This window comes from Alligator mississippiensis, chromosome 11, assembly GCF_030867095.1.
Source record: "Alligator mississippiensis isolate rAllMis1 chromosome 11, rAllMis1, whole genome shotgun sequence".
Lineage (NCBI taxonomy): Eukaryota > Metazoa > Chordata > Crocodylia > Alligatoridae > Alligator > Alligator mississippiensis.
Window position 1 is genome coordinate 10,568,406 of NC_081834.1, and position 144,179 is coordinate 10,712,584.

General features: G+C 42.1%; 1 long non-coding RNA gene and 1 other non-coding gene across 3 annotated transcripts; both read right to left on the reverse strand.

Moving 5' to 3' along the window:
- Window positions 1-12,239: 12,239 nt before the first annotated feature.
- On the reverse strand, window positions 12,240-12,311 carry TRNAH-GUG (transfer RNA histidin (anticodon GUG)). The gene has a single exon. It is a non-coding gene; the product is annotated as a tRNA-His (tRNA).
- A 2,132-nt stretch (window positions 12,312-14,443) lies between these two features.
- On the reverse strand, window positions 14,444-116,553 carry LOC109280707 (uncharacterized). 2 transcript variants are annotated; one of them, XR_009455551.1, is made up of 6 exons: window positions 116,059-116,553; window positions 99,980-100,142; window positions 39,746-39,908; window positions 26,207-26,326; window positions 21,477-21,616; window positions 14,444-17,842 (listed from the first exon to the last, which is right to left on the reverse strand). It is a non-coding gene; the product is annotated as an uncharacterized LOC109280707 (long non-coding RNA). The 2 variants fall into 2 exon arrangements; XR_009455552.1 differs by lacking the exons at window positions 14,444-17,842; window positions 21,477-21,616; window positions 26,207-26,326 and adding an exon at window positions 31,383-31,616.
- Window positions 116,554-144,179: the final 27,626 nt, after the last annotated feature.

Sequence of the window (144,179 nt, forward strand, 5' to 3'; positions counted from 1 at the left end):
TTAATGTGAAATCAGACAGCACAATGTCACTGGCTGGTAGAAGGGTTTTGAAATGAGATTGCTTACTTTGGTGTTATAGGCTTAAATTTTAGTGTGGGGTGGGCACTAGATTTATTGGGGAGAATGCACTGTAGTGTAACCATTCAGTTTGTGCTGTTAAATACATGGCTCATAATTTCTCATAGGTGGATAAGACAATATTTGAGGCAGAAATATGCTCACTCAACTCACTCATGGCACAAATGCCACAGGAAGGGTTATGAAGAACGTAGGAGCTGTGCACCAAAAGTTACTACTACAGCTGTCCCCATACACCAGTTTTTATTTTATTCTACCTTTGGGAATTTTCAAGGCACCATCATCACTAGCTAATTGTTGCTCTCTTCAATATATCCAAGGATGCACTGTTCTCACCCTGTGCCCCCCGGATTTAAGATATTGTTAAAATATCCTCAAATGGGAATAACATGGGCAGGCATTTTCCAAGAGAATGTTTGTACTTCTCATTTCTAAAGTTTCGGTGATGCTTAGCTGAATTATGCTTCTTGATGAATCAGTTATTCTTCTGATTAGCATCCATAGTCCTAACAGCAATGGGTTTAAGATTTTCCCCCATAGCGATTAACTCAGAAGTAACCTCAGGAAAGTCATGGAGACACACTGATGGACAATAGCAGGAAATGACATCAGACTCCCAAGTCCTTTAATGGCAAACTCAGCATCCATTTGCTTCTTCTTTTTTGCTTTCAATACAAAAGAAAGCTCTCTACTCCCTCCACTACATTGCTTTCTTGCCACTCATTACTCTGCTTTGAATGCTTTTGGCTTTGACATTTCAGGGGGGAATGACCATGAGTACAACAGCCCCTTGTCACTAGAAAGGACCTGAATCTTGTAAGGTCCCCAGAGCCTCCCATGGTCTTCTGAACTCATTCAGTTGTTACTCATGGGAAGTCTCTTCCTTAAATCCCAACCCTCCAATGAGGTGCATAGATACAAGCCCCTATATCTGCATGGATCTCCATTACAGGGGTCTGCCTGCATACACCATTCAATGAGGTGTATGGATACAAGCCCCTATATCTGCATGGATCTCCATTACAGGGGTCTGCCTGCATACATCCCATCCCAGGATCCAGGCGTGCAATGAATGAAGAGTGATTTGTTAAATCTCTACATATGACACCTTTTCCCCACCCCTTCCCCCCTCTCTACTCCTCTTCTCAGCATAGTTGAACTTTAAAGGGCCCAGGAGAAAAAAGAAATAAGACTTTAAATAATTTATTTGGAGAAACAGTCAGTGAAGAGGAACAAATAATGTTTCACTAAAAGAAGCAGGACCTTTGACACTCCCCTTTTCGCTCTGGTACCTGAAGCCTTAGCTGGATTGCATTAGTGAAATTTTCATTTGATGGCATTTTAATATTCTGCCTTGATGACTTTTTAGCAACATTTACTTTCAGAGGTCTTGAGTGCTCCCTCGGAGGAAATGAAACATGTCAAAGCCCATTACAAAAATCAAAATTTAAATACCTCGGCCACGTTGGGGCTCACACACAATCCCATCAGCGCTTAAGCTGCGGCTCACAACTACTCATTCACTTGCTCACTCAGTAATGAGTACATTTGATGAAGCATTCTGGGGTCATGGAACATACGTTAGTGATCTAACTTAACCCATTGATTGCTTATACACAGAGGACGAGGGGGGATTTTATTGAAATGTAATGTTAGAATAATTTTCACCAGCACTGAAGGAACTTATTTCTTTTTTTTTTTTAACAATTGTTGTAATGAATTGAAATGTTAATAAGAGTGATAGGAGGACTTTATTTTAGTTGGGAAAGCAGTAGCTAGACTGGAAATATAGGTCTACTGGCTGCACTGGTCAGCCACTAAAAAGGAGGAGCAAGACCTCCACTGCCTCTTCCAAATAAACTCCAGGTTTCATTAGGAATCAGCACAGGCTCACATAAAGTGCTCTCCATTTTTCAGTCACGTTTCTTTTAGAATTAGTTTGACTAAAACGTTAAATGCATCAGAAACAAGCAGAGATATTCAGCACTAGAAGATAAGGGAAGAGGTATCAGGCAGGATGTGTAGAAAAATTCCAAATATCAGTAGGGTTAACCTCAATGTTGGTGAAGTATACACAGAATACGTGGTCAACATATCGAGTGCAAATCTGCGGTATATATAGGTATATTATATGTGACCCCACCTCCACTGGATGGTCCATCTTTGCTCTTTATATGTTAGGATTTCTGCTACAAAAAGTAGTATTTATCCTCCTTCCTCTTCTCATTCTGTTTTTCATTGCTGCATCTAGCCTTTGCTCACTGAATAATGGAGAAGCCCCTATCCTATCTCCATGTTGTGATGTTATCATCTGTAGCAAACTATATTCTATTAAGCAAGAGGATTCCCAAGAACCTTCCTGGTCACTGATCATCTATGAGAGTCCCTTTCCTCCACATAAAAATCATAACTCAGATCTCAGCACTGGCTTTAATTCTCTTCTGTTCTCCCTCTTCAATTTGTCTCAATGCCAGTATCTGTATGCTGTGATCACGTGCAATTTGTTTCACCAGAAATACTGTCTGTGATTCTACCATTTTACTATATTCCTCAAAGGGATAAAACATGTCTTATTGAAAATAATTTGTTAAATTATTGGGGAAACAGAATTGTTTCGAATTTTGGACCAGGTAAAACCAAAGAATCCGGAGAATCATAGAAACTCTCTGGGTAGGGATTGAGCCCAAACAGGATCCCCAAGTGTGATCACTCAGACTTGGGAAAATATCAAACCTTGGTCCTGGTTCTGAACATCACAGCAATGCAGAGGAAATCTTGGCACTCTTTAGGTAAGAGTCAGATTCACTTGAATTTCAAGGGTCTTTTGAGATATATTGAAGAGAGCAACAATTAGCTAGTGATGATGGTGGGTGCCCTGAAAATTCCCAAAGGTAGAATAAAATAAAAACTGGTGTATGGGGACAGCTGTAGTAGTAACTTTTGTTACCTATATCAATAAAGGGTAGTATGAAAATGGCAGAACAGCTATCCAGGATCATAACATTAAAAGTTTTTAAAGCCAGACAGTGATGTGACAACTATTAATTTCAATCAGGCCCCTTGTCATTCTGTATTTGTTGTTTAGTGCTGTTAATGGCACAGACTTCAGGAAACATCTTGAATATAGAGCCACTTTCTGGGCTAGTGAAGTGCAAGCCGTTCAGTAGGGCTGCGCGAGGCTTTGGGTGCTGATTTGATTCTGAGAAGATTCGGCCCAATTCGGCGGACAAATCTCCAAATCCTAATCTAATCGGAAGACTAATAAAAAAGGTTCAAATTGATCGAAGCTCTCTGAATTGATTCAGAAAAGATCCTGAGAGCTTCAGAGAGATTCGGGCAGTCCCTGCTCACTGCCGCAACAAGCTGGACCCAGACTCTGCACCGGTAAGTGTGGGGGGAGGCATGGCAGGGGGAATGGGAGAGAGAGGAAAGTACCATGGGGGGACCCCTGCCAGGCCCCATCCCTTGACTGCTCCCTCAGCTCCCCGAGTGCTCCCCCGACCCCCGCCCGCTCTCCCAGCCCCGTCAATGGCTGCCCCGCTCGGCCCCTGCATCCCAACTCGTTAAAAAAAAATAAAAGCCTATACTCACCGGCTGCTGCAGAAGCCGTCGGGGCTTCTGGGAGCTCTTAACACAGCCCCCTACACAGCACAGGGCAGTGGGGGGGCAGTGGGGATCGCCCCCCGCCAGGCAGAAGCTGGTGAGTGGGGGCTTTTTTTTCTTTTTTTTTAAAGACACAGGGTGCTGTGGCCAGGTGGGGCAGCCATTGACAGGGCTGGGAGAGCGGGCAGGGGATGGGGGTCTGTTTGATCTAGACATTCGGCTGATTCAGTGGCGGCCAAATCTCTGAATCAGATTTGGCCAAATCGATTTGGGACAGTGATTCGAATCACTGAATCTAATCACTGTTCCCCAAACTGGCCAAATCCGAATCCAAAGCGAATACCAGCCTCTTCACACAGGCCTCCTGTTCAGTACACATGGTTGGCTCAAGGCTATGAATGGTGTTAAAGTCAAATTGCAGCCTCTTGCCAATCACTCTGGCAGTCACAGTGATTTGAGTGCAGCTTTTTGATGACACTGAATCTGAACTGAATTTGAACCTTTTCTTTCCTGGCAATTTTCATGCAATCACATTTTACCAGCCAAAATGATCACAACATACACATTTTCACCACATCTACTCAGACAACCATACATTTATGCTTGTATGATCAAGAAGGAGAAGTGATACCATGTGATTTTTGTGACCAGTCACAACAAAACAATATGGCCTGCAATCCAGAATTCAAATGCCAAATAGCATGGCACAGAGTTAACTAAATGGGGGCAAGGGGAAGGGGGTTCATTCATTTATGTGATCAATGCTAAAACTGGACTTTCCACAAAGAGAGAAACAGGGAAAATTCATCCATTGCTATCATTATGTTACAGATTTTTTGCTCAGATCTCTCAAGAACCCAGCAAAATGGATATGTAAGGAAAGAGCGATCTCGGTGACAGGCGAGCAAAAGAAAAAGGACTCTCTTATAGAATTTTTATTCATACTGAGCCTCACCTGACTTCTGCCATTGCAGAGCAGAGTAGTGTCCAAACTGCAGATTTAAGGATAAGACAGTATCTGAGAGTACTGAAACCTGCCCTATGGAAAGAAGGCAAGGGAAGACTCCTCAACTGTGTTTCAGACTTTGACTCCTTCCTGTGCGAGCCCATAGAAAACAGCAGCAAGGCAATGTGACTGCCATATGATATATAGGCACTCTGAGACAGCTTCACCATTCAAAAACAGCCTGGCCATATTTGCCCTGGTTCTGCCAATCTGACTCAAGACCTGTCTATGAATTCGTTGACCCACTTCTCCCTCATTCTGATGCCCACCCTGCCCACCACGTATGCCATAAATCCATCGTGCGGTATGCTGCACTGCTCTTCTGTAACATGAATTTATGCTAATGGCTGTCTGCATATGCTTATATCACATATCTATATTAAACTTAATAGTCTGTTACATTGCTTCTTAACCCTGTGTCCACACATGATTAACTCTTCTGATTTCTTTCAAAACCGTTATTAACACAGTGTAGCATTTCACTCAACATGTCACTAACTTTCCCTGCCTGGCGCGGGAGTTGGGGTAATTATGCTGCCATCCAGCTTTTACAAGTCAAACAGTACACAAGGAGTTATGAGTTTATTCAGGGATTTGGTGGGGCTTTTTTGTTGTTTCTTGTTTAAAGCTAAACCTGCACTGACACAAGCTAAGAGATGATCTGCCAAAGAGGCAGGTGATTTCTACATTCATCCTAACTGAGGCGTGAGCCCACTGGGCCTAAATCTCAAAATGAGAGGAGGGTAGGGATAAATGTGTCTGTATATATGAAGCTCAGTTTCAAGTTTCTGTTGACACCAAACAATAGCTCACGTTTACATGGGAACTCATGTGTACGTGAGGTATATGTAGGTGTCTTTCCTACCCTTGGAAAGATTCAGGGCATTAATCCAGTATTAATCCAGTTGACACTTTACAGAGGAAAAAGCATACAATATCACTGTGTGTGTGTGTGTGTGTGTGTCTGTGTATGCACATGCATGCATGTGTGTGCATGGATGCATCTACACATGCAATTAACAGTAGAAATCAACTCTGGCACAGTTTGCATCAGTCAGTGGCTCCCAGGCTCAGTGTATACACATGTGCCTCGGACCACAGCAGTTAGAGCAGGGGTGGACCAGCCCCGGACTGGCAGTAGGCTTGGGGGAGTCAGCCCTGGGCTTCAGCTCACAGCGTCAGGCAGCAGAGGGGCCGGCTGGGGCACAGGAGTACTACAGTACGGGGCTAGCCAGCAGGCATCCCTTGCACTATAGCACTCTTGTGCCCCAGCCATCCTTGGTCATTGTCTACACGTGCATTGAGGTGGTGTAAGTTACTCCGCCATAGGATAGTACAGGCAACCCTCTCTTAACACTCTTTTGCTTAGCGCTATTTCACTATAATGCTCATTTTATATTGAGGTGGTGTAAATTACTCTGCCATGGGATAGTACAGGCAACCCTCACTTAACGCTGTTCTGCTTAGCACTATTTTGCTATAACGCTCATTTTACATTGATATCCGATTCCACTTCACACTCAGCGAGTTTTGTTATAACACTCATGGGCACTGTACAGCTGGCAGCAGGTTTTGCTTAATGCTATTCTGCTTAGCGCTCAGTTATTCGGGAGCCGATTCAGAGCACTAAGCGGGGGCAGCCTGTACTTGTCCTGGAAAGTACTATCCTAAAGCAGATTTAGTTATTTTACTGTGGTCTAAGACAGGTGCATGTGTAGATGGTGATGCTTTCGTGCAGAGCTAATTAGCCAACTCTGCAGTAAAGTGCACTGTCAGTTTAACGCTGGTGAAAGGCTCATTTCTCTCCGTGAATTACATTACTGTCCTCTATTCAGCCGTACAACACTTCCAGCCTTGATGGCAACGATGGACTGTTCCAAACAAGCAAAATCTTCATTTCAAAGCAATATCTTTGGTTCTTCATGTAAAACATAAGTTAAAAAAGCAACTGTTTTCTAAATCCATGAGCCTCTAAGGTTGTGCTGGTGGTGAGGGTTATGTCATAAAGCTCTATCTGTATCCACTACAATGCAGAATTGAGTGGAAGTTTGTATGCTTTCTGTTTTTATCTTGCTGTAACTCGTGGGAAGACAAACATGATCAGTCTCCACATGTAATTTAATTGTAATTTAATGAAAGTCAATTGGACACAAATTGGGAACTTGCTGACTTCAGGCGATTAATGCTAGCTATGTTAAAACTCAAGCAACTGGCTCAAACTAACATACCGATCAATTAGAAATCCTAGCTTGCAGTTCAGTGCCCTAGCCCACACTGTCTCTATATGTAATAACTATGTGGAAAGTAGGTTTTATAGAGGTTAAAGCAACAACAAAACTGCTTAACACCAATACTGGTAATAAAACAATAACTCAAGGACTTTGTAATATATCTCTCTATGGATCTGTAGATAGATGTGCGTTTAGCACTGGAAAAATCTCCACATCCTATTTTCTTAACCCCAGTGAGATGGCCTCAATGTGGTTTTGATTCACTCTTTGCACCTTTATCACTCTGAACCTCCTGTGTGCTCTGCATGATTTCATGCAAGACAAATGCTCTTGAGAGATTTTTCACACAACATTGCATTAATGGGGCCATAACTTTTTACAGAGTTTTCAAATGGCTGCATGCTAATTTCAAAGTGTCTTTCAAATTTCCTGTTTATCTTGTTTGAAAGCCTTTTGACATCAGGGCAGGATAGCACAAAATAATAATAATTGTAACGGTACTGGCGATAATTATAATGGCACAGAATTAGACTCAATAAATCCCTGTGGATGCTCAGCCACTGCCTGCCATGCTTAATACATTTAAATCTGGTGCTTATGGATATGAAAGTTGCTCATAATTCACACAAGCAAGATACTGGTGACTGGGCTAATAGGACAAGGCTGTTCCAATACCTGCTCCCCTATAAAGTATCACAGAAAAAAGTCACTTTCTTTTAAGACTAAATAAGATCATCTTTAAACTGCCCTGCCCCATTGGAAAGACTTTGCATGGAGCCCTCCAAAGCCTGAGAATTGCCTTTTTTCTTCTACAGTTGCCAAAACAAATAAACACATAAAAGTATACATGCTCTCCTGCACTCTGGCTTGGATATTATCAGAACAACACGTATTGACTCTCTCTGTCGATGTTTTGCAGCACGTGTCACTAGGGTCTGATTCTACCCCTCCGACTAGGTGTCTAAATGAACGTCGGCACCTAAGTGTCATTCTGTTCTACCCTATTCAAGTCCCTCAAATCCCTGAATACATTTATTATTTCTAACAGATCATCGTGTCTGTCTTAAAATGGATACGAAAAAGCAGCAAGGACCCACCCACCTGTTGTTTTTCAGGGACAGAAGCCGGGTGGAATAGAATTGAACTTACGTGGACACAGGTGCTGAAAAGGTGGTCCTTAGTGTCTAGGAATGAGACAGGAAGCTTGCCACTAAAAGCATTAAGGTGAAATTTTCAGCATTTTGCCACTTTAATTGCTAGGATGGATAATTGCTAATATGGCTACATGGACAGGCCTTCTTGTGCCCTGAAAAATCAAACCTGGTTTACCTACCGTTATGTAGTGCTGACCAATGATGACCTCCTCAAGTAACGTGTTACGGGGGCATGACTGTACCGACTGAGAGCGGTAGGCATGCTAACAATGGCAATGCCGGCAATGCCGGCCTGTGATAAATATGCTTAATTAAGGGGAGAGCTAGGTTCTTTATGAAGGAATTCCCTAAAGACAGCAAAGAAGTAAAGGAAGCAGAAATGGGAAGTAATGAGCACCCAGAACAAATTAAAGCCAAGCATATGCCCTTGCTTAGTTACATTTGGCCTTTCTCTTTCCTCATTAGTTTAGATTTGTATTATTTATGGATTTTGAAGTTTTTCAACTTCATTCTAGTGTTTGCTCAATGTGATTTTGACTCTGGAAACCTGACATATCCAAAGTGGCATGCTCAAAAATGACAAGGGTATTTTTAGAAGAGAAACTCTATCTTCCAGCCTTCTCCACCTGCTGCTAGAGCATGGTTTTATCTGATGACCATGCTAGTATGAGTTAATTATAAACATAAATGTAAAATGCACACATACATATGTACATATATATATACATATGTGTGTGTCTGTGATAGAATATATAATAGAATATATATATATAGGTATACTAATCATAGATGAAGAAGTTTGCCAATGAAATTCAAGATGGGTTTGATCAAAGATGCTCCATGCTCCCCCAATACTGAAAAGGGTTCTGAGCTATTTCAGCATCATATTTAAATATGAAGCACATTGCACTCAAACCTATGCAAGCTCAATAAAATACTGTTCAGTCTTTGTGCAGGACATACAGCAATCATGAAATAGCTTGGTAGCAGAAGGGCCATAATTGAGTGAAATACCTGAATATTCTCAGGATTGATCACATCATGTCGGTGAACAAGGAAAGGGAAAGAACTTTTACTAGTGGAAAAAAAAATAACTTGGCAACTCTGGGATGAGCTACAAGAAGCACCTGAATAAAATAAATGGGGAGCATTTTTCAGGCTATGGGGGTTGAATGAAAGCAATCAATCTTCCCTCAGCTGGAGCTGCATTGCTCTTATCCACAGCTCCCTCTAGTGAATTAGAATCTCATGGTAACTCAAGCCATAAACAATACAGTCAGGCTAGAGCAATGAGCCTTTATTGAGTATATAATATATATAAAGTATATCATAATAAATCCCTGAGCTAATCTTGCACCATGGTTTTCCATCTCTCCTTACTTGTCATGCCTTCTATTTCTTCACCCTCACTCTAATTTTTCCTTGCACTCAACTTATTCGTTGAATTGTCTTCTACAAAGGCTTTCTCTTCTCTGCACTAAAGAAACCATGCAAAACATTGCACTAAGAGGCAGGGCTGAAACAATCCAGATCCGGGTCCACTGATTTCAGTGCATCTCTGGATCTGGCCTATACTTTCCACCTTACCAAGTTTACTCCAGAGCCTGAAACCATCTACCAAAGAAGACTGTCATCTCCTTTTGAACTGGAATTGGTAGGTGGTGGTTAGCACAAGGTCTATGCTTATTTGAGCACAAGGTCTATATTTAGGACTTCAGAGCTCACTTCCCAACTTGCGAGCCCCACAGCTACCAGGGAAGGTTACTCCTCATTGGTGTACTTATATTCATATCTATAATAGGAGGGACATGTGATGGCACCAAATTCATGAGTTTGAGTACACAGTAACAACAACAACACATGACTATTGCTATTATTACTGTTGTTATTAGCATTACTATTATTAACATTATTATCATTATTTCATATTTGCATTAGGGTAGCAACCTGGACCAGGAAGCTCTCGACAAAAGCCTCTTTATTATGGGTTATCCTATTGGTACCCAAAACTACAAGGTGTCATCCTGGAGTCAGCCCTTCTTCAGCAGGATGGGAATTAATTGAGTTGCTAGATGTGTCTATTCCAAAGAAACCACCAGATATGAGTGGAGGCCATGGCAGGAGAGTCTGTCTTTTCTGCACACTAAAGGGCGATGTTTGAATCATTCAAAGCTAACTCTCAGGGTCTGGTAGAGCTCTGTTTTCTATGCCCTTGTAGCTGATGAAAGTGAAGAGGGTTGGGAGAAAGAGGAGAGGTGAAGCAGGTGGGAAGTGGGTGGTCAGGAGTTCAGCTACAGACTCTGCAGGCAAAGTGCTGGCAAATATCAGACTTCCCCCGCTTCCCTCCCCCTTTGGCCATGATCATCTGACATTTCCATCAAAAGATACCCCGGCTCTCCCCCTCCTTTCTCTTAGCTCCCTTCTCCCTCCCCTTCTTTTCTCATCCTCTGCTCTTTTTTTTTTTCGTTCCCCCCTATATGTGAATAGTGAGAAAATAACTGGAAACAATGTGCCAGTTTACAGCACTTTACACTGAGGCCCTTTTCTCTTCGCCTGTGACTCGTGAATGACTGAGAGTTGTTTTATTGTCAAAAAAAGGTTCTCAGAGAAAAGAACTTTTATTTTACCCAAAAACACAAGAATGGGTAGTGGGCAAACAGTCAGAGCCTTGTTCCCAACTGCCAGTCAATCCTCCGACCCTGGAATCGTTAATGGGGTCTCTATGTTGCTGGTCTCTCTCTCTGGTTTGGATCCGTCCATGGTGAGGGGGAAATGTTTCCAAGATAAGCCCTTCCATTGATTTTAATAATTCCACCTTTAATTTGTCAGGCAACATCTTGGGGGTTTTAGCATCAAACAGAGAGGCTCAAAAGCTAAATGCCTAATGGCGCAAGACCAAGGAGGTACGAGGAGGGGGACCCTCCAATCCGTCCCCTTGCATAATGAACACTAGGATGCAAGAGGAGGGAAGAGCTAACAGGGGGTGCTCATGTTAAAAAAAAAAAAAGCACTTGCTGAAACTCATTTACACTAATACTTTAGCAGCTGATTCATACTTGATATCTAAATGTCAGCCATTTATAGCTTAACAAGGCCTTTATTTAACCCCTTCCCAGAGGAAGAGATGCTGAAGGGGAGAAAGAAAGGACAAGAGGAGGATTGGAAGATGGTAAACCTGAAGAGTGAATGGGGTCATGTAAAAAAAAAAAAAGGAAAAGAAGAAAGAATTGAAGTCAAGACAAGACAAACTGGGAAAGAGGAGAGGGGGAAAAATATAATTATGCCATTGGCTATCTAAGAGTTTGATATTCTCAGCAGCAAAGTATAAAATGCGGCCTCTGGAGAATTGGAGAATTAGAAAGAAAGAGAAACGAAACTCCTACTTAGTTTCATCCATAATAGGCAACGCTCATCTACCATTAAAAAAGAATCCTACTTACTCATTATATTTTTGTGCCTCTTATTATAGCTAGGATTCTCAGGTTGTAATGAAAGGCACTAAACCTTAATGGGATATGCTCACCTAAATTCTCTGAAAATCCAAACCTAATTTTGGTTGGATGAATAAATTGCCAGTATATTTTTCCCTATCATCAACATCATCGGAGTAAAAGGTGGAGAAACAGAGGCCACCCTACGTTCTCACACTTCCTGTTCCCCTCTTTTTTTCAGCCTTTTTTGAGAATAAGGCCAGGAGGAAAATTACATTGTTTTGCCTTTGGTGCAGTTGTGCAAGCTTTGTGTCACCGTTAAGTTTTCATCTTCCCCCTCTCCCACCAACTCAGTGCCCAGGGCAGTGCTCCAGTTACTCTGCCCCAGGTATGCCACTGGCATCCTTGTGAAAATTAGTCCAGATTTGGCTAAATTCTGAGCTTCTTGCAATTTGCATGTGCTCAGTGGTAGAGTTTTCATATATTCATAGATGTTAGGGGCTGGACTGGACCTCACAAGATCATCAGGTCCAGCCCCCCTGCATTTGGGCAGGAAAGACTGCGGGGGTCAGATGACCCCAGCAAAATGGGTGTTAAGACAACTTCTGAACATCACCAGGGTGGGTGAATGTACCCTCTCGGCAGGAGTCTGTTCCAGACCCTCGGCACTTGACTCACAAAGTTTTTCCCAGATGTAAAAGCTGCACCTTGTGCCATACCACCGTTTGCAAGATGATGCTGTGACTCGGATTCGAACCGAGGTTGCTGCGGCCACAACGCAGAGTACTAACCACTATACGATCACAGCAAGCTATCAGAGCTACAGAAGGTGCTAGTGTTTGGCAGTGATATCCTCTCAAGCTTTCATGTCCCCTGAATAGGCTCTGTTCCAAGGTGTTTCCACATGTAACTTTATTGCCCCTTCACCTTTTTATTGTTGAGAATTAGATACAGCAGAAATGCAAATTCATGAATGGCTGTCTCTCAGCTGATACATGTAGGATCGTACCTGGGACATTCGCAGCTAAAAACCTGTACTGCCACTGCTTTTGTGCTAAAACAGCTAGTGGCTGTAATCACTCATTTCCCGTGTGCAATGACAGAGAGAGGGGGGTCTCATAACACATTCACTGATGTATTAAATAGGCACCAGAAAAGGGGCTGAACAAATCGTACAAGTTTTGTCAAGAGTAAAATTTACCAATATTCCACTAAATAATTACCAGCTCACTTCAGAAGGGATCTCTTAGTCATCAAGTTAAATAATAAATAATGCTACATAAAGTTCAGATTTGCTGAAGCGACTAAAATACACACACACACACCCCCCCTCAGAAAAAGTAATACCCCGGTTAAGCCTCTGTCTGAGTTTCTTTTCTAAATCCTGAAAGAGCTGGAATGTTATTACCGCAAAAATCAAAGCTTACTGGAATAAAACTTGCTTTAGGCCAGGTAAGTCTCTTTTCTTCCTTTTTTTTTTTTTTCCTTTAGAGACATAAAGGTTGTTTAAATATCTTAATCCATTTTTGAAATGCAGAGCAGGTCTTCTCTACCTCACTAAACCCTCAAATCCTTAGTGGTCCAGATGCTTTATTTTCAGTGAATTTTTAAGTGCAAAATATGAAATGTTGCCATTTATCTGAACTAATGTGACCCTCCTTCCTTATTGTGAATGTAAAACACTTTTCAAATTAGAAAGACATATGCCATATGTTTGAATAGAAAAGTGGGGAATCTACTGACTAGACACAGCCCGTGTCCTCTAACTGGGTACATTGATTCTGTTTGAATTTTTATGCCGTTCTAAAGACTGGAGAACATACCGTTCATTTAATTGCTGTCTGATGTCAGATTTCTTTTCTGGATGCATATCTCCAACAGAATGTGCTGTCATGAGTGTAAGGACTGGCCAGATTATATTGCCTTTTGCTCAGTTAGACACATTTTAGCACGGGGAGCGAGTAGATTTGGGTAGACTTCAGGCTGGAATGCAAACAGCTAAATCTCCCCCTTTTCAGGGGGAAATTAATGCAGTTGTATCAATGCCCAATCTTTCAGCATAATTCTCGGGGGAAGGGGAAAAAAAAATGGAGTCTCCAAAAAATGCAGGTGCATTTTTGCCAACAGTACCTTGGCATTGCAATCAGACCTGTACAGCTAGGACTTCAGTAGGCTCTGTAGGCACAGAAGGCTTTACCTATGTGGATCTAATGGCAGGTTCAGGTCCAAAATGAGTATTAATATTTGCAGGGCTGTGCAAATCTGAGGCTTTTTGCCCCTATATGAACAAGGGCATAGTCAGCTAGTACAGGGCTAGAATGTGTTCCCATCATTCGTATTGTTTTGCTGTAACTTAAATGAAAATGTAGGCCAAAATATCTACAGAGGTACTAGAGACAGCAGGTATCATGAATCCAAATTAAACCCTGATTCTGTATTTGGCACATTTCCCCAGGTAAATGCAATGAGACTGGCCTAGTCACTTTTCCTTTCCTGGTCACACGTGTGATGATTTCCACAGTGAGCTCTTAGTTAACTGTTGCCGAGGTTGTAACTCGCTGAAGGAGTTTGGACTGTAAAAGCAACATTTCAATTATATGAATAATCACATTCAAAATGTTACTTGAATAATTTGAGTTCTTAAATTAAGCAGGCACTTTTTTTTTTTTTCCTCAAGTGAACTATAAATTACATTTTCCGCTACATTGGCAGTAAACGGGTAATTAATATCTCAACTTTTCCTTCTTAATGTTGATTTAAGAAAAATAAAATAAGCCCAGAACATAAATGAGCTTTGCTCTCACAGCTCAGATCTTATTGCCCTTCCCTCTGAAGCTGCATCATTCTGGGCCAACTTCTTTAATATGTGCATAGCAAGGCAGTTACATGGCCTCGCATTTTAACATAAATGAAAGCAAGAGAGGACTAAGCAGACAGAGCCAAGATTTTTACAGCTTTTTTTTTTTATTGCCAAAGAAAAGAGTTCTTCATCTCCCAAACAATGACATTTCGCATAGTATTTTTTGATGCAGAGCAAAGAAGGGATTTTGGCGAATTTGCCGTAAAGTAAATATTTGCTATCTTAGCAGCTTTCTTTCTTGCAACAAAATAACAAAAAAAAAAGACATTTATTCTTGCAATTTCATAGCTGAAGAGAATACCCTTAGAAAAGCTTGATCCAGATCCTTAGCTAGTATCAATCTGAGTATTTCCATTGAAGCTGGTTATGGATTCTGTATTCTGGCCATGTATTCTGATGGAGGGGGGCATTGTATGTGATGGGTGATACCGAAAAAATGCCAATATTTCTCAAAACAAAACAAACCAAAAAAAGCACGAACCCACTGGCTGCAAGGCAGGATCTTCACTGTCTAAATCATCTCAGCCAAGTGTCTGCCCGACCTGCTCTTGAAAATTTTCAAGGATGGAGACTCCACAACTTCTCTAGGTAGCTTGTTCCAATGCTTCACCACCCTGAGAGTGAGACAATTCCTCATATAATCTTCAACCTAAATTTCCCCAATAGTGAGGCCATTGCTCCTAGGCCTGTTCCCTGTGGCCACAGAGAAAAGCCCATCTCCCTCCTCTCTGGAATTGCCCTTCCACTAGCAAATCTCCCCTCAATCTTCTCTTTCCCAGACTAAACGCCCCTAGCTTTTTTAAGTCTTTCCTCGTAAGTCATGCTCCCCAGGCCTCTAAACGTTGTTGTTGCTCTGCGGTGCACTCTTTCCAATCTGTCCAAATCCTTCTTGAAATGCAAGGGTCAAAACTGAACGCAGTACTTCACACTGAGGCCTCACCAGTGCTGAATAGAGCAGAAGAATCACTTCCATTGATTTGCAAGTGATGCTTCTGTTAAGACAGCCCAGGATGCTGTTGGCTTTTTATTTTTTGCAACAAGAGCACATGGTTGGCTCATATCCAGCTTCTGGTTGACTGTAGCACCCAGGTTCTTCTCTTCATTGCCGCAGCCCACCCAGTCTTTCCCCCGTCTGTGTTTGTGTATGCAGTTATTCTATCCCAAGTTCAGGACTTTGCACTTGTCCTTGTTGAATCTCATCGGATTGACTGCAGGCTAGTTTTCCAGTCTATTCAGACCATTCTGGACTGTAGCCCTCACCTCCAGAGTGTCTTCAACTCCACCTAACTTGGTGTCATCAGCAAAGTCACTACGTGTGCTCAGTCCCACCATCTGAATGCCATCATCATAATCCAGTACAATACCTTAAAAAACTAAGCAAATTTTATTACCAGGAAATCAGAACACGCATGCATTCCTCACTCCCACCTAACATCAGTGAGAAATGTGATGTTTAAATATTTTTTCTTGGGTGTTCTTTCCCTCTCTTTCTATCTCTAAAACCTGACATTAGAAATCAGTGAGAAGACTCATGTTATCAGTCCCTAGATAGGTTTTAACAGCTGGGGGTCACATGTTCTAAGTATAGGATTTTGACTCTAGAATTTACTTCTTTCCTAGATTTTTGTGTATATTGACATGCATGCTGTATCAGGCCTTCTCTTTTAATTCTTTATCTAGAGCAGGCTTTATCTAGAGCTATGGCTTGGTTTTCTGGATTGGTGCACCCATTCTTTTCTTGATAACCTGGGATTAGTGGAATATCTTGGTGACTGTGAGATTAGCTTCATTGTTAATTATTTCCCATATGTATTACAGGATGCAGCTCTGGGGAGCTCAGATGGTGGGGACAGACTGGGACGTACCTGGATTGGGCTGGGAGCATGGTCACAGCTATGACTCCCTTCCGCAGGGCACAGCAAGGAAAAAGTGGTTACATCTTTTGAAAGTGCAGCAGTTGTTCTTGCCTGACATATATATGTATATACCTATCATCCAGGAGGCATTGGGATGCCTTTGACAGCTGTAATAATATCTGGCATTGCTTGAATACTAGAGGTATTGCTCCAACTGAAGCACTCTGCAGTTTCATACAGCCACTATTTGGCCCAGTGGTCTGAAGCTTGATTTTGGCTATAACGCCTTCAATGTAGAACAAATGTTTTGACTGCTATGGGGAAATCCTATTCCAAATGAAATCAAGGGGAGGTTCACCACCAACCTCAGTGGAGTCAGGATATTATCCCCGAGAGTACTGAATTCAGAATCTAGGCTGCAGTTCAATGAGCTACTTAAACAATATCCCTCACTTTAAGCATGTGTACAGCCTTATTCCTTTTAATGTGACAATTCACATGCTTAAGGTTAGGCAAAGAGCAAGTGCTCAGTTGTCAGCCTCGTTCTTGGGAAACATTGTGATTTTTCTACCTCCTTCAACAATTAACAAATGCATTATTCATGAACACATTTGATTCATTATTTGACTGGATGCATAGATGGTTAAATAATCGTCATCAAATAAATTAGTCTCAATTTTTTACTATTAATCAGTAAATGGATTCTTTACAGATAATGTGTTTTAATTATTCAGCTGCTTCTGGTATTTAACTGCAGTACATGGAAACCTTCATTCCTAGGTCAAAAGCTTTTACTTTAAAGGATAACGGATTGACTTTTGAGAACAGTTTTCTGGTGAATGCTAGTTTAATGTTGTTTGGGGTGTGGGGTGGGTGTCATGTTTTGTTTTGTTTTGGTTTTTTATCCCTACTTTTTTCATTTCAACCTGTTCTTTTATTTTTTTTTTTTTCCATTTTCCTTCATTAGAAGGCTGCTGTGTCTACCACATAGATGATATACAGCTTGCCGAACTGTAATGGCAAATTGCAATTTGTTAGTACATACCAGGCCTTTCTTTTGTCCAAGTTGTTTCCTTGGCGTTCTCTCTCCACAAAGCTATATAATTAACCAGGGTCACTTTCCTCGTTCTGCATTTTGCTATTTTCCACGAGTATGGGAATGCACGGAAGCCTATGCCCTCCGTGACTTGGTAAGTGCTTTATACAATTGCATCTTTGACAGCTATCTGTTATAGTGTAGCACAACCAAAGACATAGTCACTTAACCAGTAGGCCTTTAACTACTGTGGGATTGGACAAAAGGTAAAAGTCTTGTAATAGTGGTATCTATCTCTGAGTTTGCATTATCATTTCATAAGGCAAAACAGAAGGTGATATAAGCCCACTGCCATTCCTTAGTTTTTGACGGAACATATTCATCAAAAAAGCATGCAGTCCCCTGAGCTTGCAGCCATATGCTACAGGAAAATGTCACCAGTTAAAGATGTATTCATTTGCTGTTTTGAAAACTCTGTTTGATATTCATACATTCCAAGTGTTTTGACCTAGATTTCTGTAGAGGCATTAGATCCTGTACTGAACAGGAAGCTAGACAGCTGTTGCTTGTGTAGTCAAAGGAAGAATCTAAAGTAAAAGAAAAAAAAAGAATAAAAAAAATGAAAACATTTATTAATGCATGCCAACATTTTGCACAGCCAATATGTTTAATACTAGATTAACTAATATAAGCATATGGGGATGCATTTGTTGCAAAGCTTTAAAGAAAAGAACAAAGAAAAAAGTTGGATGTATCTAAAGTTCACACGGAATAGAATTTGCACTTTCTCCTATAAATGAAAGCCTGGTGAAATGGCAACATACTTTAATTATAAGCTTCTTGCTAATGTCACAGCATTTAGGTTTTTCGGCTATATGATAGTGTAAGCTTCTCAGCACATATCCTGGCTAATGTGAAAACCTACAGGTAGCAAATATCCTTCTGGGCTTCTGCAAGCTTTCAGAGCCTATTTCACCTCTAAGACTTATGGAGGATTTATTCATTGCACATGTGGCTTCATTTCAGATTAAGCCAGTCACAAGTTAGACATAATAGAAATATATCTCCTTGGTCATTAAACTATGGTATTCAATCCCTAACAGTGGTACCTAGGCCACATTTTTATGTTATTGAGTTTACACTCCTTTGACTTGAACAGCAATGCTCCTGCTTCACAAGGGTTAGCATTAAATAGATGTGCAGGAACATTGCTTTGATAAACATAGGCAGTCCGTGCAGTTTTAAGAACTTGGTGCGCATTAGAAATAGCAGGCTAAACTCTTCATTCAGAGGGTGTTTGTCACAAATTTCAACCTCTAATGTCTTGATTGCATTGGTATTCCAGCAATAGGCAAATATAATGGCAACTATTTTCATCCAAAATGCTATACAAAATTGTAAAAATGTTTAAATGGAAATATTCCAAGAACTCTATTCATATGTGCTCATCCAATATTTTATGCAAACAGATTTCTGCCTCTGGTTTCTTTTCAAATCGTTCACTTTCGCTCTTTAACAAAGTATGTGATTGATCAACTAAGTCATCTTTTTTTTTTTTCTGGTCTCTGCTTGGATGATTGAAATTTTTAAAATATGAGATTAACAAATAAAGAAGAAAAAAGAACCATGCAATTCTTCAAGAATAAGGGATAGTTTCTCCCCACAATTGATACTCCAGTATCTTGATGAATGTTCTTGAGCAAATAATACGAGGCAAATTCAACATTCCAGTTACAAAGACTCTGAATTGTCTTTTATATCATTTGATCAGCGAGTCTGCCATATGCATGCTATGCATTTGTGTTCTCCATAGGAACACATGCTATAATTGGACATGGTCCCAAACCATGCCATTTGTATCTGAGCCTGCATTAGTTGTAAATCGAAAGTTTTTTCTGCTGGGGTTCAATTTTTTTATTCAATCCACTATTAATTTAGGCTTTCACCATAAAGTGTTGCCCGGCATCTGAGTATGGATTTGATCTTTCCTAGGGCTTGGTAGCTGGAAATTGGCTTAATATCCCATCTTTAAATACAGTCAAGCCCAGAGACTTTATACCACAGATAGAGCAAATGGAGAATGAGGAGAGTTAAGAAGGGACATGGAAAGGTCATGACAAAGTCGGGGAGGAATTCAGGAGTGGTGAGAAAATAAGCATGAGATGGTTGGGAATGTAGGAGTTTACAGAAGGAATGTTAAGAGCAAGGAAGGTCATAAACATTTTTTTTTAATTAAGGAAAAGTAAAATAAATATACTCTAAACACAGCTATCTAGCTACCAGCCATATCCTCTTCTCTGCTACTTATGAGTGCAGTACAGAAGTGTTGGACCTTTTATCCACAGGGCAAAATCTTTGTATTGGCTCTTGTGCATGTGTAACTGAAATCCTAAATTCTGTTCCATGCCGAATTCGGGAGCAATGAAGTTGAAGTTTGCCCGCTGCGTGTAAATCAAACGTGCGTTTCTGCTCCCTCGCCCAAATCAAAGAGCAGGTTGCACTGCCAATTGCCATTCCTTCAGTTTTTATAGTCTACTTTTGCAAAATTGTTCCATATGGTTAACGTTAAAATTTATGGAGGATAGAAATGGTTGGGCTGCTCTTTGTATTAATCCAAAATGTGTCACTGTGTCAGGAAACACTAACTGTTTACAGCAAAGCATTAGCTAAATAATGGTTTTAGTCCTTCACTAATAACAGTCCTGACACAACTGAAATATCTTATTACCCAGCGTGCACCAGTTAAGAACTCAAAGTAGTATGCTGTACTGCAGCCAGTTTGAACAGATGGATTTAGATGGATGCAGAGTCAAATATATTCCTTTTTGGAATTTGTCTGCCTAATTTACTCATGTTACTATTACAGAGATACCAAGATAGCTGATGAAGCTGCTCTGTACTGTATTTACTCTGCTGCATTGCCACACATAGATGTGATTCATAGACTCACAGGAATTACAGATGGAAGAGCCATATTAGATCATTCAATCCATCTCCCTGCTGATGCAGAATTGCTGTCTACAGCTACAGTACATTTTCTCCTGTTTTGTCTGGTCTAGTTGTAAAAGCTCCCTAACATGGGACTTCCACAGCTTCCCTTGGGAAACTACTCCACAGTTTAGTAATCTTCAATTCTCATCTTTCAAAATTGCCACTGTCAGAGACTGGCTAGAGAACTAGATGGGCCATTGATTTGTACTCTGATGGTAATTCCTCCCTTCCTAATCACTAGGTGTCCCTGTACGAAGATGCTGCACTATCAAAATAGCCTGGTGCTTGTGGGCACATCTCAACTTCGGAGCTGTGGTCCTATTCCCCACTCCCCCACCCCTTGTAAATTATACTGAGGCTTTGCAAACCTAACGTTTTCTATAGTTTTCCTTTCTGAATGCCCTGCCACACGTGTGATTCCCCAGTTTAGTTTGCACAAATCCTTGTCGTGAAGATTATCTCCTGGGGAATGTCATCCCCTTTGCATTGTTCCACTGGCACATCAAGTTCGAGTTCCTTGTCCTCACAGTCCAACCCCGGCGTAACTTCGTCATCCCCTCCATTCTCTCTTTTTCTGCTTCTTCATTACCCCCTCACTTCAGTCAGTGATACCAGGTTTTATGCTTCTTTAGCTTATTTCGCCTACAATTGCTTTTATGTTCTCTGCGATGTCAGGAGAGCCTGACAAATAACTGATTCTTTTTTCCCCCGCGCCACTCTCAAGTCTAAGAAATGGGGGCAAAAACCGTTTCAGCTGAAATGAAGCAAAACACTTACAAATTTTCACCAAAAAAAAAAAGCCAAAGCAGAAAAAGAAAAACATTTGCAGAATGATGCATTTCATTTAAGTTATTATAAGAGCCTTTTAACCTCTTTCAATAGTATTGAAAGAAAATGCTGAAGAAAAAGCTGATTCAAGTGTTTTGTTTTGTTTTTTTAATGTGTCAACGAAGTGTTTTGATTATCACTTTTTTGCACCCCAAAAAATCAACAACAAATCTGGGACAAATGTGGACAGTATTTCAGTGTAATTGAATCTGCACTTAAAAATGTTGGACAATGCTATACGTTACAGCTGTACATGAAACAACTTCCCTGAGCTGGTCCATAGGGTCACATTTCCCTATATATTTAATTCATTCCTAAAGCCCATATTGTGACATCTGTGCAAAACTAGCTAATTAATGCTGGCAAATTTGAGAGGTAACTGGTAGCAGTCCGTATGCTTACCTATCATAGAGCATTAGGGCTTAAATACTAGTGGCATTTGTACATTCTTCAGCTCCCACTTCAGTCATCGGGAGTTGGACTTGATTATCAAAAGCTGAATTTTTCCCCATCTCAGAAATAACCAGAAAAGGAAAAACGACCTTGGATAAAAGAAGAACCAACTTAAACGTTGATAGAAATCCTTCATGTAATGCAAGGAAATGTACATCATTTTGCGTGTCTGTGCATTAATGAAATGATAAATACACATTTTTGGTCACTTCTGGTCGTCTTTCTGAGGGCTGGGACCAGAAGTGAAAGTGCCAAGTATCAAAACAAACACAGTTAGGCTACTAATACCAGCTCATCTGGAAGCAATAACTACAGTCAATCACAGAGTATATCTTTATCTGATGAGATTTCCAGCCCCATTTTTTTAGACTCAAGAGGTTCAGATAGTTCAGATAAGGTTTGGCAGCTGAATTGGTACTTGTCCCAAGCAAATCTCCCGAGGTTCACAAGTCACTAGTAATAAATGAAAGTCATTACAAGGTGATGGTTGCTTTGTGAACTACATGAAATAAATTGGTGGTGCCAGTCCTGGTCCTAAGAGACATATGTCTATATTCCAAAGCTACCATGGGCCTATTTGAGATATCACAATGGAACCAGTCAATGACTATATTGGGAGCCTCACATGACCTCCCATCTCTGATTGTGTTGGGGGAGCATGAACTGGTACACGAGGGGTAAGTGGAGAGAAGGCTTGCAGTCTTCAAGGGCTCTTGATATAGCACCTTCATGCACTGGAGCAAAAGAGCCCTCACAGGGGATGTCAGCAGAAGGAACAAGCTGATTATTCGGGCGCAGTATGTGTAGCGAGAAGTGCATCCATCTCATCTTTTCCCCATTAGCTTGTTCACCTGCTATGCCAGGTGTTCTCATTAGCCATATGTATAAATATTTGTCTAACTCATTTTTTTTTATCATTCTGGTTTTGTATGTATAAGAAGAAATGAAGCCAATCTGTACGTGAAAATCAGCTTTTGGAGATTTCCTTTTGGCTGCTGGGAGCTGGGTTTCTTTTAACAGCCCCTTTTTGCAGTCGGCTGCTATCTCAGAGACACATTTGCAACAAGTAAGAGCCAGCTTAGTACAAAAAAACCCAAGATATTGATGAGTTATTGACCTTCCACATGTTGCATGTTTGACCAATACGTCTGAATGACACCAGCACTAAGGAGTATAATCTCCTCTCAATGAATCAATATGGATCCCATTAACACTCGATGGAAGGATAAGAATGCTTTCAAGGGCCTGACCCTACATTCATGGTATGCACAATACTTCCATTGAAAGCTGAGGAAATCTCAGTCATGCTAGGAGCATATACATCATATTTTTAATAAAACAAATAGAATCAGATCCATAAACCTTAAGGCAGACCCAACTGATAAATGAACTTCAGGAGGTTCCAAGATCCCATTCCAATTAGTATATGAAAGTTTGGGTGCTTATTCAAAGCTTATCCAGACTTCTCTTCTCTGGAAACAAGGGAAAATTCAAAAGTTCAGCCCTTCCTGTGAGGTTTCTACTATGCCAGAGGTTTCAAACAGATTAGGAATAATAACCAGATTAGGTACAGATGTACAGGAGGTTAAATGGAATGTTTCAAATTCCCAAGGAATGGTTGGATTTTAATATTTAGTTAACTCTTTTCTTCCCCTACCTTTCTTTTCCTACACCTAGTAATCTGGCTATCCCAGTTCTGCTTTAGAGAGATTTATATCCCTTGCCTGAAGCCCCTAATGCCAGCTCAGATGCTAAATGCAACAACAGACTTGGCACTGCCTTAGGTAGCCCAACAGTGAATGAAAGACTGGTAGTCCTCACTGGTCCATCAAAGGTAATTAAGCACCAATTCCTATCAAAATCCTTAAGCACCAATTCCTATTGTCAATGGGAATCTCATTTCTATCTGTGACTTGGAAAGTTTCCCCATAAACCTAGACTCACACCTAGATTTTCAAGCTAAAATGTTACTTTTTGTTTCCCTACTTAGAGGGTTCCCTCCTACTATTGCAGGATAACTGAGAATCTGGGGATGAAACACACTAAGATAAAAGGAAAGTGGGGCTACAAAGGATCTCAGGAGGTCTAGTCCAGCCCCCTGCTCAGGACAGGATCATCCCAGACTAGTCTATCCCAGTCAAGTGTCTGTCTAACCTGCTCTTAAAAATGTCTGAGGATGAAGACTCCACAATGTCTCTAGGTAGCTTATTCCAGTGCTTAACCACCACCCTTCATTTTCTCTTCATTCTCCATCTCTGCAATCAGATGGACAGTCTTGGCAGTATTATTGGACAACCATGGCATTCCCCATCAGCTTCTCGTTTGGCTTTGAAATTCTTCAACCTGCAAGAAAAATATTGTTGGGGGGGGGGGGGGGAGTTGTTTTGTTTTTTTGGAGGGTGGGGGGTTTCAGAGTTTTAAGAAACTAAATTATTTATTTCCTAATTTATGTAACATTAGATAAATGTAGAAAATGCCGAGCCTGAAAGGTCAAGCGGGCCTCCAAATAGTATTTCACAGTGACACTTCATTATATGTTTAACATGGAGTGCTCTCCAGAAAATGAAGGACCAATGGCAAATGTTCACATAAAAATTAATCTTAAAAGCACTAAGGGCTGATTTTTATTTATATACTTATAAATCATATGTACATCTATGTGGAGGCCTCTCACACTGCTAGAACACTATAAAGCAGCCTTTGGGTAACTTCTGGGCCCCTGACAGAAGAGTCTTTATTAAAAACTGAAAGCTACTGATAACCCTCCAATGCTTCCCATCACTTGTGCATGCAGATGATAGAAACGAATCCCATTTTTATAATGGGATTATACAGATTTTTGTCCAGATGGATTCAGTCTCCTGCATGCAAAAGGTTCAAAAAGAGGAAACCTAATTCTGTGCACCCCTATTTTTCCATTGCCTGTTTTGCAAACTTTGGGGGTTTAGCTGAAACTGTTTGGATCAAGCCACAAGTATTTGCAATTCAATATAGATTAAACAACAACTTTCACTGATGACCTATTCTTACAGAATTTAGGGGAGGAAAAGATATATTCCATTATCAGGTCACCTGTCAAGAGGGTTCAGTCCGTCCCTCACCGAACATTTTTCAAATGCCCAAGTGAAGTGTAACAGCACAGGCTATGCAAGGATGGGAGTATTTTCCATCTCTCAGAAGACCAGATACCTTTCTGGAATCTAAATTTTAGCTAAATGCAAGCTATTAGGCTCAAGACGAGAGGAATTAGGCAACAACCTATGGCCTGAATTTTACAGCTTAACTGAATGCCTTTCCTGCCCTTTAAAATCCAAGAGCTTAGACCAGAGAACTAAACGTAACGTATGTACAGACAAGATGCAAACAAATGTGTGTGTTTGTCTGTGTGCATATGTATATATGAACCAGAAATTGCTGCAGCTTGCTGGGTTAGGGTGCCCTTGGAGAGAGGATCTTCACTTCTTCATTTATATACAGCAGCCAAAAAAAATAAAAATAAAAAATCCTTTTCTTTAGGGATAGAGAGGAGCTAAATAAAGCAATCGCCTTGTTTTTCTTGAAATGTCATCTCCTTCAGAAGAAAACGAAGAGTAGGAAAAATGTAAGTGTCTGGCCAAGAAAGGGGAGGGGATGTAGAGAAGGGATGTATCAATCATACGCATCAGACAGACTGCACTGTGTGCAGATAAGAGGGGTAGGTGAGAACAGCCCCAGGACGCTGGGGCAGGGGAGATACCTGCTGCTCTCTACAGAAGCTACCAAACAAATACGGTCTTAGTGGCCCACAAGTAAGATCATCGTGTCAGTGATAAGACAGAGGGATAAGCCAATTCTCCTAGCCATGCTTCGGCTCGTCTGGCCTGACGGATTTCACGGGTCCGGCAATCACATCAAAAACACCCTTGGCCTTTAGATGAATGAGCTGTTTGTTTTTCTTGCTGATGGCTTGATAAGAGGTCACAGGATGTGTTCAATATTTTTTTCTCTCTCTCTCTGTCTCTCTCTTTTTCTTTTTTTTTTTTTTTTTAATTAAACAATAGGGTAAGAGAGAAAGCCCCAGCCCAGTCCCGATAGGTCTCTCAGGTCCCCCGTGCTGCCTCATTTCCTGCCTTTTTGAAGCAGACATCCCCCTTTTGTTTTCCCACTGCCTGGCCAGCGCGTGTCAGTGCTGCAGCCACCAAACAAATATTTTTTTGTCAGCCCCACCTCCCCTCCCGCCCCACCTACAGCCGCCCGCCACCGCTCCTGGACAGCCTGCTTCCTGAGGACAGGAGGTCGCTGCCGAGCCGCCGCCACCCTCGCAGGAAGAGATAGAAGGCCTGCGCCTGTACAAGCGGAAGCGACGGGAAACCCCTGCAGCTGCCAGATTGTGCTATTTGTGGTCAGCGGGCAAGCGTCGGAGGCACTCCATAGGGCTGCAATAGAGCTTTCCTGTTAGGAGGGCCTTGGCCCCGCTGCTGCTTGCAATTAATGACACATCAACTCCTACACACACTCGGGAAGTGCTGGGATCAAAAGATAAGCCCTCCTCTACTTGATCTGCCACAGGGCTTTGCCAGTTGAATTCATCTGAAACTTCAGTGAAAGTTGGAAACAAAGTCAATGCACCCATCAGCTTGGCCTAGCTTGGCTGATAAATGCTCCCCCCACCCATAGGCCCACCCAGTCTTTTTCCTTACCTGGAAGATGAAGCTTCACAGCAGCAGGCTTTGTCATTTGTTGCCCTCCTCCCCATTTTCCAGGAAGGATGGAAGCTGATCTTCCCACTGGGGCTTAAACAAGCAAATGCTCCAAAAAAGCTGTGTTGAAAAGATAGATTTCATAGATTTTTAGGGTCCTCAGTAAGTCATCGAGTCCATCCCCTGCCCTGGGCAGGAAAGAGCGCTGGGGTCAGACGACCCCAGCCAGGTGCTTGTCCAGTCTCCTCTTAAAGACCCCCAGGGTAGGGGAGAGCACCACCTCCCTTGGAAGCCCATTCCAGATTATGGCAACCATCACCACAAAGAAATTTTTCCTAATGTCTAATCTAAATCTGCTCTCTGTCAGTTTGTGACCATTGTTCCTAGTAACCCCAAGGGGTGCCCTGGTATACGGAGTACCCCCTATTCCTTGCTGTCCCCCTTCCCCCTATGAATTTGTAGATGGCCACAAGATCCCCTCTCAGCTCTTGTGGAGGCTGAAGAGCTTCAGGACCCTCACTCTCTCCTCGTAGGATCTTACCTGCGGGTCCTTAACCATGTGAGTGGCCCTCCTCTGGACCCTCTCAAGGTTATCCACATCCCTCTTAAAGTGTGTTACACAGAACTGGATGCATTACTCCAACTGCAGCCTGACCAGTGCTGCATAGAGGGGAAGTATAAAAGGGAAGATTTTTTAGGAGGAGAGACATCAGCTAATCCCAGCCTCTAGCTGTGAATTTTGGACTCAGATTCTATGCATTCTCCAAAAATGTGGCCATTACCAGCCAAGCTTGTTTGGTTCAAACTTCACATTTTAGAGGTGGAGGGAGGGGGTTGGCCCAGACCCTTCTTGGTGATCTATTCCCTGTGTGGAAAAGTGACTGCTTTTTAAGAATGCCTTCTTAATACCAACAAATGGTACGTTCACAGAGAACACCACCTTTTTATAAATATAAACCCTCCTTCCGTGCCAAAAGGGGTTACCCCAGCAATGGACGCATTGCAGCTCTGCTGTGCAGGGCAGGCAGGTGAAAGACAGCAGCTGCCCAGAGGCCAAAGAGCAGCTGACTTCCATGGAGCTCTGCCTTGTGAGCTGCTGCCAGGGCAGCCTGTATGGTGGCAGTAGCCAAAGAAGGCAACGCGGAGGAAAGGTTTGTCTAGCTGACCTGCTTCTACGGGGATCTTCCTAAGGGTTGGGAAGTCTTTTGGCAACACTACTTTTGCCAAATAGAAAGGTGTGCTCTGAACATCTGTCCAGTAACCACCTTGCACTGCAGTTTACAGTGGTCCTAAATTGTTAGGAACTATAAAAAAGCAATTTGCCCCCTGAATGGGATACCGATACCCAATCTCCTTCCTTTTGATCGCTTTCCAATGGCCCCTCTTCGTAACCTCTTTGCAAAGCTAATGGACTGTTTTGTGCAGAGGTTCCAATGTACATCCAGAGGACCAGAAAGAGTTAAAGAAATTATTCATATAGGCAAATTTTAGCACTAAAATAAACCCATCTTCCTGAGGTCAGTGACTCTGCCCAGCAAAGTGGAAGAAAAGGTGTAGGAGTCTGATGCTGATTAAGATGCCACATGCTGGGAAGGTATCAGTTTAAACACTTTAGACTGTTACCTGCTCAGCAGGAGAGATCTGAATCCGCAGTTGATGATTAGGCCATATTTATGCCTCATCTCAGCGAGTCTCTATCCACGGGCTTGATGAGCAGAGTGTATAAAACTTACACCAGCGTCTTCATATTAACCTGCGGGGTGATGAAAGGTTTCACTGGTAATTTGGATTTCTGAACACGTGGGTGTCCAATGCCCGTTTACCAAAGGATGTATTATGGGTAGTTGACAATCCGCCCACTCTGCCTCCTTACCCATTTGAGATGAGTCATGCAGCAGGCCTGGTCATGTCTAATTAATACTCATCTTGTGGCACAGGCAACCAAAGTGATAATCTGGTGTCTGAGAATAGGAATTTGTCTTTGCATATATGGAAAGAAATATACACCCACACAGAGAACTATACACTTGCATGCATGCATACATACATTAGAGCCGTGATGATATGTAAAGCTGCAAGCTATGTATTTTCTGCTGTAAGATTTAAGGTTCCTTTACATTCTGTTCAACACACACTTTTTTGTGGGTATTACACACACACACACACACACACACGCACACACACACACTATAAAGGATGCCATCCCAGGGGAGGGGGGAAATGAAATCAGATCATTTACATTATTTTTTTCCTTACACTTCAAAAGTTGCACTAAAAAAAAAATCTGAAATAAAAAAAAAGCTGATTATATAATGTATAGTTTGCAAATTCTCCTTTTGTTTATCCTTGAGTGAGTTCACGTGTGACTGAGAAAAGCATCTGGCCCATTTATTCTGGAAAATTAAGATTCCCAAGTAATTGAATTTGTACAACTTGTGCTTATGGTCCTGTGTGCTTTTTTAAAAGATTCTCCCATTTTTAGCCATTAAGTTAAATCCCATAAATCTTTATTGTTAACATTATTAATATAGCATTAATATAGATTGTAGGGGGTTGCTTGTTTATTTGGTTTGGGTTTTTTACTGCTGGCAGCACTGGGGATAATACAGGTGAAGAAAAGTCAGGCTATACCAAAGCTAAAACAGATAATCAGGTCAAGCAATATTTTGATGATTTTTTTCTAGTTCTCTCTCTCAGACTTTCCCCTGGAAACAGTCCTATTGCCCCACTCTTGATCTTGAACCAATTTTTCTGGCTAATGCCATGGAGATATAGCCATCTTCTTAGATGGCCCTTGTTGAGGAATGTAGTTTAATGAGAGTCAAGGAAATACAGGAACAAAGAGTAGGAAGAATATCCTCATGAGAACTGGATATGGGGTTTTCCTTTTTTTTGGGAAGGGTCAAAAACACTGCTTCATTGAAATCAAAATGTGTTCCTTTTTTGTGGGAAAAGGGTTAAATGAGAGAGACAAATATATGTTGTAAATCAAGGCTCTCCCCCCACCCTTGTCTTACATACATACATAAATACATACATATATATATATATATATATATATATATATATATATATATATATGTATGTGTTCAAACATATACATATTTGAAGTTGTTGATACTATCTAAACAAAAATTCTTTCATCTTTTTATTGCATATTTTTTATTTTGTTTTGTTTAGAAAGGTAATGAAAATAAGTAAAAAATTAAAATAGCCAAAAGATTGAGAGAACCATTTTTAAAGTACATTTTTATTTATGTATTTCCTTTTTTGTTTTGTTTTTTTGCAAAAGTAATTGAGATATTGACTTTATGTCTTGATTTAAAACTGAATTAAAAAAAAATATTCTCTCCAGAAAAGGAAAACTATATCCAACCCTCCTTTCCTCCCTACAGCAAGCAGGCCATGCACCATGTACATCCCATATCATTAGCACAATAGTGATGGACACTTCAGAATAGCACTTATTTGTCTAGAAATTCTCATTAGATGTGGTGGTAGCAAACCTCTGGCCCCCTCCATATAGCTAAATAAGAATGAGCCCTGGCAAGAACCAAGCTACATCAAGAGTCCTACTATGGAAAACATTTAAAAAAAACCCCTGCTTTAGAAATACAAATATAGAGGAGAGCAGACAGGCATTGAGATGGAACAACTATGAAATCTATATTTTGTATCTCTTTGTCTTCCAGTTCCATCTGTTCCCTCTAACCACCTTGGAAAGGGCCTCCTTTTTACTTCTTCCGGCACTTCTGTAAGTAGAAAGAATATTTATTTCCAAAGCTGCACAATGAATTTGTCAGGAAGTTCCTTCTGTGGAATTTCACAGCTACCCAAAATGTAATGCCATGTTGAACCCTCAAGCTATACAATGCGATTGCTTTCCTTGTCAGGGGCTACCATGATGAGAGAACAGGATCCCTATTAAAACATTTCTACTGAATCTCCTCCTACCAGCCTGGAATTATTCTCTGTTTACCTCAGGGGTTGCAGACTGGCAAGGGACCCTACCATCTGACTATGGGACATGCCAGGTCTTGCAGACTTGCTGTTGTAATAGAGCTTTTGCATGGTAAGTTTACGTTCCACACAGCACTGAATGGAGAATCATCCATGAGGCTTAGTGATGGGTGACCCAACCACAAATTTTCTTTTTTTTTTTTCTCTTTCTGGAGATGATACAGTCTCTTTTGTGTGCATAACTAGGCTGGAGATTTCTAGGGAATAGATGTCACCAAATCTTTCATACTTCCATCCTCTGGTCTGGCCAACCATACAGTATTTTAGCCTTTCTGGTTTTTTTGGTGTCATTTCAACCTGAACTCTGCAAACTTCAAAATAGAAAAATGTGTATATATGTATGTGTGTGTGTGTGTCTACATCCACTCCTACATCTACGTCTACGTCTACGTCTATGTTTACGTCTATGTCTATGGGTGTGTGTATATATATATATATATATATATATATATATATATATATATAAAAGGAACAGAGGTTTAAAACATCTTAGTTAGCCCTGGTCCCTACCTCTCTATACACCTCTGTTCATTTTCTATTCTGGCCAGCTTCATCTACAGACAACATTTCCTAACGTTGTCAGTTTATTGAGGCCAAATAAATTCATCTGCCTATGTCTAGTTCAACTGTCCTAGATTTCCTGTGACTTCTAGGAAACACTGACACTGGTCCCCTTCTCCCCTTCTACTATATTTCTAAGAGGCTGGATTCTTATCTCAGTTACCCTGGTAGAAATTAGTAAGGATGCAGTAATTGCAATGGAGTTCAGGTCCTGATTGAATGTTTTTAAAGGGATGTGCATCCATTTTATTCATTACAAGTAGGCAGAAGCAAACTGTTTTAGTAGGCAAGTTGTATCAATCACTTAATCCAGATGTATAGAAGACTGCTTCGTTCCCTTTCCACCTGCCCATCAGGCAATCTACCCTTGTGTAACCTGAGGGAGGCATTTAAGACATCTCTACATCTCGCAATAATTCTCATGAAGTAGCAAAAAACATGAATTAATGAAAAAGAAAAACCCTAAAGAACAAAATGTAAAGTCTTTACTTAGTTTCTATCTTGTCTCTGCTTCAGATACACTCTAAATGAAGTGCAGCGGGTAGAGCCTGAGCAAAGACTGTGTAATTGTTGAACAGAAACATCAACATTTGACTAATCAGGATTCTCTCATCTTTATTGATCTTTAGGAAAAAAACCCTTAGATAGTAACATTTTACTGCAAAATACCAATTTATCTTTAACAGTGATGCCATTTGTACAAAATATTAGGGAAGTTCACTTCTGAGATGCATCTCTTTGAGTGGTCTGAAGTATTCTTAGTGTAGCCAGTTGTATGGTACAGATCTCACTGTATTGCCTGAGGCTCTGAAGTGTGCCAAGTAATAACCTATAAAGAGAGAAGCAGGACTCAAGCAACACAAAGATGCAAAGCAATATTTTCCCTTGACACCCAAGGTCACGGCATAAAGAAAAGTGGAACAAGAGAGCGTCAATTTTCATTGAGGATGCAAGGTACAGTGCTGCTGTACCAAGCTAACAGAAATAATTTAACATCATGGCAAACTTAGAGTGTCCTCTCCAAGTGTGTGTGTGTTGGAGGGGGAGGTGGTAGGGAATGATGCTACATTAAATTGTATATTTTCAGGGCTGTGAGAAACAGGCATCACAAATTTAAAGAAACAAGTTTTTTTTTTTTTTCCTTTTCTTTTTTTTTCGCCTTTAAAAATGGTAACTTAACTATGTTCTATAGGCTACAAATACTGGCTCAAGAATTGGAGTATGCAACTGAGAAAAGTACATGTATTTTGGTGCTCTGCTATAAGATACATGGGGTTGGCATAATTACGAGCTTTTACCCAAAATGTAGGCTCTAATAGAAGTCTTGGACTCAAACTCTGCTCCCATTTTTGCCTCTATAAATCTGGAATACGTCTAATGGCATTAGTGAACTTGCACCTTTATATTTCCATACCTCATGATAGGTGCTAAGTACAGCTAAACCTGCTGTTGAATAGGCTTGGCTAGCTTTAATGGAGTCACCGTAGTATAAATATGGAGTAGATTAGAAAAGAGTCGGGGGGGTCTCTGGTCACTTTGTCCCTAGTCCAGAGCACACAGGAGTCAACCAGAATCTCTCAATAAATTTTGGACCAGGCCTTTAAATACCTTTCAGCTAGCGAGGAAGTATTCATAGTATTCTCCATATGGCTCTCACTCGAAATCTTTACCTAGCATTTCAGAAATGCAGCCTGTAAAGGGAACTTTCCTTTATAGTTTAGGAAAGCACAAGGTGCTTAATTTTAATGGAAAACTCTTTTTTAAACACAGACGGATCCTGCTGTGTTTGACAAATATGTTCCAGAAAGAAGCTCAATCTAGATGTTATGTGTAACTTTATCTTATTCCCCTTTGAGCACTACTGTTCTTGCAAAGTGATCTCTCAACTGCCCAAAGTCATTACACTTTTTCCCTTTCACATTGTACCTCTGTAAATGTCAGGCATAACTACATTTTTATTTGCAGAGATACCACTGCTATGAATGAGTAAAAATTTCCTGCTCCCCCGCCTCCTTCTCTTTACCCTGTGCGCTTTCTGCTAATATGATTTGTTGAACAAATTGTTCCATTAATCTGGGGCTGTTTGACAGAGTGAGAAAATAAGTGCCAAAGTGAGAAGATTCACAAGAATCGGAAATCTCAGTCCCTCTTTCTCAAGGTAAATAGTTATTATATCAGGGTGTCAGACTGGTGAAATGGATGTGCTTTCATTCTCAGTTTGTAAATGTCACTTTTCCTCAGCCCATCAGGGTGACAAATGAGGTGTGGGTTACAGTAAGAGTTCATTCCTTGACAAAGTTCTCGCTGCCTTGTTTCAATAGGATGGTATCCACCTCCTCTGCCCCACACCCAGAAGGGAGAAAAAACCCCCCAAAAAACTCAGGCAAAAGAAATGAGACAGTCACCATTTGAAGAAGCCTCCATTCGGTTTGGAGCCCTGATTGCAAATTGGGACTGAAACCTGAGAAAAGAATCCTCAAAAGCCCAGTCATAATGCTGGGAGCTTGGTTTTTCTCTTTTCCCCCCCATCTTAGTTGGGTTTTTTTTCATCTAATTCACAAATGACATACTTTTACTGATGTCTGTGTCAATATTTATTGAGCGAGTGGTCAACTGAACTCCGTTTTTAAGCTCTTATAATTGGCAGTTGCTAATTGCCACAGTGCAACACGTTAACGGGGTGGCACCCCCTCATCTTCTGATTGATAATTGATAAGAGATCAGCAGGCCTGACAAGAAACATGAAATGACTGCTTTGATTGCTCCACAGATCTCTGCACAGGAGCAGTAACAGGACTAAAGATTTGAATCGAAACAGCCGGCGAGATTTCGCACAGCCCTACTGAAGAGGCCCTGGCAGAGCTCACGGGGGGAAGTTGTTCCAATGTGTAGACCTCGGGAAAGAAGGACGGTGACCGACTTTTCTGAGCAAACCAAACAAGCACAGCTGCTGGTGCTATCCAAGCATCCTGCCTTCCTGGCCTTCGGAGTGATGTCCAGGGCATGCTTATTGCCCTTCTCTTAATTGGCCGAGTGGCAATAAGAGCACGCTGCCATTGCCTGAAACCGAAATCTTCTGATTAGTGTTGGTAAAGCTGGGAAGATACGGGAAAACAATTCACAAAGAAATCATCTATTTGCTGGATTCCATCCCTTTCCTTGTGTTTGTGAATGTTCTCATTATTCAAAATTATTTTCAGACTAATTACTGTGACTAATTCCTGGCCTGTGGGCTGTTTGCATGCAGACTCGTTGTATTTGTTACTCGCAAGGCAAACTGTTATGAGCGCTGCTTCTCAGAAGTTGGAATTTCTGTTGTGCAGGAAGTTGGGAAATTCTTAAAAAAAGTAAATGTTTTGGTTTTGGAACAAACAATAGCATTTTTCCACAGAATGAAAAAACCATGGACTAAAGCGGGAGGGCATCAAATATTCCATTTAGAACATCTCAAAATAAAACTGCATCTAGGAAGTCAAGATCCAACCAAGCCAAGATCCAGCCAAGCTCCACCGTGGCATCCCAGAGCAACTTTTGACCCATAGCTCTAAGAACCGTGGCTGGAGCTGCTTTTTTTCTTCCCTGCCCTGGTCTTCTAGGCTACTTGTGACAGAGCTGAGAGCTAAAGACATCAGTAGAGGTAGATCACTCTTGGCAAAGAGACCCAGCCTCAAAGGACAGATCTTGGAAGTCTGCGTTTCATCAGAAGTTTGTCAAAACTGATGTTTTTGCAAAAAAAAATCTGTTCCAGCAGACCGTTCTTGACCATTGTCTAGAGATGATTTGTCACGTCAGCCTCCTAAGTTTGTGAGTGGCAAATAGGACCTCTGGATCTACTGCTTCAGCTAACGGCACAGCTAGCGGAAGAGTTATAGTAGACTCATCAACCCCTGCAAGTTGTCCAGTCCTTCAAGGGAGACAAGAGCAACTCTAAGGGAGCAAACAAGCATTCACAGGACCCAGCTGAGGTTAAGCTGCCTAAACCGGAGCCAAGATCCAAGCATGTAAGCATCTGCCCCTTGCCAGGAGGAGGCATGGACAACTGGAGGCAAGTGAGTCTCTCAGATAACTGTACAGGAGAGGCTGTGGGTGTGGGTTGGGAGCTGATCCGTGAATGTGTGCAGGTATTTGCTAGGTCACGTTAACCCCTGCTAGGTCAGGTTAACACCATCTCAATCTAAAGTTAGTTCACCTCTGAACAGAAATAACTTTAGATAAGGAGGGTCATTTTTACAGCAAGTTAAGCCCTGCAAACATTTGTGTACCAAGCCATTTAGATTGCTCTAACCTTGCTTAGGGCAATCAAAATGTAACACTTGTACATTCCCTAAGTGAGTGAGTGTTGAGAGTTTCTTCTTCCCAATTGAATAAATGTTGTGCTATGATTTAGGTTGCCAAAATGGATGCTGAAATGGAAGTCTGCCTCTTTCAACATATTTTCCCATATGTGCTTAAAAGTAGCTATTTCAACAAAAAAAAAATTGTTATTATTGTGCTAGAATATTTGTGAAAAATAAAACTTAAAAAGGTGCATGGATACAATCAGAGCTAATTTGTCTAATTCTCTATGAGTGTGTGTAGTTCTAATGTATTTATCTTAGTAATATCCAGACACTATAATACTGAATTTTGTGACATCATGCCCATCTCAAGCAGATAACAATCTCATAGGCATGAAATTATACCTAAAGGATCAGGGAATAAGGGAGGCTGCTTTGACTAAAAGCCCTTATTAAAAGAAAATATCTGAAATAATAGGCCAGAGAACAAGAAAAAATATATATATCCACTAGGTAAAGGTCTTTTTGTGCAAAATGTTCTTTTTTCCTCCCAAGCTTGCTATTGCATGTAAATTGTTCTTTAAAGACCTATTTTCTATTATACCAGCTAAAATAAGCCGGGCAGTTAGTCAACAGAATATGCTGCCCACTTTGCGAGATCTTTCATAATTTATGTCTAACCTGGATAGGAAAAGCCCTTATAAATTTCAACAAATGTCTCATTAATTAACACCCCTTCTCCCTAAGCCTCAGAGCAGCTGGTGAGAAGAATTGTGTAGGTTGATTCTGTAGATACAAACTAGGTCAACAAAAAGGATCCATACTCATTCTTGCAGATTGATATCCCTCTGGAAGTTATTAATAGTTGTTTCTTGGGTGTTTCAGCCTAGCCTTAAGACTACTGAAAGTCAACTATGTAAAGCTTCTATACCTATGCACTTTGAATTTCACGTTGCAAGAAGGCTTTGATACAATAAGGTCTAATGGGCCAAATCCTGAAGTCCTAATTCAGTGCTTGATTCAGCCCATATTCTATCTAGTAAAATGGGAGCCTCTCTATAGATTTAAGTTGGCTTTGTGCTGGGGCCTTTTTCTAATCACGCCTGGATGAAGTAAATTGCTTGTTTAAGTGCTGGCACTTCATTAGTGATCCCGTATATTTACAGGCATTTTAAAGTCCTTGTTTACTATTTGCTCATTCCTTATTGAGACAAACTCTCATTGGCATCTTGATAAGCTGCCAATGAAGCAAGCTTCTCTGTTCACAGCCAAACATTCCTTATTGAATAAAACACCCTGACTTGAATGAAATGTATTATTTACATAACCATGAATGATGCTTCACAGAGTGAAAATTTATATATATAAGAATGGTTCCCTATGAGCTGATGATACTTTGGGCCAACTCAGAGGGGTGCACACAGAATGTGAAAATCAGGAGAGAAAGAAAAATGCTGGAGGAATATTTTGTTCACCTTGTATGCAGAAATGACAAGTATTATTACTCTGTTACTGTCAATTTGTTACATATGAGGGTCAGGTATTCGTGTAATGTAGGTCACGGGTGGAAAGCCAGCCAAAAGGGCTGAGATTTTAGGAATGATCTGATGGTAAGAGGAGACAGGACCCAGAAGGAGGAAGATGACTCCTTAGGCAGCAGTTTGAAAAATGATGTTGAGTTGTGAGTGAGAGGAAGAAACAAATGAGAGGATGAGGTGTTAGGAGGCGACAAAAGCAAAGAAGCCAGCAGGTGCAAAGTTATGAAGAACCTCCAAGAGAATAATCTTGGTTCTCCTGAAGTCAATGGGATTTTTGCCATTGACTTCAACAGGGTCAAGATATCGCCCACAGAGTGTTAATGCAATATGGAAAGAGATAGGGAGACAGTGGAGAGAATAGGACCTACATGGTCGTAGTGTACAGCATGAGCATATCGATGAATATGACTGTCTTATTTTACTGCCCTTTATGAAACAGAGAGGCTATAGGAACTTCAAGAATACTAATATGTCATCTCATTAACTAATGCACTGCCCTCAAAACGAGAGGTATTTTTCCCTGTGATTTTGAATGAGTATTGCTCTGGTCATAGAACAGAGCTATCAGAAAATTCAAGTCAGCATAGCAATGGAAAAAAAACCCTCAGAAGCCATATAATGCCGAATAAACATGTTGGACTATGTGACCTCAAGTGAATGGCAGTGTTCAGTTATAGATAAATTATTAATTTTAAGCAGGGAATGTAAGTTGTCTTTTCTGAATTAAGTTATAAAGACCTTTTTTGTTCCAGATAAGGCACATTTACTGTCAAGTAACATCTTCATGAGAATTTCTCTGAGAACCCGCTTACAAAATACTCACTGTTTCTTCAGGAAAATTCTGCACCAGGCTACCCGTGTCATAAAAGCCTGTTGAAAAAGTGCGAGCATTTGCTGCTGCTTATGCATCTTTGCTATACCATAGTTCTGGGGTGGGCAAGATGCGGCCCGGGGGCCGGATATGGCCCACTGGGCCATTCTATCTGGCCTGCGGGGCCCCTAAAAAATTTAGAAAATTAATATTTATCTGCCCCCGGCAGCCTATCATGCAACCCTCAATGGCTTGCCAAAACTCAGTAAGTGGCCCTCTGCCCAAGATAATTGCCCGCCCCTGCCATAGTTAGACTAGAAGTGCAAATCTACCCTGCCTTCTGCCTGACTTCTGCCTAACATTGGTAAACAACCTCATTCTGCTGCTTTACTTGCCAAGCACCTAGTGTCAAGACTAGTCTGATAAGAATTATCACAATTCTTTAACTTCATCTAACCCTACCATGTCTGTCACTATAGACAGAGAGCTATGTAATGTTGGGTGAGAAATCAATGGGTTTGCTTGCCACACTTCAGCATGTCACTGCATATGTACTTAGGACAAAACCAATGGAAAGCCTTTAATGAATCAGTGATCAGACCCTTAAATCATATCCAAACAGCTGAATCTGCCATTGCTTTAAAGATGCACGAGTCACCTGGCATTCCCCAAAGCCCAGCTGCCTCCCTACAACACCTGTCTGACAAGACTACAGAATATAATGCATCAGCTTCGCAATGTCTTAAAACGGCTGTGAGCATCAGGTTGTTACCTAGCTCTGCTGCGGCAGAGATAGTCAGTACACGGGACTACTAAAAAATCCATAATCAGGGATGGTGCTGCGATAAGAAATGCAAGTATCCCATCTGGCCAAACAGAGTAACTCTCAAGACATTAGCCAACTGCTCTGCTATTGCTTTTCTACAATCTGAGTCATCACACATTCCTCTGGGTTTTAAATGATTGACAGGGGGAAAAAAGCTAAGAGAAGCAGCTATTTCTTTACACTTAGCTGGTTTGTCAAGGCATTTGAAAACTTCTGGATGAAGGCGAAAACGCTTAAGGATTAAGTGGAGGGGTAGGAGGGCTGAATCAAAACAGCCTAGTGCTGTGAATTTAGAAGTCAGAGAGATGCACTCAAAAGTGTTAGCAAGACCTTTACAAATGCATTGTATTTAATCCACAGTATTATTTAGTGGTTTAGAGAGAAAAAAAGGACCATTTGGTGGTTTCCTCCAGCCACTGCCCTATCCCTTCAGGGGTTCAAAACACGTAGCCTGTGTCTGACAAGGAGACGTTCCAGAGTCTAGAGTCAGACGTGCTCCACATGCCCAGTCAATGCACATGACACTAGGCCAGACTTCACCAACAGGACCCTGCAGTGACTCAGTATAGTTCGCAGGGGCATGAGGGAGAAAAATGGCTAGGACCCAGATGATAGGAAAAACTTATTCACGGTAAGGGTGGCCAAAATTTGAAATGGGCTTCTAAGGGAGGCAGTGCTGTCCCCTACCTTGGGGGTCTTTAAGAGAAGGCTGGATAGGCACCTGGCTGGGGTCATCTGACCTCAGTGCTCTTTCCTGCCTATGCAGGGGGTTGGACTCAATGATCTGTTGAGGTCTCTTCTGACCCTAGCATCTATGAATCTATGACAGCAAGACAAGGCTGATGTAAACTGCTGAATGGTATTACAGCAATAGTTCTCAAGCTTTTCAGAGTCTCTCCACAACTTTGTTTGAATGTGGTGGCATCTCCAATTGAGATGAGAGCCACTGTTGTGCTCAACTTACCTTAGAGGCTCAGCCAGATGCTGCTGCCCCCATGTGCTTGCAGCACAGACAGACTGGGAAGGGCTGTGGTACACGTGCACAGTCTTCCAGCATTAGGGTGCTCTGATCAGCCCCAAACAGCAAGACAGCCTGCTTATGCCATTGCCCTTCCCCATCTGACCCTGCACGGTGTCTTGCAGAATCAAAGGCAGGTGAGCTGGGAGCAGCATGGGTGGGGGGAGTGGACTACAAAGAGCTACAGCCCCAGCCAGCTCTTCTGCTTCCTTTACTATCATCAGAGAGCCCAAATGCAGGAGCCGTTTTACCTGCCTACCACCACAGCCCCCACAGTGCCTGCATCACAACCCCTTGACAGGGTTTGCCAGCACCCGAGGATGCCATGTCACCCCAGTTGTGAACACCTGCACTGGGGTAAGGTTTGTATTGTGATGAAAACTTTGATTCTGTTCATAAATCTACTACAGGCATCCTTTGAAGCTTTGAGCACTTGTTCCTTTATGCCTCAGTTTCCCCATCTGTGATACCGACAGGCCAGTACTTACCTAGCAGGATTAAATGATGAATATACGTAAAGCAAATTGCTCTTCTGTCGTTGTTTTCCATCCAACAGCCTTAAAGCATTTCGATGAGACACTATAATTCTTCTCGTGTGCCACATGTCGGATTTTTTTTCTCCTTCATTTCCAATTCAGCCAATCTTCATACCTTTAAAGCAACAAATAAATACACATTTTAGCCATTTCTGAATTGTCATGGAAGGTTAAAAAATAAAAGAAGAACAATTATTTTTCTCTGGAGGGGTAATATGACTGCAAACATGTTGAAGTAAACTGCAAATGATGTCAGCCTTGTCAATAATTACCTTACAACAGCTTACAAAAAAAAGTGAATGCACATAAAATATCTGTGCTTGACAGCTTGCTAGCTAATTTCATCATTTCTATGGGGAAAAGAAAAGCATGGAGAAGATCTGAAATGCTCAACCTTTCAGGATGTACAGGAAAGTCTTGGCAGGTGGCAGAAGAAGTAGAGGGGGAAAAAAAAAACATATTTTCAATTAACCATGGAAACTCAAAAGACCATAGGAAAAAAAATGGAGGAAGTTCTTCAAATGCTTGAAAAAAAGTCCAGTAAAATAAAATGGTCACAAAAAATGGGGTGGTGGGAAGCCATCCACATTAATATGTGAAGGTTTGAACAGGTCAGTTTGCAGGGACTTTTTGAACTTGGAGCTTCACAGAACAACTTTATTCATGCATTTGTTCCTAAATGCAGCTCTCCCCTTGACATTTGCTATCATGAATAAGTACCATATGCTTTGGTGATGATTGAAAATGCAGTCACATTTATATTAGCATCAAAATCATAACTTTGGTGATCCTATTTTAAGATTTGCACATAGAAAGATGCCTCTCCCCCTCCCCCACACCCATACTTTACAAACTCATATCCAGCCATTACAGTATCTGTGGTTGCAATGTAGCCACTTCTGGGGTAAAAGACAGAAGATACTTAGCCCAAGCCCTGCAATTTCGGCCAAGAAAGCAAAGAACAATAAAATAGCATTTGTAATCATTGGAGGTATTTCCATTCCTAAATACCACACCTGCCCTCCATTTGTTTTGTTCCCTCGAAGGAACAAATGGAGCGCTGCAAAATGAAGCGCTCTTAATATACAGTGTAACATCTGTTCAGTGGGATGCCACCTTGAGAAGCAAAATAATACAGCAGTGTCCTAAAGCTAGAAAAAGTGATAAATGGCAATAGATCTGCTTTACTCTGGGATGGTTCTCCCACCTGCAGAAATGTCCAGATGTTTTTCGGTTATACCCAGTCAATCTCTATTCCGGTACAAGTAATACTTGACCATTAAATCAGTGTTTTCGTCTGTTCTAGCACCGATTACTGCATAAAATTCTTCTTGAAACACTTGAAGACTACTTTGTAGCTCAGATGTTAAAGAGTATGGCTGTTGACCTTTTACAGGCGGTATTAGTCACAGGGAACATATCACACTAGTTCTTCAGGAACTACACAGGTTTCCTCTTTGGTTCTGGGCACCATCCAACATGCTGACCTTTATCTTTAAAGCCTTGTATGGCTTGGGTCCCAGATTCTTGAGTGAGCTGCCTCTAACTCCATCTGCTGCCCTGGGAGTAGAGGAGAGCTAGGCTTTAAACATCTGTAGTCTGGAGACTGCAAGGTATAGTCTGACCTGATAATTTATACAGGTGGAAGGCAGCTCAAAATCTACCCCATGGGTTTCTTATCAGAGGTTTCTTGCCTCTGTAAATCTCTTCCATCATAATCCAATAGAGCCTGATAACCTGACTCTGGCCTTCCAGAGATCAGTTTGGCATGTATGCAATTGCAGTGGCCTTATTCCCAATTAACACCAGTGCATAAGTAAGACCTGGATCAGGTCTAGCAACTGCTGACCTTTTCCTTCAGCTCAAGTGTTCATTTGAGGAAAGGGAAGTGAATCGTACACGTGGAGAGGAAATTCTTCAGCTTTGGGGCTGTTCCTTTGCTTTTGGGAAAAAGGATTATAGGACTGGGTTTGGATTTCAATATACCAAAGAACAAGCATTTGTATGTGTGTTATGGGTAAGGATTGTAGTTTGCTGTTTTAATTTGGCACAATAAATGCGCCGCTGGATATAGGCTATATCACCAGGACATATTACCTGAATTAGAACTGAAGTGAATGTTTTACCTATTATATGGGTGTGATTTATCAGCTAGTGAGTCTTTACAGCAACCCTGGAAAGTTCATTTAGGTTAGCATTATAAAACACTATTTACAAGTAGCCCGATTTGACTGCATACTGCGTGCTTTTGAATGGGACCTGCGCTCAGCCTGCGGTTTTTTGTTTGTTTGTTTGTTTTGTTACTTTTTTTCCTGGGACCCACAAAATATTCCCGGGTTCACCTCATGTGATTTAGGAGTGTAATTAGCTACCTGTACCCATATGTAAAGTCCTCAGTCATTTCCACTTATCTCTCTCTTTTTTTTGTTTCCTCCCAGGACATTAATTGCACATGCACTTAATTTCAGGTACAAAATTGCCTCTGTAATTAAGTGTAACTTTGATGAAAGGCTAGAATTTTAAAATGTGATTCTCCTGTCCAAATCCACAAAAAAATACGCTAGTGGTACTTTTGTTGCTGAGGTTTCTTAACAAGCATGCCATACGATAGCCCTTTCCAACTCAGTGTTGCATTTCTTGGATTAAACAATGTGTTTCAGTCAGAAATGGCACAGTAGGAAATTAAAGCATGTTGATAGATTGGAAAGTTATTAAGCTTCCTTACAGTGTTAAACAAGGATTTACAAGAATTTGCTCTCCAGATTTATCAGGGATATATTTACAGTACTTGAGTGTGAATATTACTCATTGGAGATATTTAGTCACATACTGTATCTCTCTGAAGGGAAACCATATTGCAATAAATGTCTCCACCATGTTCTCTAATTTAAAAGATAAATCTTTGAGTGCTATTTAGTCACATATTGATACAGAGCATCTATTATTTGGGGGATTATAAGAAGATTTTCATCTCTGTAATATTAATTTCTTAGCTATCATCATGGGTTTCTGGAGCAACCATCTTTCATCATCATCACTTAGGCCACCCAGTAATGTTGAATTTCCTAACGTACAGTGCCAGGTTATACTACTGAAGTGGAGAAAGCAAATCCTACTTATATTAAGTGGTTTGATGTGGGGAAAAACTAGTAGCACACGCCAGAAACGTCTAAGTTTTTGTGTGGTTTTTTCCATTGCCTCACTTTAGGGCCTTGGGTAAAGCATTTTCTCTCCCTGTGTTTTAGTGTCTACATCTGACAAATGGAGGTAGTCATTTTTATCTTCTCAGGGACATTGCCAAGCACTGTGCTTCCCCCAAAATCATTATTATTTATTCATATTTCTATTGAAGTTGAGCCCAAAGGTTCAGATCCAGGCTCCTAACTTGCATTGATTTCAAATATCTAAATATCTTTGCAGATCTGAGCAAGCATTCCCTGAAAGTCACTGGTCCTGCGTTGCCATCCTGAAGAGCTTGCATGTGTCACACAAGGAGGTGAAGTGAGCGGGGTAGAATTATAACTTAACAAAGGAAGCGTTATCATCAGTGAGAAGGCTTAAAGGAGGTTTGATCATGGCTTATAACTATCTACACAAGGAAGAGATATGGCGACTTTAATCTGATACTTAAATCCGCAAGGCCTGAGAGCTGGAAGTGGAAGGTAGAAAAAAAAGAAATCAAACTGAAAATAAGGAACAGATTTTTTAACGACGAAGGAAATGAACAATTAAATCAGCTAGCTTACCAAACACTCCGGCAGACCCCCTAACACTTGACGTTGTTTAAATCATGATTGGGCGTGAGGTTTTCAAAATCATACATAGGACCTGGGAGTTAAAATCCCATTGTAAATTCCTTAGTTACTTGTTATTATCGATGAAATGGATGATTATAGATGAACTATGTACCAGTCATCTTCACCAATACTAACCACATCCATAACTGTAGGAATTACACTTTATTGCCCTGCAGTTTTCCTAAGGTGAATATTTCCCCCCTCTCACACAACCATAGAGCCACAGAAAAACTCTTCCTGTAATTCTGGAAACCTTGAGATTCTCAGACCTCATTATGCAAGGCTCACCCACACAGACAGCATCATTTATTTCTCTCCAAGATGAGGGACACATTTAGTGTTTCTGGAGGGTGAAGATGCAAGGTCTTGATTTATGTGCAAAAGAGGTGCAACAAAGGCACTGCTAGAGTAGCGTGTTCCTCTTAGCATGTCCTCCTAGCATCTGGAAGCTGGAAGGTTAAACAGTACTTCTGCTTTCCTTTTCCGTATCGGTCTTGTTAAGGTCAAAGCTAACAGAAGAAATAATTACAAAGAAAAAATGTCTGTGCACAATATGATCAGTTGTCTGGTAGTAATTGATAAAGGACGAGCCATTCATTTCTCTTATAGGTGACTAGGTTTAACCCCAAACCCAATGAAATAAATGGCAACACTCCCATTCTCTTAATGTGGTCTAGTTTATAGTCTGGGTTCCTATATAACCAAAGAAGGAGCCCATATTCCCTGACTGGCTGGTCTGCAGGACAAGTTCACTGTGTTTTTATCCACATCCTTGTCCTTTCGGTTCACAAACATAGACTCTGTGACCTGATTGTGCACCGGGGCCACCTCCTAAATGGGTTTCCACCACTTCTCTGCTAGCTGAGGCCGGTTCTGAACTTGCTACCGCTTACATACAAATACATGCAGCTGCTTCACTTAAGCGTCTGGCCCCATTTGAGCTACAAAAAGTTGATTACAACTGAGCTGGGCTGCATATACACTAATAACCCCAGAGTCGCAGACTGCTGAGAGACAAACAATTTGTGAAAAATCATAAACTGATGCAATGCTGTCAGTTGTCCTTGGAACAAAGGGATCCGGTCTGGATCTCCTTGGATATAGAGGGAATAGAAGACCTTAAACCTTTAGTTTCCTGTGGTCCCTCAACCCCCAGATAAATTAAAATATTTAATCAAAATCAAATGGCAGTGATCTTGTTTGTACAAATGCTTTATTATCTTGTGCATTTTAACCACAATCTGCCTGGTTCTTAATGTGACCTAAAGAACCAGTCGGCATTTATTACAAATGCAAGGCAGTAAGCTTCTGGCTCAGCAATTAATCACTGACATGGAGGAATTTCTTCTCTCCAGGTGGGGAACCCATCCAAAATCTAAGAAAAATAATCGGGCTAATTAATTCTTATCTGCAAAGAGCAATTAGATAAATGACCTAAAAACAGGCCTGTCACCCCTAGTGAGGTGCTCAGCTTCTATATAGAATAATGTCTCTTTGCCAGGCCATCTCTGCAGTGAAATGGAGATCACAGAGATGAATAAAGGCATGTGGGGAAGGGAGGCATGATAGGGGAGTAGGTTAATTAGAGCTGAGACCAGCCTATGATTAAAAAAAAAAAATAAAACAAAGCTGTGCTCTCAGATAGATTCGGTACCATCCCCTCACCTTCATCTCTGCACCTCTGTGCATGTAAAGGTGCTGAAGAGAGTGGAGTAATTTCTCCAAGCCCCTTGCCAGGAGCAGAACGGCTCACCTGGCTCGTCTGCCATGGCGCGGCATCTTGCACCAGCGAGTGGCATCTCTGACGCTGCACTCTATTAACTTTGAACCGCACGGCTCCAGCACAGAAGGATGATGCTGAAGTGAGATGCAGAGTACTGCGTTTCAATTAGCTTGGTCTGTCAGTCTTTTCTCCGTTAGTTAGGGGAAGGGCAATGCATAAATCTTTCCAGTGGATCAAGGTAATTGAAATAGCACGGCAAACAAAAGCAAACATACACGTACTCATGCACAAAAAGTTTTGTTGGCTTGTTTTTTTATGAGGCTTTTGCACTGGTGTGAATTTGCACAGCAAATCCAACAGCCCTGTTGAAGCTCTGGAGAGCAGTCCAAGGCCATATATGGCAATCAGCAGAAGGAAAAAGCCTATTGATACAGCACAGCATTCAGAAAACCATCCGGCAGTACCTATCACCGGTGCTGGGGTTCACTTTCCTGGAGGTGCTAAATAAGAAAATGAAACAGTGTAAGACTGACTCAGATATCAGCAGCCCTGGTCTTAGCTGGTGGCTTGCTCCGGGTCTCGCGCACAACTTCCTTGTTCCATTTGTGCAAAGTATCGTATCCCTGATCCCCCTGTTCTGCCTGCTTATATCATGACACTACACCATTTCTGATGATAGGAGACAACGGGAGACACTGGAGTAATTGATTCAAGCTTATCTAAGTATTTACAGAAATAAGCCTGAATGACTAGACATAAAATACTAGAGCAACCAGATTAAGACAATCCACTCCAGCTATAGTTAATCAGGGCTTTAGCCTCCAAGGAACTGATCTGAGACTAACAAAGTGTTTTCAACCTCCAACCCCCATGTCAAATCACATTCCTCCTGCCTCCGAGCCATTAACACAATAGTGAATGCTAATGTAAATAATAAGTCAGCAGGTAGTTCATAGATTTGCTGTGTTACTGTTTCCAGGATCCAAAGCTTCTTAAAGTGAAACAAAATCACTATCCTAAGAGCTACAGATGTTGGTAAGAGGACCTTTGTCTCTCATTGAAAACTTGTGTGACCAAGGTTAGTATAATTTATACAAAGCAGATGCCTACTCAAACGCTTTCCTCAAAGCTGTCACAAATGCTAGATCCAAGCAGCTAACAATAAATTATGAGGGCTAATGGATTAGATCAAGATGCATGAAAATACTGGATTTATTCTTAAGAACTTTACTTCCTTTACAAAAAAGGCGGGGGGTGGCAGGAGGAGACCGATACATATATCTGAGTTAAGTAGTTTGCTGCTTATACTGAATGAGATGCTAGGACACAACAAAAACACCATCTGTGATGAAAGGAGGAGGAGGAGACAAGCCATTTTATTTAAATTTAGATTTTTATTTTTCCTGAAGGATGACATTAACATTGGGTTTAAACCGTAACTAAGCACTCAAAGATGCTTGAGAATAGGTCCATACGTTGCACAAGACGGTACGTGCGTTCAACCCATGCTGCTAAGTTCAGACCCAGTTGTAAGCTTCCCCAGGGCTTTGTGGTATTGAGATGATAAGAAGGTTGTTGTTTTACACCTTATAGCATTAGGGTCCAGTGCCATGTTTAGGGCTGGAGTCAACTGTTCCTAAAGTTGATGGATAGTCAGGTCAATGCATTTGGTTTGTGTATCAGAGATGGACAAAGATCAAACACTTCGGTGTTCGGTTCTAGCTTGGATAATATGATGCAGCTCATATGCTTTTTCAAACTTTTGAATAGGGCAGGAAAGCCCTAGAGAACATCTGTTCTTCTTGTCCTACCTGAGTCTGTTCCTGCTGGGACTACTGTGTAATACAGCTGAAAGGTGAACTTTAAAATTTTCACTGAAAAATTGAAACATTGCATGTGTTGGGGTTGTTTTTTTTTCCATCCAGATGTAATAAATTCAACCTGTGACCCTTCTTCTTCAAGACTCAGATTTAAAACGGTGGAACAGCAGTAATAGAACTAAATAATGAAGCCAGTAATTTGAGCAACGTATTTTTTTAAATAGTTGAGTGTTAAAAGATAAACATTCAGGAAAGAAAGTTCTCACTTTTTTTCAAACTTGTTCACCCATCCTGCGTTGTGTCCACGTAGTGGAAGGAGAAGCAAATAAATGGAGAGCAGAGAACTTCCCAACTTAAGCCCTTTGGTCCTGCTTTTTAACTTACACTCTTAGTAGTAGTATTACACTAATTTACACCGTGTGTGCAGCAATCTGCTGGCATATCTTTTAGTCCAGACTGGAACTTGGAAGTTTAGAAGTGGCTTAAAACAAAAATGTTCAATAGTGGGAAATTAGCCAAATGTATGCAAACATCCAAAATGACTCAGTTTGATATAATGGTTTGGGGTTAGGAGAAATGCTTGTTATTTCATCCGCACCGGGTCACTCATGTTTAATTTATACAGAGGTAGGTACAGCCTCAGCAATATTAGGGTGTTTTTAATGAATAACTTATAAGAAGCAGTCACCTACTAACAGGTCAGCCTCCCTTTGTGTTTCATTCCAGTTCCATTATTAAAGGGGGAAAAAAAAGGCTTTTGATTGGATTAATGGAAATAAAACCACAGGGACTAAATTATAAAGTATCCAGTGGTTATTTGTAGCTCCTGCTTACAAATGGGACCATGATTTTTATCATTGCAGACTCCAAGCTTTCATATGTAAGTGCAGCTGTCGTGGACTTGAACGCGGAAAAGGCTTTTTGACTTAGCAGGAACCACATTTCATCTTTATCTCTCCATTTACGAGCTGATTAGCCTCTGTTTTTCAAGGGTATCACCCTCATTTGATCTCCGAGAGTCTCGGAGAGCGCTAAACAAAAACAGGTTGTTGACTTCCGAGCGGTGTCAGGGTTTTTGGGGGGTCCCATCCTCCCCCTTTTTTCCCCTCTTTCTCTGTTTCCAGGGGTTATTTGTGTGTGTGTGTGTGTGTGTGGTGGGACTATGCTTCAGTGATTGAAATGATTGGAGATGACTCAAGCACTACAGGCAGGCCTCAGAGCCACATGCTCGGCCTATCTCATGTAAACATTGTCCTGGATGACAGAGCTCCTTTACCCCATCTGCAGCTGCAAGGGAATCCATTATTTCCCCAGTCCCTGGGGAGGGAAAGTTCTTGGGCATTATTACTCCTAGGCAAATGTAACAGAGTCTACCCCGCACCCTAATTTGCTTGCCGTAATTATAGGTCGCTCACCCCTTTTTTATTTATTTTTTGTTCTTATCAATAATAAATGGAGCCAGTGAATCATGGAGCTGTAATATTTGAATATTATGAAAATGCTAATAACAAGGTATTATAGGCAGTGGCACCCAGGTCTTATCAGCTGGTCAGATGCTCTATTAAGCAGCCAGTGAGGAGTTCAAGCAAATTGGTTATGTTAATGTCCTGTACTACTTGGGGAAGATGAGGAGTTGGCAATTAATTTTTTTTTTTTCCCAGGCTGCAAGCCGACAGGGCAAATTTATATTCCTCCTTCTCCATGGGACTGGGTGCAGAAGGGGCGAGGTGGAAAAGCGAGCTTCTACTGGGAGCTTTCTGCAGTCTAATTGAACGGCGCTAAATAGACGGGAGAGGAAAATAAATAAATAAGTGGAACCCACAACAATGGGAGTGCAACGTTCTTCCCCATTCATTCAGCTGACAGTGCTTTTGCAACTTAAACCTGTTTTATTAATTATGTTTGACATTTCCTTAATTAGTTTCATTTACATCCCATCAGCCCCTACCAGACGATTGCCCCATACATCATTTCAGTGGAGGACTGAGATGCCTACAGAATTACAAAAAAAAAAAAAAAAAAAAAAAAAAAAAAAAAAAAAAGCTCGCTACCTTCTGTGTAAACTGCACAGAATTAGTGGCTGAGGACTTTTGCTTCTTCTTCCCCTCCAAATCTTTTCTTTACTGTGTCTTCTGCGTGTGGAAGCAGTTTTCAACCCTGTGAAAAAGAGCCCAGGTTGAGTTGATTTTTTTTTTTTTGCTTATTCTCAAATCCTTTTCTTGGCCTCAGGGCCCATAGCCTCTCCCATGGGTATTTTCAAACTCTGTAATAGGGACCATATAAGAAGTCTGCCTATGCTCTTTCCCCTGACATAAAGGCCTGACTCTAAGTTTTTGATCAGGCCCCAAAAAAGGCAGCTGTGCTGAGCCATCACTGAAGTTGCCAAGTGCCTTTTCCAGGATAACCCCACAGCAGAATGCACTGCAGACACACAGGAGCGTTGCCGTTTACAGCCAGTCTGTTGTGATTGATACCGTACATTTTATATGGTAACATATGTGCATTTGTATATACATTGAAAATGTTCCCCATCACCCTCCACCCTTTGTATGATGCTCATCTTAGGAACCACAACAAAATAAGTGAATGGCAGGCAATGTGCTAGCATCAACCCAACCAATCCGCTTGCATGTTGTAGCCTTTGTCCACTCCTTGAGCCTGATGCTTTCTGGGTCTGCAATTCGAGCAGTCTTCAACAGTGGTGTAAAATGGTGTAAATAATTCCCTTTTTCAGCTGGGACCATTTTACATCTAATTGGCATTAGTGAAAAATGAGAGCATGCAGAAGAGAAAATAAGACCCTTTGCATGTTTGAACTATATCCTGAATTAGAGACTGGCCCTTCTCTTTTGCCTGGCACCCAGTATGAAAAGGATTAAGGGCTACTAAGCTGCAATACTGATGATAAAGCCACTGGCTCTTCTGGCTGACTTCCAAACTGGCAGCTATGAGGTGTCTTTACAGTCTTCCCATTCAATGGCCAGGCAGCAGGAATGGGCCATTATTAAGGAACACAATTATTTTCAATTCCTTAATACAAACATTGGGTGGGAGGAAAAAATGTCTCGTAGTTTTGGGATAATTTCTTCTAAGCATCCTCTTCCTTCTAGTTACTAGTGCTGGAGCGCTGCATGCTACCGGAAATGGCTGTTGATTTAAAGGAGTTTTTGTACAGGGGCAGTGGACCCACTGCATGGTACTTACTGGCATGGAAGAGGCCGACTGGGAGATGGCAAAGGAGCTGGTACTCAGACATGTGGGAAAGTGACCCAATAAAGATGTGCACGCTGGGCTAGAACTAGTCGGGAATTTTCCCACGTGGACTGCTCAGGGCTAGAAATCTCATATAGGGGCTCCCCAGATGTAGACTAGGATGTTCAGAGCTTCAGTTCCCAGCTTCACAACTGGAGCCCTAGCCGCACTGGGAGACTTGGCTAGTTGGTTTTCTCTTGGCTGTTTTGGTACTTACTTCCTCTCTTTCTCTCTCTCAATTCCTTTCCCCTCCTTTCCTCTTCCTTTACTGGTCTAGCAGGCTAAGTCCAGACCTCAGTATCTGCTGCTGACCCCAGTACACTGAATAGCTATATATCATTAACTCTAAAATGCCTCCACCCCCTGATCCAACTGCTCCCAGATGGTGAAGGGTGAAACGACCTTGCAACTTGCCTAAAAGATTAAGAAATCTCTTGGACCAAAGGAGAGTTGTCAGTATGAGTTATGAAGTTGCACTAGGAATACTGAAAATACTTGCAATTTGTCCTAAAGTGAGAAATATTATCCTATTTGGGAAGCTTTCCAGACAAAACTGGGTCTGGGACCCCTTCCAGATTTTCTGCAAAGCAACGGCTATTTCGTTTCCAGATCATCTCAATCCTCAAGATCAAAGGAAGTGTGCTTTTCAAAGCAGGAATTAAGTGTTAGTAAAGAAGGCATGTTAACTTTATTGTAAGCAGGCACATGATTCACGGAGGAGGCGAACAGAAAAGTTTGGGGTATTTTCGTTTTGTTTGGTTGTTTGTCTCTTTCTTCCTTCCTCTCCTTGTTCTCTCTTATCTTTGATACGAGCATTTCCCCAAGACACTGTGAGAACCGGGGTGTGAAAGGAATACAAAAACAGATTGTAAGGGAAAAGGTTGATAAGATGCACTCGGTTGTTGGTGGGGTTTTTCTTCCCTTGTCTTTTTCAAGCATGCAGCTCAGGAACAGTTCAGAAGAAATTTAGAGAGATGAAGACTGGGGATGAAATGCATATCCCTGTGGGACTGCAAACAGCCCTGGGTGGTGTTCTGTGGGCTTTTGCTTCACACAGTGCTTCTTTTTGAGTGAGGTTGGCTGCTTTTTAATAATGTCCTCCTGGGTCATTGATGCTCTTTCATGGCATGTTAACCTCAAAGGGTTTAGATCACTCCCCAGCTTTCCTGTTTGGATTGCACTACAAACAAATGAACAACACTGCCCCCTCCTCCCTACCCCCTGCCAGCCCTCCTCCCAAAATGTTCAGTTCATTTATGCACGTTTAAAAAAGCTCTGCTGAAATAGTTTAGTAGATTGAACAGATGCCACTGGGGCTTAGAGATATCTGAAATATCATCAAATGGTCAAAAATCAAAATATTTTGCTGTCACATGCTGTCATATATTGTCAGGGAACCTCACGCTCTAGCCGCAGTGAAGTTGAATCTGATTAAAAGATCAGCAAACAAGGCAGGTTTAGGGGAATTTGATCTCATCATTGCTGTGCCTGGAAATACCTGTCAACTTCTAGGTTGTCCTGCACTGTGACACTCTTCCTTATTCAGTTTGCCAATGGACATCCAGGGTGACATCCCATGCAGGGGGTGGAAATAGCAGAAGTGATGCATTATGATTTTTACTTCCAAGTCCTGTATTATTATCCCTCTGAGATCAAACCTCAACATAAATACCAATTACTACCACTACAGTCAAATAAATAATTTGATGTAAAACAATCCTCTTTTTTCAAGCGATGGGAGAAGTGAAATTACTACTACCCAGGATATTATGTTGAAAAAGCAAAAACAGAAAGGAAGAAACCAAAATGTCTAATTTTAACATAGTGTTGTTATCTATGATTAATGATTTCCTTGGGTGTATAACTCTTATGTGAAAATGCCATGTAATCATGTACATATTTGATTAAATAGCTTAATTTGTGTTCATTTAAAAAAAAGGAAATAAAGCCAAATAAGCTAGATAATGAGTAGGCGTGTTGTAGGAAAAGCAGATGGGGTTTGAGGCACTAGCTGTGTTCAAAAGAAGCCACCAATTTCACTTCAAGAATATTTGCGTATGAAAGCTGATATTTTCTAGAAACATTCATGAGGAGGACACAATGAAATTTTGCCAAAATCTGCTATTTTTTTTATGGAGACGCATACCAAGTTAAATGCGATCCATTGGCAAATTGCACTTCCCAAGAGAACGATCTTTTTTCTGTTCTCTAAATGTTGGGGCTTGGGGCTTGGCTTTTTCATAATCAAAACTAAAAAAAAAAAATGCCTTTGAAAATGTGGCTTGCTAATTTTTTCTAGTTTTTAAACTTCTGACTGATCAATAGCAACCTTTCTCTTCTCCTTTTTCACCTGTGGAATTAAGGATTTATTTCTCCAAGGCGCTAGACAGTTAAAAAAAAAAAGAAAAGAAGATACTGATACAGCCTGGAAGAAACGGAGATTTCTTTGTAGGTGAATCTGTGTAAATCACCATGTCAAATAAATGGACGCAGCTTTAATGAGGCTAATGAACACATTGCTCTGTATCAGGCACGGGGAATATTTTTATGAAATTGATCAAATAAAGTAATAAAGAAGAAGGGACTTTCCCTCTGGGTTTATAAGCTTTCTCGTTACACATCATGTATGACACACTGACTGGCAGAATATATGATGGACTGTCATACATTGCAGAATGACTTCAATTAGGGTGATAAGATGACAAGTTCCCATAGTTCATATCTGGGTTGCTTTTTTTTTTTTTTTTTCCAATGGGGCTTTCATGTGACCTCTTTCATTCTATTGTTGATACTGAATTTAAAGGGCTGGTGAAATTCACAGGGGGCAAAAATGGACTTACCTGTGATTTAAAAAAAATATATATGAGTTTACCCTTATATTTGTTTGCAAAGTCCAGGTAATTCACTGCTCTCCTGCCCTTGATAAAATCGTCATTGCCAGCGGTTCAACTTAGGTGAGCAACCTTACAATAACAAGCCAGTGTGTGCAGCCTAGCACTCCCGACCAACTATTAAATTGCACAACAGCATAGGCAGCTAAGTATGCATGAATGACCTGACAGTTGTGCCACAGTACACACAGCCCAGCATGCTTGTCAGTAGTCCTATCGCCATCAAGCATCACTTATGCAAAGCTAAAACAGCAATCTACTATGGGCTTCGGTGATGGCAGAAATACTTTCAGTTTAGTAGGAAAGAAATGAATTTCACTTGCGAGTCCTCAGGGGGTTATAAGAAAGGATGTGATAATTAATGCAATACAGATTACGAAGGCCCACCTTGCTTTGGAAGGCCATGAGAGGAGACACAAAGTTTCGGCAGAAGCTAGCAGCGCTTTGCTCTTGGAAGCAGCGATGACAAAGTAGCCTCATCCTAGGTAGAAAGGAAGATGATGACAGTTTGAACCTGTGAGAAAAGCTATGAAGTACAAGGCAATAAGGAGACACAAGCCTCACTGAGGCTTCAGATGGCTGCGAGGTCTCTCACACCCACACACACGCCATATTTAAGATGCTTTGTTAGTATGCTACACTAATATCTTTGTAAAGTACACGTGTTTTGGTGGAGTAGACCACTGATATTGTTTTCTCCTGGGACCTACGTGGAGTGCTCTGGGTTCAGGATTACTCTCCCTACAACTAGAAGTTCAACGGGCTATAGACAAAAGGATTTCTTTAGCCTCGCCTGCTCTCTTATGGCAAGGAAGCTCTGTGGATTTACATCAGGTGAGGATCCGGTTCAGAGACATGCCATTGTGATATTGTTTGAGACGGTCCAGTGACCAGGGAAAGGTAAATGTTTTCCGGGGGATGATCAAATATTTTCCAAGTGGCCTGGCCTGCACATCCAGGTGTATTCTAAAGGATTTGCCTTCAAGTAAAACTATCACTGTATATGAGTCTCAAAAGCAAATCAGCAAGTGGAAGAAGCAGAATAATGGAGGCACTTACCGATGAACAAAGACATATGTTTGGTCTGCATAAACTCAGATGGGAACAATCCTGACATTGCCTGCTATGTACAAGACTAAGACCTGTCTTGTACGTAGCAAGCTATGTTTCTGCTCTGGTAGAACAGTGCAAAGACTATAACTCCAACAGGGTTACAAATGAAAACCTCTCCGGGAGGAAACTGAAAAGCAAGTAATGACTCCATTTATTCTTAGCTCGGGTGACCTCCCAAATATCAATAGTCACAAGTAAGAATTTCCCTAGTATCTACCTCCTGGGATAAAGTCTCTTGTGAGGGCATGTTAAGTTCAATTGCCCAGGGAGAGCCTTTTACAGGGATGGGAGGGAAGGAAAGAAAGAAAAAGAAAAGAATAAAGAGGAAAAATCCTGCTGAGTTTAATCTGAACAGTGTATCCATCACCAAAAATGATACAAATCAGCTATTACTGGATCATGCAAAAGCAACTCCACTACCTGTGATCCTTTCTTTGCTTTCTAAACCTCTTTTCAGCCCAGCCTAATGAATTGTCAGAACTGTCAGACAGCTCTAAGGAATGACAAATGTCTATGATTTGCTGCTGCTGCTGCTACTTTGCTGAAAACACCTGATGTATGTAGTCTTGAATTCTTCTGTTTTGTATTAAAAGCAAGGGAAGCCAAAAGAACCTGTATATAGCGGCAGTGTTGTTGTTTTAGCAGTGCTGACATATAAGTCTAATGAAAAGAATATGCTAAAAGAAAGTGCAGCTGTTAAGGTAAAGTACTCTAAAGTTTGGAAATGGCAAGTGTGGGGCTGCAGGGACAACCTTAACTCTGCCCTACATTGTGTGTGCTGTTCAATGTGGCTTTTAATTACGTGGGCGCATCATATTTCTTAACATTTTCTATCAGTAATGCAGTGTTATGCAACTTTTCTTTATGTATCCTAAAATGCATCTTGTATGGGAGTCATATACACACACACACCCCTACATATATATCCATTCATGTACACGTATATTCATATTTAGACTAGTTTCATTGCCATAATTACGGCTATACCTGTGGGACTCATAATGGCTCAGGATATCTTTATTAATGTAGGGCCGGATTCTTTCAGGAATCTGTCTGTTGAGTGAAATCCTGGGCTCGGTGATGGTTATGCAAGTTTTGCCACAGACTTGAATGCATTTAAGATTTCCCTTGTAGAGCAGTCACATAGATCATGTCGACACAATAAACTTAGCATGCTTGGGACCCTCAGGCATGCTGCAGTGCTCTGTGCAGGCTGCCTCCTAAACCAGAAGCCATGTGGCCAAGTCCATGCAGTGCTTTTTGTGGCCTAATTAGCACTGTGTCACTTCACCCCATGATAATTACACAGCCCCAAGCCCACTTAGTGTGGCATGCTTGAGGGGGTCACTGCTAAACACAGTGAGCTTGTTGTGCAGACAGGGCAATGGGCTCTGAGGGATTTGTAGCCTGTAGCGATGCCACACTTCATGGGCTATTGCAGATTGGTACTGTAGGGAGCCTTCCACATAGAATTGCCTCCCTATGAAGTTTCCCTACACCAACCTGGCTAAAGAAACTGCTTGGAGTGTGCAAATGGTTGTGCAGTTGCACCCATACAAGTAGGCACACCTGGCACACAGGTATTTATGGTTGTGGGTGTGTCTGCATGTGCATTTACACCGGTTTAAATTTACTGTGCAGTAAATTACTGCTCAGTAAGTGGGAATAGGCTGGTGTGTACCCGTGCATGCATTAAAGTGCATTAAAGCTGTGTGTGGACTAACTTGGGACTAAAGGGAAACACACAGTGTTACCGACTGACTTGAGACGCACACACAGTGTTACTGCGCAATAACTAATCAGGCATAAATGTGATACCTGCATGATGCAGGTAAGTCGCCTTATTTACTGTGCAGTAATTTTGGTTACTGTGCATTGTAGACATGTCCTGTATTTCCTAATTAGCCAGTAGTCCAGTGGAAAGGATCACTGTGGTTTTGTTTTCTTTGTTTCCCCTCCTCCCTACCGCCCCTCCAGGAGGAGGATGACCTGCAGCAGCTCTAGCGCTGGCTAGATTTATCATAGAAAAGCTGGAGGGGACCTCAGGAAGTCACCTAGTCCCACCCCCTGGTCAAGGCAGGTACACCTCTACCCCAACCATCCCTACAAGTGCTTGTCTAACCTATTTCAAAAACTCCACAAACATGTTACAGAACTACAAAGCAGATAGCCCAAGGCCACCACAAACACCCCAACCTGCTGCAGGTAAAGCAGTTCCTAGGCACTTCCATGACTTTGGGGGTGGAATAAGGGATGAGATTCATCTTGTGGGAGTGTAGAAAGGCAGCTCTGTACGTCTGATGAGGGTGGAGCATGTTCAAGTAAACCCTCCCAGCCACTATTCTGCATCACTTGGCATGACGGCCACAGCCACTAACTAGAACGGTAGAGCAATGGGTCATGGGAAGTAGAAAAAAAGGTTGAACTTGATCTTCCCCGCGTGAAAAAATTGTCTTTAGATGCCTAAATAGGAGGTAGGCATTTAAATACTGGGGATAATCTGGGCTTTTGTGACTTGCCTAAGGTCACAGGGGTGACCAAAGGTGAAGTCTTTGAGGGGCAGTGACGGTAATGCAGGACTCACCAGTATTAGAATCATGCTTCAACCACCAGACCATACTACCTTCCTGCTGCTGACTGCCCCCTTTTTACACCAAGGACTGAATATGCCCAGTGACTAAGCTACCCTTACCCTTAATGTCAAAAGCAAGGCACACTGAGATGAGACAATGAGTGAAAATCTTGTCCTGCTACTGCCCTTGTGGATATCTAGAGGACTTCTGGAGTTCAGCTCAGTATTAGAGTTAAATTTCCACAAACAGGCACAAATCAGACAAAAAAAAAAAAAATAACAACCCAAGAGGCAGACATATAAATCTTTCTTTGATGCCAGAGATGCACTGCAAGTGAAGTAGTGTGTATCCGGGAAGGGAGGAATAAAGAGAAATAAGAGCTTACAGGTTTCCTCTCTCAGATTAACTGTAGTTTGGCAATGGCCAGGCACTGAGCACACTTCCATGATTTAACAAAAAAGAATTCCACTCTAAGTGGCCTAAAACTCGCTGATATATCATCACTTGCTGTTGTCAAATAAATAATCATGCGAAATCAGCTGCAGAGAAAAGTCTCCTGTAGAACAGAGTTCATGCATGACATATGATATATCTTTTCAAAGGGACAGATACATCTTTCTTACAGCCGGCATGCCGCTTCCTTCACTGCACCTTCCCTCCCGTCCAAATCACCTCAAATAAATGTGAGTTCTGCAGTGTTCACAGTAATTCCTTCATTTTTAAACACATAATGGAAATGTATAACTAGTCCTCATAAAAATTTATATCTCAATTCGTCCTTTTAATTTATAACAGGCCCTCCAGGCAGTTATTATTCAAACATTAATAAAATGCCTATGGATCACCAAAAGCATCAATTTCCACATTCACCTCTCCTCCTATTTGTACATATATAAAACCAGATTAGAGCTAATACCACTCCTGCGTCTAACAACAATTACGCCTTTAATAAGATAGGAGCAAATGATATATGGTCTTAATCATGTTAGGAATTTGGGTTCCTTTCATGAAACAAAGTTGAATTTTTTATGCCCTTTGTGTGACAATTGTTACTTAACGGCCTATATGTTTGGATATTGCAGTTTATGCAAATGTTCATGTTCTATAAATTTTAGATTTATCTCCATTCATCATCCCATGTGTTCTAATATACACAGATTATGGTGTGGCATGTGAGTGTACACGCAGGCTAAAATATGATTAAAAAACATTTCATTTATTTATGTCAGACAGGAGAAGATGGAAAAAATACCCTTAAATAAAGGGTGTATAGATAGATACAGATATATATATATTATATTATGATTAATTATATATATAATTAGGGCAGATCATCAGGTGCTGTAAATCAGCATGGCCCCTATGGCCCTAGCAAGGCAATTTTAAAGAATGATGCAGTAAACGAAAAATGCAGACTGAACCTTACTCATGGGAGTAATGCTTACATAGCCATGTTTTTCCATTGATAGTAGTAGGATGATTCACAAGAATAAGGGTTTTTGGGCTTTTTGTTCTTGTCTCACTCAGGGAAAATGATGCCTATGAGGCTCAAAAAGATAGTTCAGGATAACATTCCCTGAGATTTGTCTTTCTTTCTAGTGGGATTCTTAATCTTTTGAATCTGGGGAGGAGAAATTGGCCATATCCTGATCTTGGGCATGGCACAGCCCTAGTGGCATCAGAGGAACAGCACAGATTATTTCAGTGACAAATCTGACCCTTTGCAGGGACCGAAAAAAGTAGCTCAGAGGAGCTGCTTTTTTCAATCTTGTCTTCACTTATAGACATCTAATCCTCCACTGCCATTAAATTCAATGATGCTCCAAAGACATGACAGGAGAGGGAAAATTACCAGGAAATAGTTAGTGGTGGTCTCATTATCACAGGTAAACCCAGTTAGGGGTGGGTAACCCATTCCAGTCCCTTGACTATGGGAACAACTTCATAAGAGCTTCCCAACTAAAGCAGTACTTCTGGGGTAGTTAAGGGGACCCTTATTCTCTGGAGAAATTGCAGCAAATGAAATGGTGCATGCTGCCTGTGCCCATGCGAGCGTCGCACTCCCGTGAGCACCCTACTAAAATTCTGGCTTTTTCACATGTACTCCACATTTGGGGTGGAGACCCCCACAACCCAAAAAAGCCAAGAAAACCAGCTTGCAACCCTGAGCTATGAGCTGCCTTCCTGCTTGTTTCATTATTAGCGCTGGGTTCAATTACTCTCATTTCTTCTGTTGATGAATTTATAGCACCAGAACCAGGTCCCCAGCTGAGACGGGTTTGTCTTTGGTTATAATTGCTAATGTGATCCTGTACCTTTAAAAATCAAACTCCTGCTTCAGTCACTTTATATCTTTGCAACACTAACTGTCTTTCCACTAATTGGTTCTGTGTAAATGAAACAAGATGAAAAACACTGTGGCACCAATAAATATTAATAAGTTATTGTTTGTTTTCTTTACCTTGCTTATGAATTCATACAAAGACAGTGCTAAGACATTAACTCCAGTCTATTAATTGCCACCTGATAATTGCCACCTGATACTTTTCTCCTGGATAATTAGGTACCCATTAGTTCTAATCAAGTAGTTACTTAATTATTGCAGTAATTAGTCTAATGGACTAGCAAATTGAAGCTTTATCACTTTTGGATACTTAATGTTCCTGACAGAGTACTTCACAAGTGTCAGGGTTCCTGATTCAGCAACCTGTCATCTATGAACCCCCCGCTGCCACCTCCACCCCACCCACATTGTCACCCCAGCCTCCGTCAGAGATAACTTTGATATGTGAAGCAAGAGGCAACATAAATTCAGGTCCCCTCCTGTGGTTTTATTCACTCTGCTTTGTTGTCCTCCACGTTCCATGGCAAGAAAAAAAAAAGAAGACAAAAACACAAAAAAACTTTGTTGAAAAATTAAATAACATCTTGGCATGGAGATTACATGCATTAAACTGTATAGAAGTGTGATTCAGAGAAAGGATTTAATGTTGGCAGGTGCAGACAAAAAGCAACTGTCAGGGGGGAAAGAAAAGAGTATTCTTGAATGCTCAGATACAGCAAGGGCTTGAAAAGGAGCAAGGTAGGGAAGTCGGTCTATTTATGGGGAGCAGAGGACAGGCAGGAACTGGTAACGGGTTACAGACCTTTTCCTCTCCAGATCAGTGGTCAAAGCTAAGTCAGGTTTTTGGTGACCAGAAGTCAAGCCGTTTCCACTGAATGGTTGCTCAGAGAGTCTGTTTGAAATGAATGTCAGGGAATTCGCTGCTGTGGTTAGCAGTCTTTGACAACCAAAAAGCAGATCTGCATCTGAGGAGTCAGAGCTGCCCCCTCTCCTTCCAAGTGGACCCCGTAGGGCAGAACTGTGGGACTCGAGGAGTAATCTTCCATTGCTTTGACCCACATCCTCTATATATTACAGTGAAATAGGACACCATGCTCCAAAGGGCTTTCCGTCTCAAATTTACATGCCCATATTATGTAAAGAAAGAAGTTAGTTGGTCCGGGGATCTTACCCCTTTCCTCTCCTACAGTTCATAGGTCACCCAGGTTTTCTAGCAGATCCTAACACCTTTCCAAGAGGAAACTGAAAAGCACAGATGTAGCACAGTGTCACGGTGTTAAACCTGGACTTTATCTCTCCCATTGATCATCTGATCCAGATTCTCTCAAGCCTCCTCATGTCAGATTTGTATCTGAATTGATCATCAAGCCTTTGAAAAGTGTCAGCTGCCATGTGCATTGCAATTCATAACATTTAGGGCCTATTGAACTGGAAAAAAAAAAGATTGATCCTGCATGAGAATAAAGATCCCTATTCCATTTAACAACATTAGACATGGGTCAATTTTTATGCTGTTCTAAATATATGGTAGAATTACTTATTCAGAAATAGCTGTATGTAGATAGACACTTACATGCACATATCTATAGATCTGTATAGATATATACATACCTCTATACACATATATTTATAAATCTATCCCTATATAGAAAATATTTATCAATTAGATATATCAGAAATCAGCAGGATAAACTTTTGCTTCTCTTATTAAAACTTTTGCTTCTCTTATTATTTATTACTGTTGCTGTTATTATTATTTTTATGTCTAGGAGCCCCATTACAGATCAGGACACCCTTATGTTGCACAAACCCAGAACAAAAGAATGTACCCAAAAAAACTTAAAGTCTTTCAGATCTGTTGTTGTCCTTCACAATGACTTTTTATGTTATGTGATTATTAGGGCTGGGCAACCAACCTTTTGTCCGGGGGTACTTCAATTACAGAAGGAATACGACTGATTTAGTTTTCTCGCTGCACGGAGAGCCGTGGCTTCTCCTCATCTTCAGGAGTCACAGTACAGATGATTTGAACCAAATCATTGCTGCCCCATAAGCTGTGCCCAATCTCTATGTGCATTGTGTTTCATAGTTTTCTAGGGTCCAAAGGGACCTGGTAGATCACCGGGTCCGACCCCCTGCTCCAGGCAGGAAACGTTTCTTGGTTACAAACGTTTGTTTCCCGTAAAGCTCCCGTTTAGAAAACAATCAATAACATGCCATGCAGCTCCCAAGAAAGCACACAGCAAAAAGTGCTTAAACACCTGTTTGAGGCCACTGAGCAATCAAGTCCCTATGAACCCAAAGCAAAAATTATTCAAATTACACATGGCCCATTAAGGAAATATATTACTTTAAATTAAAATTCCTAAGTATGCATATAGCTTGCTCCCGGTGCTGGCACATCAGTAGGGGTGTGAAAGCCCATCTAGGACATGAGGTCCTTTGAAAGTAAATGCCAGTTTCTGAAAACACAGAGTCTGGTGAAGCTTCCCTGTGAGAAAAAAGTCCACAAGAGGGGTGAAAGAGATGATGTGATGCTGGAGGAAAGCCATCACAGTCCCCTGCATCAGTTGCCCCAAGTGGTAATTGCCCTTGTAAAGCAAACAGAGCCACCTTAATAGCTCATTAACAGCTTTCATTGATTGGGCATCCATGACGCTATAATCAAGCCTTTCTCCCCCAGCAGATATCCTAATGAATGCAAAAAACTATCAGCCTGCCATAATGGAGGGGGGCATGATTCCTTCTCTGAATCCTGCAGGTCCAAGCAAGTCACACACACCAGCCTAGGTGAAACTAGGCCTACATACAGACATTCAAAAAGTCCAAGGCAGAATCGATTTAAGTTATGCCGCTTTCTGTAAGTGGCGTAATTTAGATCGGAAGCGAACAGCACATACATTGGCCCTTTGGCAGGGGCGGGAGAGATGGAAATTGTAGAGCAGGTTCTGCCCTTTTTAAACCAGTCTATGTGCGCTGAACTTCAGTTCTGCCGTGGGTGTAGACAGGTTTTCTGTGCAGAACCATTCTGTTACAAGCATAGACTGGTTTCAAATCACTCATACTGGTAAAAGCAGAACATCTGTACCTGGCCAAAGAGACTCCACTCTTCTCAAAGAGCAGTCTCTTCAAGGGCAAACTGATACTCACTGGTGAGATGGAAGGGGCATGGCGCAGCTACCCAAGCCATACCAGTCCTCCATGCTGTGCCTATTCTGAAGCAAAAGATCAAACTTCAGACTCCAGGGCTATCGATCAGCACATGCATTAAATTCACTTTAGAGAAGCAGAGAATGAGGGAGAGAGCAAACCATACATGACAGATGTTAGTCACGTTGCTTAATGTGCTACTCGAAGGTGTTCAGATGCTGTGGTGATAAGAGTGATATAAGAACCTATATAATTAGAATAGAATAGAACAGACTAGAATAGAAAGGGACTCCTGTGAGATTATAATGACTTTGGGGGAAGCTAATGTCATAGGATCCATGTCACCAATTTTCCCCCTGGATTTGATTTCTAAGCATTTCTGCAGATCTACTGCAATGACATGGCAACAAGCAAATTAGATGACAAAAGAGGGTGCCTTTTATGTTTGAAATACCACTAGAAACAGTCCAGTGGTTATTTGGAGGGAGTCAGAGAAATCATTACGGCAGGATTGCTTAAAGTGTTCATGATGGTGTTGCATCCAAAAAAAAAAAAAAAAGCCCAAAAGGAATAAAGAGGCAAAACCCTCAGCATCATTACATCCTTCCCCATTTCACTTTATGCACATTCCAGCGCTCTAGTTCACAAGCTCCGTTGCAATCAATTTTAGCTTGTAACAATCCGGCAGTTTAAGATCTCTTTAATAGTTTAGACCACTGCTGTTCAATGACTTGTATAGCTTCTGGAAAAGACTACATGTTGTTATGAGAAGCGGCATAAATAGGGGAGCAAGGCAAGGAAATCTGGACAGTCAGTCAGACAGGCTGCTGCTAGTTTCTTCATTGGGTTCTAACCTTATTAATTTGGCTTTGATTATTTGTGGGTGGGTCTCATTGAATGCCTTTTTCCCCCCTTTTTTATTGCATTTCCTAAACTAGCTGGTTTGCCTGTTCTCCTTGCTTTTTATGCATGGGCACAAATGCTGCAAGATTGAGGCTATAAGGCAGCCCAAAAAGCATGTTCAGAAGAAAGAGTGCAGTACACAATAACACAGGGTGGGATGTTACACAGCCCCAGCAACTCTGTGACATGTTGTGAGCTCTACGAATGTCTATGGGGGAGCTGAAGCAAAGGCGCTTGAAGTGTGTGCTTGTCAGAGCAGCGGCAGTAGAGCAGCTAGCGAGTTGGGAGTCTCCACACTTGCTGTGAACTAACTTCCAGCAAAACTCTACTGAAATAGGAGTTACAAGCATTTGTCCCCCCTGAAAATCAAGCCCATTGCTCAATACCTGGGTTTAGGGGCCCAGCTTCTGGCAGGGGAATTTGAGTTTGTACAAGCAGGGGAAGACCGCTGCATACCTAGGCCATAAGAGTATGGGGAGTGTTTGGTTATGCCACTTTTGAAGAGCATCTCAGTCTTCATCCTTCACCTGGCATGAACTGGGCTGCCGGGGAACAACGGGAAGGAACAATCAGGTTACATTGCTATATGGCTACACCCCAGCGCAGTCACAGCCCAGCATAATAATTGAGTTACTTTTCCTCTGCCATGGTGCTTTCCTGGAGGTAAGGCATGAGACTAGAGGGACTTAATGCCTGGTAAATTCAGTACTCTGGAGACAATCCCTAGATTATCCTTCTCCCAAAAAATGTACACCCCTCTTTAACTAACTTCTGAGGGATTGGGGAGAGGGAAGAAGGAGAAGGCTGTACACACAGGCCTGATTCTGCACTGACTTTGCAGCCCTTGGTATTATGGAAAGCCCACACACAGACTTGAATGCTGAATATTTCCGGGCAGCCCATCCCCTTGCTGGGAGCAGGAGAGGCTGGGGTAGGAATCACTATGCCGGTCTATCCAGCTCTTCTATGAACTGCTGTAGCGTAGTGAGGATTTAACCCTTTAATGGCACCTGCAGCAGCACTTGGGGGTGGAAACTGTAGCTTCAGCATAGCTTCTTCATCACGCTCAACCCAGGATAGCTTTCAGGGTGGTGCTGGTGCCTAAGGCAGCAATCGTCTAGCGGAAATCCTACTCGTAGTATAAAAACAGGGATGTCCCTGAAGTGACATCAGGACAAAACAGGGGTGAGATCAGAATCTGGCCCCCTGAGTATGGTGTCCTTTAGCTGTGCAGGGATCCCCGGTTCTGTCCGAAGCAGCGGGTCAGTTCCCCGGGGTTTCTATTTTATCTATGCAGCTCCTTCTCAGCTGCTTGTCAGACGGGGCCAACAATATAACCCAACATCTTGCAGAGACATAAAATGGAAAACAGGCAAGTCATCAGAAAAGTAGCAGCTGTTTTACACCACCACAAAACAAAATCATCATACACTAAAAACGAGATTTAGCAGCTTAAAAGAGCTGCTAACACAAAATTAGCTGGAGACAAGAGTGTGTTTTTGTAAGTGACATAGCTTCACTCAAACCTCCTAATTCATGTAAAAACAACTTAGAAAAAACATTAAGTGCCTGATGGTTTTGGAAAGCAGAGGAGCTTTCAGCCATTCAGCTCCTGTTGGAAAGAATGCACAGATTTATAACATCTCCCCCCCCCCTTTATGAATTTTAAATAAGCATTGTGTCAGAATTGCCACATCTTAAATAACAATAGTGCTACAGTCCTCCAGACTGAAGAGACACCAGCTTTTACAGGCAAGTTGGCTATATTTATTGTAGCTTGAGAGTCAGCGCAAGGCAGCCCAAACTTTTAGCTACACATGCAATGTAACCATGAGGTATTGGGATCATTAAAGGCATTTGTAAGCGTGTGCAGATGCACACACAGACATGTCAGCATGAGTGTGCGTCTACACAGGGTTTCTCTTCTCTGTTTCTCTTACTGTAAGCAGCCCTGAGCCTTTTGGGGTAGGGCGGCATATACACCAAATCAATCAATCAATCAATCAGATACATCAATCAATCAATATCAATAAATCAATCAATCAAGATGTGAAGACCACATCCAGCTTTGAGAGTGATTTTCTTACTTTTATGAACCTGGACACACTTAGGGCCTAAGTGAGCTTGTCGTGAAAACAAATTCTAGTGGCCTAAATAGCTGCCCACGGGTTATTCCATTAGCCCAGGATGAGCTGAATTCAGCACACTCCAGCTACATCCTCTCATTTACCCAACATGGCCTCTGTATGCTTCTTATACTGGAGGTGCTCAGGGAAGGATGAAGACAGAGGTTTCTTCCACATGGACAACACATAGCTAGCTTTCTGTTTGCAATGTGCTGGCAGAGTGGCACACAGGGCATGGAGCAGGGAAGATGATCTATAACTATGATGCCGGAAAGTGCTCATTACTAGTTATATACAGTTAAATTAGCTGGGCTTACACCAACCTGAGATAGGAAGCTAGTTTCTTCCCTCTGTGTTGCTGAACTAGAGTCTAGGTTCTTTACCCCTCAGCAGGTGCGTCTATATGTTCATTAATGTGCTGTAATTATGGTGCATTAAGTTTAGTACGTGTAATCACAGGTACTACTACTACATCTACTGCACATCAGCACTAGTGCACCCTTTTTCAGTGATGCTTATGTGTAGTAGACTCATTCTTCTGTACATTAGCATGGTTTTTTCATGCCACACTAATGTGCAGTAGAATTAGACTACTGTGCTATTAGTGTCTTGTGTAGACATGCCCTGCTTCAGTTTGCCTGGCTGTGAAATGGGGATAGCACTCCCATATAATCTCAATGGTTATTCTGCAGTTAAGGCATATAAATATCTTGGAAAGCAGTCCTGTGTAGTTCTGTGATCCTGATGACATAGCTGTATGTTGCTTGCCTTAGAAGTCCATGTGGTGTCCAGGGGAAGTCACTTTCTTTCCCTGTCCTGCGTTGCAGTTTGTGGTCACTGTATTCTGTAAAACAGGTGGCTTCAGGAAGCAAACTGTTTAATGTAGGTCTGTCGCTCCCTGCCTTACTCAGGCAGCTTTCCCATTGGCTTCACTAGGACTTGTGCACGAATCACGAGCATAAGACTGGTCTTGTCTCATAGGTCCCAATTTTGCAATCTGTTGCAGGCAGACAAATAGTTATGCTCCTCCAGAGTCCCAGTGCGTTACACACATTGAAGACATAGAAGTACAAAGCCCCTTGAGATTCTTCAAGAAAAAATATGAAGCATTAATATGGCTTAATATGTTCCCACCTGAGTGCCTAAAGTTGTTCTCCTAAATCCCTTCTGAATAAGAGTGGCCTGATTTTCAGAGGCATTGTGTTTATGTACAGTAATTGGGAACTTAAATATGAATTTAGGAGTGTAGTATAAGTTTAGGTGTCTAGGTTTGAGAAGGTTGCAAAGGTTAGGTCCAAGGCACAAAAAGAAGTTACCATGGGGTAATATTCGGGTGATCTCACAGGCTGTCAGCTCCTCACTGGGGAGAGCGGGCAGGGGTTGGAGGATGTTTGGGGGGCTGGGGGAGCAGGAAGAGGATGGGGGCTGGTGGGGATCCCCCCATGGTCTCCTCCCCTGACCCCTACTTACCAGCACAAAGTCTGAGTCCAGCTCCCTGTGGCAGCGAATCTCCAAATCTCCTCCAAATCTTTTTGAATCGATTCAGACCTTTTTATAGGTCTCCTGATTTGATTCAGATTCAGAGATTCATCCACTGAATTGGGCTGCATCTCCTCCAAATTGAATCAGGACCTGAAGCTTCGCACAGCTGTAGTACATATACGGCAGATTGGGAACCACTGGTCTACATAGTCCCTGCTGTTGCTGTTAAACTTCAGGATGTGAACATCAACTCTAAAACCTACAGGAAGGCTGCAAAATGCCATGCAGCCTCTGCAAGCCCCTCTCTTTAGGGCCTGGGTAGCTCAGCCAGGAGAACATCAGACTTTTATCCACCAAAGCCCCAAAGGAAAACCAGGAGCAATGGTCATAAACTCCTAGAAGAAGGTTTCAGACTGGATATAAGGAAAAATTTCTTCACAGTTTGTATGACCAGACTTTGGAATAGACTTCCAGCAGGGGTGGTGCAGGCACCTACCCTGATCTTCAGAAGGAGACTGGACACACACCTTGCTGGGGTTATTTGACCCCAGCAGTCTCTTCTGCCTGGAGCAGGGGGCTGGACCCAATGATTGCACAAGGTCCCTTCCAGCCCTAAACATCTGTGAATCTGTGAATGACTGATACAGCCCAGAGAGAACTAACTGGGGACCTTAAAGCGAGTGAGGCACAATGCTCAGCTGAGAGACTGACTGATCTCTCTGCAGATCAGATGGATGGGTCTAAATGACCTGCAAAGACATTCTCGGAGCCCTGGGCCACCACATTAAGAGCCAAGACACCACTAGCACTTCTGAAGTAGTTATTAGTGACTGAAGTAGCACTTGTCAACTGCGACTTCAGTTTCAAGTAATGGTTTAACAGCGTCAACTTGAAGAAAGGTTATATCTCTGTGTCTGGTGTGCTGCTGACACTTAAAGGAAATAATTGGTAGATTTAGAACAGGGGCAGATGCCAGTGGTGGAGTAGAAGAGGTGGTTGGAAACTTGGAAAAAAACTTCAATGCTATTGTGTGAAACAAGAGCCAGGAATCCCTCCTAAGCTGCCGCATAAAAGGCATGAACAACCTGTAATCCAATCTCCTAGAAAGAGCTCTGTTCTTTCACCCATGAGCTATGCTGCTGTGACATTTTAAGTCATCTACAGTTGCAGCTTGCAGCTCTGTCCTAACAAGAGGACAGAAAAAAGGTGGTCCCTTGCACTTCTTGGCGGTGTCTCTGGAGAGCACATGTCATGCAATCTCCAGCCAATTTTTGGCTCCAGTTTGGGAATACCCAGGAGAAAGTGTGCATGTGGAAAGAAGGGGAAGAAGAGGAGGTTGGAATCAGGTGATCAATCTCATTTTACCTGTTGCTCTATTGCGAGACACTAAAGCAGCCGACTTAGCGTGCAAATCCAGCAGCTGCTGGGCTGTCATCGCTTTCCAATTAGCTGTATTTGATTTGGGTAGGTGCTGATGGATTGTGTCGGCAGGTGAGAGGGGCGTCTGAAAGGGAGGATGCCTGCCACAGGGAGGAGAGGCATGCGTAAGGGCTTCTTTTTTTCCCTCCGTGGTGTCCCCTTGAATGATGCTGCCTTGCCAAAATAAAAGTACTACCTTTATTTCCTGGGGTGAGGGACAGATTCTGCTCCCGGTACACCTGATTCTAGGCGTAGTATCACTAGTGTGGTGTTACTGCAGCATGGCTGAGACCAACTGGACTGCTTTACCCCTATGTCTTTACTCTGACTGTACACAGATAAAATTCGAGTCAAATCAGCTGCTTGGACTCATGAAGCTTAAGTCAACCAAGCCTAGAGCCTGTTACTGTGTCTCTTATTATTAACAGCTCTTTCTATCCTCCCCAACAGTCTTCCAAAGCACTTTGTCAGGTTTTATTATTTAGTATCTTTGCATTGTAATAGCTCCTAAGAACCAAATTCACAAAAGTTTTATTTTGGCCATGTGCATCTTCAGATAATAGTTTGGTATCTATGGGGAGAGGTAGGAAACACAGGCCAAGATTTTTGCATGGACAGGAGAGAGAGCTGAAGCACACAGCTAGATCTGAGAGTCACTGTCATTAAGAGGACATAGGCAATGGGGGTGCACGTTCCCCCCCCCAAAGGGGCCAGTACCCACCTGACAGCCGACACTGATGCTGTCGGTAGGGCTGGTGCCATTGGCGGCTTCTCCAGCTTCAGGAGGCACCAGTCACTCATGAAGGAGGATAGGTGAATTTGAGCTTTCAAAGGAGGTCCCCCAGGAGAGGAGGAAGGGATGAAGAATGTAGCCCTGTGGGACACAACTATTGGAAGGGAGGAGAAGTTTCCTTGAAATTAAATGCTGAAAAAGGTAGATCACAGCTGATGGCATGGAAAAACACTGAAAAGTTGAGGAGCTTCTGAGCTTTGGACTCAGTTTTCCAACTTCAGTGAAAAGTTAAGTTGCTCAGCTTTGCATTTGGCTATTCAAACTCTCATATAAAGTGCCTGAAGTTGGCCATTTGAGGATTGTAGAACTCATCTACGCTGCAGTTGTAGGAAAGTTGCTTGGAGAACTCTCTTATCTTTGAGAGCATTTACTATGGAATGAGAAAAAAGGCCCTTTTTTCCTGCAGGAAGATTTGAACCTGCAGTGCTCACAAAGTGTTTTAACTACTATACAATGGAATAGATGTGGCTTGAATAACTTTTCAGCTCTTCTCTTGAAACTGGCTCACTAGAGGCTGAGAGAGGAGCCATATGTGGTCCCAGGAAGAAGACAAGCCAGAAGAAGACCTCAGCAGGAGGGTCTTTGCCTTGCAAGGGAGTGGCTCTGGACCTGTCTCCCAAAGATGCTTCTGCACCTTGTGTTTAACAGTCCTTCGATAAAATAGATATGCAGACAACAATAAGGTATTGTCTGCTGTACTCTAGGTAAGCTGATCTCAGGTCTCCTCTTCTCCAGAGCTGCATGTTTCTTACAGAACCACACTCCTTTTTGGCTTGCTCTTTCCCCGGAGACTCATTTGTTTTTCCCCTCTTGGATACTCAGTAAGCTAACTGCAAGAAGAGAGTTGAAGGATGCTTTAGGTAATAGGTAGTCTAGGGCTTAGTAGCTAGAGCACTTTACTAAAAATCCAAGGATCCAGGTTCAAATCCTGTAAGCAAAAGGGGCTGAGAGTTGGATTTTCCCATTCCCGGGGCAAATACCCAGCCACCAGGCTTTTGGCCTAAAAGGTAAGAGGGTGCTCCTTTTCCTTCTTCTCCCTCCAAGTTACTAATGAAGTAGGGGAAGTTGCCCACATGTCAGGAAGCTACGTGCTTACCCAAGTTATCCTGACCTGCCACAAAGCATGAACAAATAGAGCAGAGCCTTCTGAGTGTGTGCAAAAGTGTCAACATAGCTAAAACCTGCATAAATGCCAAAAATGACAGCTCTATTTGGATGCATCAAAAAACACTTCAGGATATAAGGGTCAAATTCCCCAAACTACGGGGTTAAGGATATGGATTCAATGTATAGCTTAGTCTCAGCTCTTGAAATACTTATATATGTCTTGAAAAGAGATCTTGAAGTGGCCACGGTAGACCTCCAGCATCTTTGTTCTGCCGTCCTCTGAGATCTTTGCCAACCCTACCTTATCTACAGAGCTAAGAACATTTTTACGGGGCCCCATAAAAGTGGTTTCCATTCACCCATTAATTCTCCCAGACAGCTAATAATGAGAAAGAAACATTGTTTGATCCTTCTCAAGGACAAAACCAAACAAAAGGAGCATCAAACCATTTGGGGACTAAGCATCTTCACACTAAAAGACAAATCAAACCACTGACAAAGCTGTCGTGGGTACTCAACAGATTGAATCGAATGCCTTTTACGTCAGGGTTATGCAGACAAAGAGCTGCGTCAAAAACAAGACAGTCACCTGAAGTCAATGAAGCCTTCAGTCTGGTGGATGTAGGGTGCATCTGAAAGACAGTAGGACAAACTGGTATGGTAATATTCAATGAGAGTCATTTTGCCGCAACCGCTATAGCAAAAACCCAAAGAGCCCTACCAAACCAACGTTATCTAAACCCTCCATAATAAGTGCATTGTCATATAGGGAGGCCATTATGGATGCTTGAAGCAGAATGACAGCTTCATTCCTCGAAATGGTAACATCACTACTCAGGAGTACAAAGAGTTTTACACCTCACAGTTCGAAGAAAAGAATTTGACACGAGTAATGAGTATGTCATTAAAAGGTAAAGAAAAAAAAACTCAATAAGAAAAATCAAACTACAGAGAAATGCCGAAGCTGCTTATATTCTGGTGGAGGATACTTGCCAGACATGTCAGCTGATAGCATCCATAGAACTGGAAGACTGAAAATGAACTGCATTGCAACAAACAGAGATTTCACAACTGAAAGCAGCACACTGACATTTATATTAGCTCAGTTTGACATGACCTGATGGGTTGGGATTGGATGAAGAGAAACTGTCTGCAGCATCCACCCACCTCCCTTTGCTGGAGCTCCTGACTGTTCCTATAACGTGCGACTTTCAGACCAGCCCGGTGCGGGTAATAGATCATGTGAAAAAAACATTGCCATTTTCAGCACTAGCTTCTGCAGGAGCGCTTGGAGTTTCCAGTCCAGGTTAACGCTGAAGCCTGCACATCTGTACACAGAAATGATAAAATGAATATGAGAGGTGTGCATTGATTTTTAGAGACTGGGCTACTGGGACCTGCTGTCAGTCACAATCAAGGAGTACTCAGCACAGCTGATTAGTGGAGGTCCAGAAGTGACTTTGGACCCTTATATTTTCCCTGGATCTGGGGTGTGCTGTGGCTCGTGGTCAAGTTAAGTAGCATGGCAAACGCAGTCAGCAAAGGACATGGACACAGCAGTGCTGCCTCCATCACTCTGCTGTCCTGTGCACCTTAGCACCAAGCAAAAGGATCCTTTTAACATAGCCAGACAAGTTCAACACCTGCGGCCTTTGCACTGCTCCGGGTGTGTACTGTTGCGGTGTATCTCTCCTATGCGCCACTCGTCTGATGAGAGGCACTAAACTGAGAAGTGGCTCATTTCTCGCAGACAACTAGAATGTGCTAACTGTCATACTTAGTAAGCACTCAGGTGTTGAGATTGTCGAGAGAGAAAGCACCAGCCCTTTATTAACTGCATAAGCAGTCAGATCAGTCTGAGTCTGCTCAGTCTGCGTCTGCTTAGTCTCTTGGAAACACATAGTTCACGCTGGGCAGTGCTCAGAGGCATAACGCAGGTATTGCCATTATGCCTCAAGTACTAACATCACATCATCAACGTTGCATAATCACAACTACACCGGTTATCTCGAATGCTGACTTCCGAGCTATAGTTCATCCAAATCCTTGGAACGTCTAATATTATGCAAGTCATTAGTACACAGTGCCCTAGCATTAAGTACAGCAGCAACATTAAAGATAGATACATAGATATTAAAACAACAGTTGAAATTCTTTCCTTGGCCATTTCCACCATAGAAAAGCCCTGAGAAAAGCATGAAAGCAAAAGGCTGCCTGGGTCAAAGAAATTGTTCACGGCTGGCTACAGTGTGGTATTTTGTTTCAGGCACACTAAATAGCCTCATGCATCAAAAGAGAGGAAGAAGTGGAATATGCAAGGCACACTGGCCACAGCAGTGGACAAATCTATCACCTTTTACATGGTCAGTGATGCTCGTTTCCCTCTCCGAACGAAGTCCTGCCTGTGGCACCATATGAAACGTAGAGTCCCGCAGTCATTCATTTGATTCCCTGGTTTATTGGGTGGCTGCAGGCAGCACATATTGAGGACAAGTGAAGTGGCACATCCTGTCTTTGGAAAAGGGTCAGTCAGCTGCACAGCGGTTTGTGCCCTTAGCAGGTGCTTCAATGTCAAAGGTATTAAAGCTCCTTATTTTCAGCTCTCTGCTGGGTGCAGTCTGGCTTGTTCCCCCGCCGCCCCCCGATTAAGTTTATAGTCACTGACTACTAGCTGGCCGAAGAGTTGAGCTGTCAAGCTAAGTGCACAGCCAGCAGCAAAAATCCTTCCATCTGGAAACATAAAGATTTTAAGGGTGGCCACATGCTTTGGCTCTGTACCCTACACACACACTACAAGGTACACACTATATTGTCCTGCTTTGGTGGACTTGTATCTATCTACATAGAAAGAGACATAAAACAAAAAAAAACCAACGCAGGGCCAAACCTTACTAGCAGTTCCATCAGTTCAACTCAGATCTCACTGGGGTCACACAGGAGTATCTCAACTGCCAGCAAAATTTGGCCCTGGATGTAAGGTCTCTTCAGATTTTTCAGACCGAGTGTTCACAGCACTGGCTAAAGTTAATAGGAGCTCTGAGCGCTCAGCCCCCTGACAAGCAAGCTGCCTATGTACATTAATAAGTATTAAGGTGTACAATATGTAAACCATTACATTTTTCATGAACACTTTAAGTGTCCATCTAGTAATCTTTACAGCATCTCAGATAAGTAGGTGATTAAATGTCATTATCCCACTGATGGAAACAGGATGGTGAATGACTTGCACAAGTCCCTAACAAGACTCAGTAGCAGAGCCAGTGATAGACCTCATAGGTCACTGTCTCTCAATCCACCAACAGCTTCAGAAAATGTCATTTAATGTTATGTTTTCCTTTCTACCTCCTTTCCTAGCCCTCACAGCCATTGACAGAATTACATGTTCTGTAAGGCAACCCCTTTTCTAATAAGCTCAGAAAACCTCCCCCCCAAAAACCCAGCCCATTGTATCCTCTTCCGTGGGCTCGTGCTGATACACATGTAACTTTGGAAAGGGATAGTCATTACTGCAATCATTATAAATATGTAAGAATTTCACAGCCATTTAGGTTTGGGTTTTTTTTTTTAACTGTCATGCTGCTGCTTCCAGTCTCCCACAGTCGCCAGGAGCAGAGATAAAGCAGAGATCTCTTAGTGTCTGAATAGTGGCATCTAAGTGCAATTCTCCAGAGATGGGTTTGAGTCTGTAGTCCGTTCCGGGACTATGTAGCTCAGCAGGCTAGTGTGTTTAAGACCCACCAGCCAAAAGCATACATGGGAGCGAATGGGATGGGCATTGATTCCCACGGAGCCAGGTACCTCCTTACACCTGGGCTAATGGAGGAGAGCCTCCAATGCCTAGATAGAGACATTCAAAAAGCCTGAGGTGGAATCAATCTAGGTGAAGCGATTTTCTGTAAGTGGTGTAGTTTACATCAGTAGCGAACCAAACACATGTTCACCCTTTGGTGGGAAAGAGCTGGGGACAAATCTTCGAGCAGGTTCCACCATTTTTAAACCAGTCTACATATTCCAAACTTCTGCTCTGTTATGGATATAGACCAGTTTCTGGTCACTTATACTGGTTAAAGTGTAATGGCTGCACCCGGCCAACATGAGTCTAGAGCAGGGCTTGGTCTCGTGGTTTGGGATCCTTAGCTGTTCTCCCAACGTCCTCGCTACATTGAAAATATTGACATTTAGGACCAGCCTGGGTGGACAAATATTGTATACAACCAACACGGGAGATTTGGGGCAGATAGATGCACTTAATTTGCCCACGCTGGACTTTGACAAGGACATTGGCTGTATGCCCCTGCTCTTCCAATGCATGTTGCAGCTACCACTGGGTAGATAAAGGCCTGGGAGTGACCCAGTGATACCACTGCCTAAGCGTGTCCAGATCATTCATGCTTGCACTACCCGAGGTTGGCATTGGAAGTTTTGCCTCTCCACAGCTGCCATGCTAGAGGAGCTTCTGGCCCTACTCTTGCTGCCTTTACCTTTACCTTTTACTTTATTCTGGGTTCGGATACACCACCCAAAGGACAACGCAAACCGGGATTCACCAGAAAGCAGGAAGGCTTATATAAAACTCCAAGAGATCCGCTTCCACAACAAGGCCTACAACCAAGCAGGCTTTGCATAGTGTTGCCCTTGCTTATTGCTACTTCATGCAGCTCACAGCATTATGGCGCCACTGGAAGATGGTATTTGTAGTGACACAGTGTGTCTGCTCACTAGCCTGAGACAACTCACTCTTCCCAAGTGAGGACTCCTACTTACGGATGGTCAACCCCAGAATCTGCAGCGCTTGCTTTCCCCCTTGATTTCCCATTCAGGAATCTACCTAGTCTATCCCAGCTTCGCTCGCAAAACATGAAGGGATCACGACTGTCTGTAATGCAGCAGCATGCCAAGCAAATATATTTTCTACAGCCCTTCTGAGGAAAACTTGAGCACAACAGCTTCAAGCTACCGTGTGTTGTTGCCTGGGCTCCCTGCAGGGAACCTGTGGAGAGTATTGGCTGGTCTCCGCATGGCACAGCAGTGCACTCATCCAGTTCATTTCCCACATTCAGATCGGAGAAGGATAACCATTATGATAACGCTCTCTCATCCTGGGGCCGCTCATGAAATCAAATGGGAAGGGCTTGGTGGAGATTTGTAATGTGCTGCATTACATGTTCCAGTTGGCTTGGAAACAAGTTGAACAAGCATGGAAGAGACATTTTATTACAGAGCCCCATGCCACTCCCAGCACACTTTCAGAAGGAAGTTGAAAGGACAAATGTGAGAGATTTCTATTATGGGACAAATATGAGCAGATTTGCCTGGATAAGTCTATATCATTATAATTCTATTCTGCCCTGGTGAGGCCACATCTGGAGTGCTGTGTCCAGTTTTGCACCCCAGTACAGAAAGGATGTGGACAATTTGGAGAGAGTCCAGTGGAGGGGAACGGAAATGGTTTGGGGGCTGAGAGACATGATGTATAAGGAGAGGCTGAGGAAACTGGGCTTATTTCGTTTAGAGAAGAAGAGACTGAGAGGGGATTTAATTGCAGCCTTTAACTGCCTGAAGGGTGGTTCAAAAGAGGATGGAGCTGAACTGTTCTCAGTGGCGGCAGATGAGAAAACAAGGAGCAACGGTCTCAAGTTGCAGCAAAGGAGGTTTATGTTAGATATTAGGAAGAATTTTATCACTAGGAGGGTAGTAAAACACTAAAGCAGGTTACCCAGAGAGGTTGTGGACTCTCCATCCTTGGAGGTTTTTAAGACCCAGCTAGATAAAGCCTTGGCTGGGATGATCTAGGTGGGGCTAGTCCTGCTTTGAGCAGGGGGTTAGACTAGATGTGACCTCCTGAGGTCCCTGCCAACCCAACCCTCACTTTCTATGACTCTAACTCACACCATGGTACTTTCCACATTTTTTAAATATACATTTTACTGGTATGGAGGTCGCTTGTATGTGGCAGCTCATAGACTAGCAAGAGAGCAAGCAGCCTTCCCTCCCTTGCACAGCTGCGCTAGACTCAGTGGCAGTCCTCTTGCTTAGAGATTTCTCTGCCTCTTATGAATATGTCTCTGAAGAAGAAGATGGGACATTAGTTTCCACTCCATCAGCCAGTAGATTGGGGTCTGCATAATTGGTGGGAGAAACCTGATGTAGCCTAACACCTGTAGCCATTCACATATCCCTGGCAGCCGTGGCTGTTTGTGCTTCTATTTTGGTGTTACACTTTTAGTGTAAATCTGATGCTAGGCAAGAGGCAATAAAACACACGTGGAACCTCTCATTCCTAGAAGGTAGACTCCCATATCATGGTTCATGGCTGCTCCCCATGCCATATCATTCCTGTTGATTAACATTGGTCCTACCCTGGCAACTCTCACTAGGAAAAAAAGGATTCAAATTTTGGCCCATCCTTGTCTCGGCCTAATGAATACGATGGAACTATAGAAGGTAACAAAAATTAACAAATAATGAAGAAAAGCTGTAAGCAGGAAAGTTGCCATCTTGGCCAGCGTTAGAGAATGGGATGGGGCCACTGAAGCAAAAATCTTGAATCTGCAATTTTAGTGAAAGCTAAGGCTCTTTAGCTGGTGGTGTAACAGCCTCACATCCTCAATGGAGCGAGGGGGATGTTAAATGGACAAACCGATCTTCTCAGAAGAACAGAGACTTGATTCATTTTCTGGGAGAAGCTCTGAGGACTTTTGTTTAATCCAACTGACTTTTTCCTTCTCTGGCTGGCATTGACATATACTGTATCACTATATAAATAGTATTGATGCACTGGTACAATAAATAGTATTGACGTGTAGGCAAACGCAGAACTAAATCAACCCTGATTTCTCTCATGTCTTTCCTGCCTCCAATTATCAAGCCAGATGCTTTTAGTCCCCTTTCTGAATTACAGATAAGAATCTGGTTTTTGGGGGTCATGGTTAGGGGGTGAGGTTTGATGGGAACGGGGAGTCTGCTCCTCAACTAGTAGGTAGTATTTTAGGAGGGGACATTGCTCTAGCATTGCAAAATCTATGCCGGCATCTGCCATTCCCAGAAATTCACTCCAGGAACTCTGCAAAGAAAGGGGAGTGAGGGGCGGTGCAGGTGGTTTGCGAAAAGTGTATGGTATGATTAGCAGAATTACAGTCTTCCCTCTTGGGGGCCACCAGTAGGTAAGGCAGGGCCATAGTTTAATTTGATCCGCTGGTATCCTGTTAAAAATAATCAAATCGCTGAGGATCTGGGACTAGCTCAGGTGTCTTCATCTGTGCTAAGGTTTAAGATGCTCTGAGACGTAATCTAAACAATTTGTCATCCTTTCCCCCCCCCTATTTCTAGAAAGGATAATTAACACTATAAAATACAGTAGGCATGGTGCACCTCCTCTCCCACCCCCACAATGTCAGGGGCCCATCTCAAGGTCGATGATTGAAATGCTCTGATGCTGTCAAGTCGGCTCTTGTGTTGGCTGCCTGGATCTTACTCACAGAGCATTTTTTAAGGAAATGTATGAAAGTCCTTCACTCGTTAGCTTACAAAAAGGGATATAATTACCCATCCAAACTGTACCATGTTTCATTTGCTACTAACCTTCCAATTCACCCAGGTAGGTGGCGATGATGGTGAATTTGCTAACTGGTGATTACCAAATTAGTTGCATGATAAACCTTTTTCAACACACTTTTTTGCAAAAATAAAATGAGTAATGAGTTGATCTTTTTCTCCAACATGCTGCAATTTTTATTAATTTAACTTAAGCCAATTTATTAGGAGCGAGCGGGAGCACGAACAAGAGAGCGCTGGTGTGCTTTTGCACTCGTGCTGCAAAGGAGACAGCTTTGAAAAGCAAATTGAGAGAATTCCTGGATGTAGTTATATTTTAAAATCCACATTAATTATAGATCTACTTATTCTTCGAAAAGACAGGAGCTGCGGCAGGGCTGGGGGAGGGAGGGGGTCATGTATAAATTGTCTCCCAAGGACCCTACTGAAATTTCCATAACATTCACCATATGACACTGATGTGTGAAAATTGACATGAAGATTTGAAAATTGGGACTGAGGGAGACCAAGCATAAAATAACTTCAATTTTGCGCTCTCTCTGTCTCTCAGAGGAATAGTGCGGCAGACTGACCAACACAACACAAACAAGCGAAGGGGAGAGAAAAAAAAATATTCAGGGAGAAGGATAGGAGTTATTAAAGAGAAAACACACTCCTCACTCACAGAGAGAAAGGATGATCAATGGATTTAGTCACAGAGAAATTCAAGCAGAAAATTGCTGCTGTTTTTTATCTGAGAGGCAGAAAGTTTAACCAAACCAGAATTCTCCCAACTCTCTGCAAGGCGAGCGGGGAGGGCAGCGACTACCTGTCTCCTGGACCAGCAGGGGAGAGGCGTATGCATGGACTTTATAATTGTAGGATGCCCAGCCAATTGCTGGATAAAGTCCTCACCTCCAAAAGTCCTTAATTCTGGTAGATTTTATAATAGCAGTTTTCATTTTTCAAACCTCATATTCTACACACCAGCCTCAGAGGAGAGAGTCCCTTTCAAGCAAAATCGTTGTATTGTCCCCCTTGACCACGGACAGGATTGACTTGAACAAAGCCGGTTTATTTGACTTTCCGGGCCCTGACATGAGTTGCTTCCATACTTTGACATGTTATCCCAGTATGTGTACCTTAGATATTGCATGTCATCCGAATCCACCTGCCCAAACTGAGTTCCTATCCCCACTGCAGAAAGAGGATCAGGACCTTGACTGAAGGAGGAGTAGAAAGGAAATAGATAAATGAAAGATCAGAATTCCTGAAGAAGAAATTGGGATGGACCAACTACCTTGGTAGCTCTGAGCTGACTAAATGATACCCCATCGAATGGAAAGCAGAAAACCTGTCCCACCATCATTAAAGCTGAGAGCCAAGTGTGCAGAAGAATGCCTAGTGCCCCTGGAGGCCAAGAAGCCATCATCCAGGGCACTACAAAACACAGTGATACTCATCCAAAAACTAACCTGGAAACACTTTATGAAGAAACTTCTGTAGATCCCTTTTCAGCCAAGCTTTTGACAGCTGGATGTCTTCCCTCATTTACTGTTGCCCGGGTTTAGCCCTTGTCCCATCCAATTGCAGGGTAACTGGGCAAAGAGAAGAGTTGGAGATTAGATCCCTGAAATAGGGAGTCAGTGGAGTCATTTATTTCAGGTCCATCTGCCCCTCAGGGAAAGGTTCACTTAAACAAATATTCTGGAAGAAAATAGCTCAGGCCCCTGACATTAGCACTCAGGGTAAAATCTCACCAGGGCTTACTCAGCCCTCCTTTTTCTCTCAGGTACCATGCAGTAAAGCAAGTGGAGGTTTTTCTAATGAAACTCTAAAACCTACGATCCTGCTGACTCTAAATGGACATTGCTAGTCCTCTGATCTTCTTATCTTTGGGCAATTCTCCTCCTAATGCTATTGTGCATTTTATGTAGTACCAGTTCATTGCCACCTGCCCATCCCAGAGACAGCTTCACTACAACTTTTCCTATATGTGTATGTTTTTGCTTTGGATGAAAGCCACTCTGTACAGGTGCAGTGATGCCATATTTGCTAGCATGCAGCACACCCTGGATTGTTTTTGAAAGGCAGAATGGAAGAAAAGAAGCTTTTCCCAGAGTTATGGCTGTGAATAGCAGGGCCAGAGCCTCATCTTCAGCTGTCTTGCCCTCCCTACCTGCTGCTGAAGACTGATCTCCACAGTGGATCTATGAAATTGTAAAGAGCTAAAGAGTCTCCAAGGTGGTGAAATAGGAGGGCAGAAACCAGGAACAACCAGCAGACAAAAAATTTCCCTAAGAAAGATTTGCTGGATTAGCTCCATCAAGACTATTAAAAAGGAGACACAACTGTTAACACTGCTGCAGTGAAGAACAACTACTGGCTCCCTCAGTTGCCTGCATAGTAATGCAACAGCATCTGCTCTGTAAAGGATACGATCAAAGGAGAATGCTTCTATTCTGGGCAGAACATCAATATCTCTGCTTAAATATGCACCCCAATTTGGGGGGGGGGGGGGGGGGGAAGGGCTGATTTTTTTGGGAAAGGTGTGTGTTGTATGTGAGAAACTAAGGTTTCACCTTTGAAATCAGTAGCCCTCCAGTTATGGTGTCCCCAAGGTCAATTTGAGTAGGGGAAGATGTATTATATAGTACTGAGCACTGCACTATCTCATCAGACTATTTTTCTTGGCCTTGCTTGCTTTATTTTATTTCAGTTTGTGGTGCATTAGGTTCCTGATGCTTGCGTATATGATGATCTACAAGACCGAGCGTTCACAAGCTATGGATCTCATTTATTATGAAGTGAAGTATATAATCGTGAAAAATAGCTACAGCTATTCCCTCTTTCTCTAGGGTATCTCCGCACCAGTATGCATGACTGAACACATAGCCAGCACCATAGAAACAAATGGAAAGGAAATGGCAGCACAGTGTTCAAAGCTTCTTTGTACCTGTTGGATGACTTGCATCGGGAAGTGCACTTGATGAAGGGCTCTTTGAAGCATGGGCCTCACAACGACTCAGACATTGTCCTGAAAAGGTTTGTGCAAATAGAAGAAGGAGGGACAAGGAAAGAGCAGGAAGGAAGAAGAGTTCTCTGTGTTGCAGTCTGAAGGATGCATTTATCAAAAGCACCTTAAGGATTTCCAATAGCAGCAAGAGAAAAATGCCCCCAAATTCACAGGCAAACAGAAAAGCTGCCGTCACTGTCTCTTAATGCTCTGCTGCACATCAAAACAACAGTCCATGAAACATCTTTGCAGGATTGGGGCCATAGTGGTCACTCTAGGCAGGTCTTGGTTACCACGAGATAATAGGGAATATAGGTTTTGTTCCAATCAGTGGACATAGATATTACAGTTTGTGTAAAGGGTAAAGTCTCTGTTGAAGAGAATATACTTCCAATGAATTCCTGATCTGAAGTAGCACCTACCTCCAAACAAGCCAAACAACCACAACCACAACTCTGAGGCCATGCTCTTTGCTGTCTGATTTTGGAACCTAAAGGCTGAAGCTGGCAACTGTTTCCGAGTGGTCTCTGCAGCCAGGGCGACTAGAAAATGATCTTTTCTTAACAAAATCCAAAATTGCCTCCAAAAAGTCATAAGGCGTGAGAAATATATGAGATCTGACAACAGTGGGTGCATCTACATAAGACCCTTACTGTGCAGTAGCCTAACACTGCATGGTAGCGTGCCTGTCAAAAACCATGCTAATACGCTACTGCACAGTGTTATTAAGCTACTAAGCGGTGAGCATCACAAAAAAAAGCGTGCCGGCACTACTGCGCAATTACTGTAGTTACTGCACATTTAGTTAGTACGTCATTAAGCAAATACTAAACTAAATGCAGAGTAACTACTGTGCATTAATGAATGTGTAGATGTGCCCACTGTAGTGATAATGACACTGATAATAATGGTGTAATACTCCATAGCCCTATCCCCTAAAAAACCATACCGCATTTCTATGCCTTTTCTGGTACACTCTATTAGCTACAGTTTAGCACTTCCCATCTATAATTAGGAGCTGTCTCCTATTCAAATACCTACATTTTTGTTTGCAATGCCCAAGCAATCTCAATTTCCTTACACAGCAGTTAGGCTGCTGAGCGCATTGGAAGTCGACTACGGTGAGAGAAACATTTCTTTCCATGTTTTTCTTATTGCTTTCAAATCACCCGAGGAATTGTTTCAAGGATTCATTTTTCCGTGGAAGACTGTCTTCCGTCCTCAGTTTTGCTTTAGTGTTTATGTTTGAAATACTATTGAATGTAGTTGAATTTATTACATGTAGATCTCTCCTGACATTTGTGTGATCTTTATGGGGTTTTTTCCCTCTACAAATGCTAACACATGCCAATAATAATAATAAAAAGATGATTCTTAAAAGACAATCTTTCCCTTTCTTTTTAATCACAGGGTAAATTGAATTGAATACTTTAGAGCAGACATTAAAAAGGCTCCTGACTGGTTCCGTGCAGTTTGGAGATATTCTTTCTGCAAAGATTCAGATTTTAAAAAAAGGCTCACTTACCTCAAAAAAAAAAAAGTCTTTAGCAACTTGCTGGGGTGTGAGTTGAGGGGGAAAGATAGTTTAAGCATGTCAGAGAACGGTTGGGCACTCATCACAGTTTTTAAGCATTTTCAGGGTTACTTTTCACTCCAGAGCAAAAGCAGCAAAGAGGTTTGCAAGGTATTCTGAAGATTTTTAAGAAGAAAGGTATTAAACTCAGCAGAAGAAAAAAACCCAGAAACCACCAAGCCCATTAGGTAGCAGGTACCGGATAATTAGCAACCGGCAACTGGTCTGCATTACAAAGTTGAGAAGTAGATCAGAGTTCCCCCTCCTCCCTGAGTTTGGCGTTAGATACATTTAAAGCGAACCACATCCTGCCACAGCACACAGGTGTCTGAAAAGTAAAATGCTACACAAAATCCTTTCACAAAAAAAACAGGGGAAATGTGTCCACACTGGCTGAAACATCTTTGGAATAAAAGTCTTTCTTTTCTTGCTTGGCAATTCTAACTTGTCTTTTTTTCCTATTGTATTGGAACAAAAATTAAAATCAAAATAAAATGTTGGTCTACTTCATCAACTCTCTTTATGTCATTATACATCGCGGGTATGAGTTCATTAAATCTTTGTAATGTTATGTCATCATTTTTTGTGGATTATGAGAGAGCACAGTAGAAACCAAAGATGTCAAGATCCCTGGCACAAAGTGGTAGGGACCTTGGGATGTGGTCGGAGCATTTCCAAACCCTAGCATTGGCAAGAAACTAAGGACAATCATGGAAATGAACCTCCTCTCTTTCTCTGGCCATTGGAGGCTTTACACCCAACTTTGAGCTTCCCAATAGCAGCGGTAAAGCAGTATGGGAGCAAACAGCATGGACAAAAACCATTTGCTATAAGAAAATGAATCTTTAAATTGATTCCACAGGAGATTTGAAAGCACTAAGGAAAATCCTGGGAGAAATCCTGATCATGCAGTAGTTTAACTCAACTGCAGAACTGCTGTGTAAGGGAACTGAGGATGTTTGGACAGTGCAAACAAAGATTTCGGTATGTAAATGGAAGACAGCTCCCATTCTTCTGTAAGCTGTAAGTAGCACTGGGATGGATGCAGCTGCTGATTTTCCTTTCCCTTTTGCCTCTTGGACTGAGCAAAGATTTGGTTTGCTGAAGCACTTACCAACGGGAATATAAAATTTGTATTCAAGTGTTGTGACTTAAACCCGTCTATGTTATATTTCGACTCCTTGATCGCTGGCTAGGTTCTTCAATTCTCTAATTCGAATAGAAAAATATTTTTTTCTCCCTGGCTGCTCAGTTTGCTATTTACACTGATCCCCCACTCAGCCCTTCTGCTCCAACCATTTCTCCTTTGATTTTTCCCTTTTGTCTTTCTTCTGGGTGATTGCCTACACCACTTCTCCTGCTCCTGACTGTCACCAGGACATTGCAGAATGCTCTTCTGTTTTCTCTGTTGTTATATTCACTGTCTTTTCCCCCCTCTTTTAATCTGAGCCCAAGGTGAGATGGACTGAGCGATGATGATGAAGCTTTCAGGATGTTAGAAAGTAAACTGCTGGAAGAGGTCAGCCGGAGCAGAAACCAATAAAGCACAAGAAGGAACTTGGATACGTATGGACAAAGCAATTGGTAAAGATGTGAAATAGTCAGGTCAACCCAGGGCTGTGCACAAATGAAAAGATTCACCTCCAAACACCTGGGAAGTTTACCTGACCTGCTTTTCTTCGGTAGGAGCATGTCTCTTGCCATGAACTGCTGCTAACAGCTTTACAAGGTGCTTTCATTTTCACATTCCCTGCTTCATATGCACATCTGGCCAGCAGAACTGGGTGGAATTTTATTTCTCAAATGAAACCAAAATTGAATAATTCCTTCCCTGTCTCATCCACTCCTAATATAAGGTCAGCTTCTAGTAACCTTCTTTACATTAGGTAGCAAACTATGAACCACTAAATAGTGAATGGGACTGCCTTTGGTGTGTGAATTTATGCAACTTTACGTGTATCCCATATCTGTTCAGAGCTCATTTGTACTATGCAGCTTATGGTTTCAAGGGAAGATGTTTTTTCAAAAATGCTTCTCTTTCTGGACCTGATTCCTGGCTTGAAACAGAGGATTAGAGACAAGTAACAATTGGGATAATGCCCATTTCCAGGATCAGTCAGGACCATTTAGGCTTGGGTTGAAATATGCATTGTACATAGATGAATGATCATAACCTCCCCTAGATATACAAAGCGCGCCCTATTGGCTCTCCACTGTGTGCATGTGTACACATTCATGAATGTGTTTTTGCTACTGCACATTAAATTTAGTACCTCTAATGTGAGGTTAAAAATGCGCATTAGGCTGCCCCAATGCGCAGGAGTGAAAGTGCATGCTTTTTTGGTGACACTGAATGTTCAGTAGCCTATTTTTACTGCACATTCTCATATTAACACATTTTTTTGATGTGACGCTCTAATGCTCAGTAAAATAGGCTATTGCACATTAAAGCACATGTGTGAACGCACCCTGTATTGGCTCCTGTTTCTGGCTGCATTTCTCTAGGTGCTATGACACTTCAGGGAAAGGCACAGGGTAAGAACATGAACACAAGCAAATCTCCATGTATTTGCTCAGCCTTTCAATCCAGCATGCCTTTCTCCTTCTCTGGGAAGGCAGCCAGCCTGGCAGCTGCAGCCTGTGCCACCCCTTGGCAGACCTGCAGGGCACTTTTCTAGGCCTCTGCTAGGGCAGCCTTTATTAAAAAGAAAATTACAATATTAATAGGAAAATGATTTTTTGCTAATGACAAAGGACTCCATCCCTTCAGACTTGGAAGTAGTTATGTATCCAGCCATGCCACTCTCAATATTATCTCAGATGGGTACGTGTTCCCTGGAGGCACATAGGGGATGACCTTCTGTCCTATCTACCTTTGATAGGGTACTGCATGCATGCATATAAATCAATTAACACCTTCAGTTTATGCAAATTTTGTATTTAGATGGCCTGTGGAAATAAATGGAGGTGTTTATGCCTGTCTGGAACAGAAAACACAACAACAAGCTGCCCCCACTCCCATGTTGGGAGCAAAGAGTCCAGTTGCCAGAGAGAAAGCTGGCTTCATTTATCTACTTAGGCTTTCACTATTTTCTATAGGGATGTAGCAGACAGGCAGTGCAGATGAACTAACTCAGTGCAACACACAAAATTCCTTGCGAGACACTGGTTCTTAGGTTTCGCTGATGTATTACAGCAACTTATTTCTTCTTTTTTTTTTTTTTTGTTTTGCTAAGGATAAGATGATGGGGATGGACAGCCTTATCCATCTGGGGTGGAAGCCTTAGCCTGCTTTCACATACCCCTGTCCAGTAATTAAAGGGTGAATTTCCACATGTCAGCTGAAGGCACACAATTTGCTGGAGATGTACCAAGGCCTTAGGTTTAGGTACCTGTGGGTAAGGGTAGGTACAGGTAAACTTTGTGCATATTCCTCTAGAGGCAGACATGATACATTTTAAAGCACTCATGCACTTTTACTTGAAGAAGCATGGGCAAAAATAAGAACTGAGGCTTTTCAAGACCCATGATCCTTTGCATACTAATGAAGTGCTTGAATACACACTTCTTACTGGAGACCACCCAACTGTAGCTTTGTAAATGCAAAGACAGCATTTCCAATGGATGGGATGCTGGGCTTGAAGCCACAAGGCCTGGATCTAACCTAGCTCTGCCGCTGACCTGCTATGTGCCCTTAGGCATGGCGCTTTGCCTCTTGGGCCATGCACACACAAGTGTGGACATTTGGTTCCCCAGGGAAATATAGCAGTGAGACACCTTGTGCCACTGCTAGTTGTCTTTGGGGAACACCTGTGCCCCACACCCGTTGGCATGCAGCAAGTTACCCAAGATGGGGTAGGGGAGGCTAGGGCCAGCACTGCTGTACCTGTCCTCAAGAAGCACACCCCACCAACTCACTCCCACTCAGTGTGCATCACACTGAGAAATGAGACAGCGTAGCTGCATTAGAGAGCCCCTGAGCATTCACCAAGGAACATGCTCGAGATAGGTGACCTCTAAGCAGGCACTGGGACACGCACTGAAAGCCATGCTAAGTGAACTACACTGCTTCAGCTCCAGGATTTGGTGCATGCTAAGTATGTGGGGCTTGTTTCTTGGTAGCAGTCCCAAGCATAGCATAGAGACTATTACATCCACATGTATATTGGGAAATAGAGCATAAGTAGACCATTTCTGCATTTCAATGCATAATAGAGAGGTTGCAAAACAATGGGAACATTGCCTTAGTGTAAGGCCTGCAGGATCATGCACTCAGAATACATTATAGGCCTTTGAGCTCACGTCATAATAAACATATTCAAAGAATTCCTTTTCTATATAACAAAAATGATGAGTAGGCAAGTCTATTTCCCTACTAACAGAATAGATATGGCTGTATTGTCTAAAGGACAAGCCTGGTTAACTTCCTACAACAGTCATCAACACGGGCATTTTTACAATCATCTGATTTAGTTACCAGCCATGCCCAACATCCCATGCCAACATGAAGGAATAGCAGAGTACATTTGTTGAACTTATAATGTGGCCCCATAAACAAGTGCTGGCTCCTTCCTGTATCCTGTTATAAATTTCAATCCACATTGTGTTGACTGCACATGCCATTATTCTTTCCTCTAATATCTCAGACAGCTTGACTTCATTGAACTTAAATACTTTATTTAAATGTTGTTGGACCTCACTTATGTTTGCACATGGATTCAGTGATTACACTAGTCATTACTTCAGGGACCTTTTTAGGTTGAGATTAATTTAGTTCCTCATGTCGTAGCATCCAGTTGTCTTCCACTTCCCCCAATATGTGGGCACTGCTAGGAGCACAGGTTGGGAGACGAGCCTGAGGCTTCGGTCAGCACTGTTCCATGGTCAACATAGTCAAAAGACGCATTTAGCTTAGGCACACATTGATTTGGTGTCAACGGTATAATACATTTCATGGTTATATTTCTAATTCACCAACCATCATAGCACCTAATCATCATAGTGACCTAATTGACAGACCACAGGCTAGGCAGGCCTGAGAGCATTTTGTGGTTGAGACTAGGCCAATGGACAGCCAGAAGGGAAAGCTGCCTGTTGACAGATATATAATAAGCAGGAACCAGCCTGGCTCTGTGGCTGAGGGACATGAAAGCTGTCCTGAGGGAGCATAAGCCCTTTCCTTGCTTCCATACTCTTGGTGTATTCTGCATTACAGATTCTTTAGAAAAACCTCATATATAGATTTGGGGGAAGACCACAGGCTTCCTCTCATGGAGCTCCAACAGCTCGAAACTCCCTTCCCATGTAGCTGGAATAAATGCCCACACTGCACTCTTTATAAAGTTTTTGAGTCTTTTTAGAATGCTTCCTCATTTAGGAGAGGCCTCTTGGAAGACATGAACCCCCTATAAGAGGGAATGTGTGACTGGCAGTGGCAAAACTCAAGGTCTGCTGTATCCATGTAGATGTTTCTCTGCTCAAATCCAAAGGTCTGCTGAGCTGCTTATAGATTATGTGGCCAGGGGAAGAAGCGTTCCAAGCATCTGGAGGCTTTTTAACAGAGGTTAAAATGAACACAGAGCTACATGCCTCTGCGTGACCAAGGATCTGCTGCTCACTGAAATGAAAGGGAGAGCTGTAGGGTTCTGCAAAATGATGCAGAATTTGCCTCCAGGTATAACCAGGCTGTGTGGCACCTTCGCTGTGGTTCTGCAGAACTATTCATCTCCACAGGTAAAGCAGAACATGTCCGTGCCTGACCATATATGTCACCAGGATCTCACACGCTAAGTACAGACAGTCAAAAAGGCTGAGGCTGAAATGATTTATTTACAGGTTAGTCTAAGCTGTGTAGATGGACTCAATAAGCAAGTGAACAGACATTCACTTTTGATTCCCAAAATGCAGCCTCATGCCTGCAGTGGCCCAGGCTAGAGGCCAGGGGGCACTAGATAACACTTGCCTGTTTGGCCAGAGCAGACAGCTTGGACCAATGCTAGCCCGCCCAACCTGCAAGGAGGAGTTTGTGGGGAGGTGCAAAGCATCCTGGGGTGCTGGAGGACTGTGAGTTAACTTGAATCTGGAGGGGATCTGGGACACAAGTTCAATAAACCAATTCAACCTATATCAATTAAGTCTGATACTACATTTATCCAAGTATATCTTAAACCTGTTTTGGCCATTTTGAAAGTGGTTTATTTGCACTGAATGTTTGTTGTGTTACAGATTTGAACTGGTTTCTGATCACTTATACTGGTTTATGTGTAATTTCTGTCCCCACCCACATGTTTCCAAATGGTACCACTTGCTTTATCATCATATATCTCATTTCCATATGGGCACATCACAGGGGCCCCCTCCTGCAGGTTTCACTCATTTTGTGCTCAGAGTGAAGACTTACTACAATTAATAAGCCAGAGAATGTAGAAGAGGGTGCATGGTAACAACGCTCGCAGATACTACAGTAGCAACGCAAGCAAGCAAATTCAAGGACAGTTTTGATTTGCCAACACCTCAGCGTTCAGGTTCAGCAATGGGAAATATTATATTTGGGGCAGCAAATTTTCTAAGTCACCTTCCTATGATAAAAATTGGGGGTAGTAGGATTTTGAAGTCCATTTTATATGAACCTTTCTGATTTAAAAAAAAAGAGGTCACAAAACCCCCTCTCTCAGTGGCACTCTCCATTTCTCCTTCAATAGATAAGTAACTTTACAGTGGGACATCTGTATCATATTAAACATTAAGAGACCTATATGGCAATATTAGGGACATCTGACATCCCATCCAATGCAAATGCTAACAGGGAATGGACCTGGTGGTGACCGCTTTGGGTTTTTTTTCTGTTGTGAGAAGACTTTAGCCCTCGAAAAAGGGGACAAGGCAGCTTTAATAATAAAAAAGAAAGAAAGAAAGAAAGGTGCCTCAGTTGTCTCGGCAGCTGATCAACAAAGGAGCAGTCGTGAGCTGTAACCTCTTGGAGCTGCAGTCTGGAACATGACACATGTCAGGCTATGATAAATGGTGCGGAGTGTGTGCAATTTCAAGCGCAATGCCCTTGAGATGCGCAGGACCCCGATCGCAAATGTTATTGTTAAATTAAACCTTAAAGGAAGGATTGGAAAGGGGAGGGGTGTGTGTGTGTGCATGTGTGAGTGTGTGTGTGTGTGTGTGTGTGTGTGTGTGTAGATATATAAAATAAGAAATGCACAGAAGAGAGAGAGAGAGAAAAAAAGGCAAGGTGAAGAGGAAAAAAAAAAACTTTCTGTTTTCCCTTTAATTGAATTGAGAATCTCCAAAGTCTGTCTGAAATATAGGGCAACTCAGAGCAGGATTCCCTCTCCCTTACAGTATTTTTGTTGCTTGTGATCAATAACAATTTGATCATTAGAGATCAGCCGATGCAGATTGGCAAAACAGTCCTCTCGTCATTTTGTTTTCCTAATACTCAAAGTCCAGGGGCTTTTTTTTTTTAATCAACATCTCCAAAGTTTTAGAAATCTTTTCTTAACAGCTCTGGAATCAGTTCATTTCTGTTTTTTTGTTTGTTTGGGGAATTTTTTCGGGGTCGGGTGGGGGAGGGTTGGTTTTCTTGTTTGATCTTTCTCTCGGGGTCAAATTTTGATATTAAACCACTGGGCTGAGAAGGGGACTGTGCACAGCTACAATAGACCAGGATGAGCTCAGGGAGAAACAGAGCATTAGAAATCTGTTACCCTTCATGCAGAGTTATGCTAGGGGCATAAAAATAATCTAGCTGCGTGGGGCACCCTGCTCCTCTGATGCTGAAAACCCCTACATCTTTTGGATGCAAAGGGGCTGGGAGCAGTGGCAATAAAAGACTAAAGAGGAAATGGGTGACAATAGTAAGGGTGGTGGAATCTCAAGGTGGACGGGCATGGCATAAGCCCCCTATATGGGGAAGAAAGTAAAGACCCTTCTAGGCAGTTTTTGCACAAACTCCGACAATAGGAGCTGCTTGTCTGAGCAGCCTAGTACCAGAATGGGCTGCCCTGATGATTGTCACTTTGGATAGAGCCAGATACACCTGCCAGCAAAACCAATTCATGCTCAAGTGTGCAGGGGGCTACCACATACTTCCTGCTCGTGATCTGTTCTTTTTGAGGTCTTACATTATCTTCTCAGTGGCAACATTAGGGCTGTGCAAAATTTTGCCGGCTCTTTCGATTCAACACTGTTTTGACTCATTTTGAGCTCGAAACAGTGAAATCAAATAGAAACAAAGGGCTTTGAAACAACCTCGAAACAAAACAAGGCTAGTCAAAACATTTTGAAATGTTTTGAGTTTCAAAGCAGCCACCAGCAAGGTGGTGGGAGACAGGGGAGAACCAGGTCGCCTGGGGAAACAAAGTTTCCTTTCCCAAACTTTGTTTCCCCAGCCTGACCGTGGGGCTCAGGTTGGGAACTTAGCCCAGCTGGGCTGAGTTCCTTTCCCCAGCCTGATGGTCAGGTGAAACGTTGAAATAGCATCAAAACAGCCTCACTGTTTTGACGAAGCAAAACAGTGAAGCTGTTTCGACTCAAAATGAAATTCGAAACAAAACATTGTTCCATCCAAACCTTGAAACTGAAGTTGGAACGGAACAGTGCTGTTTTGCACAGCCCTAATATGCATCCTTGCATCCTTTGGAAGGCCGTGTGCCCCTGGTGGATCACTGTGGTACTGCAACAATATCATTCATATAAAATCTGCCATAATCTTCTCCCTGCTACCCTGCTCCACTCCTTCTCTGTCCTATTTATTGCCTAGCATTTTACTGCACCCTCAAAAAATTCAGTGTCTCTCAGCACAATTACAAACCCCCCCTTTTCCCCGCAAAACCACTAGTTGAGATTGCTCAAGATGCCTTCCTCACCCTTCCCCCTGCCCATACCCTATGTGCAATGGAATTAGTGCAGGAAACATTGGGTGGAATGGAATTATGCAAAGGAGGGGAAAGAACAGGGAAGAGGGAGAGGAGCCGGGACTGGAAAGTGTTCAAAGGGAAATGCTTGCCTGACCAGAGTAATTGCGGGGAAGAAAGAAGCAAATGAGCAACATAAAACCTCTGCCAGAGAAAGAAATGGGAAAAGACTTTAAACCATTAATCTAAAATAATCAAACAAACAGTAAAAGGTAACAAAGGATAACTTCACAAATGGTTCATTAAGATCAATGGACTGCTCTGAATGACACCAGCTTATGGGACCATGTTGCTGGCCAGGAATCAGCAGTGGTAGATTTCCCCTGATCTACCCAGACCATTTAGACGGCTGAGAAGGAAGTGGTGCAGAATTATCCATCTTGGCTTTGTTCCACCTGTGGATTCCTCTCTGTCCCCTTCACACTCCCCAAATGGCAGGACAGGGATGTAACCATGGATCAGGATCTGTCTCGGCCCACATGAGGAGCCCCAGATTCTGAAAGCACTGAGCACTATTATTTTTAGAAGATATTTAAACTACCATTGTACGGCTTGTTTTGTACTTTTTTACTACCGTTGCCTAGCGGCCAGGCAAAGTCGAGTCCTTTTTCAGTCCTTTGGAAAATTTCCCCCCCATGTTTCTTGTTATTAAAGAAAATAAACATTAGACAAAAGGAGACTTTATCGTAACTATAAATAATTCAATGCAGATGGATTTATGAAAAGCACAGATTTTCAGAGAGAGGGAGAGAGGAATGTTGTAAAGTTTAGACCAAGAGGAAAATAGAGCAGAAAGGGTGAGGAGGAAAGAATTTATGGGATATGCTGGAGAAAATCTATAGGCACAAGAAGGAACTGCAAAGAAAGTAAAGAGGGAAGGGAAAAATATAAGCAATGAAAATAGTAAAAGAAACCTGCCAGGGGTAAGCCCAAATCTTTGAGCAGCCCATGTGTTTGGCTTATAATACTTGGATGCTCTTTGGGGTTGAAAAAGAAAGAAATTTCCTATCACTTCTGCAAGCCTCCCAGAGGTTCCCAGCAGGCTTTCAGTAGTGCCCCATGTCTGAGATGCCATATTCCCTCCTAGTACAAATGGAACATCGTATTGGACCCCACCATCATATAGCTCCCCTAGTCCTCATTATATGCACGACAGAGGAGCTCCTTTCTTCTGTCCTACACATAGCATAGCTCCACAACACATAGGGTTGGGCAAAAAAAAAAGTCAAAGGGCTGGCTGGTTGGTGTAATTAAGGCATATTATTTTCTACCACCAATGACAGACAAGAGAGTGATGTGTTTGGCATCACAACCAGCTGCATTTCATTCCCCAGATTGAACTACCAAGTTTCCATTTCCTCGTGGACTTCAGAACAAGACCAAAGCAGGACCATTAACTACTCTGCTACCATGCCCCAACATAGGAAAGGGTGATTTTCCTAATCACTACACATTCCCCACCAAAATTGCATCAGCTCCTTGGTGGTAAGGACTTGCATTAAGCCCTTTCATCTGACCAACCGAATTGTAAAGTCCCATTGCCTATACTTGAACCCAGAGGTAATGGTTAACCACAATTTACATATTGCCTTTTTATTCAGGATAAAACATGGTCTAATCCAGGTTTTTTTTCCCCACCTCACACTGTAAATCTGTGCTTTAGTTTCCACTCTCTAACTCACAGGGCTGTTATGAAACTGGATTCAGCAATGGTTTCCAATACTTTGAGAACTCCAGGTGGGATGTGCTGTAAAAAAATACAATGAATTTGGTCTTGGCTCATCATTCACATTTATTTAAACTGGAATAAGTCCATCAGCGTCAGTGGAAGGCCAGTGAGTAAGTCAGGAAAAGAAACAGAATATCTATCACTTTGCCACCTCTAGTAAGGAACGTTATCAGTTGCTTATTTTAGGGCAGTGAAATACTAAAGAACACTTTCCAAAGGCTAAAAGTCATGTATCCTGCTGCTAGAATTACAGTAGGACACCGAACAATCCTCTACTTGCTCAAAAATGTCAACAGAGTTGTTAATGTGTTCAACCCACAAGGCAAAGGCACTCCACCATAAACTCCACTCAAGGTGCAGTGCCACACATCTCAGCACTTGGACAAAGGTTCGGTGCTGTTCTATACAGAATAGATTTCCACACTGAACCACAGAAACTACTTATGAGATCCAACAAAATTCCCAAGCAGAAGCAATATGGCTTTGTTTTTCTATGGTGAGCCAGGAAGGGAGCTTTCCTCTAGCATCTACTTTCTATGTTTGCATAGCCCCCGATATAATCTGGACCCGATCCTGAATATTTATATTGTTACAGGAGTGCTCTAAGTCTGTATACAGACAAGTAGTTAATATATACAGCAGCAAGAAATGACACTCAAACGGATGTAGAATATTTCTTGGGGTTTCCAGGATCAGGAAAACATGTTTTGTACGTTGCAAAAGGCTCCTTTTGTACATACAGCTCTTTGCATCAGGTTCTTACAAATAGTACTTATCAAACCAAGAGGAAACATGCTCATTTGGAAGTGACTAAGCCAGCCAACATGTATAAAGCTCATTAGAGCCTAAACTTACCATGTAGTCATGGAGAAAAAGTTTCTTTTTTTGGCTAAAATGTTCTTTTGGAAATGTCGCCTTAGTGTCACCATGGGAGCTGGGGTCTTTTAGAAATTTGGCCTCTGTGGTACAAGTTCTGTGACAAGATGCAATAGCTTGTACCAGAGCAAATTCTGCAGTTGATTTGGTATTAGAAAAAAAGAAGCTCACTGTCTAACACAATGCTGTACATCATAATACAATATTGTGCATCAGCTGGTAGGGTGACAAATGATCTGAAAAAATTGATGGCCACTCCCCATTTACAGTCAGTAAATTTCCCTAATCTCTTACCTCCCATTTTCCTTAAATTATTATTTTTTTTATTTCCAAAAGGGCAATCTCTCTCTCTCTGTGCCTGTCTCTCTTTTTCTCTTTCTTTCTCTCTCTCTTATTCTCATTTTCTTTCCTTTTTTTTTTTGGAGTTTGCAACTGAGCTGAGATCCACAACACAGCACCTGCAGCCCTTGGAAGAAGAAGCCTTTTCATCATTTAAATGGCAGCTTGGGGGACCCATTTTATTTCTTATAACTTTAAAGCCCTAGGCTTTCTGTGCAGCAGTGGTGCCAGTATAAATGCTGCTGGCCCTGAATTGCACATTTGTAATCAGAAGACACTTTAAGACTACCCCAAAGACCCTCAAGAATCTGGAGCTAAACCTGACACAGAGAACTGGGACCCTGGGCATTCAGAGAGGACTAAGGGAGGTTCTCCAGGAGCACGATTTCACTAGGATGGGAGTGGGGAACAAAGCTTAAAGGACCAAAAATGAAATACCCATATTTCTAATTTCCAGATGTACATCTTGTCCATTGCTGGCCTCTGTGCTTAGAGTACCCCTATTGTCCCCAGGGCTTCTGAATCCATTTATTTTCCATCTACGGCTTACCCACCTGAAGCAGCATTAATACAGGGTCATTTCAGCAAGCAGGGAACATAAACGTGCTCCGCAGCTTTGGGGGCACAGATAGGAAAATTAGTCTCAGAGGAAACCAAAGATGGAAGAAAAGTCTGTTCTAAAGTGGGCAGTGAGAGAAGAAGTGATGTCTGGGAAGCAAAGCATCATGCCTGTATTTAGATGAGGAGCAGGGTCTGGTTATTTCCATGCATTGGTATACTTTCCATGTATTTAGTTTTGTTATGAGAAATTTGGTGAGTTATTGCATGGTTCCACGTGTTGCTGGCAGTTCCCAGGCATGGTGATTATCCCCTCTATAACAGCTGTATAACCTCAATTTTTTCCAATCAAGCCCACATAAAGCCTCTGCAAATCAATTGCCTTTAAATAACTTCACTAGATTCCAGGCAATTACACCTGTACAAACAATTTTGTTGATGATGTGCAAGAAAGGATAAGCTCTCCTTTTACTCTGCACTGGTTCGACGGAGCTGAAAGAAGTAAAAAGCACTGAGAATTTATTTCTGTCGCTGAAGTCAGCAGACGGGGTTGAACATGTGCAGAATATCTGCTGAGGAAGGGCTAGAAGGAACCAGTTTCCACATAGGTACTAAAACATAAACCTTTTAAAGTACAATTATGCCCTGGCTACTGACTATGTTCATAGCATCTCAATGCACAGGACTGTACTGGATACTGAGAAGTTATCCAACAGAGGACAAGGCAGCTCTGGGAAGAAGACCTCATTTCATCTCTCATAACTAATCACAATATTTGGGGGGTGGATCTATAGAAGGACACATATATCTTATGTGCATAGGTGGGAGTTAGTGAGAGAGAGATAGAAAGCTCTCCAAGCCTTGAGGAAGGAGAACCACTCAGCTTGGGGTGGAGTAACACTTAATCGAGACCAGAAAACATTTGACAAACAAAAGCAGGAGCTTAGGGAGAAATCATCTTCCTGTCGTTCCCCTACTTTGCCATGCACTGCAGAAAGAAGAGAATTGTTCTCCTGTTAAACAATGCACAATGCAATTCCTACCGACTACACTCATCTCTGGATGGGAAAAGGATATAAACCCATCTGCCCAGTGCAGAGATAACTATGGAGGCTGGTCAATCCCTGAAAAGCAAGGATGACATTTGATCAAGAACTGGGTTACGGTGCATGCATTAGTACTGAGGAATGTCTCTGAAATTATTTCCCAATTGCTTGCCGTCCAAAAGCAAAATAAATAAATAAATAATCAGTGGAGAATTGAATAAAAAGATGTTGAAAAGAAAAAGAAAATGACCCCCACTCCAGAAAAATAATGAGAGAATGAAACAGCTCCATGTCAGATTAGCTTTGAATCTTCTCAAGAAGGATGGAGACTCTTGCAGCCAAAGGCTAGTTAGTTATTTCATGAGGCTGATGGGGTACATTTTCAATCTGCTGACTGGATTCACTAATTTTTGGTTATAAGGGGCATTTTTTACTTGATTTCAATTTAATTCCATTGCATTTGGTTTAGATTTAGAAGTGAACAATCAACAAAAGCACAGAATATTAAGTGTTCCTTCAAGACCTATTCAAACCATAGTTAAATAAGCTAAAGGGAAGCTTGTCAGGATTTCCAGGCCCAGACTACAGCTGGAAAAAAAAGCACTATTAATTTTAACAAACTTTGGGAAGGAAAGCATTTTTCATCCAAAACAACATCGGCCTTTCATCTAGGTGAACTACTCGGTGCAAGTGCCTTGTCACACTGGACACTTAGCACGTGTTTCTTCTGACATCACAGTGAGCATTACTGCGCCATACTAAGAACATGTTCTGAGCAGTCACACGGTAATGCTTACTATGATCTCAACCTGCTCTGGACAGGACTGGACCCACGTCCAGCAAAGACACAAGCACTGGGTTCTGCAGCTCACATATCCACCAGTGAGGACTTGCAACCCCCAGGTCTGGAGTCTGTGCCCTCCCCGCTGCATGCTCAGCCATGCCCAGCCAAGGTGCTTCTGCCCTGGGCATGCCAGGCTAAGCCAGGACACTGCTGCTGGTGTCAGGTGGAGGGAGGCACGGGGAACTAAGCCTGGGAGAGGATGCCGCTTGATTTGCGGGATCTCTGCCCTCAGCAGTTTTGAACCAGTTCTGATGTATGGCTGGGGCTGGGACCGAGACTAATAATCAGCTGATTTTTGGTCTCAGCCCCAAAACTGTACCAGGGCAGGCCTGGTTCAAGAGTCCCAAGCGGTGCTAGGACTGGACCACTCCCAGCCCCTGCACTGTCCGGAGATAGACGCTATTGAGTTGAGAGCGACAATAGCCAAACATGTCTTACTTCATACAATCTGGAGATACTCCTCCTGCAGGAAGTCTTAACTTTGGTACAATAGGATCACACTTAGCAGATGTTTTACTACTTGAACACATGGGCACTCATCTTTTAAGTGCAGTTGCCATGTCCTAAGTGTAACGTGTGACATGGCCCTAACAGCGCCCACGTACAGCCTTGGAGATTTATGACTTCACACATCTTTAACACATACTTTCAAAAGAGGAGTTGTTCCTTTCATGGTTTGCCCTACATTTTAAACAATCTGTAACTGATTGGTCACATAGGCTACAGTTAACCATTTTCTGATTAATGCATTTTGCACTGCAATTTCATCACAAATCAGATAATGCTTGCCCATTTTGCAGCCAGATTCTGATACATTCCCTTAATTCAGTGGTTCCTAACCTTTTTTTTTTACCATGGCCCAGCGGGAGTGGGGCAGGGTGTGCAGAGCTGGCTGCCTCCCCCCTAGGGCTACCCCACTGCCCTGCTTTCACCCTGGAAGCTCAGCTGTGACCCCAGAAGCTGCTCACCTGGGTGGACAGACAGGGCTCCAAGCAGTGGGCTCAGGCCACAACCCCACAACCAACTCACCATGGCCCAGTATTGGGCCTCGGCCTGGTGGTTGGGAACCTCTGCCTTAATTTATCCCCTGCATAGTCCTATTGAATTTAACTGGGATCAAAAAAGGGCCTGTAACTTGCACTTGCAAACTGTGGGTCAGATCATGGTACCATTACACATGTTTAATATGACCTTATAGCCTAAGTGGCCCACTGACATCAGTGGGACCACACACAGAGGATATAGCATAGCAGGTTCTGGTCCCTAACTGGAGGATAGTGTTTTTTTTCCAACCTGAAGTGTATACCCTAAGATATTTCTTAAACCAAGGAAAATAACCAATAGATGCCAAACACAACAGAATTCTTGTATCTTAAATTCATATGATGCTGATTCAGTCTGAGCAAACAGGGATCTTTCAGGACGCTGTGCTAGCCTAAAGGCAGACCAGTTAAGTCTTCTGTTGGCGAAGACTTATTGCCAATCATGGCCAAGGCTGCTGACTACCTTATGCACTTATAGAAGTAACAGATTACTTTAATCTCTGTACCACTTCAGCTAAGCTGGCCTGTGCACTGATAGTATAGAGTCAAGGATATGGCCATTTCCCAGTACTACATTGAAGAAGGAGAGTAAGGGAGTTTCTCATGCTCATTTCCCTGGATGGGCATTCAAGGCAAAGGGTATTCTTGCTTCTAATCATGATGAAAATATTTTATCACCTGTGAGACTTTCCATTCAAAGTGTATGGGGAGTGGCTGGAAAAGTATCTACTATAGCTCACGGTATTTTTTTTTTTTCTTTTGCTTGCCTCCACCCCTTAAAAAGAAAACTTTTTTTCCTGGTGCATCGGTGCTTTGGGGAAAAAAAGTATCCCCTTCTGCCGACATTCCCTTTCGAGTCTAGGAACCTCTATTGTCTTTTCTCCGGTAATAAATGATAATAATTAAAGGCAAATACACAATAATTAGTCACACTAGGTTTATCCATCTGGCATACCTGTATCACATCACTGTGTCTTTGAAACAGATGACAAGCACCATATTGCACAACATCCTGCTAATGGGTCTGAGCAGGGAATGAAAAGGTAAGGGGTTATCAAAAAAAAAAAAGAAAAGAAAAGGTCAGCAAGGGGGAATGAGAACATTTTATGTATTAAAAAGGAGTGGGAACTGACCACCGAGTTATACATCCCTTGCAAACAGCTGTGCTTTCAATCAGGAGTTATAAAAGTATGGAAATTTGTGGTATCCAGTTTAGACTGATGTATGTGTCTGTGAATTGATGGTCATTCCCTGGAATATTTTATCCTAAATGCAGCAGTATGTAGACATTCAGCTTAAGATGGTTTAATGAGTTCATATTGCATCTTACCCTGGCTGTTTACATGATTTTAGTAAGGTCACAGTGTGTTTCGGACTGAATAACCGTCTTCTGTTTCTTTCTTATAGCTCACATAAATCAGACCTGCCCCCTCTATCCTGAATTACTAGCATTTAGGTGTGCAACTCATGCTCTTTAGATTAGTATGATGTGGGCAGAGTACCTGGTATAAGGTATTTGTAGCAGTCTTTTCTATATGTGCCAGGGACTTGTAGACGTAAGACAAAGATTAGCAAAGAGTTTTCAAAAAGTATTCCTTTTTGCCCTCTACTCCTGATCGTGTACCATTGCCATTTCCATTCTTTGAAAGATGGCGTTTTACTTTCATAAATAATCACAGCGAGACAGTTTCAAAGTCACAAGTACTCTGATTTTTTACTTTAGTCCTCTAGAAGTACTTGTATAGTTACTGAAACAGGGGACAGAAATCAGTAACTACTGATATGGGTCATCATCATTTGTATTGCAGTGCCAAAAAGCTCATTTTGGATCAACATCTCTCTCTAGTAGGTGAAGCAGAAACACAAAGCAAAAAGCCAGCTCCTGGCCCCATGAGTTCACAATCTAAGGCAAGAAACAACAGGTGGATTTCTATCTACTTCCAACTAACCTATATGCTATATGCCTTCAATACTGCATTGCTGAAAACTGTTCCTGATTAGACTGTGGCGTTAGAAAGACTGCAAAAATGAATCAACTATTTAAGTACACTAGAAGCTAAAAATCAGAATGATTGCAAATGACACCCACTCTCCACTCATTTCACACTGCTATAGGCGATGATGTAACATGCACGGCAAAGAATCAGGCTCTATAAAAGCAAAGTCGATGAACAGATTGTCACATTATTTCCATTTTTACAAGCATTCTTACCTGATCTGTTTCCCGGGAACTTTATTTCATTTTTTTTTTTTTTTGTTCTCCACAGTAAAAGTACCAATGCTTCAGGAGTTGTGAAGTAGTTCTGTAGCCACAAATTGCAATGTGTTTGATGTGAGGGTTGGCAGATGGTACCTCCTTTGTTGGACAGCCAGACCTTGGGAGAAAAAAAAAAATACTGCAAGCATTAGTAAGCTTCCCCACTCTAGTGCACAATGTCATCTGATTTTCTCCAGTGACATCCAGGTTTTCATGGAAGTATTAATCACTAAAATCATTGCTTGTTTGCTTTCTTAAGGTGCCTGCCTAGGAAGACAGTAATATAATCAAATATGAATTCTGCATTGTCCAGAATAGCTCCACAGGTGCTTGAAAAAGACAACATTTTACTTTCTATAGCACTTACTGGACTCTACATTTGGATTATTTTGACATATATATCACAGGCTTCCAATAATATATATATCTCACAGGCTTTACTGGAAGCATAATACCTCTCTGTTCCTCCAAGAAAAAACCCCAGGTAATGTTTATGTTGCAGAGTAGGTGCTGTGCTCTATCCAAGAAGCAGATGCATTTCAGTGACAGCTGAGTAATCCCCGTGGCATACATTGCACACAAAATAGTGCCCAGTCCTGCTCTCATTGACATCCTTGTGTGTTTTGATATCAAATTAAGTAGTACCAGTCCAAATTGGTAAAGAAATTGAGGGTCCATCGGAAGGGTGAATGTTAGCTAAGCCTAAGATAGGGACTCTGTGCAGAAGACAGTAGAAGATGTAAGTTGGTTATTAATTCTTCCTATGTAAATTAACTGGGAGCAGCTTTTTAAAACACTTCCTGTAACATGTTTTCCACACAAAGAGCCTTTCTCTTGTTTGCTTCTTTCTTCCTGTGGACAGTCCCCAATGATGACTTTCACAGCTCTTTTGGAAGCTGCTCATTGTTCTGTGGAGACATAATTAAAGTTCACGTCCATGCAAAATTAATGTATTGTATGTTTTTCATTTTTATGGTAATTGCAAGGGTTGTGACTGTCTACATCCTACTCCACACACCCTAATTCCTGGCTACTCCACCCCCCGGCCCCCTCCTCCCTGTCACCACTCCCTAAAGGAAACAGCTACTCATTCTGCCCTGGATCAACTTGCAATCTACTCAAGTGATGCATTTACCCTTTGACCTGTGGACAGTAATATTAGTTTGTCATGCAAGCATCTTTCATGGGGAGAAAGGTATAAAGGGAAGCCCAGGAAAGAAAGAAATGCATCATGTCATCCATGCATTGTCATCCATCCCCAAACTATACAGTGTTATAATGATTGTCCAGGCCAATCCCTGGGCCTAATACGCAGCTTATACCACTCCTCAGGGCTTTTCTAGCTTGATTTCATCTCATCAGAAAGTTTTAAGTCCTGTTGGAGTCCCTGCCTGAATAATAACATAAGCATCTCTACAGACTTTACCTGAAATGCTAACCATAAAAGTCAACTAAAAACAGAACAGCAATGTTTCGTCTCTCCATTTCTTTATGGCTTCATAGGTCCTAGAAAGTACTCTAAAGAGTTTTGCTGATTTATATTTTTTCCGCCACAGAATGCAATTCAGCTTCACCCAGCTAGCCCTACTGATTATATTTTCACAACTACTATTAGCAAATTAAAGACAACATGGGTTCCCACAGGAAAGTGCCAAGTTTAGTTGACTTGGATCTGCCTGGAATATTGTTGTCAGAGTTTAAGTCACTGATAAATTAATAGAAGGAATTAAGCAAATATAATTACATCATTACAAAGGACCGTGTTTTATGATTTAGTTCAGAGAGAGGAGCCACAGAGTGGACGTGGCTCTACGCTAGAGCGCAGGACATGAACTCTACTCTACTCCGTACACTTCACATCTGGCTCCTAACCTCACCAGAACAAAACTACCACAGATTTGGAGCGGACACGACGTCTCTGGCCCATTGTTAGTACAGAGTCAAACTGATTCTGATCTGAATAAAATATACAGTTTAGATCTAGCATCCTGTTTAAATTAGTGTTGCTGCAATCTCTCTGTGTAGAGGGACATAACAGTCAACCCAATTTTTCATACTCGTTGATTAAAGCCCCATTTATTGGGTCTGCAGCACAGATTATAATCCACAGTGCTTCCAGAAATGATTTGACCCATCTTTTGCCAAGTCTATATTTTATGTAATTGAGAACTGAAGTGTTGCCCTTGCATTTTATTTTACTGAGTTCTCCTATAGGGTCCCACAGGGCTGTTTCCTGGCCCTCAAGCTTGAATTGGCTTCTTTTGCATGAACCAGCATGAGGAATGAATTATCATTGCAACACTACACCAGTATCTCTGAGCTTTGCTTGGATTTATCAAGAGAGTGATCCCCATGGCCCAGGACTGTACTCTTGTCCAGTAGATGTGCAGATGTAGCTATTATCACACAGGTGGTATTGATAGAAGTACTGTTGCTTCCTATCTTTAAAAACTAAAAGGATTGCCATTCTGGGTCAGATCTACGCTCCATCTATGTCAGGGTCTAACACAGGTCAGCATCAGAGCTTTCAGAAGATGATGCAAGAAATCCCTTCTTTGGGGCAATCTCCCACCCTCCCAGGACGATTTCATGTTAATCTCTTAGATTGAGTGACAAGTTTAAACCCCGAATCCTGAAATTTTATGGTCATTCAAAAATTTTCCTTTAGCCTTAAATCTGGCAATTCATGTTACCCATATAAATGTCCAGTCTCTCTATAAATCTCACAAAATTCTTGGCTTCATCAACATCCTGTGGCACAGATTTTCACAATGTTCAGCAACGTGCTCAAGAATTTCTTCACAGGCTGCAGGGGATAGACCGGATATGCTAAAAGGTTTCTTCCCAAACCGCACAGTGAAAATTTTCATTGGCAAACTGGTAAAGGTTTGGTTCATCTGAGTCCAAGGCACTTTATGTAGATGATGATCCCTCCTAATGAGACAGTGGGTGGATTAATTTAGATGTAGTTACACTTTTTAGCACTGCTCTGCATTTGTAATGATCTCAGCCTATTCCATCTCTAGGTTGTGAATGAGAGCGCATCAGAGCTAAAAGCACATCGCTCTGTCATCTGAAACAAGAAGTACATCTAGTAACCTGAACCAGCAGCAGGCTTTCATCCTCCCGTTGCTGGAGGGGGACACCACACTTGCCTATGATTATCAAATTATCCGTGCTATTTTCCCCCCTCATACACAGTAGACATCATCAGTAGAAAGTTAGAGATGGGTGAAGGGGCACTGTACACAACAGGAACTGACCTGAAAACAGTGGGAATTGACCTGAAATCTTGCCCACAAGTCAAAAGAAATATCGTTGACTTTCTAATGCAGTTCTAGTATCTCTTGCTCCACTGCACTTCTTGTTGCAACAGTGACTGTATTCAGTCCTGGTGTCCACACGTCAAGAAGTGCTTTGAAAAATTGGGGAGGATTCCAAAAAAAAATAAAAAAGAAACAGTAGAATAATAGTGAATTGGTATAATGTGACCTATAATGAGCAGGTCAAGAGTTTCAATCTATTTAGCTTACAAAAGAGAAGGCTGAGAAGTGAGGTACTCATTGCCTACAAAATAGCTACATGGGGAACCGTATGGACAACAGAAATCAATAATAAAGGTTTCTTTATCTAGTAAAGGCCTAATAAGACCCAATGGCTGGAAGCTGTAATTATAAAAAATTCAGACTACACATAAAGCATGGATTTTTTAACAGTGAAGATAATTAACCATTTGGCCATTTTACCAAAGGTTGTAGTGAATTCTCTACCGCCTGAAATTTTAAAGTTATGCTTGAATGCTTTGTTTTGTTTTCCCTTTTTGTTGAAAATGTGCTGTAGTACAATTTATGGTCTGTTCCACAGGAGGTCAGACTGGGTGATCACCATGGTCACTTTGGTGTTAAAATCTATTAATCCATATTTATGTTTAGGCCCAAAAATGCAAACACAGGGTGCTTGTACACGTGACGGGGGTTTACTCCTTAGGGTTTTATTCTATGCCCCTTAAATTGAAATGGTGAGTTTTTAATTGAAACCCACCATTTCCATTTTTCTATCTTGTTATGGTGAGGGGCCTGTCCCTTATATATATATATATATATATATATATATATGTGGGGTTTTGGGTTTGTTTTTTTTTTGGAGCCAGAACCTGCCCACAGTCAGAGGGTGACCTGCTGGTGAGCTAAGTGGCCCCTGATCTGCAGGGGCTCCCAGTATTTTCCTCCATAGCAGGGCCACCTGGGCAGGCCGCTAGTAGGCCAGGTGCTATCCTAGCTGAGAGGCAGCACCCGGCCCAATCCACCTGTGGGCTTGAGGAACAATTTGATAGGGCTGGGTGCTGCCTCCAAGCTAAAATCTAAAATCCCCCAAACTGGCCCATGGGTAATGTGTGATGCTATTAAGTCACACAAATAATATTTTCATCATGTGTACACTGTGATGACCATCACATGTACAAGTGCCCACACAAAGCAAAATAAAATGGACACAAATCACAAACAAGGAAGCATAATCTCAGCAAGCATAGTTTCATGGTTTCCAGCTTAGCTGCAAGATATTGAAATAAGCTCTAGAGAAGTCACTAAACTTAGAATCATAGTATCATAGAAATTTAAGGATAGCAGGGACCTCAGGAGGTCACATCTAGTCCACACCAGCCCCAACTAGATCATCCCAGCCAAAGCTTTGTCTAGCCTGGTCTTAAAAACCTCCAAGGATGGAGCTTCCACCACCTCTCTGGGTAACCTGTTCCAGCATTTTACTACCCTCCAGGAGAGAAAATTCTTCCTAATATCTAACCTAAACTTCCCTTCCTGCAACTTGAGACCATTGCTCCTCGTTCTGTCATCTGCCACCACTGAGAACAGTCCAGCTCCATCCTCTTTCAAACCCCACTTCAGGTAGCTGAAGGCTGCTATTAAGTTCCCTCCCAGTTTCCTCTTCTCTAGACAAAATAAGCCCAGTTCCCTCAGTCTTTCCTCATAACTCATGTCCCCCAGCCCCCTCACCATTTTTGTTCCCCTCCACTGGACTCTCTACATCCTTTCTGTAATGGGGGGTCCAAAACTCAGCACAGTACTCCAGATGTGGCCTCACCAGTGCAGAATAAATGGGATAATCACTTCCCTTTACCTGCTCACAACACACCTACCAATGCAGCCCAGTATGCCATTAGCCTTCTTTGCAACAAGGACACACTGCCAGCACATATTCAGCTTATTGTCCACTGTAACCTCAAGGTCCTTTTCAGCAGAGCTACTGCCCAGCCAGTCAGCCCCCAGCCTGTACTGGTGCATGGGATTGCTACATCCTTAGTGCAGGACTTTGCACTTGTCCTTGTTGAATGTCATGAGATTCCTTTTGGCCCGATCCTCCAATTTGTCTAGGTCTCTCTGAGTCCTAGGCCTACCATCCAGCATATCTACTACTCCCTCCAGCATGGTGTCATCTGCAGACTTGCTGAGGGTGCACTCTATACCATCTTCCAGGCCATTGATTAAGACATTGAACAAAATCAGCCCCAAGACCAACCCCTGGGGCACTCTTCTTGATACCAGCTGCCAACTAGACATCGAGCCACTGATTACTACTCTCTGAGCGCAATGCTTCTGCCAGTTTTCTAGCTACTTTACAGTCCATTCATCCAGCCTGTACTTCCTTAGCTTGCCTGCAAGAATGTTGTAGGAGACCATATCAAAAAAAGGGCTAAAATCAAGGTACACCACATTCACCAGTCTCCCCACATTCATAGAACCAGTCATCTTATCACAGAAGGCAATCAGGTTGGTCAGGCATGACTCACCCATGGTGAATCCATGCTGACTGTTCCTAATCACCTTTTACTCCTCCAAGTGTTTCGAAATGGATTCCTAGAGGATCTGCTCCATGATCCTCTGGCTCCATGTTCCTTCTGGCTCTTCTTGGCCAAAATAGCTGACCTTCTTGACAGGATTTTAAACTGAGACCACTGGAGGATGAGCAGTCTACTAACAGTTCTAGCCTAGGTCATGTCAGCTGCACTACCAATAATTTGAGCAGCCCAAGGGAGACAGCCCAAGGAAAGGTCCCACTAACCCCCTCAGGGAAGCAATGGGCTTCTTATGGCAGAATTAACTGCCTGTACACAAATGCCAGGAGCTTGGGAAATAAGTCTGAGGAACCGGCCCTTCTCCTATGTGAAAATGATTATGACCTGGTAGGAATTACAGAGACCTTGTGGGACTCCACCTAAGATTCATTGCTGGCAGTAGAGGGCTACAACTTTTATTTGAGAGACCATGTCAGGAAGAGGGGTGGGGATGTATCTCTCTACATCAAGGGTCAGCTCACCTCCCTGCAGATTAAGTTTCCAAACCAGGAAGGGTGTCTTGAGACCCTCTGGGTCAAGATACGAGGAGAACATGGGGAGGGTGACTTACTTGTAATAGTCTACTATAGACCTCCCCACCAAGAGGAAGACCTAGATCAGGAATTCAATAGAGAACTCGTCAAAGCTGTGCGCTCCTGATCCATGATCAGAATGGGGGATTTTAACTTCCCTGACATCTCTTGGGATGAGCACACAGCCAAATCTGACAGGTTGCATAGCTTCCTTACGTGCATTGATGACCCCTTCCTAACTCAGGAGGTCTATGGGTCAGCTAGGTGAGAGGCATTGCTTGATCTGGTCCTGGCCAATAGGGAGGACCTAGTGAGCAATCTGTAGATCAAGGGGAAGCTTGATGACAGTGACCATGAATTGGTCACCTTAGTCCACCAAAGAGCAGGCAAAGCCTTCAGTAAAGCAGAATTCCTTAACTTTGGGAAGGCTGACTTGCAAACGGAGAGAATTGGTCAGTCAGGCAATTAGAGGCCATACCACCCCCAGAAAAGGGAATACACAAGTAATGGTCATTTCTTAAAAACATAATCCTTGAAGCACAGGGAAAATCCATACCTTCTCACAAGAAATGCAGTCAATAGGCAATGAAGCCCCCACAGCTGAATAAGAAACTCTTGGACCTTATTAAGCTCAAAAGAGTAGCCTTCACCAGCTGGAAAACAGGAAGCATTACCAAAGAGGATTTCTCTGCACTTGCCCACACCTGTAGAGACTGGTCAAGAAAAGCCAAGGCACAAACAGAACTTAGGAATCAAGGACAACAAAAAGTCATTCTTCAGATATGTGGGAAGTCAGAAAAAGAACAAGGATAGCATTGGGTTCCTGAGAGATTCAATGGGGCAACTGACTTCCAGTGGCCAAGAATATCCTAAATGACTTTTTTGCATTGGTTTTTCACTCTCCCAGGAGGATCACACTGTCAGGAATGGTACAAACCAATCCAGGAGCAGGCAACAGGCCTAAAATCAATGTGGACCAGGTGAGCGAACACCTTGAGAATCTGAACATGCACAAGTCCATTGGCCCTGACGGAAGGCACCTGAGAGACTTGAAGGAGCTGGCAGACATCATTGCATCCCTCTTGGCAGAGATATTTGAAAAATTGTGATACTTGGGCAAAGTCCTGGATGACTAGAAAAGAGCCAATGTGATCCCTATCTACAAGAAAGGAAGGAGGGATGATCCAGGGAGCTATAGACCAATCAGTCTGACATCTGTACCTGGAAAAAATCCTCAAGAAAATTGTCAAGCAATCCATCAACACCAGACTGATGGAAGGCAAGCTTCTGAATGCCAGCCATCAAAACTTTGTGCTTGAACAACCTCATCTCCTTCTATGACCAGGTAACATGTGTCCTGGACAAGGGAGATGAAGCGGACTTCATATATCTGCACTTCAGGAAGGCCTTTGACCTAGTTCCCCATGATGTCCTCATGGTTAAGCTGGGGAACTGACGCCTTGATCATCATACGGTCCAATGGCTGGGCAACTGTCTATGGGATCGAACCCAAAGAGTACTAGTTGAAGGGAGCAAATCAACGTGGCACAGGGTGACCTGTGGAGTCCCTCAGGGCTTGGTACTTGGGCCAGTACTCTGTAACATCTTCATCAATGATCTGGATTCAGGAGTCAGATGTGAACTGGCCAAGCTCTCGGATCATACCAAATTATGGGGGAGGGCGGTCATACTGCAGGACAGACTGGGGATACAGGATGACTTGGACAATCTCTCAATGTGGGCCGACCAAAACCTGATGGCCTTCAATGCAGAGAAGTGTAAGGTGCTGCACCTCAGTAGGAAGAACCCCCATCATACACCCAGATTACAGGCTCAGCAGTGCTATGTTCACTAGCACCACAACTGAAAGGGACTCGGGGGTCTTAATGGACCACAAGATGAATATGAGCCACCAATGTGATGCTGTGGCTGGCAAAGCTAACCAAACTCTGGCATGCATCCACTGATGCATCTCTAGCAAAACCAGGGAAGTCATCCTCCCACTTTACTTGGCCCTGATGAGACCACAGCTGGAGTACTGCATCCAGTATTGGGCCCCTCATTTCAGGAAGGATGTGGAGAAGCTTGGCAGAGTCCAGAGGAAAGCCACTCATATGATCCAAGGCCTGGAGGGAAGGCCATACGAGGAGAGACTGAGGGACTTGGGACTTTTCAGTCTGGAGAAGAGACGGCTCGTGGGGGAACTTGGTGGCAGCCTACAATTACATAAGAGGGGTCCATCAGGACCTGGGAGAACACCTGTTCACCAGAGCTCCACAAGGGATAACAAGGTCTAACGGCCACAAACTCCAGGAAGGCTGATTTAGACTGGATATAAGAAAAAAGTTCTATACTGTGCGTGTGTCCAGGGTCTGGAACAAACTCCCCCCAGAGGTGGTACAAGCACCTACTCTGGACTCCTTCAAAAAACAGGTGGATATATTTCTTGCTGGGGTCACTTGATCCCAGCTGACTTCGGGGAGGCTGGACTCGATGATCTCTTGAGGTCCCTTCCAGCCCCTAATGTCTATGAAATCTATTAAATGATGTTTCCAGGGACTAAAGTTAGGCTGACTGGCTTGTAGTTCCCTGGATCCTCCTTTCCCCCTTTCTTAAATATGGGCACTATGTTTGCCCTTTTCCAATCATATGGGACCAATCAGATCTCCTGATCACCGTGAGTTTTTAAAGACGATAGCTAATGGCTCTGCAATCACATCAGCCAACTACCTTAGCACTCTTGGGTGCATCCCATCTGGCCCCATGGACTTGTTCAGCTTTTCTAGGTAGTCCCTAACCTGTTCTTTCACCACTGAGGACTACTCCACTTTTCCCCAAACTGTGCTGCCCAGTACTGTAGTCTGGGAGCTGCCCTTACCTGTGATGACTGAGACAATAAATGCATTGAGCACTTCAGCCTTTTCTACATCCTCTGTCATGAGGTTGCTTCCCACATTCAGTAAGGGGCCCCTGATCCGCCTCTTGCTACCAACCTACTTGCAGAAAACCTTCTTGTTATGTTCTTATATGTTCTTCCAACCAAAATCATTAAGAGTGCACCAATCAACATACGACCCTATTTTACAATGTATGGATTGGCACTGGATTTAGCTTCATGAATAAAATCTGAACTATATTGTGCCTTTTATAACCTTTCTGAACACACTGACAGACTCTGGAGTCACTGAGGGAATAAGACACAGGAGGATCTGGGAACTTACGTTTTACATTCAGTCATGCACTGAAGTCTAGGGACAAGGTATTTTCATGATAAAAAATCTTATAATGACCTAATAGGCTAGGGACAGACATTACACATACACCAGTTTAAGCGATCAGAAACTGGCTTAAACCTGTAATGGAACAGATGTTTAGTGCACATAAACCAGTTTGAAAATGGCTGAAACCAGTTTGAAATAAAACCTGGTTGAATGTAGTATCAGATTTAACTGATTTGGTTCAAACTAGTTTATGCAATCTTTGTCCTAGACCCCTTGCTGGTTTAAGATAAACCTGACTCCCCCAGCATCCCAGAATGCTCTCTGGGCTGGGCAGGGGCCTCTGCTCCACAGCAGGACTGGCCCCTCCCCTCTGCTCCCTGGCTGGAGCTTCAGCAGAGACTGCAAGTACAGAAGGGTCTACCTGGCTTCCCCCTGCCCTACCCCCCTTGCTGCTCACTGCTTAACCAGGAATCCCCCACTCCCTCTCTCCCATCTCCCACAGCACAGACCCCAGTCCCATGGACCCTAGGCATGTGGTATGCTAGCTAATGCTGAGTGATGTCTCTGTATGTGTGTCTCCAATTTCACTGGAACTGGTAGGCAGAACAGTGATCACTTAGGGCTTTTTTGGAGCTAATCAACAGGTCAGCCTGTAAGCTGTTTAAAAAGAGTTTGAACTAATGGAGAGAGGCCATTGTTTTGCTGATGAGGTGATAAGCACTGTTATCAGCTCCCTGATGGCTTGTTTGCCTGTCAGTTTGCAGCAGACAGTATAAAGAAGCAGGGAGAGGGAGATTGGAAACCTCCGTATCATCAACAGATGCATGCATTGCACACCCCATTTGCCTCAGAGTGCTAGCAGGGGGCTGGGGGCTGGCAACACTCCCACCCCTTGAGCAGCCAGTAGAGAAAAGCCTGGGGTGGTGCAGGCAGACCTCCCAAATCAGAGGTCCTGCCAGGGCCTGGCCACGCCCCCCCTCAGCTCATTACTTTACAAGGGAAGGGAGGGCTGCTGTAGCATCCCCCACCATCTAGCCTGAGACACTGTAGGTATATGCTGTGTTTTTTCAGTCCAGAAGAGATGTCTGTACAGTTGCAACTGGTCTAGCCTGGCCAGGCTAGACTAACCTGCAAAGATGGAATCAATTCAGGCTCAGACTTTTTGAATGTCTGTCCCTAGCCATAAACAACACCATACCTGTCTATGCTGTTCACCCAGTCATCACAAAACACCTAAGAAACAGTCAATTGTGTCAATTTTTGGCATAAGTAACAAGTAGGGGTATTATATATACCCAGTCTTACAACAGGCCTGCAACCGGTGCTTAGGACACTGTCATGCCCCTTAGATAAAATTCACATTAAGTATGCTTATATTTATCACTTTTATCAGAGCAGCTCCTAGAGGTTTTATCTGGATTGGTAAGCGTGGCTATCATGCTTGGTGCTGAATATATATATATTATAAAAACCTTTCTTTGCTTGAAGGAGCTTTCGATGTTAGTGCAACACAGGACGTAATAGATGGATGAAATAAACAAATGGAGAACGAGCAACATGACCATGCATTTCTGTTTTTCATAGATTAGCTGTAGGCACAGTCTGGAGGTTTGGGAGAGTTTGGGAGAGGGATTGTTTGTTTGTTTTCCTTTTTGATTTCCCCTTTCTATTAGGCATTTCTTCAGGGATATACACAGGAAATTAGTTCATGATTTCAGCTCCTCCATGGAAGATTCCTTGACCATCTAGAATTCCTTCTTGGTGCTGCTTTAGGCCTCTGGTATTAATATTCTGGACTGCTTTCTTCCTCAGAGACTGGCTATTTTGTTTCACAGAATTATTATTTTTAAAGACTTATAGGATTCCAATCCCACGACAGCGTGGGGAATGGGGTGAGATGCCAATTTCCATTGCTAAATGTTAAGTTGATGATTCATGAACTTTCTATCAGGAAGCCTATATCTAAGTTATAAAGACAACCTATACAAGGCAATCTTTGGCTAACATACACTATTTTGCATTGCTTCGCATACATGTAGGGCACTTTTCTTGTAATGAGGTCCTCTGGCAATCCGAGACCAACACCTAACGTCAGGCAGAGCACGGCTATGCTTCAAATATGCGGGGAGGGGTGCATTATATCTCACCTCACTATAAATTTTCAGGGCCACACCCTGCAGGAGGGGAATGGATGGAGGAGAAAAAAAGCTACCATGAAAGGGAAGAAACTTCAGCTCCATTATCACTTCCTTTCATCTGCTCAAAAACCCTCGCTGTAGGGGTTGTCATGGTGATGCAGGTTTGACCTCTCACTTTTTACTCTTCCAGGCGCTAAAAAGGTAAAAATGAGCCATTCTGTCTCGAATGAAAATCAACCTCCTTCGGTTCAAAAAAGACGTTGAATCGCTTTTTCCCTTTGTCAACAGGAGGGTTTTGCGGCCAGCCTTAAAATAATTAAATAAATCAGCTCCGAGTGCTGGGAACAGAGATGGGATGTCTCCAGGGCAGCAGCAGCAGGATCGGGCCTCCCTGTAATGGCCCGCTGTCCGAGTTTCCCAGAAATCACAGGTCTTACATCCTGCATTCCCCCACCTCTTCCCCTCTCTCAGGCTGTCTCTGCGGTCACTTGTTTGTTCATTTGGTTTGGTTTGGGGTTTGTGTGTATGGAAGCTCTTGGGCAGAAAATCAAACTATTGATTGAACTGCGAGGCAGCCTCATAAGCCATTATTAGCATCCTGCCATATGCGAGACTGTACAGGGTAAATTCATTTGTGTTTATTAATATTCTTGAGACTCATGCTTCGGCAAACCAGCTGTTTTTGCAGGTTGGCAGAAGCAGGATGGCACACACATTCTCCTGGTCCCTGGATCTAGTGGGTAAATTGAGAAGTAGGGTTTCTGCATGAAGAGTGGACTCTGATTTCTCGGAGATGTGTATCTTGACTAGCTTACAAGTGAGAGCAGGCAGCCTCTGTTCCAGTTTGGATCCAAGTCCTCTGCCATTTCCAAGTCCTCTCCCTCCTACTAGCTCAACACGACAGCAGGGCAGCATCACTTGTGGAATTACTATGACTGCAAGCCAGGCCATTGCGACAATGGATGGACCAAGCTGCACAACATTTGGGACTCAAATGATTCATCTGGAGAATCTCCTATGCAAATACCCTTGCACAGCACAGAAATCTGTCAACCTACTCCTGTATGTGAATTACCCATAATTACAAGCTAGGAGAGATCCACTCATTTCACATGACTGAGCTAGGCTCAGCTCGGATATTTATAACTTCTAAAGAGCTAATAATAAAGTGGGCATAGACAAGCCTAAGTATTACACACCAGTGCACGCCGAGCTGTGGCTCTAGATGAACCACAAAATCACTTTGTGGTAGTTTAGGTCCAGATCCCAGAAGAAATATAGGAATCTCAAAAGAGAACCAGGCAGAATTTAGGAACCTAAATGCAAAATTGTGATTTTCAAATCTCTGCTCAGGTGCTGCTTAGCCCCACAGGAACTAAAGGGCCAGAGAGACCTCAGTTTTCCATACTTTTCCCAAGTGCCATATCTTGTGCTTCTGGACATGGTATACAATCACCAAGCCCCAAGGTGGCTGATCACCCAGGGCCCATGCTTGTGCAAAGGTCCCCTGTGATGCACAAAGGAGGCCTTCTGTCATCTCTCTATCCTGAGAAGCGTAATCCCCTGGACATGTTCACAGCTCACCTACTGCACTTTCTCCCTACACAGTATAAGGAGGCTATGCACTTAACACAGGGCTGTGGAATCCACTATAGGTGCCATGCAAAACACAGCTATCGCGACTGTTGGCCTTTGGGCAAGGCTGAGATGTTGACATCTCACTCAAAGGGTGAAGTTACACACTACACTTATTCATGTTTTACCTGCCATTAGTGTGCTCTGTCTACATTTGTGCTAAGTGCCTTCTGAGACTCTCAAAGTTATGCCATTTGGGGTGAGGGTTAACTCTGGCTTCTGCTGTCTAGTTCATGTTAGGGTGACTTGAATCTGTCTCACAGAGATAAAATGAGCAATTTGCAGTCCTCCAGCATCCCAGGAAGCACTGCTTCCAGCTCCCACAACACCCAGAGCAAGAATAAAGCCCAGGGATAAAGCCCATGCCTTTGCTCATTAACCCTCCAGTGGCAAGTGACAGCTGTGCAGGCAAGAAATGGCATCAGCTCTTAACATGCAATTGCTTAGAGCATATTCTAACTTTAACACCGCTGCTTAACATTCAACTGATTAGTGTGGTGTAGTGTAATGCATACTTCACCCTGGTTTCTCCGGTACAATATTAATGTGTACCAAATCTTTAGCCGTCATAGAATACCCCTCCCTGTACAACTCCTCAACCAGATTACTACTATAGAGGGGGGAAGGGGCAAAACTTTTTCATCTGACCAACCCTTTCACCCCCTTGATCTCCACCTTGCACAGAAGGAAACAAAGCAGCTTTGTAGAAGTTATTTCCCCCCCACATGCACAGACCATTAGCTTGGGGTGGTCTCTGCATACAGAGTCTTGCTTACATAGCCTCTTGCTTATTTGGATGGCATTAAAATATTCCCCCTAGAAACTAAGCTCTTGTCTCCCACAACAGAGCAACAATTTGATTTCATCTCTGACAGTGGCCAATGCTGAGAGATGCATAAAGATCTCCTAATGCATACAATTGTGTCATAATATACCACATAGGAGAGAGAGTGAATTTTGTTCTGGTCTCAGCTGCTAGCCAGCTGATGCCTGAGGTATGAAGATTAATAGCATGAATACCAATACTTCAAGAGCATCCTGTGGAAGTGCGTTCCACAGGTTAATTATATTTGCCACACGAAAGTATTGGATTGCAGTTACCCTGGTCTGCATCCTTGGAGAAGTGGCATCAAATGTGCTTGTCTCACACAGGAAAACATCTTCTAATATTAATCACTACAGGAAACAAGCAAAAAAAAAATCCCCTATAGGCTTCATTTTGTTATATCAAAGATGAATTTGCCCCTATTTATATCAGAGGCATGCAACAAGCTAGTGTGATTGGTTTATACTATAGTGCTTTGGAAGTTCAAGAGCGGATATATGTTAGGAAAGTGCTAGCATAACTGTATTTGTGATCCTGTGTTCATCCCCAAAATGCAAATTAAAATATACCCCCCTCTTCTCACTCCTTCTCTTTTATCCTGCATTTTTCCACAATTTCAAAGAGCTAAAAGTCATCCATTAAATAGTTGCCAATTCTCTTCTGTGGTGCTGAAGTATATTATAAAGGACTAAATCCATACGGAAGAAAAATAATACATCTCTTAGAGAAAGGCTTTTCACATTTAAATGTACTAGATATCAGCTATTCCTACTCGCAGGGCATTAAAATACAGGCTGTTTCTTAAGCCCTGCTGCGCCTCTAAGTGAACTAGATCTTGGAGCTAAAATAGCACCTATTTTGCAAAGTAGCACAATGTAAAAACCACTATCTAAACATCCCTCTCCAGGGCTTCACCTGGAAAATCCCACTGCCTCTTTGAAGTGTCACAATTTCTGTGTTTGTTTATTAATGGAACGAACTTGTCCGTAATCATCTCCCCACCAACTTAATCCTTGCTCCCTAAATTGACATCTCTACCGCTTGGCTCTGCAACAATGGGGAGTATTTCTGCCAAAGACATTTCACCATCGGCCAATCAGCATTCTTTCGGGCTAGCGGGTCACTTTCAGGACCTAATCAGCATTCTTCAGAGCTGAAAGGTCACCCTCAGGGGCCAATCAACATTGAGCCGGGACGCGGAGATCACAGTAGGCAGCGCCGTTTTCCAAAGATGGCACTCCTGAGAATGAAGGAAAACTTGGCAAGAAAGGATCTGGTGGCATAGGCAGGCAGACAGTGCACAGACCTCCCCCAGCCCTGCACGTCCATTTGTGTGTGTGGGAGAGGGCGTGCTTGTGGGCTCCTTGAAATTCCAGACTGCAGTTGCTTTCTAAAGCAATTTGCAACGCCAGACTTCAGATAGCAGGGGATATTTTTTTCATTGTTCACCCACAACAGCATCAAATATGCTTTAAATATTTATGCATTTAAAAATGAGCTCCAGAATGGCCCCAAATAATGTATCAACTGCAACCAACAGTGATTTGAGTCTGTCGTCTTAAGGAAGTTGCTTGGAGCTGGTCTGCGTAGGGAAGTTAGCATAAAATACACTGGGGTGTGAAGGCTCAGTGTGCAAAGTACCCTGAAGTAGCTCCCCAGGGGAATACTCTTAGTCCAAACTGAGTGTGGCCTCGCAGGGAGATACTGCAGAGCAGCTAGTGAAGGGGCTGTAAATTCACCCCCTAGCTTACTGCGCACTAAATTTCTCATGCAGACAAGCCCCTTAATTTCACTTTCCTGATTTGTAAAGGAGAGATAATAAATGCCTACCTCTCTGGCAGGGGTGCTGAAAGATGAATCAATGGTCGTTACATGCCTTTAGATCCTTCAGCAGAAAGCATGATAGGCATGCAAATCATTATTAAATACTTGTTATTTACTGCAGCTTAATTTTGGACATAGACTCTAGTTATTTGCAACTGATCTTGGCCTAGCAATTCTTGTGCCACTCTAACTTGCAGCCAGAGGTGACAGCAGTGGAAACACTTTAAAATTTGAAAAAAAACAAACAAAAAAAAAATTAGACAACCAACTTCCCATTCAAAAAGGCCATAATTTTGCCTCCAAGAGTATTCCTTTTCAATGCTGATTGCACCACTTTCCAAACCTTTCCTTTTTAACTCTACCTGTGGCTTTTTTTCACTAAATAAAATTAACTGATTCATTTATAATAAAGATGCAATAGACTGCTGTCCTGAAAAATGAATGCTAGGGTTGTCTAACTCCTGCATTTCTTAGGAGTCCAAAGACTCCTTTGCTTAAGCAAGTGATGCAGAATCAGACTCAGAAAAACTGCTTTTTCTTTGCAGTTTTTGCTATAATAGTCCAAGAAGAAATGCTATAAGGCAAGAAGACAGAAAAAGATTACTTTTAAGAGGACAACAGTTAGAGGTTTCTGTTTCTGTTTGGAGTCTGGTCTCTAAGCTTTCCTGTTAGAGGAACTTTTTAAGAGACAGTTCATACTACAACTTTTCATAAGTTCAGGAATCACTAAGTTCACATTTACTTACATTTCCCAACCTACTCTTCCCACCCCCATCTCTGACCCAGGAGAAAAGTTGATATTTTTTCTTTAAAATATTCTCCTTGTACAAAAACAACAGCTATAGTACAAGAGGGAAGAAGGAAATGACTTCTGAGATGATATGGCAGAAGGAAAATAGAGATACCAGGAACTTTTTCAAGGAAACATGCATGCACTGGAAAGATTGATTAGCACATGAAACAGAAACCACTTGAAACTTGTGAGCAAGTACAGGGAAAAAGTCCATACACTTCTGGAGAAATCGTTAGGATCTATTCCTACTCTTACAAGCAAAGTGATTCAGGAGAAACATCTTTCTGGGGTTTTCTTTTGCTCTTTCTTTTAGTTTTTTTGAAATTCTTCAGGTATTTCTAAGTGATCTTTCACATATTAAAGGAACAGCTAATTTCAATCATTGCCTGCTTTCTTGAGAGCTTTACATTACAGGACAATTTAGTTTGCTTCTGAACCATGTAACGTAACTGCCCTCCACTGGATATAATGGGCAAATACAAGTTTCATGTTGAAGCTTCAAAGCATAGCAAAAGTCTGAATTTGGGTGCTGCATTGTGGATTTTATGTCTCCGGTTCTGTCTGTTCACAGTACAATATCCCCCAGGTTAGTATAATCGGAGTTAATGATTCTAAGCAAAGAGATGGGGGAACGCTCTCCCGTTCCTCAGCAAAGTAATCATAACATTGACTCTCAGTTCTTCAAATCCAGCCTCCCTACTCCGTAGCTTCTTTTCATAATATTTGCTGTCAATGAAGCAAATGTATTGTTCTGAGCAGATTCGGTTTTTTGCAATGATTGGGATGGTCTGTGCTCACTCTCAGAAGCAAGCATTTGGCAATCCCTTTCTACGTATTTGTATCATATCAGGAACTCCCAGGCAAGGTGCTGAATACTGTTTTCCATAAGTAACTGCTGACTGAAATACTGAAATAGGAGCTGCAAGAGACATGCTAGCAATACCTGAAAGGCCTAATGGTTTCGATGCTTCTTTCCTGAATTAACAGTGGCTAACTTGATTAACTTCTCAACCTGTGCAGATCCAAGTGAAAGGATCCTTTTCAGGTCCTAGTTGGTACTCAGGCTGGTGAAGGTTTTTCTCAGCTGTTTCCTTCCCACCTCTGTTTGTCACCCCTGACTACTCCTATGGGTAAGATAATTTCCCTAAGGGTAGTGTCAGCACAACCTTCCACACAACACAACTTGCATGGCCTCGCAATGGAGTGAGCCTGGGTAGTTATTGAGGCTGGTTTAGGTAGGCAGTTTTCCTGAGACTCGTGTGGGCTCTGAATGGAAGACCATTGTGTTCAATAAGGTTTCAGATCTCAGTTGCCTCGAGATTTGGTGTTTTGCTTCTGCTGCGGCCCTTGACGGCTGGGATCCGCAACTCTTGTCTGATTGTCACTCTCCATCAGACTCAGGAAGATGACTGGCGGACTGTTGGCTAAGAAACATCTATACTGAAACCCCTATTGCTTTGAGCTGCAGGCAACTGATACTCATGTTGCCTAGTCACAGGGCCAGACCCCGCAGCCCTGCTTAAACAAAAACCCACTGACCTCACAGTTTTTTCTGCCTCGGTAAGGACTGTAGGGTTTGACCTTTGGAATCTTAAACCATATGCTAACTTCATTTAATTCTGATTTTAAATGAAAACTTCTGTCTGGCAGAACAATGCCTGTGAGATGAACTCTGGATTTTGAGCTGGGTGGAGAAATACCTGGTTCCTGCCAAAAAGGCAAATTTTATTTGCAAGTAACTTCTGAGCTTTGATAGATAGATAGATAGATAGATAGATAGATAGATAGATAGATAGATATGTGTGTGTGTGTGCAGGTGTGTGTGTGTGTATACATATATATGTAGATATATATATGTGTGTATGCATGTATATATATATATACATGCATACACACATACACACACACACACATATATATATATACACACATATATATATACATACATACAGATAGATAGATAGATCTATCTATATGTATGTCTGCGTATATACATATATATGTAGACACATATGTGTGTATGTATAGATAGATTTATCTATGTCTGTCTGTGTATATACACAGACAGACAGATAAATCTATCTATATGTATATGTGTGTATACACATATATATGTAGATACATGTATATGTATATACATACATACAGATAGATCTAGATCTGTATGTGTGTGTATATATACATATATATGTAGATACATATGTGTGCATGTAGATAGATAGATAGATAGATAGATAGATAGATAGATAGATAGATGTGTGTGTATTTATCTATATATATATGTATATAAGTCAATGATCAGATCCTCAGACTTACCCCAGTGTTGCAAATTATGCACAAGTTACCTGTAGGGGGATCGGCAAGCCTCCTCAGCTCTGCAGTTTTAGGCAGAGTTTGTATTAAGCATATAACATGTATTTTTTTTTTGTAATTTATGAAGCATCACATATTATGAGACCATCATGCCCGCTGATGTAATGTGCAATAAATTTGACATAACCAAGCCTTTATCATGCATTTTTCTCCTGATGTGACAATGCAGAACATAAATTTAGAAGAAATTTGCTTTGAAAGATAGAAGCTGAGCGGGAGAAAAGAAGAAACAAGGAATGCTCAATAAATATAGATATGCTCAACTAATAGTTTTATCTAGCTATTCCCCTCATTTCTGATTATGGTACACTCCATTGTAAACCAGCTTGTTATTATCACTTGCACGAAACCAGGGCAAAAGGGATCTCAGGGAATGGCACAATGTGCAGCTCCAAACTGAATGGGTATGAAGAGGGCATGCTGGAGCTACTGGGCTGGCAAAGGCTGCCGCCACAGAATTGATGCCTGCAGCTCCTGGTGAGAGAGCCCTGACTGCTACATGCTCCTCTCGTCAGCTGGTCAGAGAGCAGCAACCGTGTGGGCTGCAGGCACAGCTGTTTGCTGTCCTTTGCTGGAGAAAACCTACTGAGTAATGACAGTCAGTGGGTCAATAATCAACAACATGTAAAGGTAATCGTGCTCTGTAACAATTATCTCCACTTATTCCCAGGAAGAACACCAGAGACGTACTTTAGAACTACATAACAATGATAACGTTCCAAGCGTAATCTAATATATGTACAAGAATGTAATTGTAGCATTACAGCAAATATATGCGTGCCGTATAATATGATAGACGCTCGTCTCTGTACTCATGAGAGCCAGCCAATAAGCTCTTCTATTTCAGAAGCTTTGTTATAAATGTACAAGGTCGGATTCTCAGCTGGTGCAAATTGTCATCGCAAGAAAGCTTTGTCATAGCCAGACTTAGCTATGACAATTTACATAAGTTGAGGAGCTGGCCTCAAGCTCTGAGGCACATTTTTATTAAATGTGAGAAACCAACATCGATGGGGGAAAAAGCCTGAATATTAAAACTAACACAAACCATGGAGTGCAGAAGTTAAAAAAGGAAAGCTTCCTTGCCTGCATAACACAGAAGGCAGGAGGAGGAGGAAAGACAGAGCTTGAGACAGCTTACAGCCTTCTTCTGGTTCCCAGATCCCAAAGCTGTTCTGTTTTTATATATATTCAGCAGTGAAGAATTAAAAAAAAGAAAGGGAGAGAGAGAGAAGGTTGTGCAGTAGAAGGGTGAACTTTCTCTTTAAGTTCTTGGTGTCTGTTTCTGTGCCTTTTGATTAAAGTTTACACCAGAAGCTCAAATAGAAAAAAAAAAATCCATATGAACAATTCCCATCAGAAATGATGTAAAGTTCAATGTCTTGTCTCTGGCAAGAGACGAACTCAATTTTCCCAAGCAAGACAAGTTACAGTTGCAATATAGTGTCCAATGTAATCACTGCAGCTGTGTATAACAGGGACATCTACTGGCAGAAAGAACAGATCCAGCTGTTTAGTTTACTGAATGGAAGAATTCTGCAGTTGCATTCAAAGATCATCCATTTCAATGACAGCACGGGGATGGTAGGGGGGTTACTAAATGGGATAGGTAGGAGGTGGCTGTATATGTGAGACTGATTTACACATCTGTAAAGTTAAATTAGGCCTGTACTTAGCCCAGGTTGGGCATAGGTGTACTGCCTGAGCAACATTGGCTGGAGGTATTATTTTTGATGTTTAAGGACTATTGCCTCTATTGCCTCTAAATGAGATGGAGGAGCATATCAAGAAGTGGGTCTTGAATCCCCATTGGTAAACGTATTTCAAATATGCCCTGGCTCTCACTGTTGCTGCCCACTACACAAGGTAAAAGAAACATGTGCTCTGTGGGGTCATTAGTGCTCAAATCTGATCTGGCTTCCCCCACTCCCACCACGAGTGCCCCATGCAGGCAGGCAAATTATGCAAGGAGCATCCTCTCTTCCTTATAGCACAGCCATGCAGGAGCCCTTCTAAGCACACACTAAGCAGTCCGAAAGAGCAGAATTGCAGGTTTAACTACTATTAGGACCAACCTGCCTCTTAAGTTGCAAGTCTGGTTCTTGCCTTACAGAATGCAAACAATGAATGGTGTTGGGTTAAGCGTTCTGGCATAGGAGTAGAAGCACTAGAGCAGCTAAGGTCAGTGGTAACCTGACGGTGAAAGGTGAAGGTTACAGATAGGTAGGGTTTCTAGGGAGACTATTCCAAAAGGAGTCATCCACGCCCATTCCCTGCCACCATCGTCCTGGGTGGTTGCAAATCTCAAAAGGCGAGAGCACAACTGGAGAGGGAAGAGGTATAGATGAAGTGGAGGTACAGGGTCTTTTCAACAAGGGAGAGACTCTCTGTTGCATTGGGAGGTGTGGGGGTGAAAGAGTCACGGGTAGCTTGCCAGATTGGGAAGGAGAACTAAGAAATGGCAGACTGGGGTGGTGATGCTGCACTATACTATGGAAAGCCAGCAACCTGTAAACAGGACCGGTAACCTATAAATAAACTGGCAATGTATAAAACCTATAAAGTCATTGGATACTCTAAAATTACATTTCATCATCATCCACCCCTTGAATATTACTTTTGCTTCTACAGGACACTCAGCATGTGCATTTGTACACATCACAACTCCCACGTGTTCCTGAAGGTCGCTACCATATGAACCAATGTAAGAAAGCCCTTTTTCTTTTTGAATGGGACAGTTTCTCCAAATGCTTTAACACTACAGCAAGCATCAGGCACACACAAATCCTTTACCATGAAATATTCCATTTAAAACATGTTGTCTATGCTGTATTAATTTCCTCCTGAATTGTCACTCATTGCTGAAGCCCTGAAAGTTAAAAAGAGAGCGACTATTTGACCATTTTAAATGTTTACTTCACACTAGCCGTCTCATTTCATTTTATCAATCACATGTCTTTTGCTAGTGCCATATGCAAAGTCTAAAATCTAAATGACATCATTAAGGTGGTATGAGAAGTCTTAAGAAACAAGATAGACATTTCTATGTGGAAAACAAAGCGAATGAGAAACGAGGGAGTTATACTGCAGGACTGGGCTAGCGAGTTCGGTCAGAGAGAAAAAAATTAACATAAGAAATAATGCAGTGCATGGAGACTTTTGAAGAACACGTCCTGAGAAACAAATGGGAGGCTCATGAGGACAAACGATCTCATTCCTACTCAACATGTCTTGCGCAAAGAACTAAGCAAGAATATTTGAGTGAGTTACTGAAGATCTCCCAGTTCAACTGAAGATTGCTTGATATTAGTCATAACAAGACACAAGAAAGAGAATACAGGTATGGTTGGGATAGGGGTGCAAGCTCAAAGCAGTAAGTACTTATAAAATATATAGAGATGTCTGTATGAAATAGAAACACAATGTGTGTCCTAGGTGTCTAGCAGGCTACCTTTTCCTCTATGCCTTGTTCTGACAGTTAAGATCAGCTGGGGCACTCAAGCTGACAGTCTTCCTCTTTCTCTATATTAGAGATGACAGAGACACAGACAGGCTAGACAGACAGTGTCTTAATTTGTGTATCTGGGGTCAGGACACTCTCAGTGGAGGGCCTTTGACTCTGGAATTTGCTCCTCACTCTGATCTGACAGGGCTCAAGTCCAAAGAGCCATCAAGTGCTGCCAGGAGGAGGAAATGGTCTCCACCACCCATACACACAACAAAGAATATGCTCCCAGTGAGGAAAAGGGATCTAGGGGAGCTCAAGGCTTGACTATGCACAGTCAGCTACAGCGTAAATTTAAAGCATTCTAGCTACTCCATACTAAGTCCCTGGATGGACAGGTTTAGCATACTCCAAGCACAATGCAGCATCTTTTCAAAGTACAGTGATCTACCTTATGCAAAGGTTGTTGTTGTGTGCACAGAAAATGTCCACATGGGGAGTTTGAGTGAAGTAGGTAGGGTACGCTAAAGCCACACTCTAGCTTACTGCATACAAACAAACAGTTTTAATTCACTCCAAATCCTGCTACAGCACGTGACGGAAACCACTGAGGGGGAAAAGAGGTGCAGTTAAAGAGTACCTGTACACACCATGGGTTTTAATCAACATTAAATTAAATAAGTTTATAAAATTTAAACCTGTTTATTCTGGAGTGTTGTGTCAGTGTTTTCACGCACTAGGCTTTTGAATGAATTAAGCCTAGTCTCCGGCCAGCACCTCAGGACAGCAGGACAGTTCAGCACTGCTCCCTGGCCCGGGGCTCCCTACCCCCTTGCCCAGTGCCCATGCCCATGCTGTAGGTAGCTGACAAACCACAAAAGATTAAAAAAAAAAAAAAAAGCAGAAACAATTCAAAAGCAAAAGCAATTTGAAAGGGTGAATTACAAAAATGTCACAGCCATCTCATGGACAAAGATGCGCATTACATGTTTTTGAGTGCCTTTATGTTTGCACGCAACGAATCCATGGATGCAATGCTTTAATTCCCAGTGAGCCAAACTAAACTACATCTGAGGAGTTTTAGTTCAATGCACCGGAAAGACTTTTAAAGTCTCTGGAAATCCCACTCGTGCAAATAGTCACACAGTTGCAACACAAGAAAGGGCAAAAAACATGGCGTGTACAAAGGCCCACAGTGTGTATCACTGGTGCTGTGATGAGTGAGTAATAATAATTTCTACTGAACACCTTTCAGGTGTGACTATGACGGCATTTAACAAGCAATAATCCCATTGACCTAGCTATGACTGCTTTCCAAAACACTCGAGTCATGAAATGGCAGAAGTCCGGTTGTAAGAACCCGCACTACAACATATGGCCCAATTCATGCGTATCCTCCTTCCTCCTTATAATGGGTTTTAAGACAGTGGATCTAGGAAATACCTGCAGTTTAGGAGAATGCCTCAGGTGGCACAAGGCCTAGCATAAAGGCTATCTGTTGTGGGCAGCTAAGTATAAGTTACAATCAGAGTAGTAACTGGACAGTACTGCACCCCGTCCAGTCCTGTATCCCTCTGCATCCTGCATCCTCCCGGCTCCAGCTCTGGCAGCTGGAATGAGAGAATCAACTACGGCTCAGAAGCAGAGGTTGGAGGTTTACTGCTGAGAAGAGGAGAGGGGAGAATGTCACTTCCCTTTTTTACTACTAACATTCATGTCAAAGCAGCCAAAAAAAACCCCCAACCCACTGGTTTTCAGTAAGGAAAAATAAAGGTGGTGACATCTCTCCCATGGAAGCATGGGACTTCCAGCTGCTTGCCCTGAACCATGCGCTGCTGCCACTCTTCTGTCCTCCCCACAGAGCCACTGCAGGGAAGGGGCAGAACACAGGAGGGACAGAAGTGGGGAGCGGGGACAGGAGGGGAGGTGCCACTCCAGCACCCCCCACCTCCCACATACACACACACCTTAAACAGCGCCTAGGCTCATGCCCCTGTCCCCCACCCATCGTTACACCCCTAGTTAAAATAGCCCTAACATATCAGAGTGAACTGGCTCCTGCTTAGTGCTTGAATAGGGAAAGTTCAACCTCTTATCAAATATTGCACTGAACATAGATTCATTGATTGTGAGGCTGGAAGGGACCTCGGAAGATCATTGGGTCCAGTCCCCCCACAACAAGCAGGAAAGATAACTGGGGGTCAGGTGACCCCAGCAAGGTGACCATCCAGTCTCCTCTTGAAGATTTCCAGGGTAGGCGATTGCACCACCTCTGGAGGGAGCTTATTCCAGTCTGGACACCCTGACTGCCTTGAGCGTGATTTTTTCTACAGTCTTACAGGAGCTGCCACTTGCAACCATCATAAAAATTAAAGCTGGCCTAAGAATTTGCTGAAAATTTGCAAATGTTTTTCATTTTTTGTGCTTTTCCTTGCAATGTTTTTCATAAGCCATTTTTAAAGAAGTTATTCAAACTATTTCAAATGCTATTTAAATGTGTGTTTGCTTCCCTCCTTACCTTTCTAGCTCCAGTAGAAATCATGTCAGGGGCTTTATTCTTATTTCTCCTCACTCTGCAGCTATGTAATTTCTTCTTTTGCAATTTAAGCTTTTCCTAACTCCCTTAGGGTTTGAAAAGTTACAAAAGGAAAGTTTAGGGAAGAAAAAACATGCACACACCCTTGACATTTTTTCTAATTCAATTAGTGGAAAAAAGGATGGAGTGGAGCATAAGGAAAAAAGGAGAGAAAAGGAAAAATTCAGAAATGTTAAATACAGACAGGAAAGAAAAAAATATGAAAACTTGCTGTAAAATTTCCAGGATTCTTTTTTTTTTTTAAATAAAGTCATTTTGTGACTAAAGAGTTATGTTACAAAGCTGTCATTAACATTTATGTGCACACTGTAACAAGAAGAAAATGGGGGTTTCTCTATAAGTATTTTGTCTTTCATCAGAAGCACCCTGAACTAGTTTTGGGAAGTGCAGCATACGCATCTAATAAATAAATGCACTCATAATTCTATGCAAGTATACTGTCAAAAAGGTCTGGTATTGGTGTACTTGCACATTTAGCCTTTTAATATGTAATAGTTTTGCAGAGATATTTTAATTAATATTCAGTTAAGACTGTCCAGTCTATCCCAAGTATCAGTACAGCCTTTCTGTTATCAACACAGTCTTCCCTAGGTGCAATGCATGAAAGGAGACACTAAACAGCTAACTCAGCTGTGAGCTAACTGCACATGGCTTTGGCATGATGACGAGGTTCCCAACATCAAGGAGTTCAAAGGAAAAGTGCACTTAGCCTGTGTCTACACTAGACTTCTTTGGCAGAACTTTGTCAGTCACTCATGAGAGGAGACACGATCCCTGACCTACATCACTTTGCTGGCCAAAGTCCATAGTGTGGGTGCAGTTTGAGTAAGAAAAATGTGTGTCTGCCAGAATACCTTGTTTCACACAAGCAGGGTTGGGATGGGGGATACAGAAATAAATTATGCTGGCAAAGGAGCAGTTTTGTAGCTGTAAGTAGCATCCACAACAAGTGTTTCACAAGTACACTATACCTGTATATGTACCAGCAAAGGACTCCCAGTATAGAGTGGCCTTATGTACAGCCTCTGAAAGAGAATCTGATGTGACATTGTCCCACACAAGCATCTTGCCATAGAGGTCAGAGGACTAAGGAATGTCACAGTGGCACTAGGGATGTGCCATTGCTCTATGAAAATACCCTAAAATTTGGGGAAGGAATAAAATTGAAGTTTGCACATGCTCAGCAGATTCTTGCTGAGTCTGGCAATCCAATTCTGTAATGCTGGCTCTGTGCTCAGCTTGTTGCAGCACAAGAGCACGGGGACTCTCCCGGCGTTTCCCGTTTTCAGAAGGTCGGGTTTCCATGCCCAAACTCAACACAAGGCAACACTTGTATGCTCAGTGCCCTCCTGCTGCTGATGTCCAGGCACTGAGGAGGAGGAAGACGAAGTAGATTCACAAGAAAGCAGAGGCTTTCAGACGGCAGAATTGAGGAGAAGGAAGGAGAAGTTTGGGTATAAGTAGGAGTAGAAGGAGAATGTCCATGAGGAACATAGTCCAGAAAGGACCTTTCTTCTGCTGTCAGCAAAGAGCTATGAAAACCACTGGGAAAGCAGTAGCACGTGTCTCACCTCCCTCTAGTGGCTGATCCACATAAAGAATAATGGCCTGTGTCTGCTGCAGCTTACTCCAGACCCCTGTGCTAACGTTGCTCATGATCCAGAGCCCAATGAAAAAAATACTATGCAATCATATAACCAAAGGTAATAATATATGAGGGCAATTTGATGGTGTTTCCTACCTTTCTGAGCACTCTACCTTGTAATTTGAAAAAAAGTTCTTTAATCTACGTTGCTAGGGGGATTATCTTTACTTCTTAAATCCCTATGTGTTTAAGATTATAAATATTGCAGGTCAATATTAGAGCTGTGAGGTCAGTATGGATATTCCCATTTTAAAGATGGACAAATTGAGACGGAAACTTTCTTAAAGGACTTAGCCAATGTTATAAAAGGGTCAAGTTATGAAGTTTTCCTCCTCTGACCAACCACAGTAATAATAGTGGGCAGTATTTGTAGCAGCTACCGTAACTATTGGAAGGGGGTACTCTGATATAGGTGAAACCACTTTCTTTTGAGGAATATAGGTTAATGAATCTGCACAAACTTCCCCAAACAATTCAAGAAAATATAACTTCAGAGCATACAACCAGATTGTGCATGCAGGATTTTCCGTGTGACCTTGGAGGAATATTATACAATACTTTGCTGCTTCATAGAGACTTTACAATAGTTCTTGCTTATAATTCAGCAGCACAGCACACATTTGTAACCGATACAGTAATTATGATTACCTCCATTTTGCAGATAAGCAAACTGAGTCACAGAAGTACTGCAGTTTGCCTGTAGTTACCCATAACACAGACCAGAATACTGGAATAGAGTTCAGAGTCTGGATACTCCTCTGTAACTACTGTGCCTTCCTAAACAGAGGCAAAAATTCCTGTAGGAGAGCCTTGAGAGAACTCATTTGACTTATAAAATGCTCTAAGTGCTCCAATAGCACCTTACCTCCAGGAACTTAAAAGCTATTTGGGCATTTGATTTCATGATTCATTGACACAGCAATCTGAAGTGTTGCTTTGATGCACCCACTTTACATCCAATGACTGCACAGCAAGCGGAATTATATTCAGCGTGTCACACTCCAGTGGACAGAGACAGTTTGTAAAGGCTGATAAGCCTTGTTAGGGTTTGCAACTTTGTATGAACTTCCGAGATAAATACTGTGTTCATGAAATGCCAAATACTGTCGGAACATTGGTATGAGCGCAACAAAGATTACAGTTAATGTACTGGCTCGTAGGTACGTTGTGCAGTGAATCACAGCCACAATAGGCATCCTTTTGCTATGAAAAATGTTGTTTTATGCCCAGCAGTATTTCCTATAGTACAGTAAGTAGGGATCTAATAGAGCTAATGGCTTGGATTTAAATTAATGAAGCATGAATGATGTGACTAGGATTCTGTATGGCTAGTTGTGGAAACATTTGTCAATATTTGCTTGAGATTTTTGCTTGTATTGCACCTGCAATTGCTAGGGTACCATGTGCCTGGATACATCCAGACAAGGGATAATGAGTGGATAGAATGCTAATTTCTCTTGATTTTTAACAACTAAATGACAAACTCATTTACTGATTAATGTGCAACTTGTAATTATTCACTCTTCTAGGATTCTCCCCTGTATACAAGGAAAGTTTAATAGTCATGAAATGCTGGGTTTCTTTACGTTTACTTAGATGACTGAGATCAATGATAGTTTTGCTTTTCCAAATTAGCAATAGAAATAACTATAAATGGGGAATGATATTCATTTGTTGGAGACAACACTGCCTTGCACTTAACGTGGAGGATGGTAGGGGCAGTAGTGCTGGGTTCTACATCATGATTTAATCTTGAGTCACTCTGGGATCCTAAGCGAGCGCTAACATCTCCGCACTTCTCTTTATGTAGCTGTAATATGGGGGTAATCGCTACGTATCTTTAATGGACATAGGGAATGCTTTCTAAGTACATACTTCATGGGGAAAAACTGGACAACAGTTCGGCTGCTGGTATGAGACAAATGCATAGCAGAGGGACCAGCAGCTTCTCATTGCCTCCCTGCATTTCCATTTCACGCTGTAGACACTGAGATTCTCATACCATGTATAAACTACAGTCTCTCTGGAATAGGGGCCTTCTTGTTGATCTGTGCTTGTACAGCACCTAGCACAGGAGAGGCCGAGTTCATGATTATGTCCACAAGTACTATTGCACTGTCAGCACTTGAACCCCCAAACCAATCAGAGAGCAAAATGTTCAATATTGCTAGGTGACTGGATCAGATCTGACTCAGAGAGATAATGACTAATAATAGTTGTTATGCCGATGGGTGTTGATTAGCTTATGTGAAATACACCAGTCTTCTTATTTAAACTTCCTTACTATTGCAAAAGCACCGCTGCAGCTGGTACTAACTGGCTCCATGGCAAGCAACCAGCAGAAAAGCTAAAGCCTGAATGAGCCAGGGAAGCAGCTCAAACTGGGTTAAGGCATGATATCAGGATGTGCGATCTTGTAGCGCCGACGTGCATCTACACTGCACAAAAGAACTTGCGTCTCCAGAGCTGTCAGGCTGGCAACTTTCACTAGCATTAAATTAACTACAGAAGGAAACCATACAAGGACTCTCACCTCACCTCACTTATGTTATCCCCTTTTTGCCTGTTGTGGCTGGCAGTCCTTGCTCTATGTGCTATTGGGAGCAGTAACTTGTCTAGATAGACAAGAGAAGGGGAGCTTCTGGCTTGCCCTTCCACTGCTGCATGATTGCAACCAGTGCATTTTGCCTCCAAGGATACCCAATAATGCACAAGGAAATACTCGGCTTACCAAACCATACAGACTCAAAAGAATACAGCACTCTGTTCCAGTCCCACATCTTCCCTACAGACACACCCAATGAGCCAGCCCCAGCCATTAGACAAATCAGTCAATAAATCCATCCGTCAACATGGGGTCCTCAGTTCATGGAAATTGTCTGGCTGTGGTGTTGTATTATTAAACATCTATATAAATAGTAGCACTTTGAATGACTTGTCATCTCTTACAAATTGCACAGAGAAATAAAGGCTATGAGACAAAGTGGCATAATCATGAGATGCAATTACATGGAAACCTTCTTTTGCTCACCCTGACATTTTGCTAAAACTACACCAGGTTTTTGTTTTTGTTTTTTCATGTGGTACTGAGGCCTAGGAAGGCTTCCTTGTTATAAAGCCCCCTCTAACTTTTTTTCTAGGCATCCAAAATATCAAGCAGGAAAAAAAAAAATGTTTGTTTCTTGCCTACTTCATGATCACAACTCAACACACAGCTAAATCCACAAAAAAGTCCAAATGCAAAAAATCTCAGCACACTGTAGGGTGCAGCCTTCTATAATTAAGGCCCTTAATCTTAATTTGAGCAAATCTGGAATATTTTTTTTAAATGGTTACAATCTCACAATGACCCTTACCTTGCATTGCGGAAACACAATCAATCATCTGTGTAGCCAAAGACGTCTACTTAAGTCCTTCTTATTTTTCTACTTTTTTTTCCCCTAATAATCAATATTTATTGCCATTCACTATTAGACTAAGTTGCCACATGATGTTAAAATGAAAGGGCTGTTTCTACTCAGTGAAGTATGAACTCCAAAGACATTTGGATTCCCAGTAATATGGCCCAGTCTTGTTCTAAACAATTTTTGGGGAGGAAAAAAAAAAAGAGATACTAGGTATTATAATCTAAATTATGAAAGTGTGGTTAGATACCACAGTGATGGAACCTAATACATGTAAGTAAGTAATAATAATAATAGAAGCAACACTGTAAGGCTAACAAGACATTTCCTAGACTTCAATGGTGCTTTTTATGTTCCCTTGCATAATATCATAATAACTTTTTGCTAACATGAAATGGATATGAGACTTTTATAATGTCAAAGTCAGCACCACCACGGGCTTAATTATATAATGAAACATTCTTGAAGTCCCCACATTAGATCACTGATGCTTAGTGGAAAAGCATTACCTAGCAACAGTTACTAACAAATCGCAGGAAAAATAATAGAGATTATATGCTACATCACTCTGCAAAGTCAAAATTGATAGCAAGATGTGTTTGCCCTTTCATTTCATGTGGAAAATCTATTGTTTACAGGCGTTAGGGTGTAAAAGATGCACTTCAGAGAGAACAGACCTTGTGATCTTTCATTAAAAAAGTAGTGTCTAGAAGAAGCCAAAAGGTAGTGAGAGAGAGAGAGACAGAGAGACAGAGACACTAATCTATCCAGAAACACCAAGCTATTAGGGTGCAGTAATGATTAGAGAAAACTGACCTCTTCTTTCTCTGAAAAATGGCTCCATCTGTGTCATCAATTCATAGGTGCTTAGTTAGACAGATGATCCAGTAGTTAAGCTGGTAATTTAGAGGTCTAGGTTCAGTGTCCAGCTCCAGCATGGATGTCCCATGTGACCCGGATCCCAGATCCTCTAAAATATTAGGCATCTAATTGCCACTGAAATAAAGACAGCTTTGAGCAGCGATGCCTCTACGTTTCAGTTTTCCATCTGTAAAATGGGGAAATGGTTTCTCTACCTAACAGGAGTGTGACAAAGACAAACATATTGAGGCTAGGGGCATTTACAAAGCCTGAGCCTGAATTGATTCAATCTTTGCAGGTTAGTCTAACCTGCCCCTTTGGAGATGGATAGATGTTTGACCTAAATCAGTGAAGTCTGATACTATGTTCAACCAGGTTTATCTCAAATGGGTTTCGGCCATTTTCAAACTGGTTTATGTGCACTGAACATCTGTTCTGTTACAGGTTTAAACCAGTTTCTGATCACTTTAACCAGTTTATGCATAATAGTACTGTCTATCCCTAGCCCCAAGGTCCTAAAATGCTTAAATACTATGATAATGGGAACCACATAACAAGTAATATCCGCTACTACATTTAGCCATATGTAACAAGCAAATCTACAAGAGGGAGAGCTGGGATTTATTCTAAATTACGCTTCATTAATAAGTTGTTAACTAAGTTCCCATGCAGAATGTCTAGAGCCAGCTAAATAAAGCGTGTCAGACCATTGATGTGACAAATTTCACAACACTCTTCTCTTTCCATTTCAAATATCTATTAAAAATTAGTGTGTTTGGTTAGTCATTCAGCTTTAATTACTGGTGACAGCCTAAAAGAAAGGAAGACCAAAGATGAATGTTCAGATCCTAGAGGGAGTTTGTCATTCCTTGACCCAGACTGAGGGGGAATCATCCTCTGATATAGAAACTGAGCCTGTTTGCCAGGAAACACCATGGAAGGGAGGGAACGAAGAGCCTGCTGTTATCATTCCTTGCAGTCACTTTTCTGACTCTACCTTCTGCTGGTTACTTTTGTAGGATTCCTTGTACAATAGGATTATTATAATTGAGGCAGAAATTCGACAAGGGTTCAGTATGTTTGTTGCTTTGAATACAATATGGCTGGCATAATGAGCAGTAAGAAAAGTGGCGGAATAGAGCAGCATCCTTTATTGAGAAAAATGTGTCTGTTCAGAGCTGGAGGGCTGCTCTGGGGGACACAATTGTGACCTGAAGGAGCGGGAGTTTTTACAAAATAATATCCAATGTTTCAGGGCCTGAAGATTTAAGGCCTTTGGCTACATTAATAATGAACGGTATCTCCTAGTTCCCTCTGTGATGATTAAGAAGTCAAGTTTAGCTCAAAGGGGGCTCTGTAGAGCTGGTGCATGGAGATGCTACCAAGGTGTCTTGTGATATGCTGTGTCCCAAATCTCGCAGCAGGTTCTTCAGGTTGTTTATAACCCTCTCGGGACGCTCCTGGCCCCCACACTGAATGCACAAGGGAGCCAATAAAACTCCCCTCCAAAACATTTTAAGATAACAGCTCACTGCCTGGGGTCCCCTCTCTCCAGTATAGCATAGCTGTCCCGATTCCAACACAGGCCTTGGAGCAGAGGAGTAGGATTTGCACTTTGCATCTGCTCTATAGAAGAAAAAGGGCTGTTACTGGCTGATTGAGTTTAACCAAACTAAAAGACCCTAGATACACGCAGTATATCACCTTGAGTAGGTCAGACAAGATTGAAGCTTGATCTTAATAAAGATTTGTACCTTGTGCAAATACCGTTCCTTTCATATATGGCCTAGTTGTGGTGCCTGTACTCGGGGTCGAGTGGTACTTTGCTAACTGCACACATAATCCTGAGGACTTTAGTCTACTCAGAATAAGGTGTCAGTCCTTGAGAGGGAAGGCAGCAATGCTGGACTCCTAACATCAGCTTCTGAGTGACACTTATGTACACAAACAGCCAATGAGGATGGACTGGCCCTGGCTACTAGTGAGGATTCCTCATTTCCAGTTCAGAAATGACTGAATAAGCAATGCTGCTTAGCTCCAGGAGCAGTCCCTCCTCCCACTTCATATTTCATACAAAACTTTTGCCTCTTTAACACTTCTGTATTTCTCCACTTGCAATAATAAAGTGAATCTGATGTCTCTGACTGATGGCTCTCTAACCTACCAAAGCATGTGTTTATCATGAGTTTCAGTTATCCAAAATAGTTCTGACCTGAGGTTACGATGCAGGCTGAGACTGTTTCGAAGCGGGTTAAATGGATGATAAGCAAACATTTCATTACCGAACCTCAGCGTGTTGTAAGGATGTTCAAATCCCCCAGAAAGATTTTCAACATATCCTCCAGAGCAGCATGATGCTTTGGACCTAGGAGGTTCATTCAATCAGAACCCTGCTGGCATTTAACAAATATCTTTGCTGACTGCACCTTGCATCATCACTTTGTGAAGACTTTGGTGAGCAGGAGTCACTAGAATAGGCAGCTTCCACACACAGTGATGCATCACAAGGGCTGAGATTTTTTGAAGTCTTAACTGAATGCCCTTTGCTTTTTGTAGTTTCCATACAAGCAAAGGAGTGAAGTTTGGAAAAAGAAGGAGCAGCGATAGGGCCAATGGAAAAATCTCCTTCCCTCCAGCTCTTACGTACATTTTTGAGCCTGCTGTGTCCAACTGCCTCAAATGTCAGCAGCAGACTGAATGAGCAGAAAAAAACATCAGCGTTTCTGCTCCTGGTGAGGTGGCAAAGAGAGGACAGAAAAATAATCAGATGGGATTTCAGATCTGCTGCCAGCTTAATCCGGAATCTGCTCAAACAGCATTGTAGCACGCTTGCTGTATTATTATCGTCGTTGGATACCTGCACATGTTGTGCGTCAGTAATCCATCTTGGACAGCGAGACAGACTTACCCTCTTGCAGGAGACGGGGTAAATACTAATTGACATAAAAGCAGTCCTCATTTTACATGTGGATTACAATGAGGACAGGGTATATCACAGTGCCAGTTGCTAAACGGAGGTCACATACCATACGCGCACATTGCTCTCCCCAGATAGTTTGCTTCTCTGCCTCCCTGCTCAGTGTCCTGCTGATACTTTAACCCTCTAACACTGGCATTTTCCACACTGTCAGCCATCTTAATGGTTAGAGAGAGAGAGAGAAGGATATAAATGTCCTAGCAGTAAACAGTTGCTGCTACTTAGAATTGATATCAATGAACTTCAAGGACAGAGATCGAGAAAGTCCCACCTCAGCATATCCATAGCCTGGTGGTTAGGGACCTCTATTAGAACTTATGTAGGCTCACGTCCCCTAGGCACAGGAAGGATTTGAACCCAGGCCTCCCACATCCCAGATAAGCAACTTTGTCTGGAACTGCTATGGCTTTGGGGTTTGGGGCACTCTTGTGGGGGATGAGGGTTTAAATGCCATCAGAGGTAAAGTTATCCACCAGGGGATTATGGCAAAAGTGAGCACCACCAGTGAGTTAGACACCTAAGTTCAGAAGCAGGACAAGGTGATCTGTCTCTCGAGTGAATAGGGCTAAGTACAACCTGAAGCTGAATTGATTCAGTCTTTGCAGGTTAGTCTAAGCTGCAAAAATGAACCAAGAAGCAAATGAACAGACATTCACTTTTGATTCAGGAAATGCAGTGTGGGCCGAGCCAGAAGCCAGGGGTGCTAGAACATGACTGTCTGGCTTGTAGCCAGCATTGTCTGTGTGTTCATTTCCTCTTCCTGCTGCCCCTAAGGTCTCTGGGATTTGAAGTCCAGATTCACAGCAGCAGGACTCTGCAGGGTTGCTCACCACTTCCTCTTCCTGCTTCCAAGTGCCTCTGGGATTTGTAGTCCACAGTCACAGCCAACACTAAGTAAGCAGGGGAGGGCAACTATGTACTCAGAGGAGGGTGAGTTTAATGCCCCATCCCTGGCCCCAGATCCCAGCAGGGGTTTGCCTGGGGGGAACAGTGAGCCCAGTGAATCAGCCTTCACTGCTCTAGCTAGGAAGCAGAGGGGTGGGACTAGCTCTGCTCTCTGGAGCAGACAGCCCAGCCCAGCCCATGGCTGCAAAATGCTGGGATGCCGGAAGACTCAGATTTAACTTGAACCAGGAAGGAGTCTGAGAAAAAATTTCATAAATTGGTTTGACCTAAATCAGTTAATTCTGATACTGCATTCAACCAGGTTTATCTTATACCAGTTTTGGCCATTTTGAAACTGGTTTATATGCACAGAACTTCCATTCTGTTACAGCTTTAAACCAGTTTCCTGTCACTGAAACCAGTTTATGTGTAACTTCTGTCCCTAGCCTACAAGTGCCTAATTGTCTACCTGCGTCAAGTGCCTTACCTCCTGAAAATGGCTGAGAAACATCCCTATGTTTAATGATTCCTACTGGCTTCCTCTAGCCATCTATCGTATTCCTGGATCACCCTTTGGAGGTACCTGCCTATCCCATCTTTATGAAGAGAGGTTAGGTGCCTAACTCAGTATTTTCAGTCACTCTTTGAAGGTAACTAAATCTCCCTGGACTGTATAGGGATCCTAGATGCTCAAAACCTGTCAAACTGGATCCTTCTCCTGAGGCAAGGGTCTAAGTTATAGGGTTTCCAGTGGTTCAGGTGAGAAAAGGGATATTTAGTGTGGAGAAGAGAGGAGTAAGAAGGGATCTGATAACATCTTTAAGTACCAAAAGTGTTTTTATGAAGAGGATGTTCATAGGGGCAGGGCAAGGAGTAACAGGCTAAAATTGACAAGGAAAATTTAAGATGGTTATTAGGAAACATTTTGTAACTATAAAGGTATTCGAACCCTGGAACGGAGTTACCAGAGAGGCTGTGGATTCTCCATCACTGGAGGTTTTCAAGTGCATTTTAGACCAACACTTAGCTGGCACAGTTTTTCTATGATTTTTCTCTATGCTTATATAGCCCAAATGGGTTTGGCCCTAAGAGTCTAGTTTTACCCAGGTCCTTTTGAAAATGTCCAGTCTTATCTTGTGCAGTGTTTAAAGTTTTATCTGAAAAACATCAGCTTGAAATAGGAAAATAATAGACGGAGAAGCACATAAATTACAATTACATCTTTATTTCCTCTTTGTGTTGGCATGCATCTTAATAGCTACCACTCCATCTTACAAATTTGTTATGTTATTACTTCTAGGACAATCCATGACCTCAGATAAACACACAAGTGCTGCTTTGTGGTGGCCAATGAAGTTATTTGCCTTAGCATCTCTAATCTTAACCTTTAATAGTATAAGAGCAAATAGCTTCACAGTCACAGACCTTTGGCACTGACGTGCTGCGGTTGCACGTACTTCTGACTTTTTGGTTCATTTCTATCCAAGGTGATTATTCATTTATGACCAGCGCTGCTTACTCTTTGGCCCGAAATTAGGTACGTCTTCAAGGGTACTTCTAGTAAGTGGTACATGCAGCACTTTATCCAGTGTACTAGGACTCATATTATCCTAGACTTCTTCACTCTTTTAAAAAAAGTGTACAAGAGCAAGTCTAATTATGCTTTGCTAAGTACAAAATGTCCTTCTATTTAGCAGATGCTTGGGCCCTACTTTGACCTAACACTGAGTGTTTCAAGTAAACTGCCAGCAGCCCCGTCAAACTGTTGTGGGTAATTTGGAGTATGAAATGTGTTAAATTATTCAAAGAGCTGAATAAGCATAAACAGGCAGTACAACGGGAGAGATATGCATACCCAGCGAGGCTAGCATGACATTTAATACATCATATTAGCACTCCTGTTAGTACAAAGACCATGATGCTCTGTGCAGTGTCCTGTATGTACACAAACAGAACACAATAACGCTAGTCAGCCACTGCCCTTCCTCATTAACCATTTATCTGTGTGCAAGTGTAGTCTGAATCAATCCACGTGTGACTACAGGAAGAATTCAAGAAGAAGGTTGGGATGCAACATTGCACCTTATCCCCAAAATGCAATGAGCCAGATTTTAATCTTGCCTATACTTGACTGGCATACAAGGTCACTCACCTGATCTTGGCTGCATTATTCTTGAAGAGCACCAGTGATGCAAGTGAGATCAGAACGTGGCTTAAAGCACTCTGAGAGCAAAACTTGGAATTAGACAGATGAACATGGAGATAATATGGGGCAGAATACATCCAGGAGCCCAACTCATGCCCATTTCAGAGATGCAATCACTTGATGTGAGCCTTTGATTACTGTGTTCATGTACAAGCCAGGACCAATTCTCAGCCAAACCTGCATTCCACTTACCGAAGTAACAGTCCGTTATTTCATGTCCTTACAAAGAAAGGGTTTTTTTTCAAGTTAAAGAGTATTTTTGAAGCCTTCAGGGGATGAAGGAGATGCTTGTGTGGACAGAGTTTCATGATGGCTCATTGCAAGGGGGAGGGGAGTCTCTCTCTCTGGACTTTGAAAGCTTTTCCTGTGGCAGAAAAGAAAAAAGCAGCAATATGAAGACGTTTGGACCTGGCTGACCAATCTTTATTGCTTGGTTTGTCAATGAAAATAAAAATAATACTTAAAAAAATCCATAGAGTGAGCTCACAACAAATAAATGGAAGGAGTTCTCCAGGGAACAGATGGAAGCCCCAGCAATGGAGTTAAAGTAGACTGGACAAAGCACTCATGGACGTGAAAATACTGCAAGGAACATGCATGCATTGGCAAGGGACGGACATTGTTGACCTAAAAGGCCTTTCCCTTCTTTTTTTTCCTTTTCCCTATGATTCTAAATAACAGAGGTAGGATTACTTTCTGCTTGCAGGAAATCTGATTTTAAATGGTTCTGAAGTTAGTCTGCTTGCTGCTATATTCCCTTAAAACAGAACCACCGTTTTCCGTAATATTCTTCCTCTCCCCCCGCCCCCCACCCCCTTTTTTTTTTCTTCCTTATAATGCTCTTTTAAAAGGCTGGAAAAAAACATTGGTATATTGTGTCCATTCCTTTGGGACAAATGGTTTTCAGTATGTTTCTTGGCTCTGCTTTTCTGCACTCTATTTAACGACACTGGACCAATGAGTGCAATTTCACGGAGAGTGTTTCTAAGTTTTGTTACCACTAAGAGTTAGCAAGAACTTCAGCAGCAAAAAAAGAAAAAAAAAACATGGTTTGATTTTCAAAGGTGGACTCCAGGTGTAGCCACACACTCGCTTGCAATGGTTGCAAACCATTGAAATGTGTCGTTTTAAAAATAGTACACATTAAAGTTAGTATGTTGAGTCTGTAATGCAGGCAAATTAGAAACATCTCCATATAATTTGTATTTTGAACTGATTTTTGTCAGTCCTGGAAATGGCTGTAAAGGAAAAAATATTGAACATCAAGGGTCAATTAAAAATGATCCCATTATATCCCTTATATCTATTTTTTTCTCTCAGCAATGCCACAGTATCCAAAGGCTGTTACACTGCTGGCCAATGCAACGTACTTTGATCCTAAAATGAACATGGTGCCAGCCAATGCGTTCAGACAGCAGTAGATCCAACTAGCGTGTGAAACTGAGAAATTGCTTTGAAAATTGGAGGTCACAATTATGAATCCACCTCTCCCCACTTATGTAGCAGTTCCACACAGCAGCTTTATTAAGTTGCTTTTCCTTATTGACATGATATACTGTATTTTATATATTCTTATAAAACCCAGTGGATTCATAAGTAAATGCAGATTAGTTCATTTTAAACATTTTTCAAGTACCAACTAAATCAGGTCAACTAATAAAATCTAAAGATGACAAATTTGCAAAATGTCTTTAATGGAAAAAAATTAATTTAAATGAACTACCCTTAAGATTTAATGAAGTTTAAGAAGAAGGTGGGAGAATACTTCAAAGTGGCTTCATCCTCCAAGGAATGCAACTCAGATTTTGCGCTGATGGGCTATAATTTCTTACTGCTAATAATTTCTTCAGTTTTATCACTACCCCAAGAAATGTATAAATGAGAAGGAACCAGTTTGAGATGTTAAATACTGCACTGTGCTGGGCAAGCCTTGTGTTTCTGTATATGTTGTGCTATGATTGTGTTGTTATTAGGAGGTTGTCTAGTAGGGTGTTGCAGGAAATGTTTCTAGGTTGTTTTTTTTTTTAATAGGCTCTGAGTTCTGTTACTGCAAAAGAACCAAATACATTTTGTAGGTCATTATTTGTCATAAAAATGAATCAATTTGTGGCATTTTTAGACATGCTATATGAAATGAAAGAGAAGGAAACAAGCCCCAAAGCTAATAAATTGAATAACTTTCTCTTTGCTTTCTTCCTGTTTTCACTGACATGGCAGATTTTGCATGGTTTGTTTTCGCTGCAATAACTAAGCTGCAGTTTCACGTTGTTTTAATATGCCAATAGCAGCTATCAAGGAAGCCCCTGCATACATCACACTGTAACTTAGGTAGTTAAAGGAGAGGTTGATTTAAATAACCAGTGCTGATCAAAAAAAAGTGAGGGAAAAAAATACTAAAAATGTTAAAAGCTCTCGAAGCTATTTTGGCTGCCTAGACTGCCTCTCTAGTTTCAAACTTTCTTTTTCTTCAAAATATGTCAGTTTTCTTTTTACTTAACCCCTGCTATTCCCCCTGCCCCCCCCCCCCCACTACCACCATTAAGTGGTTATGATGGCATTAGAAAGCCCAAATGGTTGGTTACCGTGTCTTTTCAATGCTCAATAATTACATTTTAGTTACATTACATATTTTTTTGCTGAGTGACTGAGGCTTGTTATAAAAGCACTCAGCAAACACCCAGACACAGAAAGTTCTGCCAGGCCTTAAAAAGGGTCATAATAGCATAGGTCCAGTGTTTAATGCTTTGCTTTTGTGATACTGCCCCTACGAACTGGCCGAGGGAGGCATAGACACCCAAATTCCTACCTGGAGGGGAAGATTCTTGGTATGAGGGATTTTTCAGCTACCGAACAGGCTTGCTCCGTGAACTTGTGGAACTCACTGCCTTCCTCTACCTCAGTTTCCTCATCTGTAACATGAGATTGTAGGTCCAAATGTTCAAAAGCGCCCACTCTCGTGGTGTGCTCCCCTAGCCATTTGAAATGCTCTATTGCAAATGAGAAAGTGCTCTTGAGAATGGTGACCGCGGTACTTATTTTCAGGGTTCAAAATATGGGGGAGTTCAGCTGAGCCCCCCAGAAGCCCCCCATAAAGGACGAGAGCCTCTGGCCCACCCCATGCCTTTATAAGCAGCTCAGGCAATGGCGGTGGCAGCTCCTTCGGGTTTCCACTGCCACCGCTGCAGACCCCCACCCCACAAGAGTTGGAGCGTAATTCAAACCCTGCTTATTCTCTTCAAGAGGAAATTTATCCCACACTTTGACTCAGTTGTAAGGAGAGAGGTGGGGTAAACTGCTTGGTTAAAGGTTTTATAGCAAAAGTGTAGATGAAGCAAATAACATAACTAGGAGTGGGCAAGTGATTTTCAGGGGGCGAAGGAGTGTTGGATGCCACTACTACTAGCTCAACCAGTGCCACTACCCTAACTACCACTGCTGCCCTAGGCACAGAAACTGCATATTGCACCTCTGGTTACAGCCCATAGCCCCTGATGGAAATTTATGAGTATAGTTACCTAGGTCCTTCCAGATGCACAATAATCAGGCCTTTGGATTGTACCCCACCATTGTATATGATGTACCTGCTACAAATAAACAGCAAAAGTGACATCAAAACAAGTATAGAAATTATAGAAATACTACAGACATTATAGAAATATTGTAAAGAGTATTATGAATTTCATTGGGACTTTTTTTGTTTGTTTTTTCCTTCCATCTATAAAGCCCAGATCCACAAACACAAAGATCAGAGACAAGAAATATTAACATTTGAATATGAGATACCTCCATGATTAACTTCTTTTATAACTTTCATAATTTTGAAGTCCAGCATCTCAAGTCCTTCCGGGGCTAGAAGTGAAGGGTAGGGAATGCTTTAAGAAGAGAACTCTTTTAATTCTATCCTTTCAGATCTGCAAATTGGGATAGGATAGGATAGGATAGGATAGGATAGGATAGGATAGGATTTTGGAACTGTTCAGAGATAGTTTGCTGGATCTATATTCCATCAAAATATGAAGTTTCTGGATCATCAATGCTTTGTGGAATTGAATAAATATATGCAATTGATTCCAATGTATGTACTTGAGATTAGTTAGGTCTAACTTTATCTCAGTGATACAGTTTGTCCAATAAAAGATATTGTGCCAAGACATCCTTGCCTCACTCAGGAATTTTGGATTGGAAAAACCACCATTAAGGTTCTTGTGCTTCATTTTGACTTTTTAAAAATAAATATACTTTTTTTTTTAAATTTAGAAACGAATTCTCCATTAGGGAAACTTTTGAAGTTTTGCATTATATGTAATATAGCCCAACATACAAGAAGCCAAATTTTAAAGGCAAAATCCAACAAACGGTTTTGTTAACATCTAATTTAAATAATCACAAACAACATGGTCTTCCCCCCTCCATGCAGGATTTAAAAATATCATCTATTATCCCCCTTCAGAAGGAAAAAAAAATCAAAATCAATCAATCCTTTGTGAAACCTAACTTCCATCCTCTAATATTTTTATGTCTCAAAAATGCACTGCTAATCCATCTTGAGCTTTGAATCAGGGTAACACATATGCCTGAGTGTGATATTATGTGGCCGGGACAATCAAAAGGGGATTCTTTAGCTGGGCTTAAAAGGTGGGAATATTTCCATCCAAGGATTTGTAAGATATTTATCATTAGAGCAGGGAAATTAGAGTTAACGCTGGGAAGGTAGGCAGGCGACTGTCATGAGTATCTGACAAATTTATTATATGCTTCCGCAAATCGTCACACGATTTGCCACACACATATTGGAAGGCATTGTAAATACATAGCTTAGCCCTCTATGATTTCAATAATCTTCCTGGCTGTTTCTGTGTCTTTCAGTTTCTATTACAAATCTTGAAGGGAATGGGATTCATCAGAACACAAACGGCCTTTATTTCTAGCTGTTAAAAACCTGATGATGAGCAAGATTTCCAAGGAAGAAAAAGAAGTCAATTTCCTAGCCATGTGCAGAGTTAATGTCTACAGTAATTGCGACTAAGTACAGTAGAGCAGAGACTCGCTGCCAGCTGGGGCCAGGGATTAAAAAGGAAACATCTGTGCTGAGATTATAGGAACAGAGGAAGTTTTAGGAAGGAAGGAGGCAAGAATGCCCATATAGGTCCACCTACCTCACCCCATTTATTTCATTTCCTTCACCCCATTGTTTTCCTTTAGCTAATTCTCCATGTTAACTGCTCAGTGTATAAAGAAATGCCTCCTTCATTCCTGTATCACTTGGCTTTTTGCTTAGGTTAACATTGTGCCTGCTTTGTTTTCTCCAAAGCACAAGTTTAACTTTAAGCACATGTTCACATCCATTCCTCTTCACCAAAAACATAGGTTTTTAAGGCTCATTGAAATCAGTGGTACTTTGGCACATTGAAAGCTAAGGACAGGCTTCAATATTTTTCTGCACAAGAATAATGACTTAAGCATGTGCTTTGTGGGCCACAATCCAGCAGGATACTTAATTAAGTGCTTAACCTGAATACACATGTTGATGCCTATGAGCTAGTCACAAACCTAAAGTTATATATAGTAAAGTATAGCATCATAAAAAAAAACCTAGGAAACATTTACATACCAGTGATATGTACATCCTAAGACCCTAACTTGGATAGATGAGGATATTATAGGCCCTCAGATCCCAAATCTATTTTTTATTTTATTGTGAGAAACAGTCATACACTTTTTGTAGATAAAAACTGTTCTAATACAAAATTATTCAGCAAACAAAGAGCACATTAAAAACTCCCCTTCCTGTAAGCACCTGGACACTTCCCTACCTACTGAAATACTAAAAGAAAGGTACATGGGAAACTTTTTATTAATAACATAATGCAGTCCTTCATTGCAAACTAACATTCAGTGAACTGTAGCAATGCATGAAATTACAAACCTCTTTTTAAAAAGTGCCTCCTGCAAAATAGTAAGCAGGGTGGGAAAAAAATCTATTTTTTTTCCCCAGCTAGTCAGCTTAAATTCTCCAAAACAGTGCATGTTGCTTTTATCCCTCCTAACCCTGAATGCATACAAACTGGTGTTAGATTTGCAGAAACTGCCTGTTGTACAGGACAGGTCAGAAAGAGATTAGAGAGCTCTTTAAATTTCATATATTTCCATTCCCTGCCCCCCCTTTTCCAATTCCTTTTGAACTTCTGTTCCCAGGCACCTCCGTGAGGTGCAAATTCAAGGATGAAGGAGGTGGGGGCAAGGGGGCAGGGGTGAAAAGCTGGAAAGGGAATTACTTTCTTGGAAAATAAATAAATCAATAAATAAAAGTACAGAAGTATTACTTTAAAAAATCCCAGAGACAGCACACACACTCCATTTCTGCTAATCGGATTGTGATGTGTTTGACTTTAATATGTGCAGCCAGCCCCTACGCCCTGCCTTGTGCACATGTCATGTCCTTTTAACATCAGCAGCCATTGGCCTGATTCTTAGTCTTTGATAACATGTTCTGAAATAGTATCGTGTCACTGGCAGAAGAGAGAGGGGGGAGGAAATAACCTGCTATGGAAAAGCAAATGGTGGCTGTGTCGAAACAGTACAGACAATTCCCTTCTAATCTCTGGCCCTCTCATTTGATTTCAATTCTATGTTTCTTGTTGATATGTCCGACGGAGGCTATGTTGTCTGTAAAACAAAAGGCTGGATTCAAACCAGGATTTGCCCTTAATCCTCTCTCCCCCTCCCCACCCCCTCCTTCTCTCTCTCTCGCTCTCTCTCTCCTTTCGGCAGATTTTCAATATCATTAGTTTCCCCGAGTGTGCACAGTTTTTCTCTCCCATTTGGAAAGGAGAACTGCGTCAGGCTGCAGCAGCTGATGCTAGGAAAACTTTCAAGGGTTCAGAGTGGAGAGAGAATTTGGAAGCACTTTAGTGGAAGTGTTCAAATACTAATAATGCCAGA